Source organism: Oryx dammah, unplaced genomic scaffold (genome assembly GCF_014754425.2).
Source record: "Oryx dammah isolate SB20612 unplaced genomic scaffold, SCBI_Odam_1.1 HiC_scaffold_11232, whole genome shotgun sequence".
NCBI classification, from domain to species: Eukaryota; Metazoa; Chordata; class Mammalia; order Artiodactyla; family Bovidae; genus Oryx; species Oryx dammah.
The window spans coordinates 2,158,717-2,301,300 of NW_024080625.1; the positions used below are offsets into that span (position 1 = coordinate 2,158,717).

A 142,584-nucleotide genomic window follows, 5' to 3' on the forward strand; every position below is an offset into this window, starting at 1 on the left:
GTATGTCCTCCAATGCTCTTTTCCTTCCTGTTTCACTGTGGGATTGTTGTTGGGTGAGGGGACAGAGAGAGATAAAGCTGGGAGTTAACCCCTGCAAGGCAAGAGCCTGGGGCCATGGGAAGTGAGAGACAACAAAGGCTGGAGGGGAGGGCACCAACTCTCCCTAAAGGACAGAGGCCGGGACAGGGATTAGTACACACTTAGCCTTTAGATTTGTGTTTAGGGATCGAATTTATACAATGAGAAGGTCACCAGGGAGACTCAGTCAGTACACAGGAATCACCTCTGGTCTAGCTGTAAAAGGCACTGGGTAAAGTTAAGGGACCAGAAAGAAGACTGTTCTGTGCTTAGTCTGGTGCATGGGACCCATGGATAGCACCTTAGAGAGGTTTGAGGTACGAGTCTGAGGGCACTTCCGGGAGGAGGCAGAGGATGGGTGAGAAATAGACTGAGGCAGGGTGAAGAATGGGGGTGGGTCAAGAAAACTGGGTAGAAAGGTAGTGGAAGGAAAGGCAGAGCTGCGGGAGACAGGAGAAGGGCGAAGGGACCCGCGGCAGGAGCTGGGCCATGAATTGACCTATACAACCCAGGAAACCTCTTCTGAGGGCCTCTGTGCCTCCCCCTGGCTGTGCTAAGCCAGGCGGCCTGGGGCAACGCGCAGCCAGCTCCTGCCCGCCAAAGTCACTGCGAAGAAGCAACTTCTGTGAAATTTCTAATCTGCAGTTGAGCTGAGTGCCAGGCGTGCGGCAGGGAGCTGGGGCCCCACAGAAGGAACTGACACAGGCCGGTTCTGTGTGGGAGATGAGCCGTGCTGGGGAAAGCAGGTGAAAACCCAAACCCTAGGGGCTCTGTCAGCCGAGGCCCCAGGAGCTGGGGCCTGAAGGGGCTTGCGTGTGAAATCAGAATCCAGCCCTCTGTGGAATGAGAGGTGGAATGAGAAGGGGAGGCATGAGGTGGGCACCATGCCCCCCTGCCACGGGTTTAAAAGGGGAGCCTGCTGCCTCTCCATTTCTCTGAAGGTGAAGCTCCTAGAGGAGGGGGTGCTGAGGCAAGAGCTGGAAGGACTTCCTGAGGCCTGGGGCGGGGCTGGGAGGAAGTCTGAGCAGCTGGTGGCCGCCCCTCCATCCTGGAGCCAGGACTGATCCCAGGAGGGGAGGGAGTGGCCTGCAGCCCTTTCTCTCAGTCAGACCTTCAGACGAAGGATGTCACCTCTCTTTTCTGTTTCCCTCTCTGGACCCCTTCTTTGCAGCCTCCCTGGCCTCTCGCTGTGTCCTGTCTGGACAGAAGAAATGGGCAGTGGGTCTGGTGCCAAGTCTTTGGACTGTTCAGCTTCCTCTGGCCCCAGCTCTTCTGGACTGGGATCTGGGGGCAGGGTTGGGGGTCTGCTCTGATGCTTGGAAGGGGCTTCTTTGCCTGGCCTGCTTGCCTGGTTACCCACAGCCTTGCTCTCTCCCTGGCCAGGGCTCTAGATCCAGACAGAACCCTCCCTCAGCCTCCTGCAGCACCCCTGCCACATCTCTAAAACACGAGGGCCAAGTGGGTGCAGAGTTTGCGTCCTGAGCAAGGGTCCAGGGCCCAGGGTGGGTGGAAGATGGGAGCCCCTGAGATGAGAGTTTGGGGAGGGTGGGGGATGTTGGGAGAAGGGCGGGTGGGGGGGAGGCGGTAGTGAGGATGGTGAGCCCCAGGGAGAGGCAGGGAGTGGGGTGGGTTCAGGTAAAGGCGAGTGCAGACTAGAAGCTCTAATAGAGGTGCAGGAGCAAGGATCAAGGAGAAGACTCTGAGAGGAAGTTGTCAGGACTAGGCTGGAGCCGCCGTTCCAAAGCATTGATCACTCAAGGGCAGATGCAGGGTTTTCTGGGTGTGTGTAACACACACACACACACACCCCCTTGAGAAGCAGAAGCTGGAGGGGGAAGGCACCTCCTGCACATTCAAACACCACCAAACTTGCCCGCTAGGCAGGCCTGTTCCCTCCTGTAGCACAGCTCCAGACCTGCCCCTGCTTTCTCTTTCGTTCTCCCAGCCTCTCCTTGCCCTCTGGCCACCGCTGTCAGCACCACAGGCCTGTTCAGTGACCGTTTCCTTGCCCCCATCATGCACGGGTAGTTTGACCACCAGCCAGAAAAATGTACCTCCAGTTAAGTGTGGGGTCCCGGCTCTGGCCTCGGTCAGCTCCCCACTGGTCCCCAGCTCTGCCCACCCTCATAGACCTCTCTCCAGCTTGCTCCCTTTCCGGGAGAAGTGGGAGCCAGTCTCTCCACCCTCACGGTCCTTAGCAGTTCAGGAGTGTCTGGCTGTGACCTGCTGGTCCTAGGAAGGTTTGGCTTGGGTCCCATCAGTGTTACAGCTCCCTGCCTCAGTCCCCCACCCCAGGAATGGGGAGGAGAGGAGATGGGGGAACTGGACTGGAACCACCCTTGGGGTCAGGAGCCTGGCCAAGTGGACTTTCAGCCTTACAGAGCTGGGTGGTGGAGTGCAGGTGAGGGGAGCTGGACTCTTTCAATACTCAGTCTTTCTCCATTGTTGATAAGCCGTGGCCAAGGGAGAATGGTGGGGATGCTGAGGGAGGCTGCAGCAGGCTGAAGAACAGCCCATACACCCTCTGGTCTCCAAGCTGACCCTTTTCCATAGTCCCGCAGGAAGCCTGCTAGCTAAGATGCCCTCCAACCTCCAACCTGCACCCTCCATCCTACCAACAACTTCAAAGGATGTAGCTGAACCTCGTGAGCAAGGTCTGTAGCATAGGAGAAGGAGGAAAGAATAGGAGACAAGGAAGCAGCCAGGAGGGAGACGAAGTAAAATGTCCTCAAAATGAACTGGAAGAGCAGCTGCTCTCCCTTCCGCCCTGCCCTTGGTACATGCCCACAGCTGGCCCTGGCTGACTCCCCCTAGACTTCATCTCATTTCCCCCCAGAATCATTAAGCACCCACTATATGCCAGACACTGTGCTGGGTAGAGGCCTGACCAGATTAGTGTGTTAGGGAGTTACCAGAAAATACCAGGCTCCATGGCCCTGGAGCCCAGTATCTGCCTGGTCTTAGATCCTCAGTTTATGGCAGAGTTCCTAACACTTACAATAAATGCTGCTGAAGAAATTAAAGATTCTTGTGGCATTGCATAGGAATGGCTGAGGACGGCAAGGCTGAGAGTAGTGATCAGGAATGTTCAGTCACTCAATCGTGTCTGACTCTTTGCAACTCTGGACTGCAACACACCAGGCTTCCCCTGTCCTTCACTATCTCTCGGAGTTTGCTCAAACTCATGTCCGTTGAGTAGGTGATGCCATCCAACCATTTCATCCTCTGTCACCCCTTCTCCTCCTGCCCTCAATCTTTCCCAGCATCCGGGCTTTTCTGATGAGTCAGCTCTTCACATCAGATGACCAAAGTGTTGGAGCTTCAGCATCAGTGATCAGGGAGGCAGTACCAAACTGTGACTGAGTGTGGGCTCTGTGGTCAGACTAACTGAGTCTGGCATTACTACTTACTAGCTATGTGACCTTGGCTACGTTACTTCACCTCTCTGTTCCTCAGGGTCTTCACTGGTAAATAGTGATTGTTTTGAGGGTTAAAAGGTGATGTCTCTAAAGTAGTAAGCAGATTACCCTGCATAGAGTAAGTGCTGGAAGAGACCATCCTTGGGCTAGAGCAGTTTCAGAGGGGATGGGGTATCACCAACTCTATGGACTTGAGTTTGAGTGAGCTCCAGGAGTTGGTGATGGACAGGGAAGCCTGGCATGCTGCAGTCCATGGGGTTGCAAAGAGTCAGATATGACTGAGCTGCTGAACTGAACTGAACTGGGGCATAATGGATGGATGCAAGAGGTTATCCACTGGTTGAATCAGCCCAAATTGGAGGCTAGTTTTCATTCCAATCCCAAAGAAAGGCAATGCCAAAAAATGCTCAAACTACCGCACAATTGCACTCATCTCACACACTAGTAAAGTAATGCTCAAAATTCTCCAAGCCAGGCTTCAGCAATACATGAACCGTGAACTTCCAGATATTCAAGCTGGTTTTAGAAAAGGCAGAGGAACCAGAGATCAAATTGCCAACATCAGCTGGATCATCGACAAAGCAAGAGAGTTCCAGAAAAACATCTATTTCTGCTTTATTGACTATGCCAAAGCCTTTGACTGTGTGGATCACAATAAACTGTGGAAACTTCTTACAGAGATGGGAATACCAGACCACCTGATCTGCCTCTTGAGAAACCTATATGCAGGTCAGGAAGCAACAGTTAAAACTGGACACGGAACAAAAGACTGGTTCCAAATAGGAAAAGAAGTACGTCAAGGCTGTATATTGTCACCCTGCTTATCTAACTTATATGCAGAGTACATCATGAGAAACGCTGGGCTGGATGAAGCACAAGCTGGAACCAAGATTGCCGGAAGAAATATCAATAATCTCAGATATGCAGATGACACCACGCTTATGGTAGAAAGTGAAGAGGAGCTAAAGAGCCTCTTGATGAAAGTGAAAGAGAGTGAAAAAGTTGGCTTAAAGCTCAACATTCAGAAAACTAAGATCACTAAGATCATGGCATCTGGTCCCATCACTTCATGGGAAATAGATTGGGAAACAGTGGAAACAGTGTCAGGCTTTATTTTGGGGGGCTTCAAAATCACTGCAGATGGTGACTGCAGCCATGAAATTAAAAGATGCTTACTTCTTGGAAGGAAAGTTATGATCAACCTAGATAACATATTAAAAAGCAGAGACATTACTTTGTCAACAAAGGTCCCTCTAGTCAAGGCTATGGTTTTTCCAGTAGTCATGTATGGATGTGAGAGTTGGACGGTGAAGAAAGCTGAGCGCTGAAGAATCAATGCTTTTGAACTGTGGTGTTGGAGAAGACTCTTGAGAGTCCCTTGGACTGCAAGAAGATCCAACCAGTCTATCCTAAAGGAGATCAGTCCTGGGTGTTCATTGGAAGGACTGATGCTGAAGCTGAAACTCCAATACTTTGGCCACCTCATTTGAAGAGTTGACTCATTGGAAAAGACCCTAATGCTGGGAGGGATTGGGGCAGGAGGAGAAAGGGATGACAGAGGATGAGATGGCTGGATGGCATCACTGACTCGATGGACATGGGTTTGGGTAGACTCTGGGAGTTGGTGATGGACAGGGAGGCCTGGCATGCTGCAATTCATGGGGTCACAAAGAGTCAGATATGACTGAGCAACTGAACTGAACTGAACTGGATGTGAGAGAAGGAAGGATCGAGGTATGAGGTGCCCTGCTTAGGCAGTGGTGAAGATCCTGGAGCAGGGAGCTGAGAGAGGCAGGGTGGGAAGAGGAACAGCTAGGGTGGGAAGGCAGTTTTCCACTCATGTATACAGTGTGAAGATCCAGGAGGCCATGGGCTCCACCAGTGTAGAGCTCAGCAGAGAGGCCTGGGTGAGGACTATGGCCCAAAGCCACAGCAGGCCAAGAAGCCTTCCTTACCCATTAACCCTCCTGGACTACTCCCTGGGAGCCTCTGCATTCCTCTGCTACCAGTCTGAAAACAGGGAGGCATGGTTCCAGTAGGCTTGTGTCCTGGCAGAGAGCTCAGCATGGAGGTGGACGGTGCCAAGGGGCCCAGCTGCTCAGCCTCCATCATCTGTCTGTCCCACTCCTCACCTCTTGGAGCCTGTGCACCCAGGTGTGGGGGAAAGGACTCTGGATGTGGGCTTTGCCTTCAAGGGAGCTGTCAGTATATTTGAGAGGACTGCAGAGTGGTAAATAAAGCACACACAGATTTGTAAGTGTTGGGGAGAATCACTCAGTGCTCCCCATCCTAGCTGTGAGACTTTGGGCACATCAGTTAACCTTTCCATGTCTCCATCTCCTCATGTGCAAAATGGGATAACAATAGTACCTATCTGATAGGATTGTTGTGATGATTAAATCTGTGAATGTATAACAAGTGTCAAGAACAGAGCCCGGTGCATGCTAACTATTGTTATTATTTATCTGTCCTAACACACCTTTCAGGCACCTAAAGATAGTTGGGGGAGGGTGGAGGTTGTACCGGGGCATGGCACGATTGTCCCCATGATGACTCACCATCCAGCTTAAAGTGTCTTCCTCAGACACACTCCTTTAGACCCCTGCCCCCTCCAGGCCTCAGCCTCCAATCAAAAATCTACTGAGCATTCAATCCACCGACCAGTCTCAACTAGGAATCCTGAGAAGGCAACACCTGCTCAATCATTTGCCTTGGTGGGAGGTGGGGGGCCCTGCTCTTCAGAGATAAAGAAACAAGTTGGAAGGTCCCATTTGATGACTTTCTTTGGATAGTGGCACCTTGAGGTGAGGTGAGGTGAAGTCGCTCAGTCGTGTCCGACTCTGCGACCTCGTAGACTGTAACCTACTAGGCTTCTCCATCCATGGGATTCTCCAGGCAAGAATACTGGAGTGGATTGCCATTTCCTTCTCCAGGGGATCTTCCCGACCCAGGGATCGAACCCAGGTCTCCCGCATTGGAGGCAGACGCTTTAACCTCTGAGCCACCAGGGAAGCACCTTACCCTCCACCATACCCAATTTCTCTTTCTGTAGCCCCCTCTCTTAGGCATGTAGTCTGGATCAGAAAATGATGTACACACAGTGCAGCATAGCCTGGGGGTTAAGTGCAGCCAGGCCACCCAGGTTCAAGCCCCAGTTCTATCACTGAATAGCTGTGTGACCTTGGCAAGTTACTTAACACCTCTGAGCCTCATCTTCACCATCTTAGGTGGTAATGACAGCAGTACTAATTCATAGGCTGGTGGCAGAGAGAAAATACCTGCGAACTCCTGGAACAGTGCCAGGCTCTTATAGGCTATTGTGGTCTGCTGTGAGGGATGCTAGTGTCCTGCCTTACTCACTGGCTCCTTTTCCACCTGCCTAACTGAGCTGAACTGAACTGAACTGAAAGTAGTGGCCATATAAATAGGAAATCAGAGACCCCTTTCTGATCGCAATCTCTGGAAACTCCCCTGCAGCAACTTCTAGACAGATCAATGGCACCAGCAACCTGACATTTCAACTCACTTCCCAGCCCCACTCCCTCTCAACTCTCTTCCCCATGTGACCCCTGCCTGTTAATCCCTCCAAACTGTTCTTCCTTCTGTAAAATTCCCTGAACTTGGGTGGCTGGCTTTGGGCTTGGGGCTAGAATCATCTTTAGGCTCCCCTCTCAGGTGGCTCAGTGGTAAAGAATCTGCCTGCCAATGCAGGAGACTCATCTTTCATCCTGGGCTGGGAAGGTCCCCTGGAGGAGGAAATGGCAAACCCCCTCCAGTGTTCTTGTCTGGAAAATCCCATGGACAAGGGCCTGGTGGGCTAAAGTCCATGGGGTCACAAAGAGACGCGACTGAGCGATTGAGGATGCATACCTAACTTGGTCTTCCCTGAGGGAGCATTTAAAACTCCACTAACATTTCTCAAAGTGTGAACCCAGCAGACAACTTTAGGGTATTTGCTCAAAACACAGATTTTGCATTTCATGCCAGTAAGACTGAGTCTGAATTTAAGGGGCTGGAACTTAACATTTGATAAGCTCCTGGGAAGACTTTTAAAGACACATTGAAATTGAGGTTTTAATCACAATGAAAATCCACACCCACACCCCCAAGAGAATAATCATCGGTGGAAGAGCAGCGGGCATGGTATGTTAGAGATGTGTTTTCCTCTGTCCAGGCAGGCTCAGCTGCAGAGGGAAAGGGACACTGATGGGGCAAAAAGAGGGTGCGTTCTAGAAAGCTGGGGGCGGGGCGGGCGACTCCTTCCAAAACCCTCAGTGAAGAATGGGACCAGTTACGCCGCTGGCGCCTGGGGAATAGCTGACCCGGAGCCACTGTCTCTCCGCCACCTCAGAAGCAGAAGGGCGAACAGGGGGCGCTGGGCCACCGACGCGGCGGTGGGACCTGAGGCCCAGGAAGGCGATGGCCCTTCCCACATAGCCGGCCTGAGACTCCGGAACCGCGGGTGGGGGCGAGGCCTTCTAACCCATCCTCCCAGAGCTCGGCCCCGACTCCAGCCCCCACCGTCCGCGAGCGCCGTCCTTCCATTCCAGCCTCGACCTCCCCACCCGTGCCGGGGGTGTGCGTGCGCGTGTAGGGCGGGGAGAAGGCGGCGGATGGGGTGCGTGCATAGGAGCGCTGCGGTGGGAGGCTGGGCAGCGGGATTCCCTCCGGGAAAATGGCCCAGTCCCTCCCCCAGCCTGTTCGAGACCCTGAACTGAAACAGGAGGCAGGGCGCCCCCGGCCGGGAAGCGGCCCCAGCCCGGATTTCCCTCCCGGGTGGGGCCGCAATGACTCACCCCCTTCCCCCTTCCCCCCGTTTCCTTGTTTGCGTTTCTCTTCCCGGCCGCGTGGCGGCCCTACCCCGCAGCCCCTACCCCAACAGCCCCGCCGCCGCCGCCGCCGCCGCCGCCGGGCACGCACTCCCGGGACGCTACGGCCCCCGGGGTTTCTCGAGGCCAAGGTTCCCGCCAGCTCCGGGTACCCTGCGCTCCGACTCCGCCCCCTGCCGGAGCCCGCCCCCTTCCCTGCCCGAGCGCGGGGCGCGTCCTCCCCGCCCGCTCCGGTCGGCCCGGGAGGGGAAGGGGGCGGGCCGCGCAGGGGGTGTGACAGCTCCCGCCCGGATCAGTGCCAGCTGCAGCCTCGCTTCAGCGCCCGGTGCCAGCTGGCTCTTTCGTTTGGGACGGAGGGGAGGCTCGGGGTTCCTTGTCGCTGGGGGCGGGGGCGACGTTGTCCCCCCACCAAGTCCCCAGTTCTCCCCCAACCCGAGAGGAGCCTTTCCACCCAGCCTGGCTGGGGCTGCCTTGGAAGCGGCTCCAGCTACGAATTGGTCTGCTCACTTCGCCTGGGACTTACAGGCCGGGGGCACACAGTGGCTCGTTGTGGGGCGGGCGGGTGCTCCCGCCACCCCCTGCCTTCTGCTAGAGCCTGCACGGCTGTGCGAGCTTGAAGGAGGAACATGAAGGTGGGTATGATGGGGTGGGGGCCGGGGAGGAGGAGCAGGGGAGGAAGCTGACACGGTGGGGGAGTTGGGGTGGGAGACAGAGGCTTGGTCAAGGGTGAGGAAGGAGGAGAAAAGAAGGGTTTGAGCTGAAGCTGCGTTTCTCAGGGATCCAGTGAGTCCACAGCTCCATTCTGGGAGTTGGTGGAGATCCCTGCAGGTCCATGGTCGGTGGGGTGGGGCAGAATTCCAAAGAAGGGCCTGATCTCTGGTATGCCGCCGCCGCCGCCGGCTGGAGACCCCTAAGTGAGCCAGACCGGCAGGCCCCAGTGAAGGTCTTCCTGTCCCTCCCCCGGCTCCTGGCAGGGGCGCAGCACCTCCGCCTGACCAGTCCAGAGGATTCGAAGGAAGTGCTTCTGCCTGGGGCGGCCGGGTCGTGCTTTGGTCCAGCTGCCCCGGACCCAGCCTCATGGCTGTCTGCCGTCCTCTTCCTATCACAGGTGGGCTGGCCAGGTGAGAGCCGCTGGCAGGTGGGCCTGGCTGTGGAGGGCGACTCGATTCTGGGAGCACCGCTGTTGGGAGGCCTCCCGGACGTGGTGCCGGAGGGGACGCTGCTCAACATGGTGCTCAGGAGGATGTACCGGCCTCGAAGCTGCTCCTACCAGCTGCTGCTCGAACACCAGCGGCCCAGCTGCGTCCAGGGGCTGCGCTGGGTGAGTCCCATACCCTTCCCCAGCCAGGGCCAGACCCCCCTGGGCTGGAGGGGGCCCGGCTGGGAGGGCGAGCATACTGCTGGCAGTCCAGCTTGCTCTGCGGGCAGGGGGGGTACACCTGGGGCGGGCAGCCTGGCTGCACTGTGGGTGGCTCACACAACTGCGTTGTGCATGCATGTGGTGCCCAATCCCCCTATTCAGGCATGTGGCGAATGGGAAAAGAACTTGTCACTTCCGCGTGGCTTGAGTTAGGTGCTCATGTGTTCTTCAGGTGGGGGTGGGAGACATGTATGAAATACAGGGGTCAGGTCAAGTGCTGGGGAGGTAAGCTTGGTACTATTCTTTAAACATCACCGTGGCAGCGTTCTCCTTTAGTGAGGACTGAACTGCGTGGAGTCTGTGTCTTGATCTGGGGTGAAGTGGTCATGTGAAGGTTGCTTGGCATCTGGCTTGGAGGGGGTCAGGGGAGAATTATGAGGAGTTTGGAGACTGTGAGATGAACGGAGCTCCCTTTGCCAGTGAAGAACATCTCTGGAGCTGCAAGAATGACGGAAAGAGAAGTGGGGAGGGGGGAGATGGTGGATGGTGGGCAGGATATGGTTGCAGGATCCAAAACATCAGGGAAGCTCTCCCCAACCACCCAGACTTAAGAGAGTTTCTTCACCTGAGCCCTGGTATGCGTCTGTGACATGTGTGCAAGTAGGTATGGGGAGGGCATCGGGGCAAAGGGGTGGAGTTGGATCAGGAGATAGAGTTGGGAGAACCCCTCTCTTAGGAGCATTCTTTTGAGTAGAATGACCACCACCTTCTGCCTCCCTCTTCCTACCCCACCCATTTATATATTTACCAAATATAGCCATTTATATTTGCCAAATGTACCAAAATATGAAGCTGAGTTGAGAAAACCAAGGCCCACCAAGATAACGGGGTCCCCCTTGCAATGGGAAGCGAGAGGAGAATCTAGGTGTCAGTCCCCAGCTGTCCTCCATCCCCTCCTTCCCTGGGTCTTACTGAGAAGGGGCCTCATGGGCCTGGGTCCTGCTCCAGATGGCACTCTGGACGGACCAGGGGATCCATGGTCTTTTTGGGCTTAGCTGTCTGTCCCTCCCATCCCCAAGCCCAGACCCAGCCCCACCCCAGGTCACTGGCAGTAGCTATCGGAGCCAGTGGGCTGGAACCCTCCCTCCCTCCTTCCCCCTCAGGCTATAATTACTTATGCATTTCCTGTCCCTTTCCTAGCTTGTAGAGGCTAGGTGGGGAGTGGGCGGAAGGTCAGGGGCCAGGACAATGAGGTCACTGGAGGATCCCCTGGGACCCAAAGTAAGGGAGAGAGTGGAGGAGGCTGCCAGGCTGTCTCCTGACTCCCTCAGTCCCAGAATTGGAGGGCTGGTATGTGAGGGGAGGTCAGAAAGGTGGGGGTGAGGATCAGTGGAGTGAGAGATGGAGTCAGGGGCACAGAAACAAGGCCCCTCCCCCACCAGGTGTATGTGCCTGAATTGATGATTAGAGGGAACTTAGATTTTTAGGGCTTGAGGCAGGGGCCACATCCTCTCCTGAGGACTGTCTCTGGGGAGTAGGGGTGAGGTGGTTTCAGCCCATTGTGTCTATGTTTAAGAGACTCTGGGTCCCTGTGAAGCTATTAATTCTCACCTCTGGGATGATGCCTTTGGCTGAGGGGGCTCGTGTGAGGGAACAAGTGTCTGGCAGGGAGTGTGCACACACAGGGTGATGGGTGGATGTTGTAAGGAGCCCAGCGTCCCAGGAGGACAGTGCTGGGAGTTACCCAGGCCATGGCCACCTTTAGAAAACTGAGGGGGAAATCCATCAACCTCCTGAGGTCTGAGGAGAGCACTTTCTGTTCCCGTTAGACCAGAACAAGAGAAAATTAAAGCAGGTTACAGCAGGAGACCCTGAGGTTTGATACAGAAAGGACTTAACAACCGTGGCAAAGTTGATGCTAGAATAGGATGGAAGAATGTCTCCTTTGATAAACATTAGGGATACATGAGATCTTATCTGATGTCTGGGAGCCAACACAGAAACCAATCTATCTAGAGGCAGGGACAAGGTCAGGATGACCTCTCGTGGGTCCCCTGAGCTTAGAGAACCCTGAGACGCTACTCTTTGAGTGATTGTTTTAGGAGAGGTGTCTCTGTTCTCTAACTCAGAAAACATGCTTTCATTCAACCTGTCCAAATGATGGAAGCAGCTAGTGTTTGTGCAGTATTTATATCCGAAGTGCTACCATGAGCTTTAATCACATCAAATAATCTCACAGAAGCCCTGAGAGATAGCTACTAACGCCATCATTTCATTTTATAGATGCAAAAGCAGAAACCCAGAGAGGCTAAGTGACAGTCTAGGGTTACACAGCTGCTAAGGGACAAGCTGGGCTTGGGTCTGAGACAGTCTGGCTGCAGAGTTCAAGTCTGTGGTGTATATTCTCTTGCTACAGAAGGTACCACTGACACTCCAGAACCTCACCCTGCTTCATGCATCCTTTCCCAGTCCCATCGCACACAGCCCTGGCCTGAGACCCTACCGTGGCCTAAGAGAACTGGTCTGACGAGTCCCCATGTGGCTGTCTGGCTCTGTGCCTGCCCCTCCAGTGTGACTCTGACACTCAGTGACAGGGAGGGGGGTGGGGCAAGCCGTGATCCTGTGCAGGGAAACTAACTAGGACCTCTTCTTCCACCCTGAGTCCTTCTTGTCCAAACCTGACAGGAGGTGGTGGGTGAGGGCCTCCTCCCCTACCCATACCAGGCGCTGCTTTCTAACTGAGAAGCCCCTAAGCTGACACTCAGGGTCATCAGATCAGGTACAGCATCAAAGTACAGCATGTCTTGCACCGAGTCCAGGTGATAGCTGCCCATCATGAAAGAAGAGTTATATTAAGTTACCATTGAGTAAGTAGTTACTGCAAAGCAGGCATGGCTTTGAATGCTTCATATTATTAATTAACTTATTTGATCCTCAAAATTACCCTATGGGGTAGGTACTATTGCCACCAACCCCACGTTATAGATGAGGAAGCTGAAGCACAGAGAGCTTTATAAGCAGCCCAGGGTCACACAACAAGCTGGTAGTGGGGAACCAAGATTTGAACCCAGGCACCTGACTCCAGAGCCCACACAGCTGACCGCAGCCCCTGAATAGCACCCCCTCCATGATCCCAGGAGGTCCCCATGCATAGGAATACGGCAGGGGTTCAGAGGGACTGTGATGACACAGATACGGAACTTCGTCTAACCCAGGACTGTTCAGACTTCCCTGCCGGCGGAACATCCCTGAGGACAGAATTTACCACTTCTGCATCCATCGTGCACAGTGGGGGAGGCCCAGCACCGTGGAGGTGCCATGGGAGATGACAGGGCTTAGTGGCTAAGATCATGGGCTTTGGAATCAGATGGGCACAGGGTAAATTCTGGTGCCCCTATTTACCAGCTTGAAAAGGGCAGGTTACATAACTTCTGTGCCTCCTTTTCTCTAGCCAGGAAACAGGAGACAAACACCTACTTCTGGATCAGTGTTGGTAACAATTATTCAGTAGGATCGTACATTTCTAAGCAGTTGTGTGACTCTGGGCAAGTTACTTCATCTCTCTGGGATCCTGCTGCTTTTCTTGGAAAAATAAGAGGGATGCCTTCAGGTCTCTTCCTCAGCTCTGATGGGCCCGTGTTCCAGCTCTGAGCCTCCTGCACGTCCCCTGGGGCAGGACAGGAAATGGTTGAAGCGAGGCCTGCGGATCTGAGATCTGAGTCTTGCCCAGCCTGGCCACATGACTGGGCACCTCCCCTCCTGATGTGCCCTCTAGGGTCAGAATAATACCAGGAAGGGAGTGTGTGCTGGAGCCTGGGTCCTGGACACCAAGGGGCTTTGGGGGGACTGGGGCCACCTGGGTACTCTGACATGAACAACAACAAGTCATTAGCACTTGGCCCTGTTTGTTCCAACACAGGAGGCTAGCCGGGTAGCATTCCTGCCCTTCCTCCCTCCTTGGCTCCTCCTTCTCTTTTCCTGTCCTATTGCTGAGTCTCCAGGGCCATGTCTGGCACTAGAATGGGCCCCATGACTAGGGTAAGGATACCTTTGGGACACCTAGTATCTTCCGCCTGGCACTGGGCCAGGCGCCTACGCATGTTGGACCTCAGGCCTCTGCCCAGTGCACAGTGGGAAAATGCTGGGACCAGGGGAGAGGGCTCTGGCCCCAGGCCAGGTCCTCTTCAGGCCCTGAGTGCTGATAGGGAGGCATTGCAGAGAAGGAAGGGGAGGGAGAGGAAACAGGCAGGTGTACTGGGTGGAGTGAGACCAAGAATGTGAGCACTTCTGGAAGGGGCTTGAGTTTATCCCTGGCTGTCTGGCTATGTGTCTGAGTTACCCGGGCACATCACCTCTAGAGTTCTGTTTCCTGATAAGTCAAGGAGGACTGACCTTGCCTGCTCTGCCTACTTCCTGTCTGATCCCAGGCCAGAATACTGGAGTGGGTAGCCTTTCCTTTCTCCAGGGGATCTTCCCAACCCAGGGATTGAACCCAGGTCTTCTGAATTACTGGCAGATTTTTTACCAGCTGAGCCACAAGGGAAGCCCATTCTCTATGAAGTCAGATGAAATCACGAGAAACACATGCTGTATGAACTGTGCAGTGCCTGCCTTTGGGAGGGCTCCTAAAGGGTAGAGCATCCTGCTCAGGGGTGTTCACGAATTCCAGTCCTCAGGTGGTAGGAGAGGAGCGTGAGAGGCTTTTATGGCCGACATCCCAGGGCGAACAGGCCAGCGAGTCCTGCATGGCCCGATGGATGCCAAGGGCAGGGAACCTCGTTCACCAGTGATTCTACATAAACCCCATTTCCAGAGCCATCCATGTTCTGCCGAGACTGACTCACGTTTGTAGGGTTAGGGACTAGCAGCAGCATCTCGGAGAATAAAGGGCCTTCCAGCAGGCCGCCCGCGCTGTGCTTCACAGATGAGTAATGATAACTAACGTGCACACACAACTGCATGTATATGCCAGTCATTGCTTTAAACGTTTGATCTCTATTAACTCACATAATCCTTTCCAAAGCTTGAGTTGTTATTATGAATGTTTTATAGATTTATAGGCAGGGAGAGATTAAATCATGTATTCAGGGTTACATAGGAGCAGGGACTGGAATCCAGGAGTTGGCTCCAGGGTTTGTGTCTTTAACTACGAGGCTGCACCGAGGTCCACAGAAGGCAGGAGGTTTGTCCATAGTCCTGTGACTGGGGACCGACCCTGGCTCGGCATCAGGCCGTGGGTCTCCGGACCTCTTGAGCTGCTTACTTCCTGGCCTTCTTATCTCATGTCCCCATGCTCCCCCAGGTCCACTGTGCCCCTCCCTCCCCTACACGCTGAATTACCTGGATGCCTGGGCACACTGGGCGCTGAGGAAGCAGATCCTGGACCTTATCCCTGGGGATGAGCTGATGGCGTCATGAAGGAAGACACGGGTCTAGTAATAGGGCTGCAGGGTGGCGATGAGGCGGATGCCTGGCATATGGGGGGTTACCCAGTGAGTATTTGTTGAACCGTTAGCTAAATGAATGCTTGGAGTCAAGAACTGGGCGGGGGGCTGGGAGTCATGGTGGAGGGGCCTGAGAGCTGGGTTTCAAGGCCTGGCACTAACACTCAGACTCCCCACTGCCCTCAGACGCCACTCACCAGCAGCGAGGAGTCCCTGGATTTCAGCGTGAGCCTGGAGCAGGTATGAGTCCAGAGGGGTGGGGCTGGGAGGGGGCCCACACACCTGGACTCAGGCCTTAAGCCAGCTAGCTGTGCCTGCCTCCTCCAGGCCTCCACGGAGCGGGTGCTCAGGGCGGGAAAGCAGCTGCATCGGCACCTCCTGGCCAACTGCCCCAACCTCATCCGAGACAGAAAGTACCACCTCCGGCTCCACCGGTGAGTGGCGGCCCTGGCTGCCTCCTCGCCCGCCTCCCCGCCACCCCCAGCAGTTTTCTCTCCTTTTCACTCTGCCCAGGCTCTGGACCCAGCCTTGCTGCTAGCTCTAGAAGGTGCCGTTCGGATGGACTTCCTCCCTCCCCGCTCTCCCTCCTGCCATCTGATCTCCTTTCCCTGCCCTGTTCCCTTCTCGCAGGCAGTGCTGCTCCGGCCGGGAGCTGGTGGATGGGATCCTGGCCCTGGGGCTGGGCGTCCACTCCCGGAGCCAAGCCGTGGGTATCTGCCAGGTGTTCCTGGATGAAGGCGCCCTCTGCCACGGTGAGCCTGAGCCCCGGGTGGGTGGGCACCCAGTGCCAGGCAGTCCTGGGGAGCAGGCCTGTGCCAGGCATCTCCATGGAAGCCTCATACCTACGTGGCCTCAATTTCCTCTCCTCCCCCTCGCCCGGGCCTCTGCCCCACAGTGAAACACGACTGGGCCTTCCAGGACCGAGACACCCAGTTCTACCGTTTCCCGGGGCCGGAGCCAGAGCCCGTGGGCGCCCATGAGCTGGAGGAGGAGCTGGTGGAGGCTCTGGCCCTCTTGTCCCAGCGGGGGCCCGATGCCCTGCTCACGGTGGCACTTCGAAAGCCGTAAGTGGGCAAAACCCCGCTCTCAGACTCCGTAGTTTCCCCTCTGAGGGGGAGTGAGCCCCGACTTCTTGTGGAGGGATAGGACCCTGGCTGGACCTGAGGCCTGAGCTCTGGTCTGCACCTGCCACGGACATGCTGTGTGATCTCGAGCCCTCCTGCCCCCTCTGAACCTGGTCCTTCCTCTGTAACTGAGGCCGTGGGGCCTGTGGCCTCCAGGGACCCTGCCCCCTCTGAGAAGCATCCGTGGCCAAGACAACCGTGGCAGGTCTGGGTTCAAATTCCAGTTCAACTGGCTACTAGCTCTGTGTCCTTGCGTCTCTGCTGGCCAGCTTCCTCTTTTGTCAAAGGATAACGATAGCCCACATCGTGGGGTTGTTGTGAGAGTAGAATGAAGTCATATGTAAAGTGCTTGGCCCAGTGTCTGGCACATGGTGTGCTCCCATCAAAGGCTGGCCCGTTACTGATAAACAGTCACCACTGGGACCCCGGCCAGCCCAGGCTGAGTGGGTGCTGTGGCTCCCCACACCGGGCTTGTTCATCACTTCTTCCTGGTCCCCTGTGCCCGCAGCCCTGGTCAGCGCACAGACGAGGAGCTGGACCTCATCTTTGAGGAGCTGCTGCACATCAAGGCTGTGGCCCACCTCTCCAACTCGGTCAGCCCCTGACCCCGCCCCACCTTGCCCTCCCCCAAACCTCCCTTCCTGTGACCCCTGCTAGGCCAGAAGACACGCCCCTCCCCTTCCACCCGTGGCCTGGATACTTCAGTCTGATGTCTTGTCCCTGGCATGGCATCCTTGTCTGAAGGTCCTTCTGGCTCTCTGTGCCCATTTCTTCCCCTGCTTTGTCTCCTGCTGAATCCCACGTCACCTGACCTCATCACAGCTCTGTCCCCCGAGTATGCGTGGCTTTGGACCTAACCTCCTCACCTGGCCCCTCGTCCCTGGACTCACCTCTCTGACTCTTGTCCCCCTGCCCACAGGTGAAGCGGGAGCTGGCTGCAGTCCTGCTCTTTGAACCGCACAGCAAGGCAGGAACTGTGTGTAAGTCCTGCCTGGACGTGGGCGGAGGCCACAGGGAAGAAGCGATGGGTGCCTGGGGCATGTCTGATTTGTGCTGCTTCTCTCAGTGTTCAGCCAGGGGGACAAGGGCACCTCGTGGTACATTATCTGGAAGGGATCGGTCAATGTGGTGACCCATGGCAAGGTGAGTCTTCCCCCATGCCCAGCCCCTGGGGCAGAGCTGGTCTCTGGTCCTTGTCCTTGTGGGCAGTGCCTTTAATGGACCCAAGGCTGCCGGCCTCTCAGGTCTCCTCCTGCTTTGGTGGCTCTGGGTCTGTCCCGGTGAGGGCTGGGGGGCTGGGCTGTAACTCGGGCCTGGCTGCAGGGCCTGGTGACCACCCTGCACGAGGGAGACGACTTCGGACAGCTGGCTCTGGTGAACGATGCACCCCGGGCAGCCACCATCATCCTGGGAGAAGACAACTGTCATTTTCTTCGCGTGGACAAGCAGGACTTCAACCGTATCATCAAGGTGCTGCTGCTGGGGGTGGCGAGGGCAGGCACATGTGTCTGGAGAAGTGGTGTGGGCCAAGGAGTAGGGACCAGATGGAGACTTCAAGGAGTAGGGAGAGGTCGGAGGTGGAAACCTTGGGGATGATGGCTGGAGGAGGGAGCCCAGCTCTGAGTGTGTGAGGAGGTGCGTGGCTTGCTGAGGAGGCTCAGTGAGCCCTGGGAACCCTGGCTCCCGTGGGAGACCAGGGGTGAGGTTACAGAGGGGTGGGGGTCTGGGGTGCAGGGGGAGGCGGCATAATGGAGAGTGGGGTCCATAGAAGGAGCACTGGGAGGGACAGGGTGGAGGAGGGGCTCAGGCTGGGTGAGAGGCAGCTGTGAGGGACAAATCTAAGGTCGTGGGCATTGACTAGGGCAGGAGAAGGGTTGTGGGTCCTTGTGGGAGCCTTGTGGGGCTTGGAGTTTGGAATGGGGGAGGCAGAGAGAGGCCCTAGGATGGGTAAAGGAGTTGTGGTACGTATTAAGCACTGGGTGTGGCTTGTTCTCCAGGATGTGGAAGCAAAGACCATGAGGCTGGAAGAACACGGCAAAGTGGTGTTAGTGCTGGAGAGAACCTCTCAGGGCACCGGCCCTTCCCGTCCCTCAACCCCAGGCGGGAATCGGTAACACACCCGCCGTGCTCCCCTCTCCATACTGTCTCTCTTGCCCACCTTCTCTCCTTCTGTTTCCCGGGCTTTACTCCCTTCTCTGTGTCATCCACCTGCCCGCAGTGGGTGGAGAGGCTTCCAGGGATTAAGATGCATCCCCTGAGTCCCCTCTCCACCACATGGGATGGGGAAAGGGCTGGCAAATAGGGATGAGTGATATGATTGATTCTTGACATCTGCCCCAGCTGCGGGAGGGGGAGTCTGGGCTCAAGTGCTCTGGACCGGCTGTTTCTGCCAGGTATACGGTGATGTCTGGCACCCCAGAGAAGATCCTAGAACTTCTGTTGGAGGCCATGCGGCCTGACTCCAGTGCTCATGACCCAACAGGTAGGGGCAGGAGACACCCTGCCTGCTTTCTGACTCAGAGGGTGGTCAGCACCGCCTGGGAGAGGGCCAGGCACCCTGCATCTGACCTCATCGGGTGCTCGATTGGTCTCTTTGGTCAGCTGGCCAGAAGTTTCCATTCCCGTGTTCTTGGCTTGTGTAGGAAGTGCTGTGACAGGGACAGGGTGTCGCTGCTCCCTGGCCTGTGGCGGGGTTGGTAAAAGGGGTGCCCCGGTTGTGCATATACTTGTGCTCAGGAGACTCGACTGCTGAGTCCCTCACCTGTCCCTTGCCTTACAGAGACATTCCTCAGTGACTTCCTCCTGACCCACAGTGTCTTCATGCCCACTGCCCAGCTCTGTGCTGCCCTCCTGCACCAATATCCTTCCAGCCCTGGGGATGAGGATGGTGTGTGGAGCGGGGAGGAGGGATCCCCCAAAGCATGGCTGTACTGAACCCTCCAGGCCCAGCCCATTCATGGGCTTCGGGTGTCCTGTCCTTCCTGTGCCTGTTCCTGAGGGTGGTGGGTGGGCCTGTTGGACCCTGTGGTTCCCTTGACTGGGACCCACCTTCCACGCGGAGCCCGCGGGGGGCAGCGAGCAGGAGCGCAGCTCCTACGTCTGCAACAAGAGGCAGCAGGTCCTGCGGCTGGTCAGTCAGTGGGTGACCCTGTACGGCCCTACGCTCCGCACCGACCCTGTGGCCACCAGCTTCCTCAAGGTACCTGGGAGCCAGGAGGGGCTGGGCCGGGTTGCCCGGGGTGGACAAGGGGGTCTCAGTGAACCTTGGCTTCCCCCAGAAACTCTCGGACCTGGTGAGCAGGGACGCCCGGCTTAGCAACCTGCTGCGGGAGCAGTGGCCAGAGAGGCGGCGACACCACAGGTGATGCTTTGGCTCAAGGGAGCTTGTCACGGGCGGGCGGGACAGGCTGTGTGGCAGGAGCTGGGAGCACCGCCTTGGGGGGCAAACACGCAGCTTCAATCCAGCCTGCAGCCCTGCAGCCTTGCCGCCCTGAGCCCGTTACTCCACCCCCACCCTACCCCCCACCCCCAGGGCTCCTGCTCCTGTCTGTAAAACCCTGTGCTGTGCTCACTTGTCTAGTCCTGCTCATCTCAGCGAGTGTTCTCACCAGGGCCTTGCTGCACACCCTCCCATCACGCGTCCGTCCATGCTCAGGCAGCCCACAGTCATTCATGTGTCATCCTCCCACTGCCCTGCCCACCTGCTCTGCTTACTGGCTCCTGTTTATTGCTGAGCACCCTTGGTGCCAGCTCCCGCCTGCTCTACCCAATTTTCCAGCCCTTACCTTGCGCTCCCAGACCTTCCTGCCCTCCCAGGCCTCCCGTGGGGGCAGCTGGGGCTCGGGGAGAGCTCACATGTGGCCTCCCTGACCTGACACCACACTGGGTCCCTTTCTCCCTTGAACTCCTGCCCTCTCCTGATAGCCTGGGAAAATCGTAGGATCCAGGGGCTGGATTTCAAGTCGTGCCTGTTCTGGGTCATCCTCTCCAAGTCTGCCAACCTCTGAGCCTCTGGTGACGGTGGAGGGAAACCAGAGCCTAGTATCCTTCTGCACTTGAGCCTGCATCGTCCTGCCTGCTGGGGGACCCTGCCCCCAGTCTCATCTCCCTCTCACTTGCTCTACAGGTTGGAGAACGGCTGTGGGAACGCGTCTCCTCAGATGAAGGTGTCCGACCAGAGTGGGCTCCTCATGCCTCTGCCGGGTCCCTGCTTTCCCCCTCCTCCAAGGACCTCCAGGCCCCTCTGCATGGGAAGGTCCCCCCCAAACACAGGCACATCCTTGGTCTGGGATAGGTGATCATGGAGCTCGGGCTGCGTGTGACACTGGGGCTGGGCCTTGCAGGAGACAGAGGTCTAAGGTCACTGCTCCCCACCCCCACAAGGGGTTTTATTCCATCTGGTCATGCTCACATGCGAGCTAAGTTGCTTCAGCTGTGTCCAACTTTTTGCGACTCTATGGACTGTAGCCCGTCTGTCAAGCTACGCTGTCCATGGGATTCTCCAGGCAAGAATACTGGGGAGTGGGTTGCTATGCCCTCTTCCAGGGGATCTTCCTGGAGATCTTCTCTGACCCAGGGATCGAACCCACATCTCTTATGTCTCCTGCCTTGGCAGGCGGGTTCTTTACCACTAGCACCACCTGGGAAGCCCCCTCATGCTCACAGCTCCAGCCGGTTAGCAGTTCCCGCCTGGCAGGTGAGGGGTGGTGCCTGGAGGCATCTCGGAAACCCCGGGGGTCCTGGGGGCCAGTGCCATCCCCAGCAGTGGGCTGGGAGAGGAAAGTGGGAGGAGTCCTGAGTGGAGTGAAATTTGAAGAATGGGGTGGGGAGGACTGGGAAGGGAGGTTGGGGCCGCCTGTGGAGACTCACAGTGAGAATCACACCCAAATGCCACATCTGGGCCTGCAGGGCCCAGCTGGCTCTCCCACCTCATCCTGCCCGCTTCTTCCTCTTGACTCCTTTTCTGCTGAAGGTGAAGCTCCCTCCCTCCTCCGTCTCCTGCCCCCACCTGCTGGCCCCTCCTATCTCCCTGTGAGAGCCCCTCCCCGACTGGCTCCTCTCCATGGGGCCCTCAGTGGTTTTCCTCAAAGCCTTGTCCTAGTGGAATTGTTTTCTTTGTTTAGCTGTTCCCTTGCTAATTGTCTGCTGGTGACCCTCATGGCCCACTAGAATGCTGGCTCCATCCCTGAGGGGCCTTGACCTCTTGCTGCTGATGCTCAGTGAAGAGCAGGCGGCATGCCTTAGGTGCCAAGGATGCTGTAGGTGGTTGGGAGAGCCACCCTGGCCTCGAGGGGCTCACAGGGAAGTGAGGGACGGAGCTACAGAGCAACCTCATGCTGAATAAGGACAAAGATGGGGTCTCTGGAGGCAGGAAGGAAAGGGCTGAAAAGGAAAGTGTCAGGGTCAGGGAGAAGTGACTGCTGGAACCGAGAGATGCAGGGAGAGAGGACGGAGGGAGAAGAGGCTGCAGGCAGGTGTGGGGAAGGAAGCCTGCCTCCTGATGGAGCCTGGGGGGCCAGAGCAGGTGGGGCCCTATGGGCCCTGGAAAGGGGCCTGGCCTTTGTCCTTTAAGCATTGCAAGCCATTGGAGGTGTCTGAGCCCAGGATTGACAAGATGGGATTTGTATATTGAATAGGTCAGCTGGGGAGCCTGAGCTTTATTCAGCAGACAGTGGTGGCCTGGACACTATGATAGGAAGGTTAATCTGGCTCTGGTCAGGCAGATGGGAGTGGGAGGGAGGGAAGCACCCGAGAGGAAAGGCTGGCGGAGAATAGTTGCACTGTTGTAGTAGATAAGGCGTGAGGCGATACGGGCTGGTGGATCTGGGGATGGCTTGGGCTGCGGAAGGGGGAACACAGAGACCCTGGAACTAGATGATACTCTGTGGGGAAGTAGAGGAGGGGAGCAGGGGGGAGCAGAAGCCTTGAACCCAGGGGAATGGCCAGAAGAGTAGCCTGGGAAGCGGGATGAGGGGATCTGAGGAGTGTGTCGAGTTTGGGGTAATGCAGCACAGATATGGAAGACCCTGGAGGCATTTGAGACCAAGGTCTGCAAGAGAATTCAGTGCCCAGTGGTACGGTTTTAAGAGTCTTCCATATGCTGGGGGTGGAGAGAAAGGGGACATTGGTACATGATGCTGGGAGGAGCCCTGAGGGGAGTGCAGAGCTTTGGAAATCCAGGGAAGAACCATGGACCAAGGTCTAAACCTCATCTGCCTCCTTAAGAGTTGGGAGGAGGAAAATAGTACAAAATCTGGAAAGAATAGTCGGTAGGCAGAGGAACTGTGTGAGGGCGGCCTTTAGGCAGTGGGGGCCCCCAAGAGCCCACTGTGGTGGGGCCTTGGAGTAAGGGTTATGGGGCAGCTAACAGTTGAGTGTTGGTGGACAAGAGCATGGGGGAGGGGGAGCGGGGGGGGCAGGTTTAGGATTTTAGGGCCACTTAGCAGCTGTGCTGCTTTGGGTATGTTACTTAAGCTCTCTGAGCCCTCACTGATGTTATCTGTAAAATGGGGATAATAATATTTTGTCAAAGGGCTTTTGTGCATATTTAGATACTTAAAATAAGCATATAGAAAATAGCAAATGGTAGCTGAAGGAGGAAAAGACCAGGATCAACAGCTGCCTTGTGTTCATATTAGAGAGGCTCTGGACCCATTTGGCAGAGGGGGTAACACACATATACAGGGGCACAGACTCATTCTGAGCTCTGCTCTGTCTTCCCCGGCAGCCTTGGTCCCCAGGTCCCCAGCGCCTTACCTGTCCCGGGTTTGCGGGACACGCAGATCCCTTAGGTGGTGTGTGTGCTGTGCGGGACCCACGCTCTGGGTGACAGGCCCCTCCCCGTCCCTGCATGCTCTCCTGTGTCCTCTAGTCCTTACTTCCTCTCCTTCTCAGGCCCGGAATGTTCCTGTTTGGCTCCCCAGCCAGGATGAGCCTCTCCCCAGCAGCAACTGTGCCATCAGAGTTGGGGACAAAGGTTGGTGGTCTGAGTCAGCCAGGGCAGAGCTCGAGCCCTGCTCTCGTCACCTTGACTTCGGGGTGCCTGGCCCAGATGGCATATTGTGCTCCTTGGGGCCTCTGTTTCAGGCTCCCCCCTTGCTCACCTCAGGGTCTCCCACCTGCCTGCCCAGGCTTCTCCTTAGTGCTGTTGCCCCCCCATCCTTGAGACCCTCCCTCCCTCCCTTGCTGCAGTCACTGCCTTCTCCCCGCTGGGGCAGGGAGACCAGGCAGCTCCCTCCCACAGTTCAGTCCAATCTTCCTCTCCAGTCCCCTACGACATCTGCCGGCCAGACCACTCCGTGCTAACCCTGCAGCTGCCTGTGACGGCCTCAGTGAGAGAGGTGATGGCAGCGTTGGCCCAGGAGGACGGCTGGACTAAGGGGAAGGTGCTGGTGAAGGTCAACTCAGCAGGTGGTGAGTTGTGTCTCTGGGTAGGGTGGCCCCAAGGGAGGGGGGCCCTCTCAGAGCTGTGCCCAGCCCCCTGAATTAAGATCATCACCATCTCTGTCAATGTTAATGGTAGTTAGCATTTATGGGAGGCTTATTACATCTTACTTATACATATTACGTACAAGTCTGGTACGACTCTTTGCCCATGGACTGTAGCCCACCAGGCTCCTCTGTCCGTGGGCTTTCCCAGGCAAGAATACTGGAATGTGTTGCTATTTCCTGCTCCAGGTGATGGGCACAGACCCAGGGACTGGACCTGTGTCTCCTGCTTGGCAGGTGGATTCTTTACCACTGAGCCACCAGGGATGCCTGACATTATTACCATGCTTACATATTTATTTAATCCTAATAGCAATCTTATGAGATAGGTACTTTTATCCTGTTTTCAGACAAGGAAACTGAAGCTCAAATGGATTCAGTGATTTTTCCCAGGCTCACCCCTTGAGTGCATAGGCAGACTTTGAATTTAGGTAGTTGCTCATTTAGTCCATCAACATCTTTGAGGGTCATCTATGGGCCAGCAGCATGTTAGGAGGCAGAGGTACCATGGCAGGTAAGATGAGCAGCTTGATGGTTAAGAGTCTAGACTGGACTCCCAGACCCACTGCTTACTGAGTATATGATCCTGCCCAAGTTGTTTGACCTCTGTGAGCTTCCATTTCCTTGTCTGTTAAATGACCACTGTAACTACCTATCACCTAGGACTGCTGTGGCTATTAAATGAGCTACTGTGTTTGAAGCTCTTAGCATGGGACCTGGCATAAAGTTGGTGCTCAGAGTATGGCAGCATGAGGATTATTAAGACCTGCCTTTAGAGAACTTGGGAAATTAAAAACCACTGTTATCCATGAAACACACAGCATGGGTATGACAGCGGGAGCCCAGGGTAAGCAGCTGGCCATCCAGAGAATAATGGCAAGGAGTGGCAGGGAGACCAGCAAAGCCTCCTTCTTCAGGAGGGAGAGATGATGAGGGCACCGGTGCCTGTGTGCTCCTCTGGGAAGCACTGCCCTCTGGTGGCCACATGGCAAGTTGCAGTTGTCCAAACCCAGTGTTAATTGAGACTCTACATGCCATGCTTGCTCTGTTTAGAGCACTGATTGTTTTGATGGACACCTATGTCAGTAAAACCTCGGTGGCTCAGAGGTTAAAGCGTCTGCCCACAATGCGGGAGTCCTGGGTTCAACCCCTGGGTCGGGAAGATCCCCTGGAGAAGGAAATGGCAACCCACTCCAGTATTCTTGCCTGGAGAATCCCATGGACGGAGAAGCCTGGTGGGCCACAGTCCACAGGGTCACAAAGAGTTGGACACGACTGAGCGACTTAACTTTCACTATGTCAGTAATCAGTATTTTATTACAAACTCCGTTATCTGTGTATATTTCCTTGCAAGTCACATACATACGTTCCTACACTATTGCTATGTGGTCATAGAGCAACACGCAAAGCAAATGCAAAACAGGTAAGAAAAATCAATATAAGTGCTAATATTTTTTTCCTGGACGCATGGAATGGTCTTGTGTACCTTACTTTGGAGGCTACTGGTCTAGGGACTGAGGACTCAAACATGACTGAAAACACAGTCCCAGTCCACAAGAGCTGATGAAAATCCACACGAAGATTTCTGTAAGGCATTTCCTGATTTTCAAAGGGCTTGTATATGTATCATATCCTTATAGCCACTATTTATATCAGTGACTTCATTTGACTGATGAGTAGTCACGGGAAATCTTGGTGTCTGCTTTTGAGAAAGGAGGAAGCTGGGACTCAGGGAGGCTCCAGCGTTGCCCAGCGTCAGCCTGTCTCACCAAGACTCCTCTTTCATTGTCCTCTGGCCGTGCTACCGCTGTGCGTGTGTGGGCATGCACACCCGTGCATTTAGAACACCTGCCTAGGACTCCAGTGCCGCTACTGGGAGACCTCTTCCAGCCTCCACCCCGCCTCCGGTTGCTCCCTGGCCTCCTTCTCTGTCCCCACCCAGCACAGCCTCTGCTCTCTTTGCAGATGCCATTGGCCTGCAGCCAGATGCCCGTGGTGTGGCCACATCCCTGGGGCTTAACGAGCGGCTCTTTGTTGTCAATCCACAGGAAGTGCACAAGCTGGTAGGGCCAGGCAGGGCGCCAGGGCCCCGAGAAGGGCTGTTTTGGGAGTGGTACGGGTGGGTGCTAGGAGGGGGCCACATGGAAGGGAGAGCAGGGCCTGGCTCTGGCTGCTCCTAAGGAGGAAGAGAGAGGATTGGGCCTCAGCCGATGGAGGAAGTCACAAGGGGAGAACTGTTGGGAGCTCTCAAGTGGGAGAGGGGCCCCAGCACTGGGGAGCTGTCAGGGCATGCCTCCTTGGGGAGCCCCTCCTCCCCTGCAGCACCTCTGCCCTCCTGACGTTCCTCCGGCCCTGGGCACAGGCTTTTGGCCCCAGACTCTCTCCTCCCACCATGCCCCCTGGACCCCCCAGGCAGCCCTCTGAGCACTCTTCCACCTGCAGACCCCACACCCCGAGCAGCTGGGGCCCACGGTGGGCTCTGCCGAGGGGCTGGACCTGGTGAGCACCAAGGACCTGGCGGGCCAGCTCACGGATCATGACTGGAGCCTCTTCAACAGCATCCACCAGGTGCTGAGGCGGAGCGGAGGGGAGGAGTGGGCGGTGGGGACGCCCCGCCCTGTGTGCTGACCTCGCAGTGCTTCCCCCTGCCCAGGTGGAGCTGATCCACTATGTGCTGGGCCCCCAGCACCTGCGGGACGTCACCACCGCCAACCTGGAGCGCTTCATGCGCCGCTTCAACGAGCTGCAGTACTGGGTGGCCACAGAGCTGTGTCTCTGCTCCGTGCCCGGCCTACGGGCCCAGCTGCTCAGGAAGTTCATCAAACTGGCAGCCCAGTGAGTGCCGGTGGGCTGGGTGGCAGAATCTCACAGCGCCTTTATTTAAACCCCCTGATCTGTGGTCGGAGTGTGGCCAAGCCTCCCACCCTCGTGCCTGCCTAGGGCCCCTGGAGCCCCCGCCTTCCCACAGCATGCAGCTCCAGTCCCTGCAAGGGCAGCATTGGCCTGCCGGGTCTTGTGCTGTGGCTTGGGGGTGGTGTGGGTGTGGGGCTCTGTGTGTGGCTGCTTCCCCTGAGGGTCTCTGGGTCTTCTGTTCACAGCCTCAAGGAGCAAAAGAATCTTAATTCCTTCTTTGCCGTCATGTTTGGTCTCAGCAACTCAGCCATCAGCCGCCTGGCCCATACCTGGGAGGTGAGTGCCATCTCCTGGGTGGGTCAGGACCTCCCCACCTCAGTCCTGAGTCAGGCCCCTGCCTGTCCCGGGCGTCCTGGCTGGGAATGGCGCCTGCACCCCAGAGCAGTGACAGCCTCGCCTTGCCTCTCCTTCACAGCGGCTGCCTCACAAAGTCCGGAAGCTCTACTCCGCCCTCGAGAGGCTCCTGGTGAGTGCTCCCCGCCCCCGCCACCCTGGCCCAACCCCCGGCTTCTTCCCCACAGCACCCCTGCCTGTCCTTGGTCACTTTCCGGGCTTCCAACCCTGGGTCAGGGCCTGGTTCCCTTTGGCCTGTGAGTCTGGGGGGCTGGCTGAGAAATGCAGTGTTAGCACTATGGGGGTCTGTGTAGTGTATTATATGCCTCAGCAGGTGTATAGGGGCCCGTGTGGCATTTGCTGCGGCATTTGCTGGCCCTGGGGTCTGAGGTGCCAGGGGACCACCAGGGGGGCGCTGACCTGCCTCAGGACCTGGGAAGCAGGTCTTGACCCAACTCCCATGGGGTTCTGGGGTCTGTCAGAGGCCCCTCAGGAGACTCAAGGAGCCTAGGCCAAAAAATGAGGCAAGAGTTGAGGAGCTGAGCCCTCCACTCCCGGGAATTGTAGCGAGGGTAGCGAAAGGTGTATAGCTTTCAGGAGAGAGCTCGTGCAGGCTGCTTTCATTAGCAAGGCTCCAAGAGCTCCTGAGGAAAAAATTCTCCTCCTGGGGCTGAAGAAGTTCAAAGGGGTGTACCCACTAGAGAGGGAGGGAGAGAGGGAGAAACAGGGGCAGAAAAGTTTTCCAGGAATCCTCAGAGCCCTTGTGACAATGTCCATGAGTATCTGGGGGCTAATTGGAGGCCAGGAAACCACGTCATGCAGCCTGGCATCACAGCTCCAGGCCCCTCTGCCTGCCGCACAGCCTGCCTTGGGGAGATCTGGGGCCGAGGGGAGGCTGAGCTCCAAGGAGTGCGTGCACGGCCTCTCCTTGGTGGGTGGGCATTTGGTTATGCTGTGGCATGTAGTAGGTCATGGTGGGCGGGACCCTCCCTCTCTCACTGTGGCTTCTTCCCTCTCAGGACCCCTCGTGGAACCACCGAGTGTACCGTCTGGCCCTCACCAAGCTCTCCCCTCCCCTCATCCCCTTCATGCCCCTTCTTCTCAAAGGTAAGGGCACCAGCCCCTGCCACCCTGCTGCCATCCCATCCGTCCCTGCCCGAGAGTGTCCACCTGACCCTCTGGGTGATCCCAATGTGCCAATGCCCTGGGGCCACAAAGGTGAACTAGGAGCTCACCAGATAGAAGCGGAGTTAACACATGCAGACATTAGATAGCTGATGACACGAGGCCTAAGAGATACAAAGAAACTGCTCCAGGAGGTTAGCAGGGAGGAAGAGGGCCACGTGGCGTCCCTGTTATTGGTCCCTCACCTTTCCTTGGCTGCTGGGAGGGGAAGGAGTTTGGGGACCTATGAGCAAAGCCCATCTCTTTGCAGACATGACCTTCATCCACGAGGGAAATCACACATTGGTGGAGAATCTCATCAACTTTGAGAAGATGGTGAGTCCAAGGAGAGCGGGTGTCTGAGGCTGGAACAGGTTGGAGGCTGTGACAGTGGCTTTGGAAGGGGCGGGGGATGGGAGACGGTCCAAAGTTTTCTCAACAATATAAATATGAAGACCTCCTTTAAAATAGCCCCTGCCTTACTCCATTGCATGCTCTCAGAGGATCTGGTCTCCACCAGGCAGTGGTGGGGTGATGGCCTCAACTATCTAGCCCTTCAACCAGAGTCCCCTCCCCACCAGGCCTCCTCCTCTCTAAGCCCTCCCTTACTTCTGTCTTCCCAGTGCCTGGTTCCCGCTGGGTCTCTGGGTGAGCTGGGGTGCAGCAGGCACAGCCCCGTCTCCTACAGCCGCTGGTGCTTAGGAGCACTTCAGCTGTCACCTAGGCCAGGCCAGGGCCCCGTCCCTCATATCAGGTCTCATGTCCTTGCTTGGCCCCCAGAGAATGATGGCCAGAGCTGCACGGATGTTACACCACTGCCGAAGCCACAGTAATGGTGAGAGGGCAGATCCCCGGTGGGCGCCCCTGAGTGACGCCCCCTTCCAGGCACCAACTTGGTCTCCTCTCACTGACTCCCTCCTCACCTCCCAGTGCCTCTGTCACCGCTCAGAAGCCGAGTCTCCCACCTGCACGAGGACAGCCAGGCGGTCAGGGTTTCCACGTGTAAGTGAGGGCAGGGGTGGGTGCTGACAAGCTGGCCATGGTGGCTGGCTGGCACTTACAGGCACATCCATACATGAAAGGGCTTCCCCGGTGGCTCAGATGGAAGAGAATCTGCCTGCAAAGAGGGAGACCTGGGTTCAATCCCTGGGTTGGGAAGATCCAGTATTCTTGCCTGGAGCATCGCATGGGCAGAGGAGCCAGGCGGGCTACAGTCCATGGGGTTGCAAAGCACGATGGTGATAATGGTTCCTAACAGCTGTATGAAGTAGGTCGAGTGTTATCCCCACTTAAAGGTATACAGTGGGCTGGGGCCTTGAAAAAACAGGTGGAAGGCGCAGTGAGGTAGAGCTGGTTAGATAAGCAATTAGACAGAACTGGGACCCACACACTCATACTCCAGACCTGTGTTCTTTTAATTGGCCTTCAGTTTGTGTGAAATGGGATTAGTTGTAATCCACAGTTCATACCACATCATCACCATTATCTTACTTTATGTATGTATCTATTCTGAAAATAAGATGAGCCTTTCTAGACCCAAGCCTGAGCACACTGACAGTAACTTCCATCTCCCCAGTGGTGGTCCCCTTTCCTGTCCCCTTGCCCCTCCCCACCCAGGGAAACCACTATGCTGAATTTTGAGTTACCCATTTCCTTGTTTTTTAAAAATAGCTTTATCGTGTGTACATAAAATAAAATATACATATACATATAACTTTAAAATATCTCATATATATATTACGACAACAAAATATTCGTTAGTTTTCACTGTTTTTGAACTTAGTAAAAGGGGTATGAAGCTGCATATAATTTGGGGCCCATTTCACTGTGCTAGTCTGTCCCAGATGGGGGGTGGGGTGTCTTCCCGATTGGCTGTGGGAAGTGGCAGGCTGGGTGGCAGAAGGTAGGAGGGTCGATTTGCCTCTTGGAAGGGGGAAAGGTAGGCTCTACAAAGTGCTGACCGCCCTCCCTGCCCCCCCAGGCTCGGAGCAGTCCCTGAGCACCCGGAGTCCCGCCAGCACCTGGGCTTACGTCCAGCAGCTGAAGGTCATCGACAACCAGCGGGAACTGTCCCGCCTCTCCCGGGAGCTGGAGCCATGAGGAGGGCCTGGGCTGGAGCAGACACTGGCCGCTAGGAGAGCCCGGGGCGCGCCGGGCCAGGAGGCCCAGGGGCTGGCCGAGCCAGGCAGGGCTCTCCAAGGACTGGACCTGAGGCCCGGGAGCGGGCAGCGTGGAGGCACCCGTCCCCCGTGATGACTGGCGGCCACGGAGGACCTGCGAATGGAAGGAGCCGGGCCCAAGGCCAAGGAGTGGGGGGCAGAGAGGCCCTGGAGTGAGCGGGGGAGCAGCGCGTTTTCTCTCTTTATGTCCAACAGAGAGCTCTCCACAACAGGATTTTCCCAGATTCTGCGCCTCATGGCTCTGTTGTCCAGCCGTCTCTGGCCCCTGGGGTGTGTTTCCCTGGTGGGCTGAGCGTCTGCACGCATGTGGCAGGAGCAGGCCCTGCCTGGGGAGGCAGCGGGTGGAGGCGGGGAGCAGCAGCGCTTTTCTTTCCACAGCCGGTGCGATAAACAGCTGGGTGTGGTCAGGGCTGTTTGTCCAGGAGCCGTGGTCCCTGAGGAGCCTTATTGTTACCCTAAGTGGACGGAGGCTGTGTTTTCCGGCCAGCCCCTGGGGGCGGGGCAGGGAGGGCCAAGCCCCGCCCCCTGCCCGGGATGGTCTCTGGGACCCGGCAGGGCTCCCTGGCGGACTGCATCCAGGCCTCAGCGCCCTGGTCACAGGGGCTGTGGGAGCCTGCAGCCCTGCGGGGGGCTGGTCCAAGTGGCCCTCAGAGTGGCCCTCAGCGGTCCACGGCGGTCTGAGAGGCTCCTCCTTCCTCCCTCCCGCTCCACTTCCTGCCTTCTGCCTCCGGCCGCTGGGTGGTGCTCTGAGCGGAGGCAGTGATGCAGAGGCGGAGGCTTCCGGGAGTCACATCCCTCATCGGTGATGAGTGGGCCCGTCAGCTCTGTGGGTTTTGAGTCCTCCACCACATCTCCCCTGGTAACCAGCCACACCGTGAGGACCCTCCTGCCCAGGGACCCTCACATGAGGAAATTCCAGGTGGGGCAGCCCTCCCTGCTCCCGTGGCCTCGAGCCTTGGCAGGGTGAGGGGCACTGTCTGACCCTGAGAGGGACTCTCGGCCTTGGAGATGCCCTGGTGCAGGTTCTGAGTACCAGGGCCCTGGGGCGTATGGAGGAAGCGGGCCCCACACCCGGAGAGGGGAGGCAGCTGGCACATGCTCAGGGGCTCAGGCCGAACACCCCCTTCTTCCCTCACCCCTCTGCTGCCAGATCTCATCCCTGAGGTCATGGACATGCACTGGCCTCCAGAAAGTGTCAGAGCTCTTAGCAGGAGGCAGCCCAACTGGGGGATCATACCTCGGGTTTCTAAGTGAATCCGGGCAAGTCAGTGAACAGTTCACCTCCATTTCTCCATTTGTCAGATGGGTGTGAAGATCCCAGGTCAGCTCTTAGCGACAAAAAGTTAAAAACGGCCGCTCTGCCTCTGCAGCTGAGGTGACAGCTGAGAGCTGCCCCGTGTCCGCTGCCTGTTGGGGGTAGCATCTCCTCAGAGGAATTAGAGGAGCCCACTCCCCAGGGAGAGCCTGGGATGGAGCAGATAGCAGGGTAACCAAGCCAGTGCCCTTACCCATGGGTGGAGATGGAAGACCCAGGGGCATGGAAGCTTCCAGAGCTGAGTAATCATGACATGAGGTGTGGACCCAGTGAGTCAGGACTCCAGAGCCTTTGTCTCCTAAACCTGCGTCAAAGTTTTGGCCAAGTCCAGACCAGCCAGCTGGACGGCTCTTCTGCATCCTTTCAGACCCAGGGGAGACCAGCCCTGTGACAAGGAGTGGAAACCAACCATGGTGGGCATCTTCCATTGGCATTTTTCTTTTTCTTCCCTGTGGTCACACCCATGTCCCCAAGGAGCTTTGGCAGTGCAGGAATCTCCTTTCTGCCTCGACTGCCCGGCCACCTCCAGCTGCCTGTCTCTGGGGCAGGACACCTTTTGAGCTGGTCCAGGAAGGCCTTGCCAGGCTAGACCCTGCCTATAAATATCTCCTTCCAGGTGGTGCAGCGATAAAGAATCTGCCTGTCAATGCAGGAGACACGAAATGCAGGTTCAATCCATGGGGCGGGAAGATCCCCTGAAGGAAGAAATGGCTGCTCTAGTATTCTTGCTTGGAAAATTCCATGGACAGAGGAGCCTGGTGGGCTACAGTCCATGGGGCCTCAAAGAGTCAGACACGACTGAGAACGGCACAGCAGTCCCTCCTTTTATTTTGAAATACTTACTGTGGGCTTGGTAGGGCAGTCCTACCTATGAGACAGGCGGTTATGGCCCCCTGGAGCAGACCACCCAGCTAGGGAGACATGCAGAAGGCCGGCAGAGGGGAGGAGATGCCACAGAGGGCAGATCCAGAGAGCAGTGGATGCCTGGGGCCATGGGATCTCACTACTTGCCCCTAAGCACTCAGGCCCACAGCTGCACCCCTGGCTGCAACTCTCTGGCCCCCTTGAGTCCTGGACGCCTGCCTGCACAGCTCTGCCTCCCAGGCTTGGAGTGCTCTGAGCTCACCACTGGCACCAGCCATCCAAGTATCAGTATGGTGGCTGGTGGCTGGGACAGTCTCTGACTGGGCCATTGTTCTCCATCTCTCCTCCCTTCTATGGACCTGTAGGCCAGAACATAAATGCATTCCAGAATGTGTCCTCAGACCTTGCCCCCGCCCGCAAAGTCCAAGGCCATGGGCTGGAAATAAGCACCCTCTCAGGCCCATCCAGTTGCCCCAGCCAATCCAGGCACCCCTCTCCGAGACTCTGGGCTCTTCAAGACCTGAGCACAGCCCCCAACCTGACAGTGTTCTGAAATGGGGCTACCATCCCTCCCAGCTGGCCGTGTCCAACTGTCCTGTGTTTGAGAGCTCATCCCTCCCACGCCTGCATGTCATAGGGCAAGTGGTCTTGCTAGGGCCAAAGGGTTGCTGCTGCTGCAGGAGTCTGGGCCTCGGGACCCCCAGAAGAAGGATGACGGCTGGGCTTGGAGCCCAGACCCACGTCATGTGGTTTTTTGTGTGTGTTTAGATTCTGACCAGTATGGCCTGTGGGCCAGGGAGCCAAGGGCCTTGCCTGACCCTGCCTGCCATGCTGTTGGCCTTTGAGGAGGGCCTGGGCCTCAGTTTTCTCGCTGGTGTGTGAGCTGTGGGCAGCTGGAGCTGCTTCCCGGTTTGCTGAGTGAAGGAGATTGCAAGGCTTTCCTGGCACTCAAGGGACTCTAGCCAGCACAGGGGTGGCGAGAGGGCAACCTTTTGCTGCGTCCTTGGCAACAGGACATTTAAAACTTACTCCACCTCCCAGAAAAAGCGCTCTGTAAACCAGAGCTTGAGGCGGCACAGGCTGGTGTCAGGGCAGTGCTCCTCCCATGGGCGAGCAGTGGCCTTGGGCAAGTCCCTTCCTCTCCTGGGGGCTGAGCCTCCTCAGGATTTGGATTAGAAGGGCTTGTGATATTTTCTTGCAACTGCGTCTTTGACTTAGCGCAAGGCGTCACGTGCAATGTGACCCTCTTGGGTCGTGAGGGTGTGGACCCTCCCCACTTCCTGAGAATCTTCCCCGGGGTAACCCCCAGCCAGACTGCCTGTGGGAGGGACAGTCAGTCACAAAATTATTTGGTTGTGCTGGGTCTTAACTGCAACATGCAGGATTGTTGATCTTTGCAGCATGCAGGATCTTCAGTTGCAGCATTCAAACTCTTAGTTGCAGCATTTGGGATCCAGTTCCCTAACCAAGGATAAAACTTGGGCCCCCTGGATTGGGAGCTGGGAGTCTTAGCCCCTGGACCACTAGGGAAGTCCCAAGCACAATTTTGTTAGAAGCATTCTCAGAGAGTTCTCTGCCCCTCTCTTGCCTTCTGCAGCCTACTTGAGCTGCAGTTGTCTCTAGGAGGTCCCTGTTACATAGGTATGTAACTTGGGAGAAAAAAGAGAAGCAAAAGGCAAAGGAGAAAGGGAAAGATACACCCAACTGAATGCAGAGTTCCAGACAATAGCAACGAGAGACAAGAAAGCCTTCTTAAGTGAACAATACAAAGAAATAGAGGAAACCAATGGGAAAGACTAGTAGTCTCTTCAAGAAAATTGGAGATATCAAGGGAATATTTCACGTAAGCATGGGCACAATAAAGCCCAAAAACAGTAAGGACCTAACAGAGGCAGAATTAAGAGATGGCCAGAATATACAGATATATGAAAAAGTCTTAGTAACTGGATAACCACAATGGTGTAGTCACTCACCTAGAGCCAGACATCCTGGTGTGTGAAGTCAAGTGGGCCTTAGGAAGCATTACTATGAACAAAGCTAGTGGAGGTGATGGAATTCCAGCTGATGCTGTTAAAGTGCTGCACCCAATATGCCAGCAAATTTGGAAAACTCAACAGTAGCCACAGGACTGGAAAAGGTCAGTTTTCATTCCAATCCCAAAGAAAGGCAATGCCAAAGAATGTTCAGACTACTCTACAATTGTGCTCATTTCACATGCTAGTAAGGAAATCCTTACTAGCTAGGCTTCAGCAATATATGAACTGAGAACTTCCAGATGTACAAACTGGGTTTAGAAAAGGCAGAGAAACCAGAGATCAAATTGCCAACATTCGTTGCATCATAGAGAAAGCAAGGGAATTCCAGAAAACATCTATTCTGCTTCATTGACTCTGCTAAGCATAGTCATTGACTCTGCTTCATTGACTAAGCCTTTGACTGTGTGGATCACAACAAACTGGACAATTCTTAGATGAGAATACCAGACCACCTTACCTGTCTCCTGAGACATCTGTATGCAAGTCAAGAAGCAACAGTTAGAACCGGATGTGGAAATTAAAAGATGCTTGTTCCTTGGAAGGAAAGCTTTGACAAACCTAGACAGCATATTAAAAAACAGAGATCACTTTTCCGTCAAAGGTCCATGTAGTGAAAGCTCTGGTTTTTCCAGTAGTCATGTAGGGTTGTGACAGTTGGACCATAAAGAAGGCTGAGCGCCGAAGAATTGATGCTTTTGTGTTGTGGTATTGAAGAAGACTCTTGAGAGTCCCTTGGACTGCAAGGAGATCAAACTAGTCCATCCTAAAGGAAATCAATCCTGAATATTCATTGGAAGGACTGATGGTGAAGCTGAAGCTCCAATACTTTGGCCACCTGATGTAAAGACCAACTCATTGGAAAAGACCCTGATGCTGGGAAAGATTGAAGGCAAAAGGAGAAGGGGGTGGCAGAGAATGAGATGGTTAGATAGCACCACCCACTCAATGGACATGAGTTTGAGGAAACTCTGGGAGATAGTGACTCCCAGATAGGAGGTCCTGGAGTGCTGCAGTCCATGAGGTCACAAAGAGTTGGAAAGACTTAGCAACTGAACAACAAACTTGGGAGGATTCTGATGGTCAAGATTGTAGCGAATACTTCTAATGGTCACTTTAAGGGGGAGAACAGGAAAGGAAGAGCCTAAAGCAATGGCATAAAGGGAATGTTCATGACAGAGGGCCAAGGGCAAGGTCCAGAGTATGACTTAGGGAATATGGCAGAATCCTCCGGGGTGATAGTTGGACAGATAAGTGGGTGGCAAGCTCCACCTACTCAGCTTCACTGGGACCAGGCCCTGGAGGGCAACCTGTGTGCTGGAGGTAGAGCCTACTGGACTCTGGAGGCCCACTGAAGAGGCCAGCCTTCCTTGTCCCTCTTCTTGGTTTTTGTCTTCTGGGCCAGGTAACTGTTGGCAATCTCATCAACAGCCAAGGCTCAGGAGGCCAGAGCTGTGCATTGTTCCCAGTGAAGTGCTCAGATTCCCACAGCAGAAAGCTCAGTTCCCCAGGCTGCAGCTGGACCCCCAGAAAATAGGTGGTCACCTTTGGCAAACAAACCAGGTGAGCTAGATGGTGTGACTCATTAAAGTGTCGTCCCCAAGACTCGAAAGTACTCAAATGTACAGTTTGAGAATGTAAATTTATGTTTGGAATTATTTTTTAAAATCACCTTATAGAGAATTTTCTGGTGGTCCAGTAGTTAGGACCCCTGGCTTCCCCTGCAGGGGCACAGATTTGATACCTGATCAGGGCTTCTCAGGTGGCACCAGTGTGAAGAGCCTGCCTGTCAGTGCAGGAGACATAAGAAATGCAGGTTCCATCCCTGGGTCGGGAAGATCCCCTGCAGGAGGGAATAGCAACCCACTCCAGTATTCTTGCCTGGAGAATCCTATGGACAGAGGAGCCTGGAGGGCTACAGTCTACAGGGTGGCGAAGAGTTAGACACGATTGAAGCAACTGAGCATGCATGCAGGGAATTAAGGTCCCATAAGCTATGTGGCAGGGCCAAAAAAGAAAAAAAAAAATCACCTAATGGGAAGCTTAGAGAAATTACTGCAAACAAAAAGTAAAATTGCCACTTTAAAGGTCATTTTTTCAGGGAGACCTTCCCTAAGCATCCATGTAAATTAGATTCTATGTGAACCTATTTTTATAAGGGAAAAATAATGTTTACTTTATTAAAAACATAATCCAGCAAAGGAAGCAGAGACAACCACGGTCACTAGTCCACCCTGGTCACACAGGGCAGGCGGCAGGGCTCATATCAGGATCCTTACCTCCTCTGCCATCTCTACAATAGTCATTTTGGTCAGAAATCCAAAGTTGGAGTGTCACTCTTCGGGGAAACAGGGCCATCATGTAGGTTGGCTTCTTGTTGCCTTTGCTCAAGTAAGCGCTGTGTGTCCTGTTTCCCAATTGTCTTGTTTCCACACTCACAGCCCCTTTTCATGGCCCATTCCCATGCTTAACCACACACATTTCAGAGAGAACACTCGGGCTCTGTTACAAATAGAGCTGTCTGCTTGGACCCACTCTCCAATCTTTTTTCTCTACCCTCCTTCTCTCAGTACATCCCTACAGGGCAGGTCAGTAGGCTGTTAGGAAAGAGGAATCTGTAGGGAGTGAAAAGGAGCAACAGTTTCTCCAAAGTCCCCTGAAACAAGCTTCGAGTCCTCCTGGTTCCCCTTGAAATCTGGTGGAAGAGCTGTGAGATCTAGCTCTTATGTTCAAGGTCCTCTATGTCTGGGGGGCTTTTGTCTTCTTTTTTGATTTGGGCTGTGGGCTTCCCAGGTAGTAAAGAACTTGCCTGTCAAAGCAGGAGATGTAAGAGATGTGGGTTCCATCACTGGGTTGGGAAGATCCCCTGGAGGGAGGGCATGACAACCCACTCCAATATTCTTGCTTGGAGAATCCCATGGACAGAGGAGCCTGGCGGGCTGCAGTCCATAGGGTTGCAAAGAGTGAGGCAACCTAGTACGCACGCACTAGTCCTGGCTGGCTGGCTCTGCTGGGGGAGTCTTCTGTGCTTCTTCCCACACAGTAATGTTGGCCCGCGCACTGGACACCTGCTTCTTGAGGTGGTTCTGCGTGATCAGCCCTTCGTCTATCGCAGCCCCAATCACCCGATGCCTCAGTCTCCACTCCAGGTTCAACACCAGCGCCCGCTTGAACAGCTTCTTCAGCTCCATTCACAGCCTGTTGATCTTTCCTCCAGGGGAACATCCATGGCTGTGTTTTGAGGCCAGACCTATTTTTTTTTTTAAAAGCGCACACCTCCCTGGTCTTGCTACATGCCTGATACTGTTTTAAGACTTGGCAAATACTGACCCATTCAGTCCCACAACCTATCCTGTAAGGTATTCTTACTAGGAGAAACCAAGACCCAGAGAGGTCAGGGAACTCACCCAAGGTTGTACAGCAGGTGACGGGCAGAGCTGGGATTCAGACCCAGGTGGCCTGGCTTAGAACCAGTGGCCTCAGCATGGTGCCCTGCTGGCTTCAGTCCGAGCTTTCGGTGCGCTCTGTCCGTCATCCTGTATGACGCTGAGAACTCATCCATGGTCCGCTTGGCTTGGCATAACGGAGCGCATGCTCAGATGAACGAGGAAGGGGCAAACCGCCCATCATTCAACTACCTCAGCACAGTAATTATGAAAGTTTTGCCAGATTGCAGATCTCCACGCCATGGTTTGGGAACTGTTCCTGCCAGTCCTGTCATTGTCTTTGTGAGGACAGAGCAGCTGGCGGTGCCAACACACCTGGGGCGAGAGGTGGGCAGGGCGCCTTATGCCTGCACCTGGTTCCTGGTCCGCCTCCGCCCAGCACTCTGCCTTGATCTTGCCCTCGCTCACCCCCCTGCTGTCTCTCCAAGCCTCCTTATCCCTGTCTGCTGTCTCATCCACTTCTCTTTGTTCCCATCTGTGCCCCCAGACCTCTCCAAAGTCACTGGGGTTTGGGGACGTGAAAATGTTTTATTTTACAGTCACTAGCAAGCAGTATAAAACCAACAGCACGGTTGGCAAAAAGTGCAGGCAGCTGATTATTTGGGATTCTAAAAAGCGGGATAAAGTTGAATGACCTACATGGTGGATTCAGAATTTGCTGGAATCCTGAGTTCTAGCCAGTCCCTGCACTGGCTGCTCCTTTGCAGTGGTGGCGCCAAGGAATGGTCTGGGGCTTTGGGTCCCCCCAGGTTTCCATTAGTCCCAGATGAAAATAGTGTTTGCTCCGACAACACAACTACAAAGTGAACCCCTACACCTGCTTCCATCCACTGCCCACGAGCCTGCCCACGTTCTCCCCCAGGACCGATTCTGGACCCTTCAGAGCTATTGGAGGAAGCCATTTGTTCTGTTTTGTCATCATCTTCCCTTGGGCCTTTATCACAGTGAGGCTGGAAGGCTCAGCCTGCTCACTCATTCACTCCTCATTCACTGATTCATTGATGGTCCCAGGCACAAGTTGACCGTAATCTAATACTCACTGGGTGGGCAATACAAGGCAGTAGAGGGGACCCACGAGGCAGAGTTCCTAGATCAAGGAATTTCAGAGGCCAGCTGAAGAGACAACCAGTACAGATGAAGAGTTAAATGGAAGGGCAGCGGTTAACCCCCACTCCGTTGGCAGCACTGTCTCAGACGTGATGTGTTTCAAAGGCACATGTGACAAATAGTAGGAACTGAGTCCGTAGGCAGGAGTGGAGGAGGAAGTCAGGTTTTGTGGAAGGGTGGGTTTGCTCTGGGGCTGTCGGATGAGTAGGAGATGGACAGCGGATGAGTTGGGGGGAGGGCATTCCAGGCAGAGTACCAGCATATGGTGTAGCCAGTAGAACCAGATTTACAGCTTGGGTACATCACGTTCGAATGGGCCCGGTGGCGTGTCTGATGAATATGCCTAGGGCTGGTGGTAAATGTGATACTGAATGTCAAGGATGCCCGTGAACTTAGAAAAAAAAAAAAATGCCTGGAAACCCAACTGTGGTCACAGCAGGCAAACCAGTGTGGGAGAGACCCGCACAGCAAGCCATTCCAAGACACTCTCAGTAAGAGGGAACTACAGACAAATGTGGCCCACAAGTAATGAGATGGGGGCTGCCATCCTGGGGGCACTCCCAGGTCACAGCTGGGGGGAGGCTGGAGATCCAGCATCTTCTGGGGCCAGGGTCCCCTCAGTAAGGGACTCCAAGCCTCACCTGTGCTGAGCCAGCGGCAGGGTCCATCCAGACTCTGGTCCTGGGCTGCAGTGATTCGGCCTCAGTCTCAGAGAGGATAAGGGAGGTGGAACAGGTGTTTAAGGCACATCTCCCAACCTTTCTGTGCCTCAGTTTCCTCACCTGTAAAATGAGGGTAACAATGGTACCTGGGGCTTCCCTGGTGCCTCAGATAGTAAAGAATCTGCTTGCAATGTAGGAGACGTGGGTTTGATCCCTGGGTTGGGAAGATCCCCTGGAGGAGGGCATGGCAAGCCACTCCAGTATTCTTGCCTAGAGAATTCTATAGACTGAGGAATCTGCTGGGCTACACACAACAATAGTACCTCTAAAGGACTGCAGTGAGTGAGGAGGGAACAGCACGTAGGCAGCTCTTTGTGGCTGACACATAATAGGTGCTCGGTCAGTGCTGGCAGTTGTTGTTAAGGTTGACTCCATCAGCACACTGGCCCTGAGGGGTCGGTTTCAATGGTCTCCCCAGCTCCCAGCCTTGCGCCTGACCTGAAACTCCCCTGATGGAGGGAAGTGCTACCACACTTGATGCTCCATCCCATAGTCTGTTCAGCTGGACATCAGGGCAACCCCGGCCAGACCCCACTTCCACCCTGAGAGCTTTGGCCTTACCCAAGGTCCACGCAGCTGGGCCCCTGGAAGGGACAGACCTTCCAGTCCCAAACTCTGAGGCTTAATGAAGGCTTCCTCCCGGCCAGGGACTCTCTCCTTTAATCCCTAACTAACTGGTGTCTATGTCCCTGTGTTGCCAGTCCAGGGAGGGCGAGTACTCTGGCTGGCGAAGGCTTAGCTCCTGCTTTCTGGTTGTGCAAACGACATTTATGCAAACAAAGGACTCCTACTCCCTTTAACCGGGCTTCCTGGAGAGAAGGGCAAGGCTTACTCCTTATTGTGTTCCTGGTGCAAGTCCCTTACAAAGTGCCTGCTCCCTCCCCAGAGGGTTTGGGCTCATCTCCACACGGGGAGGTTTGAGGGATTCTCCTTAACTCACTGCAGCTGCCCACCACAGGGCATGGGCAGGAAGCTTGAAAATTAGAATCTGAGAACTTAGAAGGGATCATTAGCTATAACCCCGTCATTGTTTCAAAGATAGGAAAATTGAAGTTGAAAGAGAGGAAGTTTCCACTGTTAAAAAGCATTTGTTGAGGAGGCTGTGCTTGCCTTGACTCTACCCCAAGAAAAATTACTACAGTGTGGTCTCAACTGTTCATCAGTTTTGGCTTTTCCTATGAGACTTTTCTTTTTTGAGACAGCTGAGACTCTCCATGCAGGGCTCTTTCTGGAAAGGGCATTTCACTTAGAAGAGTTTACCTTTGTTAGGAGGGGAGAGCTTGGAAGCTCTTCGTTGCTGCATCTCTGCCCTTGGGCCTGGGATGATGGGAGTCCTGAGAGCCTGTGTCTTGCGGGGAGAGGAATGTAACAGGGATTCAGATGAAGGAGGAGGGGAAGGGTGGTCCTTCGGCAGCCTTTAAGAGGCCTCTTGTCCTCCCCAGCCTCATAAACCTGGAGCTTGGGAGAACCTAAAACAGGTAAAACCTGAGATGCTGACTCAGTAAGAGTAGAGGCCCATTTCCATATTTCAAGGATGAGGTAGCTACGGGCAGCTTGACGTAGTAAGAGCCACGCTTGTTTCTGACCCATGTCTCCTAGATCACTCCTTCCAGTGCCCCAAACCTTGCTTGGTGGTAGTGGTGTAATCGCTAAGTTGTGTCTGACTCTTGTGACCCCATGGACTGTAGCCTGCCAGGTTCCTCTGTCTATGGGATTCTCTAGGCAAGAATACTGGAGTGGGTTGCCATTTCCTTCTCCAGGGGATCTTTCCAACCCAGGAATCGAACCCAGGTCTCCTGCATTGCCGGCAGATTCTTTATCCACTGAGCTATGAGGGAAGCCCAAAGCTTGCTTAAGCACTTACTATTTGTCTAACACATAATGATCTTTTCACTATGTTCCTCAAGCTGAGCACCTGGAGTTCAAAGATGGAGCCAGTCATAGCCCCTTGGAAGGTCAGGCCCTTGGCTTTCAGGTAGGTGGATGTTTAGAGGATATCACCCAGAGACAAGCCCATGAGTTCTTCACACCTGGACAGAGAACCCCCCCAAACTAGGCCCGAGTTGCTGTGCCTGCTTGTGTGGCCTATTTTTGAAGCTACGAACAGCTAGCATTACCTGTTCTAAACATCTGGAGTTACCTGCCTCCTTAGTCACCTTGCCTCTGGCTTCTAACAGCAGTCAGGCCCCACCTCCTCCCCGCCTCATTCCGTCTGGGGTCCCTCCCTCCCCTTTTATTCTTTCTGAAAGGATCTGGAGGCACCAGATCCACAAGGTCTGATGTCTTTAAAAGGACCAGGCTGGGCCAGAAGGCTCACTTGGGAACTGCGACATTCACGTGGACGCTAGTCAAAGTCCACCAGCCATCTCCTTCTGACCCCCGACCGGACGTCATGAGGGCCTGTGTCCCCCTGGCAGTGGCCATGCTCTGCGGGCTGGCCTGGGCCGGTAAGTCACTGCTGCTGGGGATGACAGGGGTCCTGCAGAGAGCTGGGGTACCTGGGAGGGAGAGCGTGAGGGTCGGGAGATAGGAAGGGCCAGCTCTGTCCAAAAGCCTTGGACCCCCTAGACCAGGCCTGGTCTGAGGCAGGAGTTGCCTCTGGAGAAGATGGGCTGTGTGAAGGGAGCTGCAGGACTGATGGGCCAGGGGCACCTTGGAAGATGAGCCCCAAACAACCCTTAGTCCAGCTTGACTTGATTTCACCAAGGTTTTGTTTTCCAAGGCCACCATATGGTGTGAAGCTGGACTGTGACTGGCTGGGTTTGCGTGGCCTGGCCGCCCTTCATCCCTTCCTCTGCCACCTGGGTGAGGGATGAGTTGTATGGGTGGGACTTTTCCCTACGAAGCCTTAGTCGGTGGGCAGGCTCCAGGGGTAGAGCCCCCGACCAGAAAGCAGGCCACGTGGTCAGAGGACTCCGTCTCATCCCTGGTAGAGGACCTAAAGTGGAGAAAGGTCCAGGCCCCCAGGTACTAGTGGTGCAGGGATGGGACCAGTGTTGAGGATGGGAACACGTTCCTGTTCAGCACGGGGCAGGCACTGGTGCTGCCGTGTTAACTGGTGGTTACTGGGTGAGCAGGGAGAGTGCCAAGGGAGGGGGCTGAGCTGAGGGGTGTTGGGGAAGCCTCCTCTGCCCAGAGGAGAAAGAATCCGAGCTTGATACCCATTGCACCCCACCAGGGTGTTCCTACACAGGACTGTCATAAGGATTAAATAAGACAATATATCAGAAGCACCCTACATGGAATGATGTCTCAAAGAATGGGTCTTTGATTATGATTGTGATTATAAATTGTCATTTAGCCACTCAGTCATGCCTGACTCTTTGTGACCTCATGGACTGTAGGCCACCAGGCTCCTCTCTCCATGGGATTTCTCAGGCAAGAATACCGGAGCTGGGTGCTACTTCCTTCTCCAGGGGATCTTCCTGACCCATGGATTGAACCTGAGTCTCCTGCACTGGCAGGCAGATTCTTTACCCCTGAACCACCAGGGAAGCCCGTAATGTAAATAAATATAAAATCATGTATATTTTACCTGTATTATAATATATTAATCATATTAATATGATATAATAAATATTTATTTATGTAAAATAATTTATATAAATACAGAATTTAGTCTTGCAATCATTTCCCATGAGGTTTTGGATAAGGAGACCACCAAAGAAACTAAATGAAAAGACTTTGGAGGGGGAAATCATTTCCAGGCCTCCCCACTTGCTGAGATGGTGTACCTCCACTCCTGCACACAGGGTGGAGCAGCCGGGCCCGGGTGGTACAGAGCCCGTGGTAGAGAGGGAGGGAGGGTGTAGAGCTTCAGGGTTAGTGTGAAGCAGTGGCTGTGGGGTTGGGGCATCCCAGTCTCAGGAGATGAGAGCAACTGCAGACATTCGGTCCCTGGGGGGTATTCCTGAGGGCAGACGCAACAGTGGCTTCAGAAAGGCAAGGTGGAGCCCTTGCCCCGGGGGCTGGTGGTCTGATCCTGCTGCGGGACTGATGGAGAAGTCAGGGTCCAGTGGGTGATGCCTCCTTCTTTCCTAAAGTGGGAGAAAGGGGCTCGGTTGTCTGTCTTCTGCCAACATCTCAGAACTTAGATGTGAGTATGAATAGCATGGGAGCCAGTCTTAGGTCCTCAGTTATTTCAGGTGAATTGAGGCTGGGAGTGAATCATCTTGGTGGGCTAGATCTCCATGGAAACAGCACCTGGGGCCCCCAGAGAAGCACGGATGTAGGATTCCCTAAACATCAGAGGGGCGGAGCACTGTCATACAGGGGACACCCAGGCTCGGGACCAAGTTTCTTGATGGGCAGTACGGATAGGGGGTGGGCATTCTGGCACATTTGAGTTTTGGAGTGTTTAGAGAAATTTAGCATTTCATGTAGGGATTGTTGGCCAGAGGTGGGGGGAGGTGGGTGATAAGCTCTGTGAAGCTTTGTTGATAAGCTCTGTGAAGGTAAAGAAAGGCCAAAGTAGAGTATGAAAAAAAAGAGAGAGAGATGGGCAAGAGGGTTACTGGAGCAGTGATTCAGGTGCCTGGCTGATGAGCGAGGTGTACACAGAGGGTTTGTGTGGATCGGAGCTGCGGGCTGGGAGCACTGGAGTAAGTAGTCACGGTGACTAGTCCCCAGAGGGTCCCGAGAACAGATATAGCAGAGAGGCCTATGAGGAAAAGTCTCTCCCACCCCCTCCCCACCCCCTCACACCCCAAGGTCCTCTTAAAGCAGATGGTCAGGTTTATAGGGAAGTGTAAAGGATCTCTGGCTCGGGGTTTCCAGTGATGGCAAAGCTCTTGAATAGAAATGAAAGGGTTCACTCAGCCAGGGCCAGTGCGGGTGTCCTCCTGAGCTCTACAGAGCTGATCATTCACGTGTAGCCCTTCTCAACTGGCGCCAGCTGCTGGACTGGAGTGAACTCCTTACTTGGACTCTGCTGATCTGGCCCATTTAAGAAGGTTGTCCTGATTTGTCTGAGTTCTCTCCCTTTGGATTCTGGGTGTACTGCCAGGCTAACTGAGCAGGCAGCTGACACAGACTTCCTCCTGGGCTGAAAACTTCTCCTTAAGTTCTTTGCATGTGGGCTCCAAGGGAGCATCACTTAAGATTCAGGGGGTGTTCCCCTGGGCTTGGAGGGACCAGTGGCCTTGACCCGGTCTTCTCTAGGGACGATTCACTGGCTCTGCCTTTCTGGCCACTTTGGAGGCCCTTTATGTGAAGTTGCCTCAGAACCTGGGTTAACCTTGACATGATGTAAAGAACCTCTTTGATGTAAAGAACACAGACCCATAGCGATGATGTCAGCTAGAAACTGTCAGCCCAAGGGATGGCCTGGCTGAATCCCAGGGAGGCAGTCAGCTAGATCAGGCGTGTAGACAGGGAAGACTGCTCCAGCCAGTCTGGACACTTACCACCTTGAAGATGGGCATGGAATGCTGACCGCTTATCTATCTAACACTTACATGGTGCTACTAATGTGTCCTGCAGTGTCTTAGGTGCTTTACAAAAAGTAACTCATTGAATTCTTATGAATATTCTATGAGATGGGCTCCATTATTGTCACACTTTTACAGAGAAGGAACCTGGGGCACAGCAGGTAAAATAACTTGCCCAAGAACACATAGCTAGAAAGCAGCAGAACTAGAATTCCAGCCTCAAGCAGTTTGGTGCCAGAGTCTGGGTTCTTGGCCTCTCTGCTGTGTCATCCTCATTAGAACAGTGTAAACCCTAATCCCAAACCAGTAACCCAGCCCATAGCCCTATCTCCACCTCCACCCTAAGGGATGCTATACCTGTGTGAAACAGCAGCCAGGACCAAACCCCAAATCTTATCTAAGGCAAAATTGGGATTATTTGTCCTCTCCTGGTCTTGACACATTCCTCAACCCTGAATGTGGTTTTAGACCTACTTCTCATTCCTTATCCAGACAGCAATGCAACATTGTTATTTTTACCAGTAATTAACTCAAGCCCAAATCCTATCTATAGCTCTTCATCTAAACCTAACAAGCCCCATGCTGGCTCAAGTTAGGTTTAAGTTTCTTCATTCATACAAATTCCAGTGTTAAATGTGACTCTGACTCTGATCTGACATTCTCTGTAACCCACAGCCTGGCCCTAAACCCAGAACCGGCTAAATCCAAACCTCAGGGACCTCAAGTGGAAACAAAGGCTGTGTTATCACCCTTAAAGCCTAGAGTGGAAGGAAAGAGAGCATAGCCAGCTTGACCTGGCTCACCCCCCTTCCACTGTCTTTGCTGTGGTGGGCTTTTTTAGCAGTCGTGGTGGGTTTGTACCATTTCTTTCAAAATTTCTTGTTTTATGCCCCTTGTGACCAAAAGCTTGCTTCTGCAAGTCATTTGGCTGGAGCAAGGGATGTGGTCTGTGGTTGCATAACGAATCTTGTTCCAAAGCCCAATTCTCACCCACACCCACCTCAGTCCCCACCCTGAATGAAACTAATCCAAACACATTCCCAAGACTAGAAGAGACAGAAAGCTGTACCAAGTGGGGAAGGGGGTGCAGAGAGAGCAGGCTAAGGGGAGGGAAGAACAAAGAAGCAGAAGGTGTAAAAGGGACAGGATGAGAGGCAGGGAATGAGTCATGGGGAGAGGACAGGTGGGGTCGTTAGAACAACCGTGATCCACCGTCCTCAGCGTGACAGGGGAATGACGGTCTCTGGGCCAAGCCCAGCCCACAGACCTCTTTCTTTGGTCTCTCCAAATTTTTTAAAATTGGAAAATTTACATAAAAATGAAGGCTTCTCTTGAAAAAAAAAAAACAAAAACAAAAAAACAAAAAACTGGAGGCTCTGGCAACACTCAGCCTGCATCCCAAATGGCGACAATTGGCTGGAGCTGCTAGTGGCTGCCAGTCTCAGGCGGGGCATTGTTTCCGAGTGTCTCACAGTCCCCACCTCTTTCTACTGCCTCCCTGCTCTTGACTCGTTTGTGTTACAGGTCTAGTTCCAATAGGCATCTGAATTTGTGGTCTTGGTCTATATTATGAACCCTGCAGTAGTCAGTGGGTGGTGGGTGATGGCTGGTGGGCAGTGCAGGAGAGGCATGGGAGGCTGTGTGTGTACTTCTCCCTGGCAGCTAGTAATGACCTTTCCTGCTAGGTAAGTCCCTGATCCCTGTCTGTGAACCCTCCTGCAGAGGGTACCGTGATGAGCAGAGTAGAATCCCCAAGGAGCTGAGTCTGTGACCTTTCCTGACCGTAGGCAACAGGGAGTCATGCGAATCTCGCTGTAATGAGAGATTTGACCAGGATGCTGTCTGCCAGTGTGACCGCCGGTGTCCCCGGCACGGGGACTGCTGTGAAGACTATGAGCAGCTGTGTACAGGTGAGCCTCCTTGTGGGGTGAAGGGTCTGGGAGGTACAGCAGGCCAGGCCATGACCACATCTAGCGTGCTTGAGGGACTGCCGGCCAGGATGTCCAACTATCCAGAGCAGGGTTCCAGACTGATCACGGTGCTCAAAGGACCTGAAGAGGATTAGGATGTCCCCAACGTAAGACCCCAACTTAAATAGAAGTCATTTACCTGGAACATTTGTCTGAACTATTAGTATGAATATCTGGAAAGGAATTGAAAAAAAGTGAAAAGATGAAAATATCATTTTAGCATATATGACATTACCAATTATTATTTGCAAAAGTAAACAAATGGTAGTGAACGTTCCCAACTTGCACGCCACCAGGAAGACCACAGGGTGTCAATGACCGTCACAGTTCACACCACTCTTGCTATCACAGGGTTTCCCTGGTGGCTCAGACGGTAAAGAATCTGCTTGCAATATGGAAGCCTCAGGTTTGATCCCTGGGTCGGGAAGATCCCCTGGAGAAGGGAATGGCTACCCATTCCAGTATTCTTGCCTGGAGAATCCCATGGACAGAGGAGCCTGGCAGAATACAATCCATGGGGTCGCAAAGAGTTGGACACAACTGAGCGACTAACACTTTCACTTTTCCTATCACGAGTGAACTGGGTGGCTGCACATCATTCCTAGGCCAAGGGTTAAGCAGGACAAATACCACCCTCAAAGCCAGTTGTTCTGCTGTTCCGACCACCCAGTTTTAAATTTGAAAAACTCATTTTGAATAATTCCCTTATTTTGATGCTTCCCATGTTTTAGACACCTAGGTAAATGGTCTTCTGCTAAGTTTACTGTCCAATCGTATGCCCTGACTCCCAGCTTGGAAAACCTGGTCACTGGAGCTCTGGCCCCTAACGGCCAGCTGCATACCGTTGTGCGTGTTGTGTACTGCACAAGAGCCCCTGATTGAGAAGGCAAGCTGAACCGAAGTTGAATCTGTATCCTTCTCGCTAAGCCACGCGTCTTGGTGAAGAGCTGTGTCTGCTGAGAGATAGGAGTACTTTTTCCTAATCTGCCCGAGTGTGGTCTCCGCTGACCCAGCCATGTGCTGTCAGAGGTGCTTCCAGCCTAAGGAACGCTAATTCGATTTGCACAAAAACGCCAGTGGACTAGCAGTTCAGGTCCAGGCAGCGAAACCCAGGCCCAGAGCTCAGTGCCAGAATCAGACCCAGCCCTTCTCTGCTGCCTTGGGCCTCATTCAGCAGACACAGGGTGGCTTGTTCACCGTGGACCATCAGCTTGCCGTGTCAACATTCTCAGCTTAGCAACCATTTCATCCCTGTCACTGATGTGCAACTCAGAGCCCTTTTCCTATAGAAAACATATTATAAATGATGGTTGAGACCCTAGATTAGCTCACAGAAATCTATTCAGCATAAAGTGTGGCTGAGTTAAGAACCCTGTGGATTGTCAGCATTAACACAGGCTGGCAGAAAGCAAGTGATTGGAGAGGTTTGTTGACAGTGAATAACCTGCTCCATGGTTCTGATGGGCTTCCCAGGTGGTGCTAGTGCTAAAGAACCCGCCTGCCAATGTAGGAGACTTTGGAGACGCGGGTTCGATCCCTAAATGGGGAAGATCCCCTGGAGGAGGGTATGGCAACCCACTCCAGGATTCTTGCCTGGAGAATCCCACAGACAGAGGAGCCTGGCAGGCTACAGTCCATGGGGCCACAGAGTTGGACACGATTGAAGCGACTTAGCACACAGACATGGGTCTGACGGTAATAACCCATACCATGTGGTGAACACAATAACAGATTAAGAAGCACTTTGTCATAGTGTTGGCTTTGAGCGGTGGGCAGGGGGTGGAATTTATTCCACTCTGACGAGAGAGGAACTGAGTCCCCAGGTCATGCCTTCCTCTTCCTCCCCACCCCCACTCCATCCTTCTCTGCCTAGAGCCCAGGCTGCAGTCAATCTGCTTGCAGGCAGTGGGGTGGGGCACAGTAGGAATGTGCCTTTCTGAACGCCCTTCCCCCAAATGCAGCCTTTGTGGCCATTGCCAAGAGCAACTGTAAAGAAAGAAGGGAAGTTGGTAACTCAGGAAACAGTTCTTATTCCCTGAGGTCTGGGAGAACTTCACCCTTGACCCTGGGAGTTATTATAGGTAAGGGACGTTCCTAGGTGAGGGCCTTGTCATTTGGGGGATTCAAGCCTATCCATCTATCAATTTATATTAAAGAAAAGTCATACCAACCCCAGAGTTTTCATCCCAGAAGGGACCACTCTTTGTCCCCACTCCCGTTTTTACGGATGAGCACACAGAATACCAGGCTTCCCTGGTGGCTCAGTGGTAAAGAATCTGCCTGCCAATGCAGGAGGTGCGGGTTTGATCCCTGGGTTGGGAAGATTCCCTGGAGAAGAAATGGTAACCCACCTGGAGAACTCTATGGACAGAGGAGCCTGGTGGGCTACAGTCCACGGGGTTGCAAAAGACGACTTTGTGACCGAACAACAACACGGAGTACCAGAAGGGTAAATGGTGAAGAAGGTCATGCCTGGGGATGTTCTTTCATGTTTCAGAATGGTTTTCAATCTCCCTGTCTCACATTTTCTATTTTTCTCCTCCCTCACCTGGTACTTGTTTATTGTACCCGAGCCCCTGTTTTGTATTTTTTTCCACTGCACATGCTTGGTTGGGAGGACTGAGAACCAGGGATAAAGAGGAGGGGTCCCTTGGGGATGACTGGTGACTTTACTTCTCTGATCTACAGCTGAAGAGAATCCCATAGAACCAGAGCCATTCCTGGAGCTGGAAGAGGAGACGGAGGGCGCCCCGGCAAGCAGTGAGTCTGCCTCTGCAAAGGGGGCCCTTTGGGAAAGGACAAGGGACACGGGATGGGGCAAGGAGAGGTCAGCCATGTCAACAGCAATAGGCCCAGGCCTAAGCCAGCCAGGACCCCAAATCTAGCACCTGGAGGTGGTGAGGGGCTCCCTGGACTCTTGAGGCCTGGGCAGGAGGAAGCCCTGGGGGCCTCAGTGAGCTGGGGGGATAGGCAGGAAAGAGTCTGAAGCTTGCAAGAGGGAGAGGGAGGGTTAAGAGATTTTATTTTTAGAGAGGGAAGATTATAAAAACAACAGGCCAGAAAGGAGAGTTCAGCATCAGAAAGGACTTCCTGACTGTGAAGGGTGTGCACCAATTAAGCTTGTTTGTTTTCCTTCCCTGGAGTTCTTTAATAGGAAGCAGGAGAGCGAGGCTGGTAGGGGGTGGGGATTGGAGGGCTGGCAGTGGGCTGGGGGAGGGGGCCTGGCCTGGCCGCTGACACGACAGAGCGACCCCTAGCGGTCTGGTCAGGACACACCTCCTCTGTCTTCTCAGGCTTGTACTTGGCACCCAACTCCTGCCAGGGCCGCTGCCTGGAGGCCTTCGACAAGCACCACCCATGCCACTGTAATGCCCGCTGCCCAGAGTTTGGAAACTGCTGCGAGGATTTTGAGAGCCTGTGTGGCCATGGTCAGTCTCCCGCTCCCTTCAGCATAGCCCTGGAGGCAGGGGGACTCTCTAGAGCAATGGTTCTCCAAGCGTGGCCCCTGGACCAGTAGCAGGAGCATAATCTGGGCATTTATTAGAAGTGGAAGCTCTACAGGGCTCAGCCCGGATCCACAGAATCAGAAACTCTGGGGTGGGGCCCACTGATATGTTTTCACAAACTCTCCAAATGATCCTGATGCTTGCCAAAGTGCAAAAACCTTCCTAGTGGCAGGGGACCATGTGGGTATTTTGTGCCAAGTGTAAAGATCCTTTAGGCTCTCAGGGCTTCCCTGGGTGGCTCAGATGGTTAAGAATCTGCCTGCAATGCAGGAGCCCTGGGTTCGATCCCTGGGTTGGGAAGGTCCTCTGGAGAAGAAATGGCTACCCACTCCAGTACTCTTGCCTGGAGAGTTCCACAGACAGAGGAGCCTGGTGAGCTACAGTCCATGGGGTCGCAAAGAGTTGGACGCGACTGCGGGACTAACAGGCTCTAGGCCACTGCCCTGCAGTCACCAGGGTGCCTGACTGCAGCCCCCTCCCCTGATGCTGGCTTCTGGAAGGTACCTGAGAGGGGATGTTCGCAGATAGCTACCTGCCTCCTGGCCTCCATAGAGCTCTGAGATACCCCTCCCCCAATTCCTCTCAGAGGGCTACTCCCACAGCAGCAATGCCATAACCAAGGAAGAACTGCAGAGTGTCTCTGAGAAGATCTACAGGGCAGACACCAACAAAGCCCGGAAGGAAGACATCGTTCTCAACAGCCAAAACTGCATCTTGCCCTCAGAGACCAGAGACCAAGTAGACCGCTGCCCAGAGCCGTGAGTTCCCTGAACGCCTCTTCCAGCAAAGTCTCTCCCCGAGTTTTGCCTCCTTTGGTGCTCTTTTCTCCTAAGGCAGGTAGGATCGAAGGCAGAGGGGAAACTGGTTCTCTGGAGACATATAAAGCCGCCCTGAGGGCCTGTGGGCATCCATGTGGGAGGGTTTCTGAGCTTTCCCAGGTGGCACTAGTGCTAAAGAGCCTGTCTGCCAGTGCGGGAGACTTAAGAGATGTGGGTTCGATCCCTGGGTTGGGAAGATCCCCAGGAGAAGGAAGTGGCAACCCACTCCAGTATTCTTGCTTGGAGAATCCCATGGACAGAGGAGCGTGGCAGGCTACAGTCCATGGGGTTGCAAAGAGTCAGACATGATAGAAGCAACTTAGCATGGACGGATTGGCTGAGAATAAAACTGACCTTCCAAGAGATGAAGTGGAGAAAAGAGTGACCTCATGCATTGTCCCCAAGAGTATCTGAGGGCCCCACTCTGCCTCTGCAGCCAGTCCTCACATGCTTGCCCTGCATCTGGACATTCTGGAGTGTTTCTGCTCCATGTCCAGGCCTCTCACTGGGCCTCACTCTACCTCCCCAAGGCTCTTCACATATGTCAATGAGAAGCTCTTCTCTAAGCCGACCTACGCCGCCTTCATCAACCTCCTCAACAACTACCAGCGGGCCACGGGCCGTGGGGAGCACTTCACAGCCCAGGAGCTGGCTGAGCAGGACACCTTCCTCAGAGAGATCATGAAGACGGCTGTCATGAAGGAACTCTACGGCTTCCTCCACCAGCAGAGTGAGTGAGGTGGTGAGGCCTCCCCCCAGGCCCGCGAGGGAGGTCATGCTGAGGACTCAGGGTGCGCCTGCCTGCTGGGAACGGGGCTGCCTGATGGGCAGGTTAGGAGAGCAGGTGAGGATTTAGGTGGAGGCCAGTGTACACCTGGGAGGAGGCAAGGAGGGGGCCAGAGAGAGGAGCCCACGGCCTCCAGCAGTAGCTGAAGAACCCTCTGCCTGGCTTGGGAGTCATCCTGTCTTTTAACTTAATCTCAGCACCAGGGGGCTTCCCTGGTGGCTCAGACGGTAAAGAATCTGCCTGCAATGCAGGAAACGATTCTATCCCTAGGTCGGGAAGAACCCCTGGAGAAGGGAATGGCAAGCCACTCCAGTATTCTTGCCTGGAGAATCCCATGGACAGAGGGACCTGGTGGGCTACAGTCCATAGGGCGGCAAAGAGTGGACGTGACTGAGCGGTTAACACTTTCACTTTCTTTCAGCCACCTCGTTTATCCTCATGCGTATGTCAGTCTCAGGGTTCACTGCAGGCTGTGAGTCACCCCCCACCCCGCCCCCTCAGTGGACCCCAGGCTCAGCACCATTTTCCAGGCAGGAAGAGTCCCTGTCCCTGCTCCCTTCTCAGGCAATAAGTCCAGGAAGGAGGCCAGCCCACTTCACTTTTTTTTTTTTTTTGCTGGGGAAGCAGCAACAGAAAATCAACAAAGGTTCAGAGCAGGAAGTTTTACCGGGAAGGGTTCTGGCTGGAACGGTTCCAATAGAGATACATTCGAATCAGACCAAAAATGGCTTGGGCCTCAGGGCTTCTTGGCACGGGGTGTGTTTGTTAGCGTCCTCTGAATTCCTTCCCTGAACTCCAGGCAGCCGGGCCTGGCCTGGGGGCGGCTCCAGCCAGGTCGCCGCTTGCTGGCCGGCGGGGGATGGCCTCTGCTCAGACACCGCATTCCATCCTTGGGTGGCCTGGTTAAGTTAGTAACTTTCTTTAGGTAAAGCCAGTGACACACAAGCACGAGGGCGTGATCCTGCACTGCCCCCTGGTGTCCTCTTTGTGGTAAATACGCGAGAGGATTTTGGAGGTGGAGACAGCGCTACTGCAGGCTCTTCGACTACTCACCCAGTCTTCCCTTCTCTCCCTATCCAAATCCCACTTCTTCAGGTTCTAGCTCACATTCTACCTCGTTATGAAGCTGCACTCACCACAGCTTGCGGCAAGGGTTTGGACTCTGTCTTAAAATACCCTTGGAGCAGAGAGACTTGCTTTCACTTGTTAATGAAGCAAGTGACCCCGGGCCCTTTGACCCTTGGACCCTGTCGGAGCCTTGTCTGTGCAGTGGGATCTTGGGAAACTGATGCACGGAAAGTGCTCCGTGAAAAGCAGTCGTCATTCAGACTGTGAAGCTGTTCTCTGTTACATCGTATATTTTTATTTTTTTAAACTAATTTTTATTGGAGTATAGTTGCTTTCTAATGTAGTGTTAGTTTCTACTGTACAGCAAAGTGAATCAGCTATATGGTATGTCATGTATCTTTAGTCTTGTTTTCCAACTATGTTTTAAGTCCTTGAAAGGAGGGAATAGTCTGGAACATCTTCTATGTCCCCTCTCACAATTCTAGGCAGTAAACTGTTGGTATTTGCTGGCTCCCTAATTCAGATCCCCAGCCCTGACCTTTCCTTTGGGTCTCACTGGCCTTTCTGACATCTCCACCTGCCTAACTGGCATCTACTCAGAGCTTAGTGTAAAGAGAACTCACAGTTCCTGCCTCTTCCTCCAGACAGACCCGCTCCTTTCCCAGTCTTCCCCATCTCATTAATAGTTCCATAATTCATCCTTTTGCCTGTGCCCAAAGCCCAGGAGTTATATTTGATTCTTCTCTTTATGTCACCACTCTCCACCCCCATTTCCTCCACCAGGAATTGTTGTTGTTTTTCAGTTGCTAAGTCCTGTCCGACTATGTGATCCTATGAACTGCAGTACACCAGGCTTCCCTATCCTTCACCATCTCCTGGAGTTTGCTTAGCTCATGCCCACTGAGCCAGTGATGCCATCCAACCATCTCATCTGCTGCCTCCTTCTCCTGCCCTCGACCTTTCCCAGCATCAGGGTCTTTTCCAGTGAGCCAGCTCTTCATATCAAGTGGCCAAATTATTGGGGCTTCAGCATCAGTCCTTCCAATGGATATTCAGGGTTGACTTCCTTTAGGATTGACTGGTTTGATCTCCTTGCAGTCCAAGGGACTCTCAAAAGTCTTCTCCAGCACCACAATTCAAAGGCATCAATTCTCTGGTGCTCAGCCTTCTTTATGGTCCAGCTCTCACTTCCGTACATGACTACTGGAAAAGCCACAGCTTTGACTATATGGACTTTTGTTGGCAAAGTGATGTCTCTGCTTTTTAATATGTTGTCTAGATTTGTCATAACTTTTCTTTCAAGGAGTAAGCATCTTTTAATTTCATGGCTGTAGTCACTGTCAGCAGTGATTTTGGAGTCCAAGCCTGATACCACTCTGACATGAAGAATCAATGTGAGAATTGAAAGCAGTTAAAACAGTGCCAGGAGAAGGCAATGGCACCCCACTCCAGTACTCTTGCCTGGAGAATCCCTTGGACAGAGGAGCCTGGTGGACTGCAGTCCGTGGGGTCACAAAGAGTTGGACACGACTGAGCGACTTCACTTTTATTTTTTACTTTCATGCATTGGAGAAGGAAATGGCAACTCACTCCAGTGTTCTTGCTTAGAGAATCCCAGGGACGGAGGAGCCTGGTGGGCTGCTGTCTATGGGGCTGCACAGAGTCGGACATGAGTGAAGCGACTTAGCAGCAGCAGCAGCAAAGCAGTGCCAGGCACATAGAACATAGTAACTCTAAAATACTTTTGTTATTATTACTGTTTGATCAAGCTCCAACCCTTGTATGCTGACTTCTGACTGCCTCTCAGACCTCCTCTCCCACCACTCTCCCCTCTTGCTCACTGTGCTTCCCCACGTAGACTGTTAGCTCTTTGAATACCAAGTTCAAGGCATCCTGGAGCCTTTGCACCTGCTGTTTCTTCTACGTGTAAGCATGTTTCTCCCAGGTCTTTGTATAGCTGACTCCTTATCCTTCGGATCTCTAATTAGTGCCTTCTCAGAGAGGCGTTTCTGGCTTTCTAGAAGAGCGCTCCATCCCCACCTCCAGTCATCATGGGATAATCTCCTTTATTCTCTTCATAGCACTTATCTGAAATCATCCTGTTTATTTGTTTATCATTTGTTTCCTCCTCTGGAATGTAAACTATGAAGTCAGGGATCTTGTCCTTGTGATTCCCTGCTGAATCCTCAGCCTTCAGATCTGGGCCTGGCACAAGACAGGTGCCCCAAAGATAATTGCTAAACAAACAACTGACTACATTTGTTGGCTGAACCACCTGCCTCCTGTCGAGTTGGGACAGATGGCCCTTCCTTGCTTGCTTGCTTCCCAGGACCTGGCCCCGCCTTCCCCTCTCCTAAGTCCTCTGTGCTCCTCTCCCCAGACCGCTACAGCTCGGAACAGGAGTTCGTCAGAGACCTAAAAAACATGTGGTTTGGGCTGTATTCCAGAAGCAAAGAAGAGAGGGACTCAAGTGGCTTTGAGCACGTCTTCTCAGGTGGGATCACTCTGCTTGGGAAGAAAGAGGTGGAGGGATGAAGAGAGCCGCTTCCCTCAGGCATGGGGGAGCGTCCACGCTGAAGAATCAGCAGCCATACCAGCTCGCAGGCCAAGAGGGAGGGGACTGAGGAGCCATTCTTGAAAACTGGTTTCTTCTGGAGTATCTGAGGGAGAAAGAAGCCCAGATCCTGGGGCTCCCAATGAGCACACATAGGAAGGGAGACGCCTTTGAGGCCATGGTTGTCTACCTCTCAGTGGTCCTCTGCTTCCAGCGCTTGGCTGGCTGCTTCCCAAGAAGACCACGTTCTTTTCCTGCACTGCCACACCCCGCCAAGCTCCCACCAAAACTGGCCTGTTCCTAGGGAAATGGCTAGAGGATCTTAGATTGGTCCAGGGTCAGCCAGGGGAAGAAACTGTCCCGAGGGCTTGAGCTGAAATGATGGTTGGGGTAGGGGGAAGCTTCCAGAGCTGAGAATTAGGGATGTGAGGGTCGCCAGGAAGTTGGGGTGGACATTCTAGGAGTCAGAGACTAGAGAAGGGGGACAGCCTTGGCATGGGAGTAGGGAAAGAGGTTGGAGGGAAGGCCCAGATCACCCACCCTGATCTCTTTATAATAGGTGAAGTCAAAAAAGGCAAGGTCACTGGCTTCCATAACTGGATCCGTTTCTACATGCAAGAGAAGGAGGGCCTGGTGGACTATTACAGTCACATCTATGATGGGCCTGTGAGTACTGATGCTGACCTCATAGGCTGGAAAAGCCTTGTTAGCACCCAGACTTTCTGTCCTCATTCTGCATTCTGAACAGGCAGGCTTGTCTCTCACCCTGACCCTCTTGGCAGCCCATCTGGGATTGTGTATATGACTTTCCTATTTGCTGGAAAGTAGGTTTATCCAGCCAGCATGCTTCCAAACAGTGAGGGCTCCCGAGGCGCAGGGGGCAGGAGGAGACAGAGGGCATCCTCTGTGGATGGGAGAGTGTAGGAGGGGAGGATTCTCAGAGAGGAAAATCAAAGATATGCAGTTACCAGCTGCCTGAATTTCCTTAGAATGTGGAGTCAGCTGAAGTTTCAGTCTGGCTAGTCTGAGTTAAATTTCTTATATTTTTATAAACCTTTGCTGCCCTAAGTCTGGAAACAATTTGGGGACACTAAACTGTCTTCCTCTTCCATGTGTGAAGTCTACTGGGAACAGTTATGTCCCTGTTCCCCTGGCATTGGGCACATAGATTCTGACTCTGGCCTTCCTGGGGGAAGTGAGATGGTGGTTCCAGACAGAGGGTCTGAGCAGAACTCAGACACCTTAGCAGGCAGGCTGCTTCCTCTGTTGATTTAGAGAATCCACTCTCCCCAGAAAGCTCACATGGGCCCCCATGGGCCCCCGAAACATCCTGGCCACCCCTGTCTCTGACTGTGTTGGGGCACTCACCAGACCCTGTTTGCCATCCTTCTCTCTGCAGTGGGATTCTTACCCCGACGTGCTGGCCATGCAGTTCAACTGGGATGGGTACTACAAGGAAGTGGGCTCAGCTTTCATTGGCAGCAGCCCTGAGTTTGAGATGGCGCTCTACTCCCTGTGCTTCATCGCCAGGCCAGGCAAAGTGTAAGTCCTGGTGGCCCAGGATGGTGTGGGCAAATCACTGCTCTGGGGCTCAGTTTTCTCTCTTGGATTGTGAAGCTGTTGATGAGGTCAGTCACATGGCTGCCAACCTTCATCCCAGCAACAGATCTATGTCCCCTCCTTCACCAAGTGCACTCTTATGCAGGAGCTTAATGTATCAAACAGTTAGACATGGAACTGCCCTGGGGCTGCAAGCCTCTCTAGACTCTTCGCAAGTACTAGTGGTAAAGAACCCACCTGCCAATGTAGGTGACCTGGGTTCGATGTCTGGGTTGGGAAGCTCCCCTGGAGAAGCGCATGACAGCCCACTCCAGTATTCCTGCCTGGAGAATCCCATGGACAGAGGAGCCTGGTTGGCTACCGTCCATAGGACTGCAAAGAGTCAGACATGACTAAAGTGACGGAACATGCAGGGAAGCCTCCCTATGTGGCCCCTGAGGCTGCTTGGGGGACCCTGGAGCCCCAGAGAGCACAGCTGGAAACCAAGGGTCTCGTCTTCTCTAACATCTGAGGACTCTGGGTCCAACCACTTCTGAAACCCTAAGCAAACATTTCATTTCTGGGGGTTGCAGCTCTAGAGTTGGATTTGAGAATATTCCTCTAGGAAAGATGAGAAGCAGTATTCTTTAAGAAGATAGAAAATAAGACAGATTTTGAAAGGGCGCTCTGCATGTGGGGAGCTGGAGGCAGTGGCTGAAGCAAGCTGTGGCAGCTCCCCTAAAGGGTAAGACAAGGTAGAGCCGTTCTGCATGGGCTAAACTCAGTCCTTCCAGCCTGGAGATGAAGGTGGAGTGAAGCAAGTCCCTATTATTTGGTGATCTCTCCCCACAGGTGCCAGTTGAGCCTGGGTGGACATCCCCTGGCCATCCAGACCTATACCTGGAACAAGTCAACCTATGGAAATGGCAAGAAGTACATCGCAACAGCCTATGTGGTGTCCTCCACTCATTAGAGTTTCGAGCCAGAAAGGCAGATGAGGGCAGTGGGAGGTCTTGTAGGACTGAGATGCTATTTTCTCTGCACTGGAGGCTATGGAATTAGAGGAGACTGGAAGGAATTCCCCAATCCAGAAACGTTCCTATGGGAAAGAAGGAAACTATACAAGTTAGAAAAACAGTCAAATCTTTGTCCTCCAGCACTTTGGAAATAGAAGGTTGGGACCCTCCATAGCTCTTTGCCCTGAAGGGAGATGGAACCATGAAGAAGGCTCTCCAGGCCTGTTTCCTTTCAATGCAAAGTGAAGCGGTTTGCTCCACTTCCTCTTCTGGGGGTTGGTAAGAAGGCAAACCTGATGCTATTTTTACTGTGAAGATGTTTTCAAATTGTTCTTAGGAAGAACGGCTGATAGAAATCCCAGATTACCATAATGGCTGTGTACACAGCGCTGCAAACTGTAATCACCCCTGTACTGGGTCTTCAAAGAAATCAGGCCATGGAGATCAAGGGCCGGTGTTCGGTCTTTCCTTGCAGAACAGGGTCTGTGAGAGGGTAAGGGCTGATGCAGTGAGTAGGCTGGAGAGGGAGTAGACTCCTCCAGGCCTGATTTTTTTTTTTTTTGCAGCTAGGTAACTGCATCAAGAAACTTCCTATTTGTAGATATTAAGTGCAGTTACAGAACTGAATTTTGATCCCAAAGAGTTTTTAGAAGAGTTTCCCTCATAGGAGGAAGATTCTACATCAGAAGAAGAAAGGAACCTATAGTTTGGTATCGCTAACATAATTATAAGTCTCATTCAGCAGCCAAAATTTGCATAAGCTCCAAAATGGAAGACAGGGAAACTGGGGCTCCCTATTTCATCCTCAATCATGCATTTCTCCTCTACCCGCACTGGGGACCAAATGCTGTCCCACAGAGTGAGGCTTTAGAGTCTTGCGTCTTCAATTAAAGTCATTTAAGAAAACTTGAAATCTGTCTCGTCTTTGTACATGGCCCTCTTGAACTGCTTCGGGAAAGAGTGTCAAAGAAGAAATAAGTGAAGATAAAACTTTTATTTTATGATTCTTAAATGATCTAACAGGTAACAGTTTATTCAAGATAATAATAGCAACAATGTATTCAATTATATAAACTTATCTGTGACAGGTAAAAGGGACAGAGGAAGGAATTATTTTGTCATTATAAAGTACTCACACTATCCATGTAGTGGCACAGTGTTATTTGAAAGTGGACATGGATTAGTTGTAAATGTGTATCGCAAACTATGGCAACCACTATAGAAGTTAAAAATATGTATAACTGACATGCTGAGAAAGGAGAGAAAATAAAATCATATAAAATACTCAAAGCATAAAAGGCAGGAAGAGTAGAAGACATAATTAGGAACAAAGAACAAGGGCAACAAACAGAAGACTGTAATGAATATGGGAGACATTAATCCAGCTATGTCAGTAATCACTTTGAACGTCAGCGTCCTACATGTACTAATTAAAAAACAGAGACTGTCTGGGTGAATCAAAACCTGAGACCTAACTATGTCATCTACAGGAAATCCACTTTAAAATGGATAAAGAAAAATATACCATGATAATACTAATCAAAAGAAAGATCAAACCTGTACACCCTCAATTGGAAGTGCAGCATTTTAACCACTGAATTGCCAGGGAAGTCACTGTAATGCTTTTTTAGATATAACAGCAAAAGCACAATCCATGAAAGGAAAAACTGATAACCTATACTTCATTAACAATAAAAACTTAAAATAAAACCTGCATGATCAGGACTTCTCTAGTGGTCCATTGGCTAAGACTCCTCGCTCCCAGTGCAGGGCCCTGGGTTTAATCCCTGGCCTGGCAACCAGATCCCACATGCTGCAACTAAGAGTTTGGACACCACAACTAAAGACCCCGCGTGCTGCAACTAAGATCTGGCACAGTCAAATAAATAAATTAAAAAACAAAACAGTATGATAATCTCTATAGATGCAGAAAAATCTTTTGATAAAATTCAATATCCATTTATGACAAAAACTCTCCAGAAAGTGGGCATAGAGTGAACATACCTCAGCATAAAAAAAGTCCATCTATTACAAACCCATAGCTAATATCATACTCAGTGGTAAACAGCTGAAAACATTCCCTCTAAGATCAGGAATAATACAAGGATGTCCATTCTTGCCACTTTTATTTAACATAGTTTTGGAAGTCCTAGTTATAGCAATCAGAGAAGAAAAGAAAATTAAAGGAATCCAAATTGGAAGCAAGAAGTAAAACTGTTCACCATTTGCAGATGAGATGATATGACAACATAGAAAATCCTAAAGATGCCACTAGAAAACTATTAGAGCTCATCAATGAACTTGGTAAAGCTTCAGGTTAGAATTTAATACACAGAAATCTGTTGCATTTCTATAAACTAACAACAAACAATTAGAAAGAGAAATCAGGGAAACAATCCCATTTACTATCACATCAAAAAGAATAAAATACCTAGTAATAAACCAACCTAAGGAGACAAACGGAGAAGGCAATGGCAACCCACTCCAGTACTCTTGCCTGGAAAATCCTATGGATGGAGGACCCCGGTGGGCTGCAGTCCATGGGTTCGCTAAGAGTCGGACACGGCTGAGCGACTTCACTTTCACTTCTCACTTTCATGCATTGGAGAGGAAATGGCAATCCACTCCAGTATTCTTGCCTGGAGAATCCCAGGGACGGGGGAGCCTGGTGGGCTGCCGTCTATGGGGTCGCACAGAGTCAGACACAACTGAAGTGACTTAGCAGCAGCAGCAGCAACAAGGAGACAAAAGACCTGTACTCTGAAAACTGTAAGATGAAATAAATTTAAGACAACACGAGTGGAAAGATATATCATGTTCTTAGATCAAAAGAATTAGTATTGTTAAAATGACCATACTACTCAAGACAACGTACAGATTCAGTGCAATCCCTATCAAATTACCAATGGTATTTTTTCACAGAACTGGAATAAAATGTTTTAAAATTTGTATGGAAATACAAAAGACCCCAAATAGCCAAAAAAATCTTGAGAAAAAAGAATTGAACTGGAGGAAACATGCTTCTTCAGACGATATTCTAACAGTATAGTAGTCAGAACAGTATGGTACTGGCACAAAAATAGATCACAAAAACATAGATCAATGGGACAGGATAGAAAGGCCAGAAACAACCCACACACTTATGTGCAATTAATCTATGATAAAGGAGGCAAAATATAAAATGGAGAAAAGACAATCTCTTCAATAAGTGTTGTTGGGGAAAAACTGGATAGCTACACATAAAAGAATGGAATTAAACATTCTTTAATGCCATATAAAAAATAAACTCAACATGGATTAAATGGAAGACTTGCTACTATAAAATGCCTAAAGGAAAACATAGGAAGAACACTCTTTGACATAAACTGCAGAAATATTTTTTCAGATCCACTTCCTAGAGTCATGGAAACAAAAGCAACAATAAACAAATGGGACCTAATTAAACTTAAATGCTTCTGCACAGCAAAGTAAACCATAAACAAAACAAACAGACAGCCCACAGAATGGGAGAAAAATATTTGCAAATGATGTTACTGACATGGGATTAATTTCCAGAACATATAAGTAGCCCAATAGAAAAACCAAAAACCAAAACCAAAAGCTCAACATAAAAAAACCCCCCAAACCCCAATCCAATCCAAAAGATGGGTTGAAGACCTAAATAAACATTTCTTCAAAGAAGACATACTGGATGGCCAGGAGGCACATGAAAAGATGCTCAACATCACTAATTATTAGACAAATGCAAATTAAAACCACAATGAGGTATCACTTCACACCAGTGAGGCCATTGTCAAAAAGTCAATAAATAATAAATGGTGGAGAGGGTGTGGAGAAAAGGAAACCCTTTACACTGATGGTAGAAATGTTAACTGGTGCAGCCACTATGGAGAAGAGTATGGAGGTTTGTTAAGAAACTAAAAATAGAACTACCATATGATCCAGCAATCCTAATTCTGGGCATATACCTGGAAAAGACAAACATTCTAATTTGAAAAAATGAACCTCAATGTTAGCACTATTTACAATAGCCAAGACATGGAATCAACCTATGTGTCCATCAACAGATGAATGGATAAAGAAGGTGTGATACACACACACACACACACACACACACACATACACACACAGAGGAATATTACTCACTCATAAAGAAGAATGAAATAATGACATCTGCAGCAACACAGAGGGACCTAAAAACTATCAATCTAAGTAAAGTAAGTCAGACAGTGACAAAAATCATATTATCACTTATATCTGGAATCTAAAAACAGATGCAAATGAACTAACTTACAAAACAGCAGCCCACTCACCGTCTTTTTGTCTGTTTCTAGTCTGACATAGAAAACAAACATGGTTACCAAGGGGGGAAGTGAGGGAGGAGGGATAAATTGAGAATTTAGACTCTATTGTGTAGCACAGAGGACTGTATTCAGTATCCTGTATTAACCTATAAAGGAAAAGAATCTGAAAAAGAACATATATGTGTGTCTATATACGTATAAAAACTGAATCACTTTGCTGTACATTTGAAACATTGTAAATCAACTACACTTCCATTAAAAATAAAAACTGCTTTGGGAAAGACAGTATCAAGGGACTCAGCAGACAAGTCACAGATGGGGAGAAAATATTTGCAAAAGACACATTTGATAAAGACTGTTATCCAAAACATGAAAAGAACTCTTGAAACTCCACAAAAAGTCAACAACCAATTAAAGAATGGGACATTAACAGACATCAACCATCAATAGGCTAAAGAAGATATATAGATGGCAAATAAGCATATAAAAAGATTCTCCACCTCAAATGATAGTCAGTTCAGTTCAGTCGCTCAGTCGTGTCCAACTCTTTGCGACCCCATGAATTGAAGCACACCAGGCCTCCCTGTCCATCACCAACTCCTGGAGTTTACTCAAACTCATGTCCATCGAGTCGGTGATGCCATCCAGCCATCTCATTCTCTGTCGTCCCCTTCTCCGCCTGCCCCGAATCCCTCCCAGCATCAGAGTCTTTTCCAATGAGTCAATTCTTTACATGAGGTGGCCAAAGTACTGGAGTTTCAGCTTCAACATCAGTCCTTCCAATGAACACCCAGGACTGATCTCATTTAGGGTGGATTGGTTGGATCTCCTTGCAGTCCAAGGGACTCTCAAGAGTCTTCTCCAACACCACAGTTCAAAAGCATTGATTCTTCTGTGCTCGCTCAGCTTCCTTCACAGTCCAACTCTCACATCCATACGTGACCACTGGAAAGACCATGGCCTTGACTAGACGGACCTTTGTTGGCAAAGTAACGTCTCTGCTTTTTAATATGTTATCCAGGTTGGTCATAACTTTCCTTCCAAGGAGTAAGCATCTTTTAATTTCATGGCTGCAATCACCATCTGCAGTGATTTTGGAGCCCCCGAAAATAAAGTCTGACACTGTTTCCACTGTTTCCCCATCTACTTCCCATGAAGTGATGGGACCAGATGCCATGATCTTAGTTTTCTGAATGTTGAGCTTTAGGCCAACTTTTTCACTCTCCTCTTTCACTTTCATCAAGAGGCTCTTTAGCTCCTCTTCACTTTCTACCATAAGGGTGGTGTTATCTGCATATCTGAGGTTATTGATATTTCTCCCAGCAATCTTGATTCCAGCTTGTGCTTCTTCCAGCCCAGCATTTCTCATGATGTACTCTGCATATAAGTTAAATAAGCAGGGTGACAATATACAGCCTTGACATAGTTCTTTTCCTATTTGGAACCAGTCTGTTGTTCCATGTCCAGTGCTAACTGTTGCTTCCTGACCTGCATATAGGTTTCTCAAGAGGCAGGTCAGGTGGTCTGGTATTCCCATCTCTTTCAGAATTTTCCACAGTTGATTGTGATCCACGCAGTCAAAGGCTTTGGCATAGTCAATAAAGCAGAAATAGATGTTTTTCTGGAACTCTCTTGCTTTTTCCATGATCCAGAAGATGTTGGCAATTTGATCTCAGGTTCCTCTGCCTTTTCTAAAACCAGCTTGAACATCAGGGAGTTCATGGTTCACGTATTGCTGAAGCCTGGCTTGGAGAATTTTGAGCATTACTTTACTAGTGTGTGAGATGAGTGCAATTGAGTGCGGTAGTTTGAGCATTCTTTGGCATTGCCTTTCTTTGGGATTGGAATGAAAACTAACGTTTTCCAGTCCTGTGGCCACTGCTGAGTTTTCCAAATTTGCTGGCATATTGAGTGCAGCACTTTCACAGCATCATCTTCCAGGATTTGAAATAGCTCAACTGGAATTCCATCACCTCCACTAGCTTTGTTTGTAGTGATGCTTCCTAAAGCCCACTTGACTTCACATTCAAGGATGTCTGGCTCTAGGTGAGTGATCACACCATCGTGATTATCTGGGTCGTGAAGATCTTTTTTGTACAGTTCTTCTGTGTATTCTTGCCACCTGTTCTTATCATCTTCTGCTTCTGTTAGGTCCATACCATTTCTGTCCTTTATCAAGCCTATCTTTGCATGAAATGTTCCCTTGGTATCTCTAATTTTCTTGAAGAGATCTCTAGTCTTTCCTGTTCTGTTGTTTTCCTCTGTTTCTTTGCATTGATTGCTGAGGAAGGCTTTCTTATCTCCTTGCTATTCTTTGGAAGTGGAAATTAAAACACACCATTTTCCACTACACATTTGTTATAATGGTCAAAATTTAGAACACTAACAACATCAAATGCTGGTGAGGATGTGGAGGAACAGGAACTCTCAGACGTTGTTGGTGGAAATGCAAAATGGTATAGCCATTTTAGAAGACAGCTTAATGATTCTGTAACAAAACTAAGCATATTCTTACCATATGATCCAGCAATTGCACTCCTTGGCAATTGTACTATGAAAGGAACTGAAAACTTTTACCCACACAATACCCTGCACATGGAAGTTTTTAATAGTTCCATTCATCATGGCCCAAAGTTGGAAGCAAACAAGATGTCCTTCAGTAGGTGAATAAATTATAGTGCATCCAATAATAGAATATAACTCAGAGCTAGAAAGAAATGAGCTACCAAGCTCTGTAAGGAATCTGAAACTCATATTACTGAGGGAAAGAAGCCAAACTGAGAAGACTCCATATTATATGATTTCAATTATTTGACTTCTGGAAAGGGCAAAACTGTGGAGACAGTAAAAATGATCAATAGTCATTGTGAGTGGCAGTTGAGGGGGAGAGATGAATATGTGGAGCACAGAGGATTTTTAGGACAGTGAAAACACTCTGTACAGTATTATAACCATAGATATATAGTTATTAGTTATTTGTCCAAACCCACTGTGTAACAAACACCAAGAGTGAACCCTTAGCTGAATTATGGATTCTGGGTGACTATGATGTGTCAATGTAGGTTCATACTTGGTAAAAAAAAAAATTTTTTTTTTCCATTCTGGCGAGTGATGTTGATAAAAGGGGAGGGCTATGCATATTTGGGGGACAAGGACTATATGCAAATCTCTGTACATTCATCTTTTTTTTTTTTTTGGCAAGAAGTAGATTTATTAATATAGTATTCTTGTAGGAGATGCAAGGGAGCTCTGCTCCAAGGACTAAATAGATTACAATTTTATAGCCAAGGAAAGGGTGAGGGGCAAAGACCACCTTCTTCGAGTAGACATGAGACTTTCTGTATATTTATCTTAATTTTATTGTAAGCCCAAAACTGCTCTCAAAAAATAAAGTCTTTAAAAAAAAAAAAGTGGAAGGAGCATTGCACATAGCCTATGAGGGGGTAAATGGAGACTGATGGCTCCTGGGCCTGATAACCAGCCCCTTGATCATGAACATAAGGGTGCCTCTGGTTACAGCTTTTGTGGTTGCAGAGGCTGACCAAGCTGAGGGAGGAGGAAGTGCCAGAGAGACACAAGGAGACTTCTCACCTGTGAACATGTTATTTAGGCCACAGATGCTAGGAAAATGCCAGGTACTGAGGAGTGCCTAAGGTAAGTTACGGAGTACAGGTGGATAACACAGCCTCCTCTTACCCTTCCTCAGGGGCGCTCAGAGTCAAATGAGCAAGACTGGGGACAGCAGAACAGGGGGTCACAGAGGCCAGCTCTGATGTCAGACTGCCCAGATCTGACTCACCAGCCTCCATCATTTGCTGATTATTTGGGAAAATTCCTTAATTATTCAGGTCAGTGCCCTTATCAGAATGGGGATAATATGACCATTGTTGTGAGACAAGCAAAATAAAACTGCATGCTTATTCCTTCTAATAATTCTTGTCTCCCTTACTATTGTTGTTGTCCAGTTGCTCAGTTGTGTCTGACTCTTTGTGATCCCATGAACTGCAGCACTCCAGGCCTCCCCGTCTTTCACCACCTCCTGGAGCTTGCCCAAACTCATGTCCGTTGAGTTGGTGATACCATCCAACCATCTTGTCCTCTGTCATCCCCTTTTCCTGCTACCTTCAATCTTTCCCAGCATTAGAGTCTTTTCTAATGAGTTGGCTCTTTGCATTAGGTGGCCAAACTATTGGAGCTTCAGCTTCAGCATCAGTCCTTCCAATGAATAAACCCTTATTATACAGATATCATTTTGCTCTTGGATAAGCAGTTTACCTTCCTTGCTATCAACCTTAACCTTTATCTCCTGATACCTAGAACTTGTGCTCCTTAAAGACCTCTTCAGAGGTCTTCCAGGTAGTCAAGTGGGAGACAGGGAGAGACGCAGGGGAAAGTTATTCAATCCCAGGGTCTGGATTTTACCTTTGCACGAGGGAGGGACAGGAAACATTTGTTAAGCTCTTATCACGTCCCAAATTGTGCTAAGTAGGCTGATTACATATGCTTTCTCACTCTAGTAGTATTTTTTATCTTCATTTCAATTTAGATTAAGTCTTAATGTACAGATACATTCAGATCACATTTTCAGTAAGTGGCAGAATCAGTATTTCAGAATTCAGCCCTTTTCCTCAGGTTACAGTGAGCCTGGATTTCTCACAGTATGGACTAATTTATTTATTCACTATTCTCTCAATGAATACTTAATAAGGCCTTTAATAAAGGGTATTGGTTGCTCTCAGTAATGCTCTCTTTTTCCTTATTTATCGAATTCTTAGTTTTTAGATGAGTACATGACTGCTAAGAAAAGCCTTCAACCTCCCTTGCAGAAGGAAGGCTGCCATTCAGGCATAGCGTTTTGCAGGACAGTGGAAGCCTCAGGGTTAGGGGATGGAGGGGCGATCAAGACTATTTGACTAAGTCCTCTTGTTTTGATTCTGTACTTGCCCAGCAACGGATTATCATGTTACGAGAGAGAGAGAGAGAGAGAGAGAGAGAGAGGTGTGTGAGAGAATCTATGGTGTTTTACTAGAGCAGCCAGCTGTCCCTCTTCTCTCTCAATTGACTCTGCCAGAATTAATTTTTAAAAACATAGTTGCTTTGGGACCTCCCTGGTGGTCTAGTGGTTAGGACTGCAAGCTTCCACTGAAGGGAGCATGGGTTCCATCCCTCAGCGAGGGCTATTTCAAATGGAAAGCTTTGCTTCTTTCAACAGAAAGGTTGTTTCGCTTCTTTTAAAATTATTTTTGTTTTATAATTCGAGTTGCTATGAAAAGTGAAAGCTCACTCATTCAGGAAGTAGGAACATGAAATATTAAAAGTTTCATATTCTTGTTTTCTTTGTGGCCAGGGCAAATCTAATGACTGATCTTAATACTGACACACATCCAAGACTCAGACTCGTTTAGAAAGAGTTTACTTGAAAGGTGCAAGGCAGTCAGACTGAAACACTCGTTTGCCGCATATAAAAACTTAAAAAAAAAATTGCTAGAGTTACCAGTTTACATAGCCTGTTCATGGTAGACAAGGGGTAACTTTCTCATTTGATTATCATACTCACAAAGGTTGTAAAATACCATTACATACAGCAAGGCAAATATTAGAGACAAAATTGAGGAAAATCCAAGGAAATATTTCAAGGCGTTATTATTTGGGGAATCAAAGCAAGTCAGGATGATCCTGCATTTTTTGTATTACCTACTGTGAAATACGGTCACACTGGAAGCAGGCAAAACCGCATACCCTACCTTAACACAGCTGTCGATGCTCTAGTGCCCTGAAAAGCAGGGCACAGCGAATCTGACCTTCTGCGCATGCTCTGTCCCGGCTCCAGGGGGCGGGGCGAGAGCGCGCGAGGACTTGTGGGAAAGTCTAGGAAGGCGGGGCCGGGCGTGAGGTGCTGCGGGTCGGACGCAGTGGAAGCGGGGTTGGTAACGGCCTGGTGAGGTGAGCCGGCTCTGCGGTTATCCCGGGCTGCAGTAGCGAGGAGGCTTTTGGGGTCGCCCGGCGGGAGGAGGGGGTGCTGCCATGGTCCCGCGTGAGGCGGCGAGGGCGTGCGCGGGGGCGCGGCGCGGCGGTGTCCAGGTAGCGGCGCACCGGGGAGAGCGTTTCGGAAGTGGCTGGCCCGGAGCAATCTGGGCCTGGACGGTCAGCTTTACTGTCGGTCCCTCGATCCCTGGTGCTCTGGGCGTTCGGCGACTTGCGGTGGTCCAGGATCGCGAATCCATTCTCCCGAGAAGACCTGTGTGGGGTCTGCCCCACTTAGTCGTGGATATGCAGTGCTCGGCCGCATATTGGGTATGAAAGTGATACCCTCAGGCGCTGGAAGTTTCTGATTGCCAGCCTGGACGCAGGTTCCGTGGGAGCGGAAAGATGATGGGTAAAATGGAGCAGGTTTCTACCTCCCACGTTATCTCAGTGGCTTGCTGCGGTTTTATTTACGTTTTTGAGCCCCTTGGCAAAGCTTTGTACTAGTTTTGCTTTTTAATGAGATATACGTATGTGATCAAACGTGTGCACTGCCTGAAAAAAGCTTAAATTTAGTTCCTGAGGCAAGGCTAAGGGGTCAGTAGACCTATCTGAGGTTGCAAACATCTTTTAGGAGAATCCCTTTTCTAATCTCTTCTATCTCTCCCAGCCTAACTCTCCCTCACCTCCCCATATCTGGGGACCTTGCCCCATCACTCATCTACTTTCCTGTATCCTTTTTAACTTTGTTTTTCAGTTCCTCTGCCCTCCATACTCGTGAACAATTTTAGGTTATCAAAGATGAAATACTAATCCCCATATAATCTCATTTATTCAGCTCATTTTACTTCTGTCCTTTAAAAAATGGCCTATTTGAACTCTAAACAATCTTTAAATGACTAAATACAATGTACTTTATTTCCCACATATGACCTCTTTGGCCTTCTTGAACTCATGGAAATTCTCTTCTGTGACAGTGACTCCAGGTTTTCCTTCCAGCTCTCTAGGTGCCACTGCCTGATTTTTAGTGTTGGCATTTCTTCCTCTGTTTGTTCCCTAGATATTAATGTTCTGCAGATCTCTTCTCTTCTCTCCTCCTCCACTGTCACAGTAATTAAACATGTCCAAATCTCATGATTGTAGCTTCTGCCATTATGCTCGTGACACCCGAATTTACATTTCTAGGCCTCTGTAACTACTTACTGTGTCCTGACATCTCATAAGAGCTCAAAATCAATTTATGCCAAACTGAAAAAATCTATATTTACACTTGTTCTGCCATCCTGAAACCTCTTTTCCCTTTAAAATTATGATTCCTGACTCAAAATGGTACTACTAATCTTACCAGGCTCCCAAACCAGAAATCTAAGACTTTGCGTCCTTCTTTGCTCCCCAGCTAGAGAAGGAAATGGCACCCCACTCCAGTGTTCTTGCCTTGAGAATCCCAGGGACTGAGGAGCCTGATGGGCTGCCGTCTATGGGGTCGCACAGAGTCGGACATGACTGAAGCGACTTAGCAGCAGCGGCAGCTGCTCCCCAACTTCTCAGTCTAATGAATTATCATGTCCCTTTTATTTTACCACCTTAATGTGTCCCGTGGCTTTCGGATCATTGGTCACATCTCATGGCCTGGCATTTCACGATCTGTCCCATCCTCCTTCTTAGCCTTCTCTTCCATCCTTCTCCCACCTAGTCCCTCATTCTGCCTGCCCACTCCTCCACATTAAGCACTTGACTGGCCCCTTTTGAAACATGGCTAAACTGCAGCAGCTCTGGTGACTCTTTGCTTAAACCTACCGCCCTACCATCTGATTTATATCTGTTCTCTGTGGTCAGCTCTGTAGCGTCTATACATGCCTCTAGCACAGCGGTTCTCAACCAGGGGTTTTTATGCTTCCCAGGGGACATTTGACAATGTCTGAAGACATTTTTGGTTGTCATAGTCCAGAGGGAAAGGAGTAATACTGGCATCTAGCTAGTAGAAGCTGGGGATGTTGCCAACCATCCTACAATTGCACAGGACAGTTGACCCACAACAAAGAATTATCTGGCCCAAAACATCAATGGTCCCAAGGTTGAGAAGTCCTGCCAAGCATAATATTTTGTTACTCAGTACTTTGATTATTTTCTTCTCCACTAGAGAAGGGACCTTGTCTTGTTTTTGCATCCCTAAATCTTAATATAGGGCTTATTACATAGCCAAAGTTCAGTAAATGTTGAAAGGAAAAGGAGTAAAGGAGGTAATTGGCTAAATTTATAAACTGTAGAGATGTGCAACCATTCTGCTACCATAGGCTGTTTGCTAATTTCAGTAATTTCCTCCGTATTGCCTTTCATTCACATTGCATGGATGCCCAAAGTTTTCTGTTTTACATTTGATGATTCAGCAAACATTGATTGACTCATTTAAAATATAATATACTGATATTTTCTTCTGCATCATTTTAAGTTCCTTTCTTTACATGTATCTTGGCCATTAATGAAGAGGTAAAAATCATTAATTAGCTAGGTTTCAAAAAAGAAATAAACCAAATAATTCTATTTAATTCTTATCAGAGATTGGTCGGTCAAAACTCTGCAAGCCATAATGGCTTCAACAAGTAAAGCGATTGAATTACAACTGCAAGTGAAACAAAATGCAGAAGAGTTACAAGACTTTATGAGGGATTTAGAAAACTGGGAGAAAGATATTAAACAAAAGGATATGGAACTTAGAAGACAGAATGGTGTTCCTGAAGAGGTAAATTTCTTAATTAAATTCCTACTTTAGCATCCAGGGAAACTCTTCATTTATTTATTTTAAAGTAAAGCACAGCCTTTAAAATGTTTTGTGGAAATGCTAATTAAAGAGATTTACTTTCTGCCAACATTTTGAAAAATTCTACTTTTAAAAGTCTTTGTAATAATTGTATTAACTATCAATATATTAGGACATTTTTAAGGCTTAATCCATAGGAAGACCATGTGATAATTCTTAAGGTAAATGAATAGCATCATAAAATAGGTTTGTATAATAGCATATATAATTATATACTTAATGAATATATTAACATACAGTATTGCCCTAAACACAGAGAGTGCCTAGACTCAACCAAACAGTTTTCTTAAGACAGTTCATTCAGATGTGGACAGCTTTTTCATACTGTTGGTAATGTGGAGGCAGTTTAGTTTGCCATTGTACCGTTGCTAAATCATTGTATTAAGGCTGAAGGTCAAGCAGTTTTTGAATTTTTAATTTAGGATTGCAAATTAAGTGTATAATTAAAATTTCTGGGTAATATTTTTCTTATGACTGAACAATGTTCAGTATTTGTCAAAGGATGATTTAAAATTTTCAGGCATAAGCTTATTAGAAATGAATTGGTATTTCTAACCACTTGAAAACTAAACTAAAATTACTTTTATTTGAAAATATCCTTCGGTGAGAGTTTTAAATATCACTAGTTACACAGCAAAGTAACAGAGCTGTCTCAAAACGTGTTGTTTTCCCTTCCTAGAATTTACCTCCTATTCGAAATGGGAATTTTAGGAAAAAGAAGAAAGGCAAAGTTAAAGAGTCATCTAAAAAAACCAAAGATGAAAACACAAAAAACAGGATAAAATCTTATGATTATGAGGCATGGGCAAAACTTGATGTGGTAAGTTAATCTGATTATGTGCTTCTTAGTCTTTGAGTAAAATTTTCTTGGAGTTAGTTGAGAGTCATGGATTAAATTTAAAACAATGTAAAGTCCTTAGGACCTGTGTCTTTCTCATATAAACTATTTTGTGTGGAATAAAAACTTAAATACATAGCTCTTCAATTAACTTTTCTCCTATGGCCCTCTTTCAGTGAATAATGGCTAAAACAGCTGGATTCTTTTCTTCCTATTTTTTTCTTTTTCTTTTTGCATGGATAGTACGTGGAAGGGGCTTCCCTGGTGGCTTAGTGGTAAAGAGTCTGCCTACAGTTCAGGGGATGCCGAGTTTGATCCCTGGGTCAGGAAGAGCCCCTGGAGAAGGAAATGCAGCCCACTCCAGTATTCTTGCCTGGGAAATGCCATGCTCAGAGGAGCCTGGTGGGCTACCCATTCATGGGGTTGCAAAAGAGTTGGATACAATTTAGCAACTAAAAAACAACAATAGTACATAGAGGTCTAGTGAACTCTTCACCCAGTTTCCTCTAATGGTTACATCTTATTTAACTATGTATTTTAGTGGCTCAGTTTTGTCCAACTCTTTGCCACCCCCATGGATTATAGCCCATGGAGCTCCTCTGTCCATGGAATTCTCCAGGCAAGAGTACTAGAATGGGTTGCCATTTCCTTCTCTAGAGGATCTTCCCATCCTAGGGATTGAACCTGGGTCTCCTGCATTGCTGGCAGATTCTTTACCATTTGAGCCACCAGGAAAGCTTTGTTTACCTATAGTCCAGTATCAAAACCAGGAAATTGACATTGGTACAATGTGTGTATAGTTCTGTGGCATTTTATGACCAGTGGATTTGTGTAACCACCATTGCATCACCAGAAAGATCTCTTTTGTGCTGTCCATTCATAGTTGCACCCACCTTCCTCCTCACCATGTCTAACCCCTAAACAGCTAGAATTCTGAGACAGTAACAATATAAGGAAAGACTCTACCAGTATCTTTTTTTTTTTTTTTTAATAGGCTGAAGGACCTGTTGAATAATGGTTAAGAGAATGCCTTTGTGTGTGGTCTTAGGTTAGGGCTGTGTGACAATAAACTTAGGGCCATCTTAATCTCAGGAACGTAGGCTTCACCTTGCTAGACTGGCGTTCTGCATGCTTCTGGTCTCGTGCACATGAGGCACAGTGTAGTTGGAGAAGTGTATATGCATTAGCATCAGAAGATACTGCCAAAGGGTTTCCAAATATGGAACCATTCATTTTTTGTAACTTTACCCCTTCTTATGTACCTTTATCCTTTTCATAAATTGCTATGTGCTTATAATGCCCTTTCCTGAAAGGCACAGTGTCAGATGATTTCTTAGAGAGGTGGTTTTCTACAGTCATTTACTCACTCAACAGTTATTGATTGAACTCCTGCCTTGTGTGGCCAGTGCACTCATGATTGAACTGCACTGTTTGACATTGTCATTTTATTGTATCTGTAAAAGATATAGCTGTTTACTTACCACTCCATGCTAGTTCAGATGTGAGCAGTGGCCTTGGCGTTCTGCTGCTGTTAGTTTTCTACATGTTGTAGGAGGGTTGGACAGTCTTGGCTTTCATATTGATAGGCTGGTGGTATTTCTATTCTTAATTTTTTATTTTTTTGGTGCTATTTCTGGAATCTTTATGCTAAAACCCATAGCTGCATTTCAGTCTATCTTTTTGTTTTGTTTTGGTTATTTTGTTGTTTTTTAAATGTTTTGGCTGTGCTGTGCAACAGGCAGGATCTCAGTTCCCTGAGCCCAGCAGTGGAAGCGTGGAGTCACTGGACTGCCAGGAAAGTCACTCAGTCCCATCTTTTAATATTCATTTATTTAATGAAACTAAGCATAGATCTTATTTCATTTTAAAATTTACCAACAATTTTTTTCTTACATAAATTACTTAGAATAGTAATAACTTGTAAAAGACAGAAAGGATTTTATTTATATAATAAAGTTTTTGTTTATATGAGCTTTAATGAACTCTTTTTAATTCTCACTGGTTTAAAATTTCTTACTCAGGCATTCCCTGGTGGCCTGGGATTCTGAGCTTCCACTGCTGTGGCCCAGGTTCAATATCTGGCTGGGGAACTGAGTTTCTGCAAGCCTCATGGCATGGCAAAAAAAACAAAATTCTTACTAAAAATCATTCTTTTATTATATATGGTGGCACTAGTGGTAAAGAACCTGTCTGCCAGTGCAGGAAACATGAGACATAGGTTCTATCTCTGGGTCGGGAAGATCCCCTGGAGGAGGGCATGGCAACACTCTCCAGTATTCTTGCCTGGAGAATCTCCATCAACAGAGAGGCCAGGTGGGCTACAATCTATGAGGTTGCAAAGAGTTGGACATGACTGAAGCAACTGAGCCTGCATGCATGTATACTAAAAAAAATAGTTAAAAAAATACTGATGTAATCCATGAAATGATTTATTACCGTGAAAGGAATGTCTCAGTCAAAAGAGACTGGAAATTGCTGGAGGAGCATGTTGTGTATTTTCTTTGATTGTCAGCTGTATTTCAGAATACATTGGTAAACAGTATAACATAGTTATTGAGAGCTCCTTGGAGGAGGCCTGAGTTCAGATCCTCATATGGCCACTTCCTAGCTGAGTGACCTTGAGTGAGTTTGCTAACTTTTATTGCTCAGTTTCTTCAAGAGAAAAACATGGATAATTATATCTACCCTCATAGGTTGCTATGAGAATCAGGAGTTAATTGTACTCTGCAAGCAGTTTTTGTTGTTTTAAAAATCAGAAAGAAAAAAGGTTTTTAGATGAAACCCTTTCCCTGCTTTTGGATGCAGTTACATAGATTTGGGTTAATTGCAAACTTCTCTTATGTAAAACAATAGTAGTTCACTGCTAATAGTTTGTGATTTAGGGTTGGTTTGTAGACTTAGTTTACTTTATATGAGTTCAAAGTCAGATTATGTAAGTAGTTTGGATCTTGGTTTTCTAAATAAGAATATTCTTTTCTCTGAATCAACTCCTAATAATGAGAGGTTATTTGGATTATTTTTATAGGCCTATAAGTCCTTAGGTTGTAAAAACTTAAGTTCTATTGAATGTTCTTTTTTTGGGGGGGGCAGTATATCTTTTTTTTTAATGGTCATGCAATTATGGCACTGTTCCCCTACTTTTGATTTCAGGATAGTATTCTTGATGAACTTGACAAAGAAGAGAGTACCCATGATTCTGTGTCTCAGGAATCCGAGTCAGAAGAAGATGGGATTCATGTAGATTCACAAAAGGCTCTTGCTCTGAAAGAAAAGGTACTCTTTGGGTTAGCTGTTGGCTCCTCTAGGTAGGCAGGATTTGTAGAAAATCATGTGGCCCCCAAGATTTCTACAGTGTAATTTAGTGGGTGTTCAAGTTGTTTTTGGCCATATCCCTATCAGGAGGCAGTATAGCATAGTGGATAGGAGTGTATGCTCTGAAACCAGGTTATCCAGGTTCAAGTCCTGTGACAAGGTCTTTTAAGTTGCCTGTATGTATTCAGTCTTCTTAGCTGTAAAGTAAGATTAATATTATTACTGTACCTCAATGAGTGGTTGTGTTACTAAATGAATTATTATATGTAAAGTACTTGGAGTGTACAGAGAGTTGTTCCAGGGCTTTAAGTAGTAGACTGAAGTACTAATCAGATCAGTGTGTGATTCTTGACATGGATATTGTATCCCACTACTCCATGTCACAGACCGTCTTTGGTTGCATTTTGGAACATATGACATCTCCCTGAGAAGTGTCTCTTTATTGTTAAACTGGCTATATTGCTTTTTAAAGAGGTGGCACTCTTCAGATTAAAAATTGTCTTGATGCCTTTCTTTTGTTGCATTTCTATGGGTTATTGTGAATAAAAAGTATTTAATGCTAGGTATTTTACTCATTTTTCTGCCAGGGTTCTTGGATTGGGCCCAAACTATGACCATTAGCCTTGATTACATGGCTAATGAGATAGGAAGAGATGAATAATGAAAGAAAGTAGCTCTGGAATTCTATGTCAGTGTGCATCTGACTTGTATGCTTTTACAGGGCAATAAATACTTCAAACAAGGAAAATATGATGAAGCAATTGAGTGCTACACCAGAGGCATGGATGCTGATCCATATAATCCAGTGTTGCCAACAAACAGAGCTTCGGCTTACTTCAGACTGAAAAAGTAAGGCTTTCCATAATGTGTGTGAATATTTTATGTGCATATGGAGACTGTTTTTTGTTTTTTTAATCTTTTTTAATGAAATGTGTGGGAATGCTTGAGAACATTTTCCATTTCTTTTCAACTATAAATTCTTATTCACTCCCTTTTACTGAATTCTTTAACTTAGGCCATTTTAAACATTCAGGTGCTCAAACCATGCTCCTTGTAGCTCAGTTTATTGAGGTGTTCCTCCTATAAAAATTGAGTAAGATGCCCTTTTCCTAATTTACAGAAGAAAAAAAGTTAGGTGGGTAAAGATTCTTTATAAATTAATTTTCCTTCATTATTTTGAAAAATTTTGTGTTTACTATTTAATACAGAGACCTTTTATTATGGTCAGCTTAAAATATGTTCCAACATTGAAGTCATACTGATCCTTAAAATACATTCTTAGTCTTGAAGAACATAAATGTATATGGTCTTAATCCTAAGCAGAGAAATGACCTAGCATAAAAATTTTTAAAAAACCAAATACAGTCAAGGAAGATGTTCTTACTGTTAATTACTATTTGGAAATATGAATTATATTGGTGTCTGAGTTTTTACTACTTTTGATAGCATATTTTAAAATCTTTTGAAACTTATATTATTAATATCCTGACAAATTAGGGGATATTTACCTTTTATAATATTTGATTTTTACAATATATATAAATGATGAATAATTTAAAATAAATCTGCATGAACATGCTTCCCAGCTTAAAAATCAGAACGTTATTTTTCAAAGCTACCTTTGATATTTTCTTCCATATCCTGACCCTTGTCCCTCCCAGTTAACCACTATGTTGAGTTGTGTATCATTCTTTTGATTAAAAAAAATTTATTGTATATGTGTATATCTCTAATACATTGTATAACATTGCTTTATTTTTGAGCTTTAAAAGTATATCATTGGATATAGTTTTCTGTGGCTTGCCTATTTATTTGAATACTATATTTCATATTTCAGTTCATCTCATAAGATTTGTTCATGTTTTGTGTATATCAATAGCTATAGATCTCTCATTTTCACTGTTGAATGCATATGCAGTTCCTTTTTAGAAATACACCATCATGTACCCATTCTCTAATTGCTGGATTGCTGGTTGGTTCCTTTATTCCTCACCTTCCTTGTCTTCTCTTTCTTTTCCTGCCTCCCACCCTCCTTCCCTTAATTATTTAACAACAGTGATACTGTGAGCACTTCTGTACATGTTTCTTGGTGCTAGATCTTAGGATGTGCACATGTTCAACTTTTAATGATGGTGACTAGTTGTTACAATGATAGTTGTACATGCTTACATTCCCCTTGGCAGTGTGTAAGAATATATGTTACATATCCTTACCAACGCTGGTATAATGGGGCTTCTGAATTGTTTTCAGTCTAGGGGATGTAAAGTGGTAATTCATCGTGGCCTTAATTTGCATTTCCCCAATTTCTCATGTGGTTGAACATCTTAATATGTGTTTATTCACCACTTATCTGTTTTATTTTCCTGTGATATGTTTGTTTTATCTTTGGTCCTTTTTTCTGTTGGCTGTTTTTCTGTTGATTTTTAAGCATTCTTTTTTGGGGGATACTAATTAGTGTTTATAATATTTATCTTCTCTCAGTTTGTAGCTGATCTTCTTTTTTTAAATGATGTCTTAGAGAACAGAAATTCTTATTTTAACATGCTTCATTTATTAATTTTCGTAAAATGTTGGCACTTTGAAAAGTGTGATTTGTGAAAATAGCCCCTTTCTTTGAGTTTGTAGCAATCTCTTTTATTTTCTCCTGAAAGTTATGGTTTGCTTTTCACGCTTGTCTCCTTGTGTATGCTGAAGGCATAATTCCAGTTCCATATCCCAATTGTTTCAGCCTATTTGTTGAATATCCTTACTTTCCCCATGGATCTGCAATTCTCCCATTGTCATATGTCAAGTTTGCCTGGATCTGTTTCTCATTTCTTTCTTCTCTTCATTGCTCTGTTGCCCTTTACTATAGCCCTTCCATACTATCTTTAATTTTTATAGCATTATAGTAAATCTTGGTATTTGGTATAGGGCCTTATTATTCTTTAGGAATGTTGGGTATTCTTGGACTTTTACCAATCAGTATAAATTAGAATCATCCTGTCCAATTCCTTGAAAAATTTTGATTACAATTGCATTGGACTTACAGATCAGTTTGGAGAGAATTATATTGTTCTATTTTTGTGTCTTATAGATGAATGTGAAATTGCTGTAGTTTTCTTTCATGTCTTTGAAGACAACCTCGTAATTTTCTGCATCTGGATCTTGTACATCTTTTGTTAGATTTATTTTATTTTTGTTGTTGTTGATATCTAGTAGAGTAGCCACTTTGCTTAACTTTCTTTATTTTTAACAGTCTGTCTAGATTGTTTTGAATTTTCTTGGTAGACCATTATATCATCTGAGAATGTCAGTTTTATTCCTTCCTTTCCAGTCTTTTTAGTTCTCTTTCTTTCTTATGGAACTTCATTGGTCAGGACCTCTAGTAGAGTACTGAGAAAAAGCAGTGATAGTGGGCATTCTTTTCGTTGCTTTAAAGAAACTGCTTACATCAGAAATTACTGATTTTAATGGGCTTAACTAAAAGGAGATGGTAGCACAGGGAACTCTGCATAGTACTCTCTAATGGCCTCTGTGGGGAAAGAATCTGAAAAAGAGTGGAGATAAATACGTATACACACACACACACACACACGTATACCTATATGTATAGCTGATTGACTTTGTTGTATGCCTAAAACTAACACAATACTATAAATCTACTACAATAAAAATTAAAAAGAAAATAGAAAAAAAATAAGAGAAACATGCCTTCAAATGGGAAGTAAATCCCCTTTTCAGAGGTTTCAGAAACAAATTTTTTGAAGTTTTTAACAGATGATTTTTATTAACTTCACTTTATTTTTTTTTAAATTGCAGATTTGCTGTTGCGGAGTCTGATTGTAATTTAGCAATTGCCTTGAATAGAAGTTATACAAAGGCTTATGCAAGACGAGGTGCCGCTCGATTTGCTTTGCAAAAATTAGAGGATGCCAAAAAAGGTATTAATGTTTTCCAGGTCATCATTATCTAAAAAGTTATTTAATAGTTTAATTGATTCTATACAAAGAATACTAGATAATCACAGTTACTATCTTCAGAAATCTTTCTATATTGAATAAAACTGGTTTTTGCAATTTAAAATGTATTTTGATATTTTGGGAAAAGACCTTGTTATTTGCCACTGATTAAACTTTGGTTAATATTCTCATTCAACCATGTGTTCCCTCTGTTACCAGGGGAAAGTTATGTATTTTCTCTGATTTTCAGTTTCTTATATGTGAGACAGATTAAAACATCTTGTTGGCTTTTGTGAGGCTAGAGTTAATGCATAAACCTAACACATTTTTATTTATTTTTTAAATTTAATCCTTTTATTATTTCATAAAATGGGCTTGTGTAGTATAAATCAGAAAATTGGAATGAAGTTTATGTCTGAAAGATTGTGCTCCTTCTTGGTTTTATGAGATATAACTTATGATAGCAAGTGTTCTTCCTGAGGCTTGAAGAAGGAGGCTTGACACAAGGATTAAGGGTTTTATCTGTCCTGAGAGAATGGAGGAAATCCAGTGGAATAATGTCAGTATTTCTTAGTTCCTCTTAATTTAAACTGTCCCCTGTAAGCAGATGACTGCTATTTTATACAGGTTTTTGAATACCATATATCTTTTTTTGATTATTTATTTGTTGGTTACCCTGAGTCTTTGTTGCTATACTCAGGCTTTCTGTAGTTGTGGCTAGTGGGGGCGACTCGTCACTGTGGCACATGCGCTTCTCATTGTGACTTTTCTTGTTGTGGAGCCCAGGCTCTAGGGTGTGTGGGTTTCAGTCGCTGTGGCTCACGGGCTCCATCCTTGCGACTTGTGGGCTCTAGAGCTCGGGTACAATAGTTGTGGTGCACCGGCTTAGTTGCTCTGAGACGTGGAATCTTCCCGGACCAGGGATTGAACGCGTGTCCCCTGCATTGCAGGCAGATTCGTATCCACTGTACCACTAGGAAAGTCCCATATATCTTTTTTTTAAAATTATATTTTTAATTGAAGGATAATTGCTTTACAGAATTCTCTTGTTTTCTGTCAAACCTCAACGTGAATCAACTATAGGTACCATATATCTTTTAAATATTCTGTTATCTTCTGTTTTACTCAGATTATGAAAAAGTATTAGAACTGGAACCAAATAACTTTGAAGCTTCAAATGAACTCAGGAAAATTAATCAGGTAAACTGTAGTTATTTAAATTAAGTGTGTTACTTACGACCTTTATTTGACAAAGTAAATGTTTCTGTATAGACTTGTATTATGTAATGTAGACATTTTTCTAATTTTAATTCTTTGTACTAGAGAGTTTTTTTAACTAAACACATTGTAAGCTAGAGGTGGTATAATGGTATTTAAAGATTCTTAATTGTTACCTTAAAAAGTTGTCTAAGATATTTAGAACTACTGCTGCTTTCTTTTATCCAGATGACAGAATTATTTTTCTTTATCCCACTAATTTTTCTAATTTGTCTTGTGCTTTGTTTTTGTACTATCACATATTTCTTTGATTTTTGTAGTTTTAAAGTTGCTCCATCTTTATGGTTTATACAGGGAAAATAATACTAAATTTTTAAAAGTAAGAAAATAGATATTAACTGTAAAATTTGCTGTCAAATTATACTTATAGTCTGTATTCCTTTTACTTTCCTTTTGCATCACTTATAATTATTTTGCCATCTGTTGAAAGTAGCAATGATTGAGGAAAGTCTGCCTTTAAATATCACCATTACATAATGCATATAAAATCTCTTGGTAAATACCATCAACTTGACTCTAATTGTGAACTGTGTTATGTATTTTTGTGTTTTATCCTAGATGGTCAGATAATGACTATGAATAGTAAATTTGAGAGATTTGGTGATGTGGTCTCAATTACCTTCTTTATTTTAAAAAATTGTTCCTAGAATAGTGTAGAAATTCAAAAGAATCTTTGTTGAATAAATAAATGAATAGCTCTTTAGTGAATATTACTTTAATTGGAATAAGATATACATTAAATTTGCTTTTTAATTTTCTTAGTAGAAATATTTTGAATTGGAGTAAATATTTTAATTATTTGAAATGTGGCAGGAATTCTAATGTGAATAGTTTGTTATTTTAAAGTCAAACATGTATGCCTCTTCCATTACTTGTTTTATTTAGCTGACTGCTATGTCTTCTAGGCTTTAACTTCCAAAGAAGACTCATATCCAGAGGAAACTGATACAATGGTTAAGTCAGATGAAGGAGAGAAAAAACAGATTGAAGAGCAACAGAATAAACAACAGGCTATTTCGGAGAAAGATCGGGTAATACAGGATTCTAACACGTATATGTTTTCCTGAGTTTACTCTTAGTTTTTTGTGTATCAGTTAAGTTTTTGTCTTTATTAATATTATATTAAAATTCTCCTTCAATAGAAACTGAAAATTAAATATACTAAAACTTCTGGAGCCTACCAATTAAAACTGAGTAATTGATGACTTAATATATAATTATAAAAAGTATTATATATAAGTTTAGGAAACAAATTATTTTTGAGCATTTTGACATATGTTTACATATAGATGGTTATAAAATTAACATAGAAATAAATTTACGGTGCTTCCTTGGTGGCTCAGTGGTAAAGAATCCACCTGCCAGTATAGGAGACATGCATTCGATCCCTAGTCTGGGAAGATCCCACATGCCATGGGACAACTGAGCCCAGCCAGTACCACAACGAGTGAGCCTGTGCTCTAGAGCCCGGGAACCTCAACTACTGGGGTCTGTGTGTTCTAGAGCCCATGCTCCTCAAGAAGAAAAGCCCAACCGTTGCAATGAAGAGTAGCCCACCACTCACTGCAACTAGAGAAAGTCCACGAGCAGCAATGAAGACCCAGCACAGTCAGAAATGAATAAATGTATTAAAAAAGAAATAAAACTGAGTCTTATTTATTTTTCATTAAATTACACTGAACTATTTTTTTTCCCCCTTTTTGACCTCACCATGGGGCACATAAAATTTTAATTCCCTGACCAAGGATTGAACCCACGCTCCCAACAATGAAAGTATGGCGTCTTAACCGCTGGACTGCCAGGGATGTCACACAATGAACTATTTCTGATCAAAATTTCTTTAGACTTAATTTAACATACTATGGGCTTTCATGGACCTACAGAGGATTCCTAATAAAAATTTATGGAATGATTATTGATTGTGATATATCTGACTCTGATTATAAATAAATGTTAAAATGAAATCTAGTACACCTTCCAATACAATTTGATTTATTCTCTGTGTAGGCATATTAATGTTACTGAATAGTGAGCTGTACAGTCTGGTACTCTGTTCTTTCACACAAATTATTTGGATTATGAAATTCTTTTATACAGATTCTATTTTTTTTTTGATTGTGCCTCGCAACTTGGGGGATCTTAATTCCCCAGCCAGGGTCAACCAGTGCCCTCAGCAGTGAGAGTGTGGAGTCGTAACAACTGGACCACAGGGAATTCCCTGCACAGATTCTGATATAATTAAAGAGTACAATATTTGGGCCTATGTTTATTAAAATGTATTTTTCATTTAAACTTCATCTAATCTTTAATTGGTAAAATAATGGTTAGTCCTGCAAGATAATATAGTAGCGCACTTTTTTTTAGTACTGAAAAGAGAAGAACACCATTATAAAAAACAACCCAAACAGATTCTAAAACATCTCATGGATTTTTAGCAATTAAAAAATAGTTTAATTACTGATATAATAATGATTGGTATACTAGCAGTGTTGCTAAAAATTTGAATTCAACTAATTTTTTTTTAAATTCTTCTCCATACTTCTTTCTGAAATGATAGGGAAATGCATTTTTCAAAGAGGGGAAATATGAAAGAGCAATCGAATGCTATACTCGAGGGATAGCAGCAGATGGCACTAATGCCCTTCTTCCAGCTAACAGAGCAATGGCCTATCTGAAGATTCAGAAGTAAGTATTGGTTACCTTTAATTCTTTGCAGGGTGAAAATGAAATTTACTGTAAAATGGTATATTATCTAAATAATTAAATTTAACTCACTCTTAAGCATTAAATGAGAGAGGGTGTGTGTGTCATAGTACATATTCACTAAATGTTGTTTAGTTGTTTGGTCGTATCTGACTCTTTGTGACCCCGTGGACTGTAGCTTGTCAGGCTCCTCTGTCCACAGGATTTTCCAGGCAAGAATCCTAGAATGGGTTGCCATTTCTTCTCCAGGGAACTTTCTGACCCAGAGATTGAACCTGCATTCTCTTGTATTTAGCAGATGGATTCTTTACCACTGTGCCACTAGCTCTAAAGTACTTACTCAATTTTGGTCTGGTGTTACACAGTTTAACACTTCTTTAATTGCTTTATGCTATTCTGAATTAGTGATTTAAAAATTATTTTTAATCTCAGAACCCTTTGGGCAGAATCTTATCTGGAAGCGTATGCATGTATAACAAAAGAGGAGTGCTGTCATTGAAACTGCTGATTGATTACATACAGAACTAAAACTTGGTCCTGTGATACTAACCACATATTTCTGGATGCACTCAAGGGCTCCATGTTGGACAATCAGCAGAATAATATATCTGATGATAGAAACTATGTCTTTGTTGTAATACTACACACTAGTTATACAATTAAAGATTCCTATAAATATTATAAGTAGAGACTCTGAACTTTTTGGTGCCACAGACCGCTTTAGTTGCATGGTGCACCTTTCTCAAGATAATATTTAAGTGTGTAGTTATACATTTAGGATTACAAAGGAAACCAACTATATTGAAATAGAGTTTTAAAAATATTAAGATTTGTGATGTTAGTTCAGTTCAGTCACTCAGTCGTGTCCTACTCTTTGCCACCCCATGGACTGTAGCACGCCAGGCTTCCCTGATCATCAACTCCTGGAGCTTGCTCAAACTCATGTCCATTGAGTTGATGATACCATTTAACCATCTTATCCTCTGTCGTCCCCTTCTCCTGCCTTCAATCTTTCCCAGCAACAGGGTCTTTTCTAGTGAGTCGGTTCTCTGCATCAGGTGGCCAGAGTATTAGAGCTTCAGCTTCAGCATCAGTCCTTCCAATGAATATTCAGGACTAATTTCCTTTAAGAGCTTCCCTCATAGCTCAGTCAGTAAAGAATCTACCTGCAATGCAGGAGAGCTGGTTTGATTCCTGGGTCAAGAAGATTCCCTGGAAAAGGAAATGGCAACCCACTCCAGAATTCTTGCCTGGAGAATCCCATGGATAGAGGAGCCTGGCAGGCTACAGTCCATGAGGTCTCAAGAGTCGGACACAACTTAGTGACTAAACCACCACCAATTTCTTTTAAGATTGACTGGTTTGATCTCCTTGTAGTCCAAGGGACTCTCAAGAATCTTCTCCAATTCCACAGTTCAAAAACATCAGTTCTTCACGGTTCAGCCCTGTTTATGGTCCAACTCTCACATCCATACATGACTACGGGAAAAAAGATAGCTTTGACTAAATGGACCTTTATTGGCAAAGTAATGTCTCAGCTTTTTATTATGCTGTCTAGGTTGGTCATAGCTATTCTTTCAAGGAGCAAGCGTCTTTTAATTTCATGGCTGCAGTCACCATCTGCAGTGATTTTGGAGCCCAAGAAAATAAGTCTGTCACTGTTTCCATTGTTTTCCCATCTATTTGCCATGAAGTGATAGGACCGGATGCCATGATCTTTGTTTTTTGAATGTTGAGTTTTAAGCCAACTTTTCACTCTCCTATTTCACCTTCATCGAGAGGCTCTTTAGTTCCTCATCGCTTTCTGCCATAAGAGTAGTGTCATCTGCATATCTGAGGTTACTGATACTTCTCCCTGCAATCTTGATTCCAGCTTGTGCTTTATCAAAATTTGTGATATAACGGTTTTAAAGATTAACACGCTACAGAGGCTTCCCTGGTGGCTCAGTAGTAAAGAATCTGCCTGCCAATGCAGGAGACACAGGTTCACTCCTTGATCCGAGAAGATGCCACATGCTGCAGAGCAACTAAGCCTGTGTGCCACAACTATTGAGCCTGTGCTCTCGAGCCTGGGAGCCACAACTACTTAAGCCCATTTGCTTGCTAGAACCCGTGCTCCACAAAAGAAGCCACCGCAATGAGAAGCCAGCTCACTGCAACTAAAGAGTAACCCCTGTTCACCGCAACTAGAGAAAAGCCACACAGCAATGGAGACTCAGCACAGATATAAGTATAAAAATAAAATTATTAAAAAGAAATTAAACACACTACAAAATGAGAAACTGCATTTAAAATATAGGCAAGTTATAGAGAGTGTCATACTGAGTGAAGTAAGAGAAGGAAAAATACAATAACAACATCCCTTATACGTGGAATCGAAAAAGAAATGACACAAATGTACTTACTTACAAAACAGAAAGAGACTTACAGATTTAGAAAACGAATCTATTGTTGCCAGGGCGAGGGGATAGTTAGGGATTTTGGGAAGGTCATGTACACACTACCATATTTAAAATGGGTAACCAACGAAGACCTGTTGTACAGCACATGGAACTGTCCTCAGTGGTATGTGCCGGCCTGGATGGGAGGGGTGTTTGGGGGAGAAGGGATACATCTGTATGTATGACTGAGTCCCTTTGCTGTTCACCTGAAACTACTATAACATTGTTAATTGGCTATACCCCAGTACAAAATCGGAGAAGGCAATGGCACCCCACTCCAGCACTCTTGCCTGGAAAATCCCATGGACAGAGGAGCCTGGTGGGCCGCAGTCCATGGGGTCCCTAAGAGTCGGACACGACTGAGCGACTTCCCTTTCACTTTTCACTTTCATGCATTGGAGAAGGAAATAGCAACCCACTCCAGTGTTCTTGCCTGGAGAATCCCAGGGACTGGGGAGCCTGGTGGGCTGCCGTCTATGGGGTTGCACAGAGTCGGACACGACCGAAGCGACTTAGCAGCAGCAGTAGCAGCAGTACAAAATGAAAACTTAAAAAGAACAAAAATTTCCAAACCTAAAATAAACATAGGCAAGTTAAAGTTAAAAAAATTTTTAAAGATGTATTATTGTGAAAGTTTGAATAAAGCCACTAGAATTTGGGGATGTTCACCGACACGTCTTCTACATATTGATCAACCAGTAAGTGTGTCTAGGGAATGCCCAGAAAGCAGCACAGATGATTACATTACCAGTGTGATAACAGTGGCTCATGGTAAAGAATTTGCCAGTGCGAGGAGACGCAGAAGACGTGGCTTTGATCCCTGGGTCAGCAAGATCCCCTGGAGGAAGAAATGGCAACACACTTCATAACATATAGCTTCACTCTTTGGCGTCTAAGTGACTGCTAGGGACAGAGTTGCCTGCTGGTTGGCCAGCTGTGTCATAGGAGCATTTACAAACAGTTACTATGATCACATGCAAACAAACATCAGGTTAAATTGCCTCATTATTTCTGAAATAGTTCTGATACCTCAAAGATATCTGTGACAGATGTGGTGTGGTATGAAAATATCTGTGATTTTTATTGGTGACAAAGTTATAGGTACTGCTTTTACTAATGTGGTTTATTACATGTCATTTAAAAGTTAATGGTAGTAAGGATGTAGTATTTTTCCCATCCAGATTTTTAGATCTTAATTTGTATTTAACTTCATTGAAACTTTCGGACTCACTAGAGATGTATTGTTTTGATTAGACTGAGTAAAAGTCATTGCATTTCTTACTAACTTAGGAAAAATTTGAATTTTGCTATTCAGGAATTGCACATGATTAAAAAATTGTAAGGCCTACATTTTTAGGTTTGATTAATGCCAAAAAGAATACCTTCTAATAGATGAGAGATTATATCTACATTTATGAGGCCTCTAATTTATTGTGTTCTGTTGGTTTAGTTGATAACCACATAAGTATATCATAGCAAGTTTTTTTTTTTTTTAATTTAAAAGACCTATGTTAGTCTTACTTGCATATCTTTCTAGTATGTCTTTATTTTTTTTGGCCGCATTGCCCAGCTTGCAGAGTTTTAGTTCCCTGACCAGAGTTCAAACCTGTATCCTCAGCAATGAAAACGCTGAGTCCTAGCCATTGGACCGCCAGGAAATGCCCTTTAATGTGTCTTCTAGACGTACAGTTGACATCTGAAGTTTTCTCTACTAAATAGTGAGTGCTGTCAGGCACTGTCTGTCATAGACTAGATGAGGAACAGGAAAAGAGCAACTTTTCAAACAGGAGTTTGAATGGAACCAAGATGTCAAGGGATGGTATGATTAGTGAGGTGAAGAGACAGGTCTAGTGTCCCAGTGCAGGTTCAAAGACACAAGAAGCAAAAATTCGATGGTACCTTCTGGAAAGGGCAGGAGGTTCATATGATGACTGATACGCAGGGGCACTGGCAGAGATAAGGCTGGAGAGTCAAGCAACCCCCCAACTTTGTGCTCTGCAGAGGAGCTCGACTTCATCCTAAGAAGTGTGGAGACCATGCAGTATCTTGAATGGGAAAATGATGTAATCAGTCATGTAGAGAATAAACTGGTTGGGGCATGGACATGAACACACACAAACATAATCTTTCTTTTACTCAGAAGTGAATTAAAGAATTCAGAAAAAAAAAAAACTCAGGGGTGTTTAATCTTGTTCATATTAGGTCTTATTGAAGGTAAGATGGCATTCATTTAGGTCTTGGGAAGAATGTGATCACAGAAGATTTTTTTTTTTTTTAATTTTATTATGAAACTTTTCATAGTAAACTCTGTGTACCAGATCATCTAGTTTTCACAAGCCATACCTTTTTTTGTCATATTTAGTTCCACTTTTTTCCCACCTGAGTTATTATAAAACAAATCATGGACATGATATTTCATCCTTTAAGGATGCTTCATACATAATCACAATACCATTATTATGCCAAGTAAATCCATAACAATTCATTAAATGTCATTTTAATATATGAGGATATAAAGATTTTTATTTTATTTTTTTAACTTTTCTTTTTTGTTATGAAGCAGTACCCAGTCAAACTGAATCGATTGCTGATTGCATGACTGAGTAGAATTCATGAAAAGTATTAGATGATATTCTTTCACATACACAGTGAATTCGAAGTATGAGTGTGTTTTCCTTAGGTGATGTGTAGTATGGGTAAGTCTTAATTAACTTTGGAGAATTGATGCCAGTTATTCTTAATGTAGTAACTGTACATGTTGAGAGTTGGAGGGGAGGTATGCTTTGGTATTTTGTCTGCTTTATTCATATTTTACCATCATTAATTCCATCCTTCCACCAGACTAATTTCTGACTTCACTTTATCTGTTACCTTCTCCCTCCTCAACCAGAGGATTCCAAAATTTGGTGAGAATAAAAAATTTAGAAGTTAGTCTTTTCCCTTAAAGAGAGATTTGGGAGATATATATATTTTATATTAGAAACTCAGTTGACATGAAGTTTTCTATAAGCCACATTTTGCTCCTTAGTATTTATATCATGTTTAATAGGTATGAAGAGGCTGAAAAAGACTGCACACAAGCTCTCTTGTTAGATGGCTCGTATTCTAAAGCTTTTGCCAGAAGAGGCACTGCAAGAACGTTTTTGGGAAAACTAAGTGAGGCCAAACAAGGTAAGACTATTTTTGTAACAACTGGTACTCACTCTGCTGTTGACACTCCCAAGTTATAGTAGCAGACATTTTTGTAGCCTTTCCACGATTTGAGGATACAGAACTTAGAGAAGTACATTTTCTTTCACAGTTTAGGTTTGCCAATTTGGAGAAATTCAGCTTTCATAGTGGGCCTGGTTATCTTCTAATAGCAGTATAGTCTGGCCAGTTGTCAATCAAAATTAATGAAAAATTTGAATTATAGGTGCGAAGGAAAAAGGCAGGAAAAAGGCAAGAATGAAAAGAAAGGGAATCAACAGTCAGGAGATAGAGGATAATGTGAGATCTGTAATGATGTCTTCCTTTTTCCCTTGATTGCTGATTATTATTTTTTTTCACAATCTGTCTTTTTAGTATTTATTCTTAGTCATTTTGAAGAACCAGCTTATTTCTCTTGTGTATATTTTCTGCTTTGTTTCTGCTCTTTATTTCCCTTCTTCAGCTGTCTTTTTGGCTTAATTTGCTAGTTTTCTAACTTCTTGATGCATCAGTAGTTACCTAGTTGATTTTCAGCCTTTGTTTTGTGACGTGTTCATTTAAATCTGGCTGTTTAAAGTCTGGCTTCAGCTATAGCCCATGCATTTTTTTATTATGGTAAAATATACATAACATAGAATTTACTGTTTAAACCATTTTTAAGTGTACAATTCAGTGCATTGAGTACATTGACCTTTTGTGCAACCATCACCATCGTACATCTCCAGACCTTTTTCACCATTCCATTTTGAATACTCTGTCGTTTGACAGTAATTCTCTATTGCCCCTTCCCTCCACCTCCTGGTAACCAGCATTCTGTTTTCTGTCTCTGAATTTGACTATTCTAGGTACCTCATATGAGTAAAGAATCATACAATAGTTATCCTTTTATTTTCTGGCTTACTTCACTTAGTGTGTCTCCAAGACTCATCCATATTGTAGCATATATCAGAACTGGATTCCTTTTTAAGGCTGAATAATATTCCATGATCTGGAATTCTCTTAGATTCTCTCTTACATTTGGTGAGTTACCCCATCATTTGTTATCAGTGTGAGCTTTGATAAGTAGATGACCTCTAGCCCTCAGACCTCAGTTGTGTCACTGTGAAGTTAAATTGTAGTGAAGGTTACCTGAGAATTGATATAAAGCAAAGAGAAAAGCACTCAATAAGCGTTAGTTCTTATTATTGCTCACCAGTTTCCTAGCATCCCGAATAGAGCTTCTTGAGATATAGGTATGGGGTTATTAACTAAATATATGATTTCTTGAACTCCATAAGGTATTTGCACTAATTTATTATGTTTCTTAAAAACTCGTTTTAGATTTTGAAACTGTTTTACTTTTGGAGCCTGGAAATAAACAGGCAGTAACTGAACTTTCTAAAATTAAAAAGGTAAGCGTTCTTCTTTCCATCAAAATATGGTCCTATCTTCTGAAGCATAAATACCTTTATTTGTTGTGTGATTAACTTGAGAATATTTTGATAGTGTCATAATTACAAATTTATTTTTAAGGAATTAATTGAGAAAGGACACTGGGATGATGTCTTTCTTGATTCTACTCAAAGGCAAAATGTGATAAAACCCATTGATAATCCGCCTCATCTTGGATCAACTGTAAGTAAACCTGAATTTTTCTCCTTGCTATTTAAATATCACTGGTATAATAAATTGAGTTGAAACAAGCTGTTGAATTAGTATGTCTCTTAAAAGATATGTTGAGATCTCTTCCTAGAACCAGTTTTAGAATCTTAAAAAAAATACTCTTAGGAATATTGGCATAAGAAAATTGGAGAAAATGGAACTGTTTTAAGTTCTGGCATAACTTTTAAAAGTGTCCTTAAATTTAACACTAAATATTTCTTCATATTTTGTGATTAAAAAGGAATTTGAAGCGGTTGTACATTTTGTAATTAAACATCTTTTATTTCTTTTACTGTTCTTATTTGAGATTGGGATTTTATTACAGTATAGTCTTATAACTTCTGTGGGGTTAGGTCTAAAATGAACACTATGGCAAAAATCTAGTACAGGCATACCTCATTTTATTGCACTTTGCAGATACTGCATTTTTTACAGATTGAAGATTTGTGGCAACCCTCTGCTGTGCAAGTCTGTTGGCACAATTTTCCCAATAGTATTTTCTTTACTTTCTGTCTTTGTGTCACATTTTGGTAATTCTCTCAATATTTCAAACTTTTTTGTTAATATCATATTTGTTATGGTGCTGTGTGATCAGTGATCTTTGTTGCTATTACGAAAAGATTATGAGGATGAAGGCTAAGATGATGGTTAGCATTTTTTTGCAATAAAAAAATTTTAAGTTATATACATTGTTTTTTTAAAGACATGCTGCTATTTCACACTTAAAAGAGTATGGTATAGCGCAAACATAACTTTTATTATGCGTTGAGAAACCAAAAGCTTTAGGTGACTTGCTTCATTGCAATATTCACTTTATGTGATAGTTTGTAACTGAACCTGCAGTATCTCTAAGGTATACCTGCAGGCAAAATTATTCTTTTTTTTTTTTTAATTTATTTATTTATTTATTTATTTTTAATTTTTACTTTACAATTCTGTATTGGTTTTGGCATAGATTGACATGAATCCACCACAGGTGTACATGCGTTCCCAAACATGAACCCCTCTCCCACCCCCTTCCCCACAACATCTCTCTGGGTCATCCCCGCGCATCAGCCCCAAGCGTGCCATATCCTGCATCAGACATAGACTGGCAATTCGATTCTTACATGATATTATACATGTTTCAATGCCATTCTCCCAAATCATCACACCCTCTCCCTCTCCCTCTGAGTCCAAAAGTCCGCTATACACATCTGTGTCTTTTTTGCTATCCTGCATACCGGGTCATCATTGCCATCTTCCTAAATTCTATATATATGTGTTAGTATACTGTATTGGTGTTTTTCTTTCTGGCTCACTTCACTCTGTATAATCGGCTCCAGTTTTATCCATCTCATCAGAACTGATTCAAATGTATTCTTTTTAATGGCTGAGTAATACTCCATTGTGTATATGTACCACAGCTTTCTTATCCATTCATCTACTGATGGACATCTAGGTTGTTTCCATGTCCTGGCTATTATAAACAGTGCTGCGATGAACATTGGGGTACATGTGTCTCTTTCAATTCTGGTTTCCTCTGTGTGTATGCCCAACAGTGGGATTGCTGGGTCATAAGGCATTTCTGTTTGCAATTTTTTAAAGAATCTCCACACTGTTCTCCATAGTGGCTGTACTAGTTTGCATTCCCACCAACAGTGTAGGAGGGTTCCCTTCTCTCCACACCCTCTCCAGCATTTATTGCTTGCAGATTTTTGGATCGCAGACATTCTGATTGGTGTGAAGTGGTACCTCATTGTGGTTTTGATTTGCATTTCTCTAATAATGAGTGATGTTGAGCATCTTTTCATGTGTTTGTTAGCCATCCGTATGTCTTCTTTGGAGAAATGTCTATTTAGTTCTTTGGCCCATTTTTTGATTGGGTCGTTTATTTTTCTGGAATTGAGTTTCAGGAGTTGCTTGTATATTTTTGAGATTAGTTGTTTGTCAGTTGCTTCATTTGCTATTATTTTCTCCCATTCGGAAGGCTGTCTTTTCACTTTGCTTATGTTTTCCTTTGTTGTTTATTCTTAAGAATATATGCTGCATATTGTTCTTAGTATACTATACTGTTTTTTTATTAAGTCTAACAAAGCCAGTTTTTCCTGCAGTATTGGAACGGAAAGAGTAGATGGTAAAATTCAGCGATTTGTCTTGTGTTGGACTTTTAAAATTGAATCATTTAAGGCATGTATTATTATATATGTATGTGTTAGTCTCTCAGTTGTGTCTAACTCTTTGTGACCCTATGGACTGTAGCCCACCAGGCTTCTCTGTCCATAGGATTTTCCAGGCAAGAATACTGGAGTGGGTTGCCATTTCCTTCTCCAGGGGATCTTCCTGACCCAGGGATCGAACATGCATCTCTTATGTCTCTTGCATTGGCAGGCGGGTTCTTTGCCACTAGCGCCACCTGGGAATTCATATATATGTGTATATGAATTTATATATATACATATAAATTTGACTCTCTGATAATTTCTGATGTTTTCTTAGTATCATATATGGAAATTATGAAAGATAAAATACATATAAAAAAGTACCCAGGACAAATTAAAATTTAAAGGATAAAGTGAACACCTATGAAACCACCAACTGTGTCAAAAAGTTGAAACGTATCAGCCTCCAGAAACCTCCCTGTGTGCTCTTCACTGATCATGATTCCTTCTGTGCCCCTTGGAAGTAACTGTTAATGCATGGATGATGCTTTGAAAGAAATGCTGATTTTATAGTGAAGTCAGAGCAGATATTTTCATCCTCCTTTTACTAAGGAAGAAGGCGAGGTGAAGAAAGTGTTTTGCCAAGTTCTTATTTCAAGTAACGAACAGAGAAATTCTTTAATACATTTCCTGGGTTCTTATTTTGACTTTATTCTTGAATTTTCTGTGATACTATTTCATATGCCAGGCATAAATCTAGTTGCTTTTATACATTATGTTCATTGTCACACATCATATTTATTACCTATTCTATTTTTTACAGTAAAGGTGATTAAATGTTTAATTCAATGTGATTTATACTTTTACATCTCTGTAAAATTTTGTCACAAAAATTAATTCCAAAGTTTTAAAAAAGTAAGTCTTTGTCAGACTTTGCTTGTCCATAATTATAAAAACACTGCCACATGGTAAGTCAAATATCTGTATGGAAGAATGTTCTATGGCCAGTGTATCCTAAACAGCTTTTATAAATCTGTTGAGTTCTGTCCTCCCTCAGGTTATAAATCAGTTACATTAGTAATTGTGAAAATGCAACATGAATTTTAACCTTTTGTGGCTGGATCTCAAAACAGAACACCTCCATGAATTGAGGGATCTGGGGTAACCATTTTGTAGCTGATCCAACACAAGCAAAATCATTATCTTAGTAGGAAGGGGAAAATTTGCTCTTTATTTTTGTAATAGGTCTCCGTTTTAAAATCTGGGCATTATTTAAAAGTATGACAGTTTGGTATGATGCTTTTGGTTTGATTTGAGTCCCACCTGATAAAGGCTTCCCAGGTGGCACTAGTGGTAAACAAACAAACAAACAAAAAACCCTCTTGCCAGTTCAGGAGACACAGGTTCGATTCCTGGATTGGGAAGATCCCTTGGAGAAGGAAATGGCAACCCACTCCAGTATTCTTGCCTGGAGAATCCCATGGACAGAGGAGCCTGGCAGGCTATAGTTCATAGGGTTGCAAAGAGTCGAATACGACTGAAGCAACTTAGCAGGCAGGCAGACCATTTCATAAGCTTTAAAATCTTAGGCAAGTAGGGTCCCTATGTGACTTTTTCTGCTTAAGCTGAAAATTACTCATAGGTTAGTTGAGATCAAAGAAAATGATGTCCAGGATTGCTAAGGCAGTTTCAGGTGAAATGGATGTTAATTTCCTTTTCAGTCCTTTGTGTGGCCTTTGTGTGAGGCCACCTGAACATTGAGGCAAGCGGTCAGGAAAGGGGTTACTTTATTCAAGCGAGAGGCTCAACCATGGAGTTCTGTGCTTACGGGCTGCAGGTCTGACTACTTTTGGCATGTTTTCTCTCGAGAGACCGTCGGTGAGCAGTAATCTAGACCTCCTGGGCCTGGAGTTCCTAGATAGGAAATGAGTTAGTTTCCACTAATCTATTTTCTGTTATTTTATTTTCATTTTCCTGTTTTCCCATATGAAAATTTCACCTTTCTACTTGGTCTTTCTTCTTTTTCTGTTTATTTTCAGTTCTGTTTTCTTTTTCTTGAAATGGTCATAAAGCTAAAGAAAATGTTATGTTTCTAAATCTTAATTTAAAAAGAGATGAATTTGGGAATTCCCTGGTGGTCCAGTGGTTAGGACTCTGTTTTCACCGTCAACCACCGGGGTTCAGTCCCTGGTTGGGGCACTGAGATCCCACAAGCTGTGAGGTGTGGCCAGAAAAAGAAATGAATTCATGTTCTGATGTTTTCTTATGTCTTTTGGCTGTAGTGTCGTCTTTCACGGTTTTCTCCTTTTACCAGTATACTGTCACCCCCTCATCCCTCCCAGCCATCATCAGTAACATTGAGCCACTCTCAGGAGCCAGTGGTCTACCCTTGAACAGATCATCTGCTAGGAAATTCATTAGCCTGGATCGGTTTACACGTTGTCATTGACGAGATTTAGGTTTGTTTTCCGGTTTTGCCTCATGGTGCGCCATGCAGGATGCTCATTCCCTGACCAGGGACTGAGCCTGTGTCCCCTGCAGTGGAAGTGCGCAGTCTTAGCCAATGGGCTGCCAGGGAAGGGCCAGGATTTGGTTTTAAGTGGGACTACATCAATATAATTTAGTAGTTGTAGTCTATTTTTTTATAGTCTGTTCTTTAACACTGTTTTTTAACATTAACATGTCCATTCTTGGTCAATATTTTGATAGAAAGCCTACTGGTTTTGATAGTTCTCAGCAAAGCAGAGGCCTTAGATTAACATGACTATCCTTTAGAACTGCTAGAACTGCTAACAGGATTCTGTTAACAAATTTATAATAGCTTCTTGATTTATGTGTATTCATCCAGTAACACTCAGTTGTTACCATTAGGTCTTTTCTTAGTTATGCTAGTGTAATGTCTGGCTTTAACACTGAGTTTAGTATAAAAGGTTTTTATATTTCAACTTTTTAATTTAAAATTCAGTCGTATAGTTGGAATGAAAACAATATACTGAAGAAAGTCTTTTTTCTAAATTAAAGTATTACATGTAAGCTGAGGAAGAAATTGAAAATGTTTAACATCTGTTACGATTAAAATAAATAGTGAATACTATTTATTTTAATAAATTAAAAACCATTATTATGGTCAAGTACTTACCAGCTTTGTGAATATTATTTGACAAATCTTTAATCCTGGGCTGGTTTTATCCAGCTGCTACATATGAAGAAGATGCAGTTAGGTTTAAATATTAGTCTCTTTCATACAGAATGCTGTTTATTGCCTGACCTTGTTCTGCTTAGCTAGCCTACAGTACTAGTGTCATTTGACCATATTTTTATTTGGTTTTGTTGCCTCTGGGATAAACTCAAGACTCCTTGAGATGGGACACAAATCCCTTTGTAAGCTCTCTTTAAGCAGCCTTTCCGGCTTTGTCTCACCTCTCCTCCTCTTGCACCAGCCGTGGTGGACGTCTCACCTTCCCACTGGCCATGCTGTACCCTATCACACTGCCATTCCTGTGTGCTTTTTCTGTGAAGCTCCCTGATGTCAATTTTAATCTTCCTTCCTCTTTTCTCTGGGCACCCTGGACCTTCACCTTTTATAGTGCCTTCTAATTATTTCTACATGCACCGTCTTTCCCCCATTTAGACATGCATATGGTAGCTGCTGTGATTCTTTTTGTTCTTTGCATTCTCAGAAGGTATGCTTCAGATTGAATTTACTTACAGCTGGAATATTGGCTGAAAGAACATTGTAACCTTTTAATTTGTGACTTTAAGAAACTTTTGTATTGATGTAAAGAATTGATTTTATTGTTTTAGAAGCCACTCAAGAAGGTTATTATTGAAGAAACTGGTAATTTGATACAGACTGTTGTGCTGGATAGCACTGCTACTGTGGCTACTCCAGAGTGTAATCCTGTTACCCTGGCAAGTGTAACAGCAACCACAGGCATGACAAATAAGAACTCAAGCCAAGATCACCTTTTGCCCACAAGTGGTGTCCCAAAAGCCAAAGTATTAAAAATAGAAGAAATCAGTGATACTTCAGCTCTTCAGTGAGTAGAAATACTCTTATTTGATAATCATCTGAATGGTAATAATTCCATTGATAATACTGATAAGACTGATAAGTACTGAAAATTGATAGTACTGATAAGACTTCTGGTTGTATTCTTCCCCATAACCTTTTGAACTATCCAACTTTAGATTCTGTTTTTTTATTCTTTTTACGTAAATGTAAGAGAGGTTTTGCTGAACGAATTATCATTATTCCTTTACCATAGTGAGGAATTTAGAAATGATAACAGTACCTTGAACAAATTGATTTCATCTATTTTCTTTTCTAGAACTTAATATGTTTCTATGTTTTCTAGAACTTAATATGTTTCTATGTTGTCTAGAACTTTAATATGTTTCACTTTGTAATTCAGCAAGAATTTTTAATTTTTTGAAGGGAAGCTTCATAAACAATGTAGAATTTAGGCATTGTCATTATTCTAGCCATTGATGATTATTTGTGGGCTCTTTAAATTTTGTTCAGAATTTTTTTTAAAGTCATGCGTTTTCTTAATCATGAGAATAAAAGACATAGACTAATAGTTTACTTTATTGAAATTTTATTATATATTCTTGCATTGCTACTCAACAGTCCTATTAAAAACTTTTTTTTTTTAAACTTTGAATTCTAGTAGTTCTATTTAGAGAGATAGTATAGATTGTGGGAAAACTTTTAAGTAGGCAGACTTTTTCTTTAAAGGAGGAAGCATTTCTTTCTTTTTGAAATCTTTCTTGAAACTGTGATAATTCAGATAGTTCAGAGTGAAAGGTTGAGTTGTGAGTATATGTGATATAATAATGCAGTATGGGTTTCCCTGGTGGCTCAGACGGAAAAGAATCTGCCTGCAGTGTCGGAGACCCAGGTTTAATCCTTGGGTTGGGAAGATCCCCTGGAGAAGGGAATGGTAACCTACTCCAGTCTTCTTGTCTGGAGAATCCCGTGGACAGAGGAGCCTGGTGGAATATAGTCCGTGGGTTTGCAAAGAGTCAGACACGACTGAGCACTGACACTGTTACTACAAATGCAGTGTATGGAAATAGTTTGTCACAAGGTGGCAAGGCTGTTAGCCCAGCTAGTAAGAATAGGCAGTACACAGTCAGCACACGAAAATTTGTAGAAGTATAATGTCTTGCCAAAATTATACATATATTATCAGCTGAAATAATTTACTATTGGCAGGCTATAAATAGATAACACACTATCAATAAAGTCAGAAATTTTAGAATGTCTATTGAGGTTTCTGTATATAAACTTTGACTATTTGTTGTTTCTTTTCTGATTATTTGATGCCTCTGAAATATTTCAGCTCTCATGTCAATTTGAAAAAGGATGTATGTCAGTCTTTCAGTGAGAAGATTCCTATAGAGGTAGACAAAACACCTGCTCAGTTTATCAGGACTGTTCTCCCTCCAGTTCCTGCAAACTCATTTCAGCTTGAATCTGATTTCAGACAACTGAAAAGTTCTCCAGATATGTTGTATCAGTACTTGAAGGTAAGAGGTAGGAAGCTAGTAGTTCTCTTGTAAATTAGAGGTCAAAGAACTTCTTTTGTCATTATATAATAATAGGGTTGTGTTTGCTTTGTGAGCAGTATGATTCTGTGCTTCCCTGATAGCTCAGTTGGTAAGGAATCTGCCTGCAATGCAGGAAACCCCGGTTTGATTCCTGGGTCGGGAAGATCCATTGGAGAAGGGATAGGCTACCCACTCCAGTATTCTTGGGCTTCCCTGGTGGCAGCGCTGGTAAAGAATCTTCCTGCATTTCCCACCCCCCCAAAAAAAAAAAAAAAAAAAAAGAATCTTCCTGTACTGCGGGAGACCTGGGTTCGATCCCTGGGTTGGGAAGATCCCCTGGAGAAGGGAGAGGCTACCCACTCCAGTATTCTGAGTGACTTTCACTTTCACGTTTCTTTCACAGTGTGAATGTAGAAAATGCTCTTATCCCTTGCGTAATACATATATCATCCTGATCAGGCCATTCTAAGTATTTGCAACCAGGGAACCTTTGGAAATGTGTTAAATTCTGTTCTATAACAGAAACAATCTAATTTCATACATCATGATTTAAACTTAATTCTCCATTCAAGATGAGGAAAGAAGCTAAAATACAGTGAGTGCCTTCTGTGTGCCAAACTATGCTTACAATATTTAGGTAATCATTCTCCTGAAAATTAACTTTTATTTGCTCAAGGAAAAGAGTCAAATCATATGAAATTCACCAAATAATGGATTTTTTAGCACTTTTTCAAGTGTAATTACTGTAATAATTTCTTATAATGGTGCGGTATATAACATTTCAAAATATATTATCTCATGTAGTTCTATTTTTTAAACTCTCTTTTTATTGCTCTTTGAGCTCTGTTGTTTTCTGTTTCTCTTGGGTGATATACGTCTCTCCATGAGGTTTTTCTGTGAATTGAGCAGAGTGATTATCTTACAGTCCCTCTAACTTTCTGTCATAGTTACATTTCAGTGTGATTCCCCATTATTGTTCATTAAATACTTATGCATAGTAGTTATTCTTTACTATGTTCATCTAAGCAATTATTATATAAATAATTTGTGATTGGGAATATTGCCATAATTTTCTAACTCCTTATATTTTTCCCAAGCAAATTGAACCATCCTTGTATCCCAAGTTGTTTCAGAAAAATCTAGATCCAGATGTATTCAACCAAATCATTAAAATTCTGCATGACTTTTACATTGAGTAAGTAAATTTAGTTATACTTTCCTACTTTTAGTTATTTGGAAAATTCATCCTTTTTGGTATCATACTGCTACCTTTTATATTGCAGAATTAGCTATATTGTAAATTTTACTGTTGCAGTAGTGTAAAGAAATACAGGTATAAACAATGAAAATGGAAATGATTAGGAGAAAAAAGGACTTAACAGATTTTTTTAGAGAAAGGTGGAGTATAGAAGTAACAAGTATTATAACAGATTAATAATGTCTCTTCTATGCCTCACATTTAAGAATATTATTGGGCACTTAAAATATAGACAGTGTGCAGGAACAAAAGATAAATGAAGACTTTATTTATGTATAATTAGAAATATTATTTTAGTAAGCAGAACTAAATGAGCTGTTTTTAATTGATCATTTGCTTTTTATTTGGACTTCAGGAAAGAAAAGCCATCACTCATCTTTGAAATCTTACAAAGACTTTCTGAACTAAGAAGGTTTGATATGGCAGTGATGTTTATGTCAGAATCTGAGAAGAAAGGTGAGTTCTATAAAAAAAGCTTTTCCTTTACTCTTTATTCTTATGTGTTCCTTTATTCAACAAATGATAGAAAATATTTATTGAATGTCAGTTATGTACAAGGTACATGCAATTTAATTGCAGTTTAATTAAATTGAGTTACAGTTGAATTAAGTAAAAATTTTCAGTCTGAAAACAACATTGTGAGGTGTAGGTATGATTATCATTTTGCTCTTACAAAAGGGGAAACTGAGGCATATATAGGTAGGGAACTTGCCTGAGGTTCCACAGCTAGGAAGCCAGACCCAGGATTTAAACCAAGGTGGTCTGAACTCTTCTACTTGAAAATATAGTATCAGTGTAATGGTTGAGCTCCTGGCATGGTGGAACATGTACAGGGTCCCTGCCACGGGAGCATGCAGCGGGGTGTGGGTGCGTAGGTGGTCACATCCATTTTTTTCAGCTAATATCTTTGAGTTTGTTTGATTTAAGCTGAATTCTCAAAAAACTACCGGAGTCGGATGAAGGGAGTGAGGATGTGTAGAGGTTTTGAGGCAGAAGAGGGCAAATTGAACTCAGTAAATTAAAAGGAGTGTAGTGTGGCTGAATTGTAGAGTTAGAGGGTAGAGAGAGGCAGGTGAGGAACTTGAAGAATTATATTCCTTATTTATTTCTACATCTCAGTCTTTGGCATAAAGTATCAGTTTTGGGGAACCCTAATTTAAGTAAAATCAAACTATGGAGGCACTTCAATTACAGTTGTCCCTTGAACAGTGTGGGAGTTAGGGGAACGAGCCCTCTACACAGTTGAAAATGCACATACAATTTTACAGTCAGTCCACAGCATCTGAGGTTTTTCATCCAGGTTCAGTCAACTCTGGATCATGTAGTACTATAGTATTTACTACTGAAAAATATCCATCTGTTAGTGGGTCTGTGCAGTTCAAACTCATGTTGTTCAAGAGTCAGTGGTACTCAAGAGTTTCAAGCTATAGTCTAGTTTTTTTAGAAAGAGGAAAATCATTAGAATGCACCTCCTGGAAACACACTTTGAGCTCCTTTTCTGTCTCTTCTTTATGTTTGTAGCAGTGACATTGAGTCTGAATCACTAAAGAAAATACTCTTTATGTTGTATTTAAGGAAGTGGACCTAGTTTAGAGAGATTCTTAATAAACTTAAACCAAAAGAATTCTCTGCTTAATCTTTAGTTAATCAGAAAAAGTCCCAGAAATTCCCTGAAGGTATTAGTTTGTTATTACTGTTCTGACTTCTCTTCTATCACTGTTTAAGGTCATTCTGCCTACCTCACTGACTGTGTTTTTTAATGTACCAAATTGCCAGGCTTCTTGTAGCCTCAGGGTCTTTCTGTTTGACTGTTTCCCTCGGCGGAGACTGTCCTTCCCTGCCTCTTCTTCATTTCATTCAGTTTCCACCTAATAGTCACTACCTCAGAGTCACCTTTCCTCACAGGCCTACTCAAAATAACTGCCCGCCTCCCCTTCCCCATCACTGTCTGTCATCTTACCTGGCTTTATTTTCTTCATAAGACAGAACTGCAATAGAGGACAATATTTTAAGTATGTATTTCTCTCTCCCTAATAGAAGCTCCACGACAGCAGGAACTTTATCTACCTTGTTCTTTAGGTCTCAGGGTATTAGAATAGTGCTTAGTACATGAAAGCCTTAGTATGAGTGCTTGACTGAATGGATTTCTTGTCACTATGATGTGGTTACTTGAAGTGTACTCAAAGAATGTGAGTTGGTCCTCCAAACTGGCCTACCAATACTACTGTCTTGGTTGGATCACCACTCTCTGCTAGGTTAAACATGGAAGCATTTAGAATAGTTCCTAGCATGTAACTAAACATTCAATAAATAGTAGCTATTGTTGTCTTTTATTATCATTGTTATTAGTAACAACTGTTAGCTAGTTTTAATGTTGAGGGATATAGTATGAACTCCTAGCAGTGTTTTCCAAAATGTTAACTGTGGACAGTTCACTGGTATGAAAAATAAAGATTTTATATGACTCATAAGGAAATCTTATTTTTAACTTTTAATTGTTATATATTTTATTATATATTTTAAAAATACATAGCTTGCCCATCAAACATGATTTTTGTGGATATTACTGCTAATTTTCTATTTATAGTAGTGATAAAAAATTTTATTTTAAAATAAAATGATTTCAGGTTTGAAAAACAGTTAATTGGAATATTAAGTAAATAAAAGTATACTTGTTATACAGGGCAAAAATCTTTAAGGTAGTACAGAATGAATTATGTTTAATCTGCAAAGTTCATGTCATTAAGGATATAGGGGAAATTGTTTATTGCTAAAGCAGAATATTCTGGCAAGAAGCATCATTGGGTTGCTGTATAATTTTCTGTTCTTGGGTTGGCTCTTTAAATATCTGAATTAGAATTTACAAATAACCCTAATGATTGCTTTAAAATGTAAAAAGTATTTAACAGACTTGATTATTCCTTTTAATTTTTGCTTTACTTTGGAGAAAATGGAGATTCAAATGAAATTTTTTTCTTTTTCAGTTACACGTGTATTATTCAATCACATAGACAAATCAGGATTGAATGATAACTCTGTTGAAGAACTCAAGAAAAGATACGGTGGTTGATTTCCATTTTTGCTGAAATTATTGCCTCTTTAAATTTCATATGTAAATTTTGTACTGAAATTAAATGTTTTGCTTTTTAAGAAAATTAAATCATACAGAAAAAGGACTGTTTTTGGACATAAGCTAATTAACAGTAAAGTGAATTGTGATTAACTAGTGAGAAATATACTTAAGTGAACTATTTATAAGTTTTTTCTGAAAATAAAAATATAAATAATGGGGTATACTTGTAAAGATCAGTATTCTATTTTGTAGGTCACTTGAAATGTTTAGATGTATTCTTCAGTGCCTCATGTTACATTATTTTTATATTTTTATGAGTTTTTGTAACCACATGTTAAGGTTGCTTCATAAGCATATAATAAAATTATGTTTATATATAGAGAATTAGGTAGGTAATCATGTTGTTTCATTATAAAATGGTTTCATATCATTGTGCCAGTTCACTCACATAAAATTGCTTAGTTGCATGATGTGTATTTTTAGTGTTTTTTTGAAGGAAGACTTTATTATTTAGACTTTTTAATAAAAGATTACTGGGAGAGTCACAGCATCTTTAAATTTTAATGCTACAGTTTTTTTTCCACATGATATCCATGTTATATGTCAAATATAAGACAAATAGTCTAAAGCGAGGTGGAAACATTTGAACACTTGGAATTTTCAGGTGGTAGTTAGCGTATAGCTTGCGTGTAAATGGTTCATGCGAGTGTGGTGACTGTGAACTTTTGAAATCTGGGCTAATGTTCTACTTATCCTTGTTCTGCATGGTACCTGGCCCAGTCCTTTGCATAAAGCTAGGTGCTCACTTGATATTTATAAAATTTAATGGAACTGATAGCAAGAATCAATTTTAGTAAATATTCAAGCTAGCAACCTAGCAAATTTTGGGCATCCTGTAAATATTGCTAAAATCAAATTAGAGACCTCTGGTCACCATCCTATAGCTGCTGTTAGCATCAACAAGACAGTCAACTTTAAGACTTTATTTTTGTTGCAGCATACATGTTATTGTGCTTGTAGTTACTTGAGGAATAATCAATCTGTTTAAAAGAGATAATTTCTCCAGTTCATGGTATAACTTATTAAGATGATCATAATTTGTATAGCTCAATGTTTTACAACATACTTGGAATTTATATATGTTGCTAAATGTATAGTCTTTTTTTTTTTTAAATGTATAGTCTTGCTGTGATATATAAATAGGTAATGAAGTTTAGCCATAAAGTATTGCTTATACATAAGTTTATACATAAGCTATGTAATGCATTTTAAATGACTTGAATTTTTCTTAAGTCATTAATAAGAAAATGATTTCGCTGAGATTTGCATGCAGAACGGTGCTTGCGAGGCTTGGCTGTGGGGAGATGGTTGAGGGCGTGGGAGTCAGATTATGAAGGGCCTTTCATGAAGTGACAAAATAAGCCAGTTTTCTGAAAGTGATGAGGAACTAGTGAAGGGTTTTAAGCAAGGGAGTGACATGTGTTTTGATTTTTAAGATCATTCTGGTAGCAGTGATGAGGGGGGTAGATTGCAGTGATGGTGTGGCTGGAAACAGACCAATTAGAGGAATATAGGAGATGAATAACGTTTGAACTAATAATAGTGGATAACATGAAGTACTTATTTGCCTGACATTAGGGGTTTATGTCATTTTTTTTTTTCATTTAAATCCTCAGCAACCTTAGGAGATAGGTTCTGTTATCTCTAATTTACAGATTGAGTAAATTGAGGCATATATAGGTTGTGTGACTTGCCCGTGTTTACTTGGTAATAGGTGGTCTTTACCCAGAGGTTTCTTGCTCAGCTGTCATTCTATACTGGCTGGTACACAGGAACGGAAGACAGGATGAGTTTAAGGTTTATTAAGGAGGGGGTATTCACAGGGATTGGGGGTATTCATTCACTTCCATTCAAACATTCCTCGAGAATCCATTGCGCTGGAAGGTGACTGAGTGCTGGGTGAAACACAGGCACAGTCTCTGCCCTCTGGTAACTCAGTGTAGCTGGGGACTTAGATGAATTAGCGCGTATGGTGTGGTGTCATGAGTGCTCTGATACAGTTTGGAGAGGGCACATGGAGAATGCAGCTCCGAATCAGATCGGGTGAAACAGGGTAGGAGGAGGCAGCGTTTTATATGAGACTTGAGCTATGGGAACGATGGTCCAGGTGCATGATGGGAGGGAGAGGGTCCTGGCAGAGGGATCAACAGAGGTGAAGATCATGTAACCTATTAGAGCCCCTTGACTTGCCCTGGGAATCATAAGCAATTCCATATACCATCAGGGCTGATGTATGGGATAGAGTTAGAATTTGATTGGCTACATCTTCCTTTTACTTCTTTCTTGTTTGTTAATTTTTCATGTATGTACATCCTGACCCCATACTAGATTTTGAAGCTGCTTTGAAGGTCATGACACTGTCTCGTATGTCCTACATTGGCTTTGTCCATGGCAGATGCTTGGTTAACATTTGTGGATGGATCAGTCTAGATTATTACCACCTTTCTTCCCAGATTAGGTTTGAGTTAGTGCGTTTCTTCTCTCACTGTGGTTATTTAATGCAAGACTGTCAATTAGTCCTGGCTCTTCGAAGCTGCAGATATATCACATCTGCTAAATAGTTGGTTTTTCCTTAGTAAGGTTCAATGATGTTGACACAAAACTCCACAAAGAAGCTGTCGATTTAGTTTACTACATACCATCTCCTGTTTTTTTTTTTGAGGCGGGGGGATTGCTACTGACTGATTATGATAGCAGACAATTTGCTACCACTAATCTTCACAGATGTTTTTAAAGAAATCATGTTTTCATGCTTTTACAAATCTGAAAAGGTGGGAGGTAGACTTTCAGGAGCTTTTGCTTTTGAAAAAGAGATGAGAGAGTCAGTTGTTTTCCTGTAGTGAGTTATAAAGCAGGTGGCATTAAAAAAGAAAGAAAAACTTCTAATTCACTGGAGAAGCACACTATTCACAACTCTTTCACAGAAATCACTTGGAAAGTAGAAGAAAAATGAGCTATACAGATACAGGTTAACCCCAAATCAGATGGATCAAAATCAATAATAATTTGGACCAACAGAAGCACTTGATTAAAAAATCCTTGTTAATTTAATTGTTTTATTGAGCTTATATAGGTTTAACAATTCAATTATTTCCCCTTGAAGTGTGAGGATGGATAGCGTCACTTTAACTTAGCCCCAGCATCAGCCTGTCTTGCCATAAGACATTTAACATGATGAGTGACATCTTTTATTTTTCATAGCAATCTTTGTGGCCTTCTAATCCCAACGTGGCAGTGGTGAGGAGGCAGAATTCCTTAATCTCTCTTCTGAAAATGGCTATTCCTGCTTGAGCACTTCAGTACTCTGGAAACCTTTAGTAACTGATGCTTATTGTGGAGTTGAAGCAAAAAAGGCCTCTGGGTAATTGTATTTCCTAAATATTAATAATCTATGTATGCCCCACTAGATGTGACTCTTACGGGGTCTGTGGTTAACAGTGCAGAGGGCCTGCATAGGGTTTGGCCTCCTTGTTCGCCCTGGCTCCTCCTATCCCAGGATCCAGAGTTGGGGGCAGCTTATTTAAGAAGATGAGGCCCCTTCAGTTTGGGTTGACTTCTCTGGGAGATAGGCAGTCCCCTCGTGGCTCATGGGATCAACTGCTTTGGCAGTTGGTGACTGGCACCGTGCTGACAGCTGCAAAACCAGTAGGACCGAGGGTGATGAAAGGCCAGTAGAGGAATATGACGGATGGTTCTGGAGCTGAAGATGTGGGCAGCAGGGAAGACTGCAGGAAGGAGGTGGGGTCTGAGTGGGTCTTGAGGGACTGGTGGGCTCTGGCTAGGTAGGGGAGGGGTGACCACACGCTACCTGCCTTGAGTAGATGATGGATAGTGAAATGACAGAACAGAAATTGCTGTGATTCAGCAATTTTCTAATGGCCAGCAGTTTTCTAATGGCACAGCAAACCCAGACCGGCTCACACAGGTGAGGTTGCAGGGAGAACACTCTAGTAGATCATTTTATGTAATGACCTTGCAGCATTTAAACTAGATATTTTGAAATAATCAGCTTGAGGGGTCAGAGGAAAAAATCAAAGGGAACAGATAGATGGTCATGCAGTCAACAAGGATAAAACTAAATTTAGGCCTCATTATAATCCTTCTTTTGTTTATTATCTCTTTGGGGAATAGTATAAATGAGGAAGATAAAAGTCTGAGTTCTTGCTGTCTAGTTTAATTTACTTACCGCTTGCTTTACTGACGACATTTAAAACCATCAAAATGAACATAATTGATGATGACCTTGAGGCTGATAATGGGAGGGAAAATGTTTCATGAAACCAAGGACATCCCTTGGGTAGTGTGGGGCAGATGAAATCAGGATAAAATGAGCAGCTTAATAAACGTTTTTAGAAATAAATACTGAAAAGTATGTAAAAATGTCATCAGTAATAAGAGATTCTCAGCTGCTAATGCACTACTGAAATACATCACTCTTCCAAGCCCTGTCTGGTTGTCTTGTTGTCTTTCACTAACGAGTCTCTTGAGTTGCTTCCTGTCTCCATGTGGAGGCCTGTTTGCACAGAGCAGAGCACAGTGCTGGATAAATGGCTCACTGACTGGAAGGCCAGCAGAGCTGGAGAGAGTCGCTGTGTATTGTTCACAAACACCATGCATAAGTGATTCTGAATTAATTTGATATATAAAAGAGTTCAAAAAAGAAACAACCATTCTATAGCCAGAATGGTGAAAACACACAGGGGTAATGACTCAGTCTTTTCATTAATCATGTAGCAGAATGGAATTTGTAGCACTGTTTAGAATACATCTGAAATTTTGTCCTAAAGAACCAGGGCAAGAGAGAAGATAATAAAGAATTTATCACAACAGTGTGATGTATAGTTTTCTTGACACTTGGTTGGTCCTATGTGACCCTTGAAACTGTCCTTTGAGATATTTAGGGCAGCACTTAAGTTAAATTATTTGCTCAAAGTCCTGTGAATAGTGATAGAACTCAGAACTCAATGCTGGTTCCGGAAACCTCTAGTAGGTCTTTCACGTGGGATCCAGTAATGATAGGGACCTCACTGAGTAAACTTTTACATCACAAACCTTTGAGCGTGGGCTCAATGGGAACTAGAAGGTATCCATACCAGTGGGGTATAAACCTGCAATGTATTTTCAAGAGATGGTTTGCACAGCACATTACTTGTCTCATAACAGGAAGTTAATAAGTATTTGTCAAATAAGTGAATGAATGAATTCAAACACTATGGAATTGAGTTGAATAATCCAGATGAGCCTTTTAAGTTTGGCTCAAAGTATTTGTTGAATGTTAAAAGACCTTTTTATCATCGATGGGGATTATTTCAGTTCTCTTTTATAGAATTGTGTTTAGAAATCTCCTACCTGCAAACATTTTTTGAGTATTTAATAAGTGTGGAAACGGAATAGGATTTTGTCTCATGTGGAACTCTCGTTTTGGTCCTAACAGCTCAAACAGGCTTAGTGATAATATTAAGCTTCTGTTTGTATGCAGTCTGTTATGTGCTGTGGACTGTACCAGGGCTTTGCATATATCATCTCACTTAATCCTAAAAGCATGCCCACAGAGATAGGCTGTCCTGTGAAGCTGGGAGTCCAGCAGAAGTTAGACTGACTTAGACACTCATCCTTCTACACTGCAGTCACGGCTGAACAATCTTTATGATAACACAAAAGCAGGACCAGGGAGGGGACAGGCTGGCAGGTGGATTTCTTTGGTATTACTGTTACCCACTGGATCTTCAGAAAATAGCACATATGTGGCAGAAAGCATTCTGATGGAATCAAAATGAAAGTTTATTTTTTATTGAGGCAACTTTGGTTTATATGTAACATTGTATGTTTCATGTGTATAACATTATATTTCTACTTCTATATACACTATAATGTGTGCTCACGTCCAAAAATTTTAGTTTCCATCTGGCATCATTCAGTTGACCCCCTTTCCCCATTTTTCACACACCACAGTGTCGTATACTGACCACGTTGGAAAGCCCACCTTCTTAAACCAAGCAGAGTCCCCTTTTTCAGTTTCATAAAATGGGTAGGGTGTGTGGAAAGGTATCCTTCTTTCAGTACTTTAGTGCATGGGACCTGTATCTAAAATAAATACCAGACTGGACTTTGAAGAGGAAGAGATGTCATGAAAATGCAGTCAGAAGTGTACAGAAATGTCTCTTTCCTTGGGACAGGGTTGGGGTGGTGGTACATGTTCCTATGTGTGTTTACACGCACATGTGATGGGTGGGAAATGGCAGTGACTGTAAATAACAAAAGGATTGGTGCTGGAAACAGAGAGGCAGGAAAAAAAGAGAAACAGGTATCCCTGTATGCCGCGACTTAAAGCAGACTTGAGTACCACATACAGAGTCCATTGAAGTAATAAGATGTAGTGATTTTGCTGTTTAGTCTCACTGGAATCCTTGAATATATATGGTTCTGTAACATCAGAGCAAAAACCGTAGTAATAATGATGAATTCAAGGCAGATTCTGAATTACGGTAAAGGAGTGCATTTGCAGTGGCAAAAGGCCAAACTGAGACCAAGAAGTTGTCATCGTTTTGTGGTCGTTGGTCTGATACCCCAAAGGTTATATCATGTTTCATCCTCTCTTCTACTCTTTGAACCAAGCCTTCTGTGAGTGCTAAACATCCTGGAATTCTTTGTGATTAGTTACTGCTCATGGGGCAGGTGGTACTTTATTAGGATGGCAGGAAAACCAAAGGATCCATTTATTAGCCAGCAATAAATAGAGACCACTGATGTGCCAATCTGTTTCTCCAGCTACTGGTCTGATTTTAGCGCCAGGAACCTACAGTTCAAGACCAAACACTGTTATCTAGAGAGTCTGGCAGGAGTGGAAGCTCTGCTTGGTTATAAACTTGATCATGTCCTTGGCTCTGGCCCTGTATTGGTGACAGAGGGCCCCTTGCTGGTTACATCTCCCTACTGCCTCCCTGTAATGCCTGGATAATGCCTGGTCTATTCTAGACCTCTTGGAGACAGTTTTACTTGGCCCAGGCATGATAATAATTTGAATTTGAGCTAATTGGTCCATTAGCAGGGATAATTTTATGTGATTAAAACTCATGCCATCCTCGTGCCTTGGAGAAGAGGATTCTGAAAAAAATCCAAAGGCAGGCCTTGGGAGACCAAAGTCAATGTGGAGTTTAGTTATCTGGAAGTGAAAAAGGTGATCTAACTGGGGAAATGGAGGAGAAGAGGAAGGTAAGGAGCCTGCCACCTCCCACAGGCTCAGAGCTTTGTCTGAGTGGGGCCTGGAGAAGCTGAGGTCCCGGAATCACAACTTGACAAGAGTATCCATGGGTCTCCAGGGTGAGCGGTCTCCTGAGTTGGTTCAGTGCGAGGCACTCCTGACATAGCTCTGGTTATTGTTACCTCAGTAACGATTAGGCTGAGGTTAGTGGAGGGTGAGGATGCTATAAAGTAGCCTCCATCTGCTTTTAGCCCTTCTGCAGATCAAACAGCAGGGCCATCTGAAGCCCCCCAAGATGCAGAATCCAGAGAGGGTACCACGCTCAAATTGACTTAGGTATTATCACCAGGGATCCAGCTCTAGGGGGTCGTTCATCACTCTGATGCTCCCAAAGATAGCCTGAGCTGCCTCCCTATGTCAGTGGAAGCCTTTTGCTGGGTTCCAGTAACACCCAACCCAGGGAGTGCTTACACATGCACAAGTGCCGCCTGAGTGCTGGTCAGCTCGTCTCTGTGTGACTGCAGCAGGTTTCTCTGGCCATCTCCCAGTCTCCCTCCAGCTTCTGCTCCTCCCCAGGCCAGCTTACCCAGTGTGTGGGCACGGGCTTCTCCGTTAGTTTCCCAAACTCAGGTGATAACTGGAATGTAGAGTTTAACGAAATGTTGCCACACTTGAGGAAGTCATCGGGGCATCAGGGGACAGAAAAGGGAACAGGTAACCTTGCATGTGAAGTCCACTGCTTCTTTGCACGGGGGCCCCTTCTGAGTCAGGTGAAACAGATTTGTAAACCTCACAGTTTGTGAGCAAACCTCATAGTCTCTGCAGAGGTTAGAGTTTTCTGTGCAGATGAGCTTCACATTTAAAGGGTCAGCATCTCAGCTGGCAGCCTCTGCACTTGCACTTGTATCATTCCTACTTTCTGGACTTCCCTGAAAGAGTGGGTAAGCACTTACCTTACATCTGCTTGGCCAAAACCCCAGTTGTGTTTCCCAGAAAAATGGGAGAATCTTCCCGAAGGGAAAAGAAAATCCAGGAAACACACAAGAATGCAGAAATGCTTGCGTGTCCTCAAATTTTGGCTTTATTTTTACTTTGATTTTGTCTGTTACACTGCGTACCTGGGATTGGACTTTGCGCTTTGACTCAACCTATCACTTCTCTCGTCCAAGGAAGCCTGTTGGGTAATGAGTCCGTCAGTCAAAATGTGGATGTATAGTGTCTGGAAAAAACTCCAGCCTGCAGTCTGAAATGCTAGAGTCAGGTTGCACTGCATGTTTGCCATCTCATTTTTCATTACGTTTAATCTGCCATTGCTCCTGACAGAGAAGAAGAACAAAGTTTTCTCTGACTGACCACATGACAACAGTGGCCACTGAAGAATTCTGAATCCAGGACATTTTTGAAAAGAGAAAATCATACAAGGGAGTGAGGTCCTTAGATCAACTGGGAAGGCAGTTTTAACAGGCACCTTAACTAGCTGTAAACTACCTGAATTCAGGACTAAGATTTTCATTATTATAGGGATCAATATTGATTTTAATTATCCTTAACATTTGTTACAAGGAAAGCAAAGAGTCTCATTTTCATGTGTAGTTACTTCCCATAGATCTGCTTTTTACTCCGAGCTGTATTCGTTTTTTCAAGGGCTGCCTTATTAGATTTGATCCAGGAGATGGCAGTGTGCTTTTCATTTTCAGACTTGGATGTGACCTTTTACACCGTCTTCTGTAAGTTGTCATGTGTAATACGGTGGTGCATTGTGAATCCATGATGTAATATGTTCATTGATCCACCATACTGAAACATTAATAAAAAATAAAATCTGAATTATAGAAACTGGGTTATATTATAAATTCATAAAATGAATTACTTATTTTTATTAATCAAATAGTGAACACTTAATACTGTACTGGATGTTTTATGGGGAAATAGAAATGTTAAAAGCCATTATTGCTTTAAAAAGCTTAAAACCTAGATATGGACCCACAAAGTTAGTAAAAATGAAACTGAAGACCGTTATAAGTTAAATTAATTAGGAGTAAGAGATTACTGTGGTCAGCAAGAGGACTTCTCAGAGGGAGGTGGTAATTAAAAGGATGAGTAGGAACTTTTGGATAAGGAGGATTGATTAAGCACCATAATTTTTCTCTCTCCAGATCCTACTAAAATGATAGTATAGGATTACAAATAGATAAATCAGTACAGCAAAAAAAAGAAAGGCAACATTAGGAAATAAGATATCAACAAATTTTTGAAAGATGAAGATGGAGAGAATTATAAAAAGGATTTCCATGAAGGAGCATGGAAATACCTTACTAAGTAAGTCTTTATCAAGTTAAAGAAAGTGCATTTTATTTCTATTTTTCTGTTTTTTTAAATTTCTAATCAAGAATAGTTAAATTTTTTCAAGTACTTTTTTTTGGGCAGTATTGATAAGATCATGTAATTTTTTTTTCTATTAACCTTTTAATATGGTGGATCATATTGGTTGACTTTCAAATGCTAAACTAGACTTCCATCCCTGGGATAAATCCCACTGGGTCATAGTATAGAATTCTTTTTAGATAATGCTGAATTTTACTCCCTAATATTTTGTTAAGAATTTTTTTACATCTATATTCGTAAGGAATATTGACCTGTAGTTTCCTTTTCTCCCTCCCTCTCTCCTTTCCTTCCTTCCTTTTCTTTCTTTCTTTTTCATTCTCCATCTTTGGTTTTGTACCAGGGTAATACTAAACAGAAAATGAATTGGAAAATGTTCTTTCTTCTTCTATTTTCTGGAAGAGACTATGTACAAGTGGTACTAATTCTTCTTCAAATTTTGGATCAAATTCTCCAGTGAAACAGTCTAGGCCTGGAGATGTATTTTTGGGGAGTTTAAATTTCCTTAATATTATAGAGCTATTCAAATGATCTATTTAATATTTAGTGATGTACTTAGTCATGATAATATTGCTGCTGCTGTTGCTGCTAAGTCGCTTTAGTCGTGTCCGACTAATTATTGTTTTTTGCGGTATTGATCAGTTTCTAAGTTGTCAAATTTGTGTGTATACAGTTGTTTGTAGTATTCTTTTATTTATTATCCTTATTATTTTAAATGTGTTGAGGTTTGTTTTATGGCCCAGAAAATGGTAAGTGATTTGTGAGAACTTGAGAAAAAACTATGAGTTCTGCTGTTGTTGGGTGGTGGTGGATTTTACAAATGTCAGTCTGTTGTTTGATGGCATTGAGTGTTTCTATGTCTTTGCTGCTTTTTTGCCTAGATGTTTTCTCAGTTTTTGAGAGGAATGTTGAAGTCTCTTAACTACAATTGTGGATGTGTGAATTTCTCATTTCAGTTATATCAGCTTTTGCTTCATACACTTTGTAGCTCTGCTGTTGGTGTGTATACATTCAGGGTTGGTATGTCTTCTTGGTGGATTGATCCCTTTGTCATTATGTAATGTCCCTTCTTGTTTCTAGTAATTTTCTTTGTGCTGAGATTTACTTTGCTTGATAATAATGTAGGCACTCCTACATTTCTTTGATTCATGTTTGCATGATATGTATTTTTTCATCTTTTTACTTTCAACCTTCTTATATCGTTATGCTTGAAGTGAGTTTCTTGTAGACAGCATATAGCTAGGTCCTGGTTTATAATCCAACCTGCTAACCTCTGTTTTTAATTTGTATATGTAGGCCATTTATGTTTAATGTAATTATCAATATGTTAGGACATAAATCTAGCATTTTATTTTATTTTTTTTGTTTTCTTTTTGTTATATTGTTTCTCATTTCTTTTTTCCCCTCACCTTCCTGTGTGTTTCTGGAAAATATTTTTAAATTCTATTTTATCTTTTAAAAATATATCTTTAAATATAGCTTTTTATTGGTTGCTCTAAGTATTATATCATATGTACACCTAGCTTATTGCAGTCTACTGGTGTTGTCATTTTACCAGTTCAAGTATAGAAAACTTACCTCTCTTTTTGTCCCTATATCTTTCCCTATTCATATTTCCTCTGAAGTGAAATCGCTCAGTTGTGTCCAACTCTTTGCAACCCCATAGACTAGCCTACTAGGCTCCTCCGTCTATGGGATTTTCCAGGCAAGAGTACAGGAGTGGGGTGCCATTTCCTTCTCCAGAGGATCTTCCGGACTGAGGGATCGAACCTGGGTCTCCCGCATTGTAGGCAGACGCTTTACCGTCTGAGCCACCAGGGAAGCCTGTATTTCCTCTACATATAGTATTTCCTCTATATACGTTGTCCTCAGACAATGTTATGAATTCTGCTTCAGCCTTCAAACATTATTTAGAAAACTCAAGTGGAGGAAAGCCTGTTATATTTACTTAGTTCCCTAAAATTCCAAGAGTCTTCCTTGTATTGTTTTCTTTCCGTTTAGAGAAAATTTCTTGAGCTATTCTTTTTGTGTAGGTTCCCTGATGAGACTTTAGCTTTCCTTCATCTCAGAAACTTTAGATATCTATGTCATTGATGAAGAATATTTTAACTGGATGCGTGATTCTTGGTTGACAGTTCTTTTGTCATTGGAAAATGTAATGCCACGTCCTCTGGCCTCCAGGATTTATGATAAGAGACCCCGTCATTGTCGTTTTCCTGTAGGTGAGATGTCATTTTTTCCGGGCTGTTTTCAAGAGTTTCTCTGTTTTTTAGTTTTCGGAAGTTTAATTATGATGTGTCTTGGTATGGATTTCTTCAGGTTTATACTGTTTGGACTTTATTCTTAAACCTGTAGGTCTTTTTCTTCTGGAAAGTTTAGGAAGTTTTTATCCATGATTTCTCTTGAGTACATTTTCAGCCCTGCCATTTTCCTACTTGCCTTCTGAGACTCAAAGTACATAAATGTTAGACATTAAAAAAAAATCCTACAGAACTTTGATACTATTTTTTGTGTCTCTTTTCTGTTTTTCAAGTTGGGTAATTTCTAATGTTCTGTCTTTCATTTCACTCTTTCTGTCCTATGTTTTCTCTTTTTGTTGTTAAGCACATCCACTGAGATTTTTATATCAGTTATTGTATTTTTCAGCTCCAAAATTTCCATTTGGTTTTTGTATCTTTTATTTCCCATTTTTATTTGTTTGAAGTATATTTGTAGCTGCTTTAAAATCTTTGTCAGGTCATGTTAATATCTCTGTCATTTTGGGTTTAATCTATTTTTTTTTTATTTGAGTGCTTCCAATTTTTTTGTATGATGAATTATTTTATTGAAACCTGGATATTTTCATATGAAGTGTGAGATTCTAGACCTTATTTAATCCTTATTTTAAAAACTGATTTAATCTGACCCTTCTCTGGCAGCAGGAGTGGGTGGGGGTGGGGGTAGGGGTGGGGGTGGTGATGGGGCCATCACCACCCGGCTGCTGCCAGGTGGAGGTAGGAATCTGTGTTCTCCACTCAGTCTCCTAACTGGTGGGGTGAGGGTGAGGGTTTCTCCTTACTGATGGGTGGAGATGACAGTGTTGTTTCCCCTTATGGTCTCCACTGATGCTGTGGTGAGGGCAGAATTTTTATTGCTGAGTGTTGATGAAAGTTCTGATTTTCCATCAGGCCTCCTCCTCCTCCTCTGACACCATCCTAGTGGGGAGGGGGATGCGTACCTCTTATCATTAGCTAAGTATAGATTTCTGTTTGTTCCATAGGATCTCTATTAATACCATGAGGGTTGGGGTGTTTGTTACTGGCCAGTGGGGGTAAAATTCCTGGCTTCTTACTTGGACTTTTCTTATGCCAGCTCCTTGGGTATTGGAGCTCCTCATGAAAGCCTTAAGAGGGTGGGAGCCTAGACTTCCCACTTGGGTTTTGCTGGTGTGGACGAGTGGAGCCATAAATTTTTCTGCAGTATTTGCCTGGAGTAGAACAGTTATCTAAAAGATTCTGTCTTGCTTGGCTGTTCCTTTCCTAGTCATTTGGTTAGAAATAGCAGACTTTTGGGGGGCTTTTTTTCAGTCTGCAACCCCTGTATTGCTATCCTCAAGACCAGGGTATTCACCACTTTATTTTTTGGGGTCCTAAAGTCCCAAGTTGATTTGCCTTCTCTCTGCTTTTTAGAGTCTTTTTATGTTTGGTTTATAAGTAATGCCCAGGATTTTTAATTGTACTTCACAGGAGGACTAGGGGAAAGTATATTTACTGCTAATTGTTTTAAAACATTTTCTGCATTTTCAAACTTAACCTCAGAAGCAAGTCAAAATCTCCACATCGGGCTTGGTTCCTTACCTTCTCTAATTTTCCTCAGTCATCCTCAGCTGTACCTCTGAAACAGATTCAAATCCTCTGCTCTCCGTCTTCACTTCCATCAGCCAAGGTCAAGCCAGCATCTCTTTCCTAGACTACTACAGTCAGGAGCAAGCATTTGTTAGAGTGAACTTTTCAAAACATCAATCACTGCACATCACTACTCTGATTAAAGAAATGATACACGTGAACTTACTTACAAAACAGAAAGAGACACACAGACTTAGAAAATAACTTATGGTTGCCAGAGGGGGACGGGACAGTTAGGGAGTTTGGGATGGTCATATACACGCTGCTATATTCAGAATGATAACCAACAAAGACCTATTGTATAGCACGTGAAACTCTACTCAATGTTATGTGCCAGCCTGGATGGGAAGGGGTTTGGGAGGAGAATGCATATGTGTATATGTATGGCTGAGTCCCTTCACAGTTCACCTGAAACAACCACAACATCGTTCATCATCTATACCCCAACACAAAATAAAAAGTTTAAAATTTGAAAAAAAAAGAAATTCTAAAACGTTTTTCATTGCACTTTGGATAAAATATGAATTCCCTTTCCTAGTCTGTTAAGTCCTCAAATAATCTACCCTGTACCTGTCTCTCCAACCTCACTCTTCAACCTCATGCCTCTGCTCCTCTCGTAAGTGAAAATTCTCTCATCATACTTAGCTCATTTTCCTCCTTCTGTGCTTCTATCTCATATCTGTTTCAGGGTATGAACTTGCCATTGGAGAGCCCAGAGTGCTCTTATTCCAGTTTTTTTTTTTTTTGTCATGTGGATTTCAGCTTAAACATCACCTCCTCTGAGAAGCCTTTTCCACTACCTCCCTTGTCCAAATCACTTTCTGTATTAACACTCTGTTTAATTTTCTTCAAAGTGTTTTATCAGTGGTATTTTCTTGTATATTTATTTTTGTACTGGTCATCAGCTGTCTTCTCCCTCTGAGATATAAACTCCATGAGATCAGGGTCATTGCTTCTTGTATTTACTGAGATTCACTGGGGACACATTATCTAAATAATTTTTATTGAATGGATGAATTTAGTCAACTCCTAGTGAGCTAATTATGTACAAGGGTTTGTGTTCTGTGCGAGACAATATTTCACATCAGACATATCACTGAATCTGAATACTGACATTTTGCTATAGACATCTTTGTCATCTCCTATAAAGGAGGAGACAGAACCTTGAGGAGATCCAGTCCTTCCCCAAAGTTAATGAATTTGATTCCACCAAAGTTTACTGAGGGCACATTTACATGCCAGGCACAGTGCCTGATACCAGGAATACAAACATGAATAAGGCAGGGCTCTTGCCATCTAATTGCTCACAGCCTGGTGGGGAGACAAAGCACAAACCACTAACTCCTCTACAACATGACGTGCGAATAAACTGGGGCAAGCCTTACGCCAAAGGCAGGAACAAAACATTAGGAGATAAAGAATTGTGTGACTAATTTTGCTGGATGGTTGGATGAAGGTTTTTCTTTTTCGGAAAGCTTTACAGAGTAGCTGGCATTTGCGCAAGGCCTGCAAAGATGAACAGGCTTTTGCCAGGTGCAGAAAGGGTGATAAGAGCTTTCCAGAGAGAGAAGAGGAGATGTGAAGGGAGAGGGACTTGAAAGAGGGCACATCCTGGCTGGTTAGCTGTGTGAGAGCAGGCTAGACTTTCGCAGCGCTTACGAAAGTCACTGTTGACGTGCATCCAGCTGTAGAACTGCATGAGCAGACTCTCATTTTTTTTTCTGAGTTAATAAATTTTTGATCTCTCTCCAAGAGTCAGTAAAGTTTGCTTTGTCTAAAATTTGACTTGCGAAGATTTATGTGGTTTTCCTCCATCAGCCCCTTCTGTTTGGATGAACTACAGCAGCACCATGAGGAAGAGGGCATGGGGAGGGGGCATGGTAAACTCACAAACTACAGCCCTGGTTAGCTTGTCCTGCAGGCTTGGTATTGGGTGATGCGCTATAGTACGGAGAAGGCTCTCTTACCCTCTGCCAATATGATCACATAGCCTGAAAGCTCTGACCTAGAAATTCTTTGCTTTGGATTCAGATTTGCTGGCCGGAACACAGAAATCCCGGGGAAAAGAAGCACATGAGATTGTTACTGGGGACTTCCCTGGTGGTCCAGTGGCTGAGACTCTGCACTAGGGGGCTAGGTTCGGTCCCTGGTCAGGGAACTGGATCCCACATGCCCTGCAACTAAAGATCAAAGGTCCTGAGTGCTGCAACTAAGACCCAGTGCAGCCAAACTAAATATTAAAATTTTTTTTTAAAATTTATTGGATATTAGCATCTTCATGAGAATAAACTTGTGAGCATCTTCCATCTGGGCTAGCCAGTGTCCTTAGGGAGCCAAGGGAATGGGTGTTTGGTTTTAGGGAAAGGTTTAGTACTGAGTATGTGCCAGATACAGAGTTAGGGGTTCTGGGCCTTTTTGCATTTTAATTTTTTTCAACACTGTTCTCTTAATTTTAGAGACTGGCCCACTGGGGCACACAGAGGTTAGGTACTTGCCTGAGGTCACTGTTAGTAAGGCTGGATTTTGAAATCAGTGCTCCTCCTACAGCTACGCTGTCTTTCCACACAGCATGACAACACAAAGGGGTGGGGTGGGGGTGAGAAAGGTAGGAAAAAATGGCAAAGATGTAGAGCGTGGACGTCAAAGTTCGCTTAGGTCACAGTCACACTTTGGGTTGACCCTGAGAAGAGTACTGCCTCTCTCGGTCAGGTGTCTCTTTGACTGTATCTATGTGTGATCTGTCCATAGCACTTGGAAGACTAGAAGCATTGTCTGGATAAGCTGATAAAATTCTCAGCAAAGTAAGAATGTGCCAGATGACTGTTTCAAGTGGCCTGCATGCTTGCTTCCCACGGTGAATCTGTGCCTTGGAGATAATCAGAAAACCTTTTTCATCAGATGGCATATCACAGATGAGCAAAGCAGTATGAAGGAAGCAAGTCAGGCAAACAGTGTCAGTGTGGACTGCCTGAAGCCCATGGTCCCCATCACTGGGAAGGCTAATGCCGTGCTTCGCCAACTTCCCTTCCTGCACATACCTGGGGCTCCTGGGAGCAGCAAGCATGGCTCTGTAGAATCGGCCGCCCAGAAATGAGACCTGCCCTCCACAGGGAAGTGGCATCCTCCCATATGTTCCAGGCTTTTCATTCTCCGGAGACCAAAGAGGATCAGGAATGTAGCCGACAAAGCAAGCTGTGGTGCTGGCTGTGGGTAGGGGCATCGCACACACGCACACACCCAGCAATGGCACACCCGTCTCCTACTCCTTGTATTACAGTTGTGCAGCAAAATGCAAAGGACCTTTGATTTGTGGTTCTCCCTTCCGCTGTGTTTCTGGGATTTCCAGCCACGGGCAGGCAGCGGAGGTGGGAGGAACACTGCACTGCATCCTGGGTGGATACAGGACCCACCATCCTATACCTCCTTCCTCAGAGCCCAAGGGTGGGTATTATTTTCTCCTTCAGTGACTGTTACGTGTACCTTGAACACATCACTAAGTGCTGTAGAACCAGTGGTGAAGGAGAAGTTGACTATTACACTGGCAATAACACCTCACTTCCCACATCAGGTGTAATCTTGTTCATTTCACTTTAGCCACACGAGCTTCCTTTCTGTTGTTTGAACACACCTTAAGCCTTTGCCTGGTGCTGTCCTCACCCCTCATCTTGCAGGTCTCAGCCCAAAGGTTAGCTCTCCAGCGAGGTCTTCCCCACTGAGACTGAAGTCACTCTCTCCCTCCTGGCCACACACCTGCTTTAGTCAATCTGTAGCCAGCATACAGGGTTTCCTCAGAGGCTTGAGCTAAATAATCTGCCTGCAATGCAGGAGATGCAGGAGACAGGGGTTCAATCTCTGGGTTGGGAAGGTCCCCTGGAGAGGAAATGGCAACCCACTCTAGTATTCTTGCAGAGAAATCCGTAGGGTCACAAAGAGTCAGACCTGACTCAGCACAGCTAGCATATTCACTTTGTTTATTGCAATCAGCTTTTATCACTTTTCGGTTTCTCTTTCTCATTTGTTAGTTATTTGTTTCTTGTCTATTTTCTAACCTCTTGAATGTTAGCTTCTTGCAAATGGGACTTTGCCAGTTTTACTCCCAGCACATAGCTTAGAATACTCTGTGGTAGTTGTTCAAAAAATATTTGTGAATGAATGAATGACGTGGTCGCCACCTTCATGCTTACAGACTGGAGAGGTGGTGTAGCATCAGAACTTGGGCTCAAGAGTCAGACAGCCAGGAGTTTGAATCCCAGCTCTGGCACTAATGACCTAAAGTCTCAGAACTTTAGGTTTTTCATCTTTAAAAGGGAGATAATGTTAGCCCTTACTTTGTGGAGTTGAAGTGAGGATTAAATGAGATAATTCCTCTAAAGTGCTTGGCATTGGCTTTGCAACAAAGTGATAATAAATTTTGTGTTCTGTTGTTGTTGTTCAGTTGCTAAGTCGTGTCTGACTCTTTGTGACTCCATGGACCTCAGCACACTAGGCTTCCCCGTCCTTCACCATCTCCTGGAATTTGCTCAAACTCGTGCCCATTGATTTGGTGATGCTATCCAACCATCTCATTCTCTGTTGCCCTCTTCTACTCCTGCCCTCAGTCTTTCTCAGTATCAGCACTTTTTCCAATGAGTTGGCTTTTCACACCAGGTGGCCAATCAGGTTCTATTATTACGGGGAACAAATCTATAAATGTAAAGACTGCAATACAATTAGTAAGTGAGATGAAAGAGGAGGTAGAGGGCAGGCTGCCGTAAAGACATCTAAGGTGAGACCTGTTCAGACAGATATTGATGAGCCTCATCCATCTAGTTATGCCCATGACTGAAATCAACAAGCCACTCTGAGGGAGAGACCTCAGAGACGAGGATCCTCGCTGGCATCACAGTACCAGATGGATCATACCTGAGCTCCCGTCCACTTACCTACAGCCCGAGTCAGGCTCTTCATTACAGTGAGGCACCAGCCCCAAAGCAGCGAGTGCACTTTGGCTAGGAATGTGGCGAGTGATTTTAATAATGTGGTGATGTTGAGATCACTTTCTCTCATTTGGAGTCTGGGTCACATACTGGAGGAAGCATACTAGCACTTTATCTGCTGTCAGTTCAGATTTCATGCTTCCTTTTGCACTCTATCTAAATTAAATCTCACTCCACTGGGGAGCCCGCTGGCTTTTTAGCTCCTATTTTTGGAATAGTAGTGGAGACTTGGATCTCCCGAAAAGGGCCCCCCCCCCGGCTCCTGCTGTGGCCTGGACTTCCCCAGGCTCTGCCTGCTCTGCGTGCTCAGCCAGACCACTGTGGCTCTGAGAGTTTGTTTTTCTTTTTCCGCCACCGGGAAATTGTTCAGTGAGTGCCACCAGTGGTGTCTCAAAGTTAAGCCTTCATCCACCAGCAGTTCTAGGACCTTCCCCTGCCGCCAGGCTCTGAAGCCAGGGGTGCAAGGACAGCATTTTGCCTTTCGTGCTTGTCTGGATCTTTTTTGGATGGGTAAATAGACTCCCACAAAGAATGATAAGAAACAGCAAACTAGAGATCTGCAGGGGCAGTAATGGATATGGAAGCTCAGATTAATATGCTGGATTGAGAATATTGCCAAAGGTCAGCTATGAACAGTCCTAGACCCTGTTGCTATTTTCAGTAACTCGTGAGTAGAGCTGGGGTGGAGATAGGGGTAACTGATGGTGTTTTATGACTGACTATTGTTGTTGTTCAGTTGCTAAGTCATGTCCGACTCTGTGTCCGCATGGATTGTTGCACTCCAGGCTCCTCGGTCCTCCACTATCTCCTGGAGTTTGCTTAAATTCATATCCACTGAGTCAGTGATGCTATCCAACCATCTCATCCTCTGTTTCCCCCTTCTCCTCCTGCCCTCAATCTTTCCCAGCATCAGGGTCTTTTCCAATGAGTCAGTTCTTCATATCAGGTGGCCAAGTATTGGAGCTTCAGTTTCAGCATCAGTTCTTCCAATGAATATTCAGGGTTGATTTCCTTTATGATCAACTGGTTTGATCTCCTTACTGTCCAGGGGACTCTCAAGAGTCTTCTCCAACACCACAGTTCAAAAGCACCAATTCTTTGGCACTCAGTTTTCTTTACAGTCCAACTCTCACATCCATTCATGACTACTGGACCTTTGTTGGCAAAGTGAAAATTCTGCTGTTTAATATGCTGTCTAGGTTTTCATAGCTTTCCTTCCAAGGAGCAAGCATCTTTTAATTTCATGGCTGCAGTCACTGCCCACAGTGCTTTTGGAGCCCAAGAAAAAAAAAGTCTGTCACAGCTTCCACGTTTTCTCCTTCTGTTTGCCAAGAAGTGATGCCACTGGATGCCACAATCTTAGTTTTTTGAATGTTGAGTTTTAAGCCAGCTTTTTCAGTGTCCAACTTTCACCCTCATCAAGAAGCTTTGACTATAGTTACTAGCTAATGGAAATTGTCAATGTGTTTTACAATTTCTGGGTTCATGTGTTGCCAACATTGTACCTCTAGTTTGACTTTTCTTTTTGTAGTTGCCTATCATAGCATTTTCCACCCTCATCTAATTTATTCTAGTGTCCTTGGTAGCAGGAACAGCTTTTTTCCTCCAATAGATCCTCACACCAAGAACAGTGCCTGGAGGTTTTGGGTTTCCATAAATGTTGGCTGAATGAATGAATAAGCAAGCTATTAATAGTCAACCCAGGACCTGATAAAGATTTGTTTTTCTGGTCTAGATCATTGCGGTAACCCACTTCCACAATGGCCCGCAGTTGAATTTTCTTTTTGTTGAGGAACGCCCTCTAGTAGTTTATACAGAGACAGAGAGTGGGGTGGTAAAAACAAAAAGCAAAAAATGATTGTTTTTGTATATTTAAAATCCATTTATTTTGCCCTTATCTTTAATGATCATTTAGCAGAGTTAGGGTAGAGCATGGGACTCTTAATCCCAGGGTTGTGGGTTCGAGCCCCACGTTGGGTGGTTGCTCTTCATTGTTTACAGGCTTTGCTCATAGCTCAGTCGGTAAAGATTCTGCCTGCAGTTCAGGAGACCCGGGTTTGATCCCTGGGTTGGGAAGATCCCTTGGAGAAGGAAATGGCAACCCACCCCAGTACTCTTGCCTGGGAAATTCCATGGACAGAGGAGCCTGGTGGGCTGCAGTCCATGAGGTCACAAAGAGTTGGGCACGACTGAGTGACTAACACTTCACTTCACTTCATAGTTTTTATTACATTTTCTTTTAGTACTTTGGAGATACTACTCTATTGTCTTCCAGCATCCATTGTTGCTGCTGAAAAGATTGAGCATGGATTATATTCTGGAGACAAAGGGGAGCCTTTAGAGGGATCTGAGTTCAGAAGTAATCTGATGAATCTGCCTTTAGGAAATTGGTCTGGCTGCAGTGTATGAGATGATTATATTAATTCTAGTTGCAGAGTTGTAGACAGCAGTGTATTGAATGAAAAATCATGACATATAAACATTTTATTACAAAACCATACTTCTTACATTATGTTGTGACAGAAGAATATTTTAAGATAACAACAGATTTTTTTTCCCCCTGTATTTCCTTCTGTCTTTTTTTTGCATTAAAAAAATTAGTTGGTCCTGTGCTTCTTCCACAAGGATGAGAATAGGATAGAGATACACAAGTGGGGAGTCTTCTTAATTTGTGTTTTCTAAAGTCTAAACCCCAAGGAACAGGGAAGTGATTCTGAAGAGCAGATGAAAGTTCCTGGCCAGACACTGAAGGGAGGTGTGATTTCTCAAAGGTTAAAAAAAATAAATTTCTGCCTTGTCCCCAGGGTGGGCAGAGAGGGTGAGAGGTGGTGAGAGCATGGAGAAGCTGCACCCTGCTTCCCAGTCAGAGCACACAGTCAGAGCCTGCAGAGGCACCAGGCTTCCAGGCTCAGCAAAAGGAGAATGTGGCCTCCGGCAGCTCCCCAAAGGCCTGGGACTTTGTGTCACTGCAGCCCCAGTGCCTGGGACCTCAGCAACACTCAATGTGAACAGATGGTAGGGTGGCCAGAGGGAGCTCTGCCCATGCAGCAAATTCATGCTGGGTCACATTCCGGGAGGCGGCTGACTAGGGAGCTGACACTTGCCCTTGTGTCTACTTGACTCTCACACTATGGCCTCCCTCACAAACTGCTGACGCCAGAGGCGGGTGTGGTGTTCCCCACACCAAGCAGTTTTCTGATACCAGCAGGGTGTCCTACAAGTTAACTGAATTCAGATCCTGCAGATTAAGGGTTTGGTCCCATGGGCAGAGGAGCCTGGGGGGCTACAGTCCATGGGGTGGCAAAGTGTTAGACACAACTGAGCAACTAACACTTTCACTTCTCCCATAAGATTGCCCTCCGCCCACTTCAGATGCCAGTCCAAGTGGGTGGTCCCCAGGTTACCCACAGCTTCTGTCTGACTTGCTACATAGCAGGGGTTCCCATGACCTCTTCCTCCTTGGATATGAGTATTTGCTGGAGTGGCTCATAGAACTCAGGGAAACACTTACTTACTTTGTTGTTGTTCAATTGATAAGTCGCGTCCAACTCTTTGAGAGCCCATGGACTGCAGCACGCCAGGCCCCTCTGTCCTCCGCTCTCTCCAGGAGTTTGCTCAAATTCACGTCCATTAAGTCAGTGGCACTAACTAACCATCTCCTCTGCTGCTTCCGTCTCCTTTTGCCTTCAGTCTTTGCCAGGATCAAAGTGTGAAAGTGTTAATTGCTCAGTTGTGTCTGACTTTTTGTGAGTCCATGGACTACAGCCCACCAGGCTTCTCAGTCCATGGAATTCTCCAGACAAGAATACTGGAATGGGTTGCTATTTCCTTTTCCAGGGGATCTTCCCGACCTGGGGATTGAACTTGGGTCTTCTGCATTGTAGGCAGATTCTTTACCATCTAAGTCACCAGGGAAGCCCCTCTCAGTATCAAGGTCTTTCCCAGTGAGTTGACTCTTCCCATCAGGTGGCAAGAGTATTGGAGCTTCAGTTTCAGCAGCAGTCCTTCCCATGAACATTCAGTGCTGATTTCATTTACTTACTTGCTGGGCTTGCCTGGTGGCCCAGTCCCCAGGAAAGAATCTGCCTGCAATACAGGAGACCCAGGTTCAATCCCTGGGTTGGGAAGATCCACTGGAGAAGGGAATGGTTACCTATTCCAATATTCTTGCCTGGAGAATTCCCATGAACAGAGTAGCCCGGCGGGCTACAGTCCATGGGGTCGCAAAGAGTTGGGCACAACTGAGTGACTAACACTTAGGATAAGATAAAGTATATAGATGAACAGCCAGATGAAAGGATCCACAGAATGAGGTCCTGGATGGTCCAAAGCACAGGGTTTTCCTTCTCTGTGAAGCTTGAATGAGAGGGTAATATGAGACAGGAAAGGGACATGGCACAACCTTTAAAAGAATGACATCCATTGAGGATATGAGATGAACTGGTAAGAACCAAGTAGGTCTATGATGGAGGACGACTGACTTCCCCTAGACCTGGAGCATTATTATAAGCTCATTGTGACTCATCAGCAAGCTAAATGACACACCCACAGGCACCACAACAGTTCTGAGGCCGACCACAAGAGACCAGAAGAGGCCCACCTGGAAACCTCCACCCCTTCCCTGAGGGAATAATCCTCCCACAGATTAGCCTATTAAATTACCCAGGCCATAAAAGCTAAACACCCCATATTTGGGGGCCCCTCACCTTCTGAGATGCCCACACTCTGTCTGTGGAGTGTGTATCTCCATGAATGAACCTTCTTTCACTTTACTATGGCTTGCTCTTGAATTCTTTCCTGTGTGAAGCTAAGAGCTCACACTTGGCAGCTGTCCCAGGGACTCGCCTGAGATCTGGGTGCGACCTTTCTTTCACGCCCCACTTTCTTTCCTACAACACTTCCAGTATGTGACCTGAGTGTGTTCACAGTCTGGAAGTGCTTCAAATTCCATGCTTTGGGAAACAGGCATGATCAATTCTTAGCTCCGTTTCCCGTCCCTCTCTCCTCTCCGGAGAAGGAAGAGGTGGGACTGAGAATTCCAAGCTTCTAAGCATGGCTTGGTCTTTCTCCCTTTCCAGGAGCCCACCCAGAGCTGCTTCATTAGAACAGAAGATACTACTATCACTTTGGAAGTTCCAAGGGTTGTGCATACGGGTGGGTCCAGGGGTCAGTGGCTTAGGGGGTTTACCCACCCCTTCGGTGGTGGTGAGTGCAGGAGGGCGTGTGCAGCCCTCTGCTTTTGTTTCCAACACCCTGTCCCGATTCTTTAGAAGTTGCAGTTGGGTTTGTTTTGGTCTTTTTGTATCTTGCTGTCCATCCTTGGCTCCAACTGTGCATGCAGGCAGTTATTTTTAGTCCCTTAGAGTTTCTTTGAATTTTGTTGCTCAAGGAGACATTTGTCCAGCTGCAAGCACTGCAGCAAAGGGTCCCAGGGCCCAGTCTGTCTTAGGTCTGAAAACTGGAAAATACAGATCAGCAAGATAAAATTATATAAATTTATTTAATATAAATTTCTCCTGGCACAGGAGGCTTTATAAGGAAATGAAGAATGCTACATAATGAAACTGTTAGACTGAATATTTTAGTACTGGGTTTGATGAAGAATGGATAGCCATGGAGAAATAGGATAGGTTAAAGAGCATGAGGGTAGGTATAGTAAACAGGGGTAACTTGGTAAGACCTACTTCTTAAGATTCTTCTTAGGATTCCTTTGTCTTCAGAGATCAGGATGCTTCTTTCCTTTATATAAAGGGTTTTATGACTTGTTTTAGGGGGAAAAGATGGGGAGAAGGCCAAAGTGGCCTTCTTGCTTCTTTGGTTTTTACATATTTCTCCAGCTTAAAACACTCAATATACAAGGGTGCCATTTTGGGGGTAGTGTGTCCTGAACCCCATCATTACAAATGGTTGAGATGATTTAGAATCTGTAGTCCTAAGCACTGCTAGATAGTTCTATAATAGTTAAGTCTGTGTGGAGTAAGATGAAACCAAGTTTTAATTCTTCTACTTAATCAACATTTATTCTTAGATATCCATAAAATGGGATATTTATGGTACCTATTGAAACTGTGTACATGCCCCTGTGTCCTTGTCTTTTGAAGTAAAATGTTGACTCAAGAGTTAATGACTGGGAAATGTGAAGATACAGAAATATTCCAAAGAATAGCTGTTGGACTAAGGAACTGGTAACAATTTAGACTATAATTCTGTCATATAATAGAATCACTGAACCCCCCAGTTCCCCGAAAGATATAAAGGCTCAACACACATTCCTAAAGTTTTACAGGAAGCAGACCCCTCCTCCAGATAGAGCATAGACTCTAGACTGGTTGAAACTAGAAAGTTGATGATGCTTGAAACTTTACCTTGATGCCAACCAATCCCAGAATTGTCCATGAGCTGATCATGCCCTTCTCCTTGAACATTATAAAACTACTCACTACCCCCTCCTGGGTGGGTCACATGGTCTTCAGGGCATTAGCCCACTGCGGCCCCTTTAACCTGGCAAAGCAATAAAAGCTACTCTTTTCTACTTCAGCCAAAACTCTGTGTTTCTATTTGGTACCAGTGAAGAGGGGCTGAGTTTCGGCAACATTACCTCATAGTGTACTTATGAGGCTTCATCGAGCTAATGGGTGGAAGGTGCTTAGCCCTGAGCCTGCTACATGATAAGTGCACAGTAATGATACTTAGTTCCCACTGCAGTTGTGCAAATATGATGTAAGATCGTCAAAGGGAGTCAAGGAGACTTGGAAGTGAGTCACTGAACCAAGGATGACTTGGTGCTTTCTCTGCTCTCAGGGCTGAGGGGCAGTTTCTTTTGCTTACTGTCAGTTATTGGAAGGGGGACAGAAACTGCCAAGTTTAGAGGGAGAAGAAATTTACAAAACTTTCTGAGTGTGTTAAGAGACAGAGATAATACCTCTGTGATCATTTTTGACGAGTAAAAAGTTTTCCTGAATCTCAGCCCATTTTATTAGCTCAGAAGAAATCAACAGCTGATGCCTACACTTTACCCCAGGTAAAAACATCCCTCCTACACAAACTGTGGACTTACTGTAGCCTTAGATGTATCGCTAGCCCGAGGTTAAAACTCTTCCTGCTTGAAAGAAACAGACCAAATTTGGGTCACAGCATCAGTGAACAGTCAGCTGGCCCTGCCCGATTTCTTCAGATTCCTGAGCACAGAGGGAGAGAAAAAAAGAATTAAGCAAACAGAACTTGTCAGGGGAGTTTCAGGAGGGGCTCTGGTCCCTTTTAATATAGGAAAACATTAAGATGTAACCACATAGAAAGGTAGAAATAAAAGCTAGATATTAATGACAGCGGCATCCATTTTAAATAATTTTTTGAACTTGTTTAAGAAATATGAATATTTGTTTCACTGCCTCTCTTGTACTATCTGTGTTGACTTTTCAGGGCCCTCAGAGATTTAATGGAAAAGTAAACTGATAAGCACGTGATTAAACCATCAGACCCTGTAGCCATCAGATAAATGGAAAACCCAGCTCTCCCCTCAGCCCGTTCACTATGGCCCCCAAGCCCACCTTGACTTGAGGGGCAGATTTCTTTATGATGTTCTTTGTCTCTTTTCCTCTTTCAGTCTTTCTGGTGTTTTCTTTACCAGGTTTTTCTATCCTAAAGCTTTCACAACCCAATGTCTATGTTGCTCCCTTGTAAAGTCATTTTCAGTATTTGGTAGGCTTAATTGCTAAAATAATTATGCTATTCCCTGAACTGATGTGCTGTGGTGTGGAGTGGAATGAAGAACTGAATATCTGTTTATGACACTTGAAGGGTGATAAACAGATTTACATCAATCAAGCTGCATAGTCTGAACGGACACATAAGATGCCCCTGGGGAGTGACTGATTTTTTGCTTGTTTTTTTTTTTTTTTTACTTGAAGTAGTTGTCATTTCTTTTCATTTCATATTTCTTCAGAGGCAATCAAGGCATGTTAGTGAATATAAAATGCACAAGTCAAACATTTCTTTAAAAAGCAACTGTTTTGACATAATATAGCCTGTAGAAGTGAGATGCATTTTTCTTACCCTATGAGAAACATTTGCTAATGTAGTGGCCTTATTATGTAAGCCCATCTGCATATGCAGTGGTAAACAGTTCCTTAATACCATCAGTCTGGTTATAAAATAGAATTACAGGTTGAAAAAGAAATTATACTTTCTGTTAAAAATATATAATTTTCTCCTTTCTTGCTGATGGTTCCTGTAGTTCAAACTCCAGGGTTGTGTGCGAAGTCTCCTGCATACACTGGATTGATTTCTCTTGTGACACTCTTTAGATTAACTTGTTCTCATGCCTCTTCCAGTTTGTTCTTGTCTCATTTTCTCTTTCTTCTCCCGGAAAAATCATTTAGAATATTTATCATTAGTCAACATGTGTTGACTTCTTCCCATTATAGGCTCTTTGTGGTTTGGAAATTGGAGAGATGTGAATTAAGCAGTGGGAGAGGCAGCCTGTGGAATGAATGAGGCTGACCTGGTCTAGCAGGCTGATGTAACCACGTCAATCACTTTTATCACCCCCTCTCTCTGCTTCCTCGCTCTGTCCCCACACCTCCTCCCACTACTTCCAATAATTTAAACCAAGGCAGTAGAGCAAGTATGAACTCTGGTATCAGGGAGTCCAGTCCTGTCTTTGAGTTCTGCTGCTTCTTAAGCTGTGTGGCTGGTCAGGCACTTGGTTCTGTCAGTCAGGATTTTGTTAGCTGGGACATGAGCTGGATGACCATCTGCCCCACCTTGCCTGGCCAATTTTGGTTTATGCTTTGTGTCTTGTCATCCTTATTAATAATATCTCCTTTCACTGTCTCAAGTGCCCTGAGAGGTTATATGATGACCCTAAAAATGAAGATAAATGTTATCTCCCATTGTTGTATCGAGAATGACATTTCAAGTGTCTTCTGTAGTGTCTGGCACATAGGTCCTTGAGATGGTACTTTTCATTATTAGTAGTAATTGTTTGAAAGTGTGCTCCACCTGACCTCAGCGGTTTACTTGGTGTGGTGAGTCTGGACAGGAGCTTAGAACCGAAAAGTTCATTTCCATTTTATATTCTTGAATCATTGGGTTTTATGCTTTATTTTAGAAATGGAATTAACTCCCACATAGGGTTTTTAGGCTCTCAATTAAAGGTAGGGCTCACCAAATAAATTTACCAGTTTCAGAAGCAGTAACGATGAGTTGGAAAAGTTGAAAAAGAGGAGAAATGAAGCACAATATATCAAAAAAAAAAAGCGCTTTTTAAAACAAAGAACAAAACAAAACAGAAAAAGCATTTCAGGGAAGGGTGGAATTAATCATAGGAATAGATTGCTTTTTCAAAAGTAATGAGCTCTATGGGTAGAGGCTGAAGGATGAACAGCCTCTGGTAACAAAATCCAGAGGGCAGAGGTCCTTGGAAAGATGGGTGGGGGTCTTAGCAGGGAGAGGGTGTCCAAGTGATACTCAAGGTAAAACAACATTTGAGAAGTTCTCTACAGTGAAAATGACAGGGGAATTTATGGAAAAATTTGCTAGGGAGAAAACCAAGGGTTGGTCCTATCTGTCTTTCCTAGAGTCATGAACCAGCTGTCAAGCATGTTAACTACACACCGTTAAGTGCAAACCCTGGATGAGGCCCCACTAAAGTGGGGATGTGACTCCTGACCCCTGCCTCAAGGAGCACAGACCACAGAGGAGAGACACACGAACAATGGCAGTCCTCTGTCCTGTGGTACAAGTGTGCTGGGTGGTTAGGATGGATGCCCTGCTGCAGCAAACAGCCTGAAACCCTCCAGCAACTCACCACATACACGTATGTTTCCTTCTTGTTTTAGAGTAGTGAGGTGTTGGGAAAGCAGTCCTCATGGCTCCAGTGATCTCCATGACCTTCAGGTTCTCTTCTGGATCCTCTGCCTCCCTTCATCAGATGGAGGAAAGAGGACACTGAAATGTTGTGCAGGAAGGTTTTTTGAGCCAAGTTTGGAAGTGGTGTCCACAAGCTGTTTGTCATAGCTTAGTCATACTGGCTCATGTGACGCTGTGGCCAGGCAGCCACTTTCTGGCAATAATTCTACACTATGGAAGAGGAACATTAACCTTTGGTCAACAGCCAAGTGTTTCTGGGACTTATACAGTGAGGAGGAGTGTAGTGGGAGCTTAGAAGCAAGAGAAATGCAAGTGTGTATGTGGTGGGAGGTGTGGAAGGAGGGAAGGGAAATGATAGTAAAAGTCTCTCAGAGGATTAATATTTAAACCAAGTTTTGGAAGATCATTAGGATCTATATGATAAAGAATAGTGGGGAAGAACAGTTTAAGTAGAAGAAACAGCATGTACAAAATCACTGTGGCATACATTTATCCATCTATGCAACAAATCTCTGTGAAATTGTCTTAAGGTGCCAAGAATTATTCCAAATGCTGGAAATTGCACTATACAAAAGACAGACAAGTTTCCCACTCTCATGACCCTATATTTTAATGAAGAGCAACAAACCATAAATAAACAAGCCAGTAAGTACACAACTCAAAACATCAGCATGTCGTGTCGGGGAGCTGCAGCTATTTAGTAGGATTGGGGCAAAGGGTGGAGGGTGAAGGTGGGGATGGAGGCTGTCATTGTAGAAAACCCTGCTTCACAAAGGTAGGATGCTGGAAAGGGAAGCAGGCTTTTCAGTGCTTTTGTGGCAATCTCAGGATATTCCGTTTTGACTTGAATCCAGAACATTTGGAGGTTTGAAGTTGTCTCAAACATACTTTTAACGCCATTGTCATTTTCGATCTCAAGCAGTTGATCCTCTTCTAGCATGGACAAAGTTGATTTGCCTGGCTTATTCACAAATGGGTTGTGGATCCATTCCTTCGCAGTTTGGTGGTCTTCTGTGGTTGGGAAGTGATGCTTAAACTCTTTTGAAAGCTAAGATAGGTGATCATGTGCCAGTTGTGAGAAAGCAAGCCCTGGCTCAGTCTCTTTCAAAATCTCTGCTAATATTTGAAACATGTCAAAATCCCAGTGTTCATGCATCCCCACCATAATTCCAGTTTGGCTTTGAATGTAGCCACTTAATCTGCCAATTTGAACATAGCTGTCCTTCTTCCCTAAAGTGACAGCTTGAATTCACTGAGTAGGTTGCATATGTCACACAAGTAGGCAAGTTTTGTGACCCATTCTGTGTCACTGAAATGTGCTGCCAAAGGTGACTGTTTTTCTATTTTCTAAAAGAACTCTCTGGAGCAGCTCTCATAACTCAAAAACCCTGGCCAGTGGTATACCTTTAGAAATCATCTCACTTCTGTGTATAAGAGAAGATTTGTGTGCTCTGCGTCCATCTCCTCACAGAGCTGCAGGAACAGGTTGAGTTAAGGGTATGCACTTCAATGTAGTTGATAATTTTAATTAACATCTTGCAAATTGTTGTTAAGTTCAGGTGACATTTTTCGGCTAGCCAGCATGTCTCAATGGATGACACAGTGCATAGACTCACATTCAAAAGCAATCTCTTTGACCTGAGTAGTGAAACCAGAAATCTGTCCAGTCATGGCAGACACTTGGTCTGCTCTGACATGAAACGATCAATTCAGTTTTCCTGATATGTAAGGTTTGTATAGTAAAAGCTATGGTTTTTCCATAGTCATGTATGGATGTGAGAGTTGAACCATAAAGAAGGCAGAGTGCTGAAGAATTGATACTTTCAAACTGTGGTTCCAGAGAAGACTCTTGAGAGTCCTTTGGACCATGAGGAGATCAAACCAGTCAATCCTAAAGGAAATAAACCCTGAATATTTGTTGGGAGGACAGTGCTGAAGCTGAAGCTCCAAGCTTCAGCTCCAAGCTCTGAAGCTGAAGCTGAAGGTTTGGCCACCTGATTCAAAGAGCTGACTCATTGGAAAAGAGCCTGATGCTGGGAGAGATTGAGGGCAGGAGGTGAAGGGGGCAACAGAGGATGAAATGGTTGGATGGCATCACAGACTCAATGGACATGAGTTTGGGCAAACTCTGGGAGATGATGAAGGATAGGAAAGCCTGACCTGCAGCAGTCCATGGGATCACAAAGAGTCGGACATGACTGACTGTTGGAACAGCAACAACAGTCATTCAGAGATGAATAGTTCTGCAGCCGTGGTGTTGGCTGACATCAAAAGTGCACATAACATATACTCGTGCACATTCTTCTGAAAAATATATTGCAAAAAACAAGTATTATTGCCTTGTTGTCAACATTGGTAGACTTGTCAACCTGGGTTGCATACCATGATGACTCGTTAATCCTCTCTAACAATTGTGCCTCAGGAGCTTCTGCTAGACCATCAATTCATCTAATTATGATGCCATCCAAAAGAGGAGCACAGGCCTCCTTTTGAACTGCACTCTTTCCTAAAAGTCCACAACAAATGTTCTTAGCAGCAGGCAGGATCAACTCTTCATCAATAGTAAAGGACTTCTTTGTTTTGGCAATGTGGTCAGCCACTAAGAATGATGCTCTCAGTGCAGACATGTTTGATGAAGTGGTAGCCTTCAATAATTGCTTCTTTTCTTCATTTTTCTTTTCTTTCAAAAATCTCTAAAGGCTTATCTTTTAATGCAGGGTGCTAGGTCTCCATGTGGTGAAGTAGTTGAAGGTTTCATTGGATAGCCAGCTACCACATATTATACAAAGCATACTTGGAGAATGTGAATCACCTGTTGCAGTTAACCTGTAATTTAAGTAGAACTTTGTTAGGAGTCTTAGAGTCTTCTGCTATCTATCTCATCATTGGGTCATCCCCCTTTTCAAAGAAGCTCTCCAGTGACGTTTTTTTTTTTTTATCATTTTGGCTAGGTTAACTTGTGAGCTTAGTCCATTCTAAAGGAGATCAACCCTGGGATATCTTTGGAAGGACTGATGCTAAAGCTGAAACTCCAGTACTTAGGCCACCTCATGCGAAGAGTTGACTCACTGGAAAAGACCCTGATGCTGGGAGGGATTGGGGGCAGGAGGAGAAGGGGATGATAGAGGATGAGATGGCTGGATGGCATCACCGACTCGATGGACATGAGTTTGAGTGAACTCCAGGAGTTGGTGATGGACAGGGAGGCCTTGTGTGCTGCAGTTCATGGGGTCACAAAGAGTTGGACACGACTGAGCAACTGAACTGAACTGAACTGTGGGCTTACCTAAACTGTGACAGAGACAAGTGTGCACTGTAGGAAAGAGACATGGATGGAAGCGGTAGATAAAATAATGGGCGGGCCACTCATGGAGTAGAATAATTGTCAGAATCTGACTTAAAGCCTGCCAGCAGATGCAGCTTAATTGTCACTTGCCACTCACTGATAGGGTTTTGATATGAGTCTGCAACTAATTGATTTATTATGGTCTCTGTGAGGTCAAACCTCTCTGCTAATGATAATTTGCATTTGCAGCTGCTCCCCAGGGCTAGCTAGCATCACCACCTCAGCTCCACCTCATATCATCAGGCATTAGCTTCTCATAAGGAGTGCACTCAGTTGGTAAAGAATCTGTCTGCGATGCAGGAGACCCCAATTCGATTCCTGGGTCAGGAAGATCCGCTGGAAAATGGATAGGCTACCCACTGCAGTATTTTGGCCTTGAGAATTCCATGGACTAAATCCATGGGGTCACAAAGAGTCGGACATGACTAAGCGACTTTCACTTTCACTTTCAAGGAGTCCACAGCCTAGATCCCTCGCATGTGCAGTTTACAGTAGGGTTCCTGCTCCTATGAGAATTTAATGCTACCACTGATCTGGCAGGAGGCAGAGCTCAGGCAGTAATGCGAGTGATGGGGAGTGGCTATAAATTCAGACACAGCTTCCCTCACCCACTGCTCACCTCCTGCTGTGTGCCCGGGTTCCTAACAGGTTATGGACTGGTGCCGGTCTGTGGCCCAGGAGTTGGGGACCCCTGCACTAGATCACAGAATTTTATAGTCACATATTGTATTTGTGGGCTCTCAGAGGTTGGTAGAGGTCAGTTGTGCAACATGCAGGCTGGTCCACAGTGATATATAGAGAGAAGAGAAATCACTGAGAAAAGGCTGGCTTGTATGAGCTCTTTATAATAGAAACCTCCCACATCTTACAGCCTGACAGATACTTACTACACTCTAATATGTCACAGTGTTGGGTGACTGGAAAGGCAGTAGATTAAGGTTCAGCGGAGTAAAGTTTGGAATCAGACTTGGGTTTCAGCTTGGAAAGGCTCCCCAGAACTAACAGTTGAATATTCATGAATCTTGCAAGGTGCATGTTAAACCACTGGTAGCTTGAAATCAGCCACAGTGTGGGAGTATTTACACCTTGGAACTCGACAAGTGTTACAAATCAGGCTTCTACTTATTTGTTCATTTGTTTATTAAGTTAAAAATATTTTTTATTGCGGTTAAAGCCACATAACATTAAACACAGTATTTTAACTGTGCACAACTGTACAGTTGAGTGGCACCAAGTGCATTCACATTCTTGCACAACTCTCACCATCGTCCATTTCCCGAATTTCTTACCCTTCCAAACTGAGACTTTGTCCCCATTAAACACCAGCTGCCCATTCCCCCTTTCTACCTTCCTACTCCCCAGCCCCTAGCATCCAACAGTGTACTTTCTGACTGTATGAATTTGATTGTTTATTTTTGCCCACTGAGCTGGTTTCCCAGCATGCCCCTGGAAGTCAGCTGCTACTTACTAGCTACATGACTTTGGGGGGAAAAAATGTAACATTTCCCAGCTTCATTTTCTCACCTGTAAAATGGTAATTCAGTTCAATGCTATTTACCTGTAGCCATATTTAGAGTGCTAAATGAAATGATGGATGGAAAGCACTTTGTATAATGTCGATTCCATATTAAGAGCTCAAACCATGCTTACTCTTATAGCTGTTGTTACATGCTGTTAGATAACAGTACCCACATATTCTGAGCACATAGACTGATTTGCTTGCACAGTAGGTGTTATTATCTCTGTATTAAGGTGGCAAAACTGAGGTCAAAGAGATCAAGTTACTTGCCTGAGACTGTAAACCTAGAAACTGATGGAACTAAAAGCTGCCAGATAGCAGAGCGCATGCCGTTTGCAGAAAGTGCAGATTGCCGTCCTGCATCTGTGCTGGTTGCTAGTGGCTCTTAAAGTTGCCTGACCAGGATACTGGCCCAGGACAGCACAGGGAAATGCCTGACAGCCTTCTGTGGGCTCACCTGTCTGAGCCAGGCTGGAGCCAGAACCATACCACCCACCCTTTTCTTTCCAGGTCATCACATTTCATTTTCTTTCATCTCTCAAGATGACAAAACATTCAAGTTGTTGTTCAGTCCCTAAGTCGTGTCCAACTCTATGCCACCCCATGGACTGCAGCATGCCAGGCTCCTCTTTCCTCTACTATCTCTCAGAGTTTGCTCAGATACATGTGCATTGAGTCAGTGATGCTATCTAACATCTTATCCTCTGCCATCCCTTCTCCTTTTGCCTTCAATGTTTCTCAGCATCAGAATCTTTTCCAATGAGTCTGCTCTTGACATCAGATGGCCAAAGTATTGGAGCTTCAGTTTCAGCATCAGTCTTTCCAATGGATATTCAGGGTTGATTTCCTTTGGGATTGACTGGTTTGATCTCTTTGCTGTACAAGGGACTCTCAAGAATCTTCTCCAGCACCACAGTTTGAAAATATCACTTAGAATTCTAGCTAGCATCTTTGATTTGGAAGTAAACTTAAAAAAAAATAACAATGGATATTTAAGAACTGATTCACTATTCCATTAGAAGTGAATAAATATATTGGGGGGAATAGGAAAGGAAAGAATATTGAGGTGACATATGCAATTTTTACACAGAACAGCTTTCCTGAAGACCAGAGCTGCAATCTTCAAATATTTTTAAATTAACTTGCAAAGGATGTGACCAAACATATCTACTTTGTGGCTGTGGCTCCTGGCGTTTTTGGCATACAATTTTATAGCAGCTATTTGCAGTAGAAACATGGCTGTCTTCTAAGGCTTAAAATATTTCTCAGAATAAATATGATCATCAACAGGGAAGGAGATTGTTAAAAGGAGAGTTTAGTTTCCTAAGGCGTATCATTAGTGGCAACTGTTTAATGCGTAGGAACTCCCTTAGGGAGAAAAATGGAATGACAGTAGTCAAGGCAGAACATCATGCTTATCACCTTCTGGATTCAAATGATTGGGCTCTAACCTGAATGTAATGAAAATTTCAAAGAAGAAGTGAGTTGCCAGAAGTGCATCTCCTTAGATGTGGAAGGAGGAAGGAGAGGCATCAGAGAGCATCCACGACCACTCTACTCACTCCAGATATCCTGGAAGTGAGACAGATGTGCTGCTGAGACAGGGTGCAGAGGGTGGAGCCCTCCCCCTGAGCAACCCCAGATGTTCCTGTGGAAGGAGCTGAGCTCCTACCCTAGCCCTGGGGAAGTGAAGTGATCAGGTACTCTGGAGACTTACTTGTTTACTTAATGAAGCTGAGCAAAAGGAGGCAGAGATCAGAAGCCAGAAATAAACATTCTTTTAAAGTTCAAAGTGTCCAAGAAAGAAAGATCTTTTCCGTTTATGCTGTGTGTGTTTATACAGAAGTGCCATGCTAGATATGAGTGTGAATTTAATGCATGTTATTAATCAATTGCTTATGTTTTCAGTCGATTTTTGTTGTATTCTTTTTTCCAGTTTTATTGAGGTAACTGACATACACGCGTGGGTGTGTGCTCCAGTGCTTCAGTCGTGTCTGACTCTTTGTGACCCCAGGGATAGCCCGCCAGGCTCCTCTGTCCATAGTATTCTCCAGGCAAGAACACTGGAGTGGGTTGCCGTGCTCTTCTTCAAGGGATCTTCCCCACCCAGGTATTGAACCCATGTCTCTTGCATTGCAAGTGGATTCTTTACAACTGAGCCACCAGGGAAACCCATAATTGACACACAACATTGTGTAAAGTTAAGGTATACAGTGTAATGGCTTGACTTACAGGCATCTTATAGTTATTACCACAATAAGTTTAGTGAACATCCATCATTAAGCAAAATAAAAGGAAAAAAGGGTTTTTCCTTGCAATGAGAACTCAGCGTTTACTCTCTTAATAACTTTCATATGAAACATACAGCAGTGTTGATTATATTAATCATGTTGTACATTACATCCCTAGTGTTTATTTATCTTCTTCATTTTGTGTATTAACTTATTCACACTCATACTTCTTGAGTATCTATCCATGTACCACCAACTAGGCTTAATTCTAAGGATCTGAAGATGAATAAGGCATAAGGTTTTATCTTCTAAACTCAAAACCCCAGTGGGAACAGTCATTTAAACAGATAAATTTAATCCAGTAAGATAAGTGCTAATAGATGTATTAATATGTACAAAACGCCAGAAGGAACTGTGCTAAGATCAGCTCAGTGAAGTTGGGCAAGCAATGCTTCATAGCAGAGATGATAATTGAATAGATTAAACTTATCTTCCCTTGTCTGTCTAAACTCCAATGAAAACCAGTAAACATAAACAATATTTACCAGTTCAGTGCTTCTTATTAACTACACAAACCACAGAGGACAATGGAGCCGTTTCCAAACCTGGCACTCATCAGATTTGCTTGTGGGGCTTAACAGAATTTCTGTGACCTTGAAACATATGAAAAGACTCTCAACCACACCCACACCCACACAAAATGAGGATTACTTGTCACATCGTTGAAAATCCAAGACCCATCCTATTTGTGAGGCTGTCAGAGAAACAGGTCGTTTTGTATACTGGTGGTGGGAATGCACAGACACTATGCAGGGGAATGTAGCAATACATTAGGGGACAGTAAGTTAAAGAAGCACTTATTCTCTGACTCAGCAGTTCTACTCCTAGAAATGTATTCTATGCATTGACATGCATTAGTGCAGAGTGACATGCACAGTTCTTTTCGATTTTCTTTTCTTTCTCCTTTCCTCCATCCTTTCTTTTGCAATTTTTGAGTGTCTGTGGGAAGGGACTTTGAAACTGTGTGAATATTCTGTTTCTCAACAAACTTTTGATTAAGTAATTAATGTCATAATTCTCTATTTCATTCATGGATTATGCTTTTCCTGTCACTACTTACTTGGAAGCCCAAATTGTCCCAGTAGTAGTCCCCTGGACTAGTAGGAGACTCTTTATAATAATAAATTATGTTTTATTTTAATTATGGTTCCTTTCTCGATTCATATAAAACTTGTAGTTGAATGATTAATTTTATCATTTAGTTCTACCCTTATGTAAAGCTTTTATCCATATTGAGCCTGTCTCTTCTACAAGATGGTCTTCAAAGGCAATGAACATATTGCAAAATAATATTAACTTTTATTTACTGCTTACTAATGTTAGGCACTGGCAACCCACTCCAGTACTCTTGCCTGGAAAAACCCAATGGACGATGGAGCCTGGTGGGCTGCAGTCCTGGGGTCGTGAAGAGTCAGACACGACTGAGCGACTTCACTTCCACTTTTCACTTTTATGCATTGGAGAAGGAAATGGCAACCCACTCCAGTGTTCTTGCCTGGAGAATTCCAGGGATGGTGGAGCCTGGTGGGCTGCCGTCTCTGGGGTCGCACAGAGTCGAACACGACTGAAGCGACTTAGCAGCAGCAGCAATGCTAGGCACTACTATACAGTATCTAACATATTCCTAGATGCTTACTATTTATCACATATTAGGGTAAGATTAGATATTAAATAGTGTAGTATCTATGAAAATTTAGGAAGGAAATGTAATGGTTTAGATGTGGGCTTCAGAGTCAGTAGGGTTCTCTTTAAGCTGGCTTCTTTGTCCTTTTGAGATGGTGTCATTGCTCTTGGAGTACTTCCATACTTTCTGGCACAAGATATTCTAATGTTGGACTTGCCCTGCCCCAGCCCTGGAACTGATCACTTCTCCAAGCATCTCTGGTTCCTTTTCGTGGTGAATGGTGTTTAGAAACCAAGATTTATGTGCTAGTTGTGCCCATTCCTGTTGCGGTGGCACTGCTCTCAGGCTCTCTCGGGGAAAGAATGGATATATATATGTGTGTGTTTGTGTTTATATGTTTACATCTATATTTATTTCTATGTCTATGCCTAAATTTCAAAACTGAGTTCACCTTGATATCTCCAATTTCTGTCTAATATCACCGGATTCATTCTAGTTTTCTATTTTTTACTCTAGTTTAATTATTTATAACTCCCTTCTCTGACACTGAGAAACTTAACTCTCATTTTCCTTAATACAGTCATGTATTTGATCATTCCACCTGGTGTAACCCATCTCTGCCCTCCTCTCTGTGAAGATGTTCCTCTCACTCCACCTGTGCTCTGATATTTGTATCAGTTGGAACCAATGCACAGAAGCCCTCACCTTGCTGGGGTTCTGGCACCCTGAACCAAGTAGCCCTCCCAGGGGAACTCCTTCCTTGCCTGCTCAGGCTCTGATGACCCATGCCCAGGCCCTGCCACTTGCAGATGCCTTTCTTACCGAACTTGAGCTGTGGGCCCCTGTTATGGGCCATCACAGCTATGCCTATCTTCCTGCATAGCCACCTGCTTTACTCTGACCTATTTAATAAGAGTTTTAGGACTGAATAGTTCAGAAGGGCAAGGTTGGGAGGAAGAACTAGAGGAAGAAAGAAAGAGCAAGAATGGAAACAATTTTTAAAAAAAATTACAAGAAGGAAGAGACAGAGACAGATTTGTCTCATGTACTTTTCGATTTAATTCTGGTGTTTTGATCAAGTAAATCTTTTAATATACAAAGAGAATTCTTAAAATAGAAAATATAATTATATATCAAATAGGTAACACACAAAGAAAATAAAATTATTTTAAATCCTTTAGAAGATAATATTTTAAAATTTATTTTATTGAAGTATAGTTGATTTACAATGTTGTGTTAATCTCTACTATACAGCAAAATGATTCAGTTATGCATATATATGTATTCTTTTTCATGCCCTTTTCCATTATGGAAAAGTAATGAATATAGTTCCATGTGCTATACATTAAAACATTGTTTATTCATTCTGTATGTACTAGTTAGCATCTGCTCAGGAGTTGACTGTGGCTCAGATCATGAACTCCTTATTGCCAAATTCAGACTTAAATTGAAGAAAGTAGGGAAAATCACTACACCATTCAGGTATGACCTAAATCAAATCCCTTATGATTATACAGTGGAAGGGAGAAATAGATTTCAGGGCCTAGATCTGATAGATAGAGTGCCTGATAAACTATGGACTGAGGTTGGTGACATTGTACAGGAGACAGGGATCAAGACCATCCCCATGGAAAAGAAATGCAAAAAAGCAAAATGGCAGTCTGGGGAGGCCTTACAAATAGCTGTGAAAAGAAGAAAAGCGAAAAGCAAAGGAGAAAAGGAAAGATATAAGCATCTGAATGCAGAGTTCCAAAGAATAGCAAGAAGAGATAAGAAAGCCTTCTTCAGTGATCAATGCAAAGAAATAGAGGTAAACAGCATAATGGGAAAGACTAGACATCTCTTCAAGAAAATTAGAGATATCAAGGGAACATTTCATGCAAAGATGGGCTCGATAAAGGACAGAAATAGTATGGACCTAACAGAAGCAGAAGATATTAAGAGGAGGTGGCAAGAATACACAGAAGAACTGTACAAAAAAGATCTTCATCACCCGGATAATCACGATGATGTGATCACTCACCTAGAGCCAGACATCCTGGAATGTGAAGTCAAGTGGGCCTTAGAAAGCATCACTACGAACAAAGCTAGTGGAGGTGGTGGAATTCCAGTTGAGCTATTTCAAATCCTGAAAGATGATGCTGTGAAAGTGCTGCACTCAATATGCCAGCAAATTTGGAAAACTCAACAGTGGCCACAGGACTGGAAAAGGTCAGTTTTCATTCCAATCCCAAAGAAAGGCAATGCCAAAGAATGCTCAAACTACTGCACAATTGCACTCATTTCACATGCTAGGAAAGTAATGCTCAATATTCTCCAAGCCAGGCTTCAGTAGTATGTGAACCGTGAACTTCCAGATGTTCAAGCTGATTTTAGAAAAGGCAGAGGAACCAGAGATCAAATTGCCAACAACTGCTGGATCATGGAAAAAGCAAGAGAGTTCCAGAAAAACATCTATTTCTGCTTTA

At 45.4% G+C, this 142,584-nt stretch overlaps 3 protein-coding genes across 8 annotated transcripts; all 3 read left to right on the forward strand.

The window, feature by feature from the left end:
- Positions 1–8,623: 8,623 nt before the first annotated feature.
- LOC120861325 (rap guanine nucleotide exchange factor 3) lies at positions 8,624–30,554 on the forward strand. Of its 3 annotated transcripts, none has more exons than XM_040236963.1 (28): positions 8,625–8,958; positions 9,435–9,647; positions 15,317–15,370; positions 15,458–15,564; positions 15,761–15,882; positions 16,026–16,194; positions 16,763–16,847; positions 17,174–17,234; positions 17,321–17,397; positions 17,578–17,724; positions 18,252–18,364; positions 18,648–18,736; positions 19,034–19,112; positions 19,303–19,453; positions 19,533–19,615; positions 20,381–20,420; positions 23,149–23,230; positions 23,521–23,667; positions 25,708–25,805; positions 26,185–26,310; positions 26,396–26,577; positions 26,841–26,931; positions 27,071–27,121; positions 28,008–28,095; positions 28,424–28,488; positions 28,933–28,987; positions 29,083–29,154; positions 30,134–30,554. In XM_040236963.1, exons 1-28 carry the CDS (start codon positions 8,953–8,955, stop codon positions 30,250–30,252), a joined length of 2,772 nt encoding a protein of 923 aa, XP_040092897.1. In that variant the 5' UTR covers positions 8,625–8,952; the 3' UTR covers positions 30,253–30,554. The 3 variants fall into 3 exon arrangements, with proteins under 3 accessions (XP_040092898.1, XP_040092897.1, XP_040092899.1); XM_040236965.1 differs by lacking the exon at positions 8,625–8,958 and adding an exon at positions 9,044–9,109; XM_040236964.1 differs by lacking the exon at positions 27,071–27,121 and having other exon boundaries at positions 8,624–8,958.
- An 11,543-nt stretch (positions 30,555–42,097) lies between these two features.
- Positions 42,098–59,419, forward strand: LOC120861326 (poly(U)-specific endoribonuclease). Of its 2 annotated transcripts, XM_040236966.1 has the most exons (10): positions 42,098–42,266; positions 47,036–47,158; positions 49,907–49,978; positions 50,512–50,646; positions 51,311–51,482; positions 52,073–52,272; positions 55,778–55,891; positions 56,511–56,617; positions 57,351–57,493; positions 58,343–59,419. In XM_040236966.1, the coding sequence occupies exons 1-10, from the start codon at positions 42,212–42,214 to the stop codon at positions 58,461–58,463; spliced, it is 1,242 nt and encodes a 413-aa protein (XP_040092900.1). In that variant the 5' UTR covers positions 42,098–42,211; the 3' UTR covers positions 58,464–59,419. The 2 variants fall into 2 exon arrangements, with proteins under 2 accessions (XP_040092900.1, XP_040092901.1); XM_040236967.1 differs by lacking the exon at positions 47,036–47,158.
- A 9,239-nt stretch (positions 59,420–68,658) lies between these two features.
- Positions 68,659–103,508, forward strand: LOC120861327 (RNA polymerase II-associated protein 3). 3 transcript variants are annotated; one of them, XM_040236968.1, is made up of 17 exons: positions 68,659–68,733; positions 71,331–71,514; positions 72,272–72,412; positions 75,581–75,703; positions 76,464–76,591; positions 79,544–79,665; positions 80,813–80,883; positions 81,867–81,992; positions 83,519–83,646; positions 89,155–89,276; positions 90,615–90,685; positions 90,807–90,908; positions 96,881–97,116; positions 98,425–98,611; positions 99,730–99,827; positions 100,246–100,346; positions 102,875–103,508. In XM_040236968.1, exons 2-17 carry the CDS (start codon positions 71,362–71,364, stop codon positions 102,958–102,960), a joined length of 1,995 nt encoding a protein of 664 aa, XP_040092902.1. In that variant the 5' UTR covers positions 68,659–68,733; positions 71,331–71,361; the 3' UTR covers positions 102,961–103,508. The 3 variants fall into 3 exon arrangements, with proteins under 3 accessions (XP_040092902.1, XP_040092904.1, XP_040092905.1); XM_040236970.1 differs by having other exon boundaries at positions 68,666–68,753; XM_040236971.1 differs by lacking the exon at positions 71,331–71,514 and having other exon boundaries at positions 68,672–68,733.
- Positions 103,509–142,584: the final 39,076 nt, after the last annotated feature.

Bases quoted from the DNA above. Each gene is read 5' to 3' on its own strand.
- LOC120861325 (XM_040236963.1), top strand. The intron at 9,648-15,316 runs GTGAGTCCCATA...CACTGCCCTCAG, and splicing joins GCGTCCAGGGGCTGCGCTGG to ACGCCACTCACCAGCAGCGA. The intron at 27,122-28,007 runs GTGAGTGCTCCC...CTTCCCTCTCAG, and splicing joins CCGCCCTCGAGAGGCTCCTG to GACCCCTCGTGGAACCACCG.
- LOC120861326 (XM_040236966.1), top strand. From the start codon at position 42,212: ATGAGGGCCTGTGTCCCCCTGGCAGTGGCCATGCTCTGCGGGCTGGCC. The intron at 52,273-55,777 runs GTGAGTGAGGTG...TCCTCTCCCCAG, and splicing joins CGGCTTCCTCCACCAGCAGA to ACCGCTACAGCTCGGAACAG. The intron at 56,618-57,350 runs GTGAGTACTGAT...TTCTCTCTGCAG, and splicing joins GTCACATCTATGATGGGCCT to TGGGATTCTTACCCCGACGT.
- LOC120861327 (XM_040236968.1), top strand. From the start codon at position 71,362: ATGGCTTCAACAAGTAAAGCGATTGAATTACAACTGCAAGTGAAACAA. The intron at 71,515-72,271 runs GTAAATTTCTTA...TTCCCTTCCTAG, and splicing joins AGAATGGTGTTCCTGAAGAG to AATTTACCTCCTATTCGAAA. The intron at 89,277-90,614 runs GTAAGACTATTT...AACTCGTTTTAG, and splicing joins ACTAAGTGAGGCCAAACAAG to ATTTTGAAACTGTTTTACTT.